The 144,179-nt window shown below is 34.6% G+C and overlaps 8 protein-coding genes across 12 annotated transcripts; 5 read left to right on the forward strand and 3 right to left on the reverse strand.

The window, feature by feature from the left end:
• Positions 1 to 5,240: 5,240 nt before the first annotated feature.
• LOC129939841 (telomerase-binding protein EST1A) lies at positions 5,241 to 38,467 on the reverse strand. Its single transcript, XM_056048007.1, has 17 exons — positions 38,168 to 38,467; positions 37,609 to 38,006; positions 32,579 to 33,097; positions 32,407 to 32,517; positions 32,154 to 32,339; positions 32,020 to 32,081; positions 31,805 to 31,953; positions 26,319 to 26,439; positions 26,200 to 26,251; positions 26,086 to 26,144; positions 25,925 to 26,013; positions 25,612 to 25,850; positions 25,368 to 25,538; positions 6,041 to 6,191; positions 5,813 to 5,966; positions 5,613 to 5,749; positions 5,241 to 5,533 (listed from the first exon to the last, which is right to left on the reverse strand). Exons 1-17 carry the CDS (start codon positions 38,319 to 38,321, stop codon positions 5,397 to 5,399), a joined length of 2,889 nt encoding a protein of 962 aa, XP_055903982.1. The 5' UTR covers positions 38,322 to 38,467; the 3' UTR covers positions 5,241 to 5,396.
• On the forward strand, positions 18,385 to 20,234 carry LOC129939842 (uncharacterized transmembrane protein DDB_G0289901-like). Its single transcript, XM_056048008.1, has 2 exons — positions 18,385 to 18,541; positions 18,609 to 20,234. Exons 1-2 carry the CDS (start codon positions 18,527 to 18,529, stop codon positions 20,106 to 20,108), a joined length of 1,515 nt encoding a protein of 504 aa, XP_055903983.1. The 5' UTR covers positions 18,385 to 18,526; the 3' UTR covers positions 20,109 to 20,234.
• Positions 38,468 to 39,788: 1,321 nt separating the features above from the next.
• LOC129939107 (WD repeat-containing protein 91) lies at positions 39,789 to 41,095 on the forward strand. Its single transcript, XM_056046983.1, has 3 exons — positions 39,789 to 40,139; positions 40,201 to 40,341; positions 40,404 to 41,095. Exons 1-3 carry the CDS (start codon positions 39,896 to 39,898, stop codon positions 40,970 to 40,972), a joined length of 954 nt encoding a protein of 317 aa, XP_055902958.1. The 5' UTR covers positions 39,789 to 39,895; the 3' UTR covers positions 40,973 to 41,095.
• Positions 40,990 to 56,763, reverse strand: LOC129939106 (nuclear hormone receptor HR96). Its single transcript, XM_056046982.1, has 4 exons — positions 54,972 to 56,763; positions 41,728 to 41,937; positions 41,446 to 41,658; positions 40,990 to 41,380 (listed from the first exon to the last, which is right to left on the reverse strand). The coding sequence occupies exons 1-4, from the start codon at positions 56,466 to 56,468 to the stop codon at positions 41,180 to 41,182; spliced, it is 2,121 nt and encodes a 706-aa protein (XP_055902957.1). The 5' UTR covers positions 56,469 to 56,763; the 3' UTR covers positions 40,990 to 41,179.
• A 3,318-nt stretch (positions 56,764 to 60,081) lies between these two features.
• LOC129942079 (ER membrane protein complex subunit 6) lies at positions 60,082 to 60,679 on the forward strand. The gene is made up of 2 exons (XM_056050880.1): positions 60,082 to 60,339; positions 60,406 to 60,679. Exons 1-2 carry the CDS (start codon positions 60,204 to 60,206, stop codon positions 60,612 to 60,614), a joined length of 345 nt encoding a protein of 114 aa, XP_055906855.1. The 5' UTR covers positions 60,082 to 60,203; the 3' UTR covers positions 60,615 to 60,679.
• Positions 60,661 to 61,902, reverse strand: LOC129942078 (beta-1,4-galactosyltransferase 7). Its single transcript, XM_056050879.1, has 3 exons — positions 61,657 to 61,902; positions 61,012 to 61,591; positions 60,661 to 60,953 (listed from the first exon to the last, which is right to left on the reverse strand). Exons 1-3 carry the CDS (start codon positions 61,751 to 61,753, stop codon positions 60,707 to 60,709), a joined length of 924 nt encoding a protein of 307 aa, XP_055906854.1. The 5' UTR covers positions 61,754 to 61,902; the 3' UTR covers positions 60,661 to 60,706.
• A 3,805-nt stretch (positions 61,903 to 65,707) lies between these two features.
• Positions 65,708 to 85,703, forward strand: LOC129940754 (nicotinamide/nicotinic acid mononucleotide adenylyltransferase 1). Of its 5 annotated transcripts, none has more exons than XM_056049199.1 (7): positions 65,708 to 65,968; positions 66,042 to 66,265; positions 66,325 to 66,495; positions 66,550 to 66,651; positions 66,711 to 66,862; positions 78,989 to 79,280; positions 85,444 to 85,703. In XM_056049199.1, exons 1-7 carry the CDS (start codon positions 65,866 to 65,868, stop codon positions 85,486 to 85,488), a joined length of 1,089 nt encoding a protein of 362 aa, XP_055905174.1. In that variant the 5' UTR covers positions 65,708 to 65,865; the 3' UTR covers positions 85,489 to 85,703. The 5 variants fall into 5 exon arrangements, with proteins under 5 accessions (XP_055905174.1, XP_055905175.1, XP_055905176.1 ...); XM_056049200.1 differs by having other exon boundaries at positions 79,139 to 79,280; XM_056049201.1 differs by having other exon boundaries at positions 79,166 to 79,280.
• Positions 85,704 to 93,722: 8,019 nt separating this feature from the next.
• On the forward strand, positions 93,723 to 106,426 carry LOC129940166 (proton-coupled amino acid transporter 3). The gene is made up of 6 exons (XM_056048422.1): positions 93,723 to 94,256; positions 99,159 to 99,404; positions 99,481 to 99,590; positions 105,299 to 105,439; positions 105,507 to 105,713; positions 105,776 to 106,426. The coding sequence occupies exons 1-6, from the start codon at positions 93,910 to 93,912 to the stop codon at positions 106,249 to 106,251; spliced, it is 1,527 nt and encodes a 508-aa protein (XP_055904397.1). The 5' UTR covers positions 93,723 to 93,909; the 3' UTR covers positions 106,252 to 106,426.
• Positions 106,427 to 144,179: the final 37,753 nt, after the last annotated feature.

Consider the following 144,179-nt stretch of genomic DNA (forward strand, 5'->3'; position numbering starts at 1 on the left):
TTGAAGAACGGGCCTAACATATACATAAATATTATGTACAGTATCGGACAAAACATTTGCAACCAGAAATGAAAGTAAGCATTTTCTTAAAAAAAATAAAATTTTATTCAGAATCAAAACAATCGTCATATATTATTAATACTGGGTATTCAAAATTATTAAAAATAAACAACACTCAAAACATAAAATAAACTTTTAGAAACTTAACGTTTAATTGTATTAAGTAACTTCAAATTCACCTGCGACAAAACAATTGCAACTAAAGTGTCATCACTGTTTAATTGAATTATTAACAGTTACATCGTTCTATTTTGTCCAATTATATAATTGCATTGTATTTAGCAATTGTCTGAAGGTCGTGAACTGAAAGCAAAGTTGCTGTTATTTATTAATGTACATAAAGCACATCTCCAGTTACATCGGTTTCAATTTCAATATAAAATTATTAAATAATGGCACCTAATAAATTTGGAGATCTGTTAAGACAGCGAATTGTAGACGATTTTAATTTGGGCATTTCACAAAAAAAAACATTTCAAAAAAATTTAATGTAATTAGATCGTCGGTCTCACGAATAATAAGCCGTTATCTCAAAACAAAAGAAGTGTATGTTGTGCATCGCGGTGGTCGACCACGTAAAACAAGTCTTCGAACGGATGCTATGCTCATAAGAAAAGTCAAAAAAGATCCCTTCATATCTGCCTCAAATTTGGTACAGGAGTTCCAATTAAATGTAAGCACTAGAACGGTATCTCGTCGGTTGGCGGTTGCTGATTTGAGCTGTTATCGGCCTTCTAAGAAACCTTTAATTTCGTTCCGAAACCAGAAAAAAAGAATGTAGTTTGCTAAGGAACATCTTTCTTGGGACAAGCAGAAATGGAGCCGAGTTCTTTTCAGTGACGAATAAAAATTTAATATAATGGGACGTGACGGAATATCTTACGTAAGACCACGTGACCAGAGTCACGTTATTGCATAAAAACTCTCAAGCACGGGGGTGGGAATGTAATGGTGTGGGATTGCTTTTTTGCTGATGGTTTAGGCCCATTGCATCGCATAAATGGAATAATGGACCAATATGTATATAAACAAATTTTAGTGGACGTTATGTTGCCATATGCATATGGAACATGCCATTGCGTTGGGTCTTCCAGCAAGACAACGACCCAAAGCACACGTCGAGACATGTTAAAACCTGGCTTAATGATCATGACATCACTGTTATGAATTGGCCACCACAGTCACCAGACTTAAACGCGATTGAACACCTTTGGGAAATCGTGAAACGGAAAATTAATCGGGAAAATGTTAGAAATGCAGACGATTTTTTCAAAAGAGTACAAACGGCTTGGAATGAAGTTCCACCAAACATCATTAAAAATTTAATTGAATCCATGCCAAGAAGATGCAAGGCAGTTGTCAAAAACAAAGGATTCGCTACAAAATATTGATTATTTTATAATGTTTATATCTTTCCATTTGAAGTTGCAATTGTTTTGTCGCGTGCTAATTTGAAGTTACTTGATAAAATTAAACGTTAAGTTACTGTTTTTTTTTGTGTTATATATTTTAACTTTGAATTCACAGTATTAATAATATATCACGATTGTGTTAATTCTTTAAGAAAATGCTTAGGTACCTTTATTTTTAGTTGCAAATGTTTTGTCCGATACTGTATATGGATATTCTTGATAAAATAATTAAAAACTATAGTATCTGGTACAACAATAATTGGTGAATTGGTAAGTAAGTATTCCTAGGAGTACGGGTTTTACAATTTAATTTTTTGAGTCGTGGAATGCAACTGTGAAGTGAAACCCAAGTGGGTGAGGATTCCGATCTCACTGAATTCTTTATTCAAGGGTATAATTTGGTGCGATTATTCTTTTCTCACCATGGTCTCGCCATATACATTAGGAATGATGTTGCTTATCAGTTTTTGCCACAATATGGTCTCTGCACCAATTCTTTTTTGGTTTAAATTTTCCGTGAACAAGCAAATAATTCATTATTGCTTCTTTTATCGAAGCTCAAATCTAGACAGAGTATCAACTTCTCGTGAATTTGATGCTTTGTCTGATTCCATCCAAGGAATTGTTTCATCCTATCCTCGCACTGAAATCGTTGTTACGTGCGATTTCAATGTACACAATTCTTCATGGCTTCAACATTCGGGCCCGTCAACACCGGAAGAAGTGTGTGCTGAGCTCTTCGCTGAGCCCACTCGAATATCGGACGTGGAAGGTCAAGCAGAAAACACTCTTGACTTGTTTCTTACCTCTGACCCTGGTAAGTACACTATTAGTGTTCTATCTCCTCTAGGCACATATGACCATTGTGTCATATCAGCAAATTTCTCGTGTAAAAACTCTCCAGTTAAAGAAAGAGCTCCTAAGAGAACCGTTTGGCAATACGAGAAAGCCAACTGGGACGGTGTCAATAATTACTTCAGGATCTTTAACTGGTCACTATGATTCCTCGATAGTGACGTTGACTCCAGCGCTGATATGATCACAAGTTTGATTCTCCTGGGAATGAGAACTTTTATCCCGAATAGGGTTAAAAGCATCAGACCTAAGGAAAACGAATGGTTCGATGCGAGCTATAAAGATGTTATTAGGGTTAAGATGGTAAGTTTCCGTTGTTTTAAAGCCAATCCAACTAAGGAAAACCGGCATTAGTTCAAGCAAGCCAGGACGGACCAAATTAATTACGGCAAAAAATACTGCAATGTCCCAAAGGCAGTCAAAATGTTTGGTAATTTGTAAAAAATATGAGGAATTCTTCCTCTTCCTCTGTTCCTACGCTCGTTGTGAATGACACTGCATTTGTTAGCTCTTTAGAAAAAGCAAATCTCTTTGCTAGGCAGTTCGCCGCCAATTCAACGCTGCCAGTGAGTGTTATGACATCGCCTGTACTTGATCGAGTTAATGATTCTATGGGGCAAATCTTTTTTCGCACTGGTACTGTAGCGAGAGTCCTAAAAGATCTTAACATACATAAATCTGCTGGTCCGGATGGTTGGCAAAACCACTGCGTAAGCTTTTTCATCTGTCCTACTCCTCAGGTCTCGTTCCGAGCGGATGGAAAACCGCATTTGTCCAGCCTATTCCCAAAAAAGGCGAATCTTCCTCACCGTCTAATTATCGACCGATTGCACTTACGTCCCTTCTTTCCAAGGTCATGGAAACGCTGATTAATTATCAGCTCAAGAAATATCTTGAAGAACGGAAGCTTCTTAATGACCGACAGTATGGCTTTCGTAGCAATAGGTCCACTGGTGATCTCATGGTTCATCTCACCGAACAGTGGAACAAATCTTTACATAGTTTTGAAGAAAGTAAGATTATTGCACTAGATATTTCAAAAGCGTTTGATAGGGTTTGGCATCAGGCTCTCTTATCGAAAATGCGTGCTTTCGGTGTGCATGAATCCCTACTTCATTGGATTAGTAATTACCTTTCGAATCGTTCAATACAAGTTGTATTAGATGGATTCAAGTCTGAAAACCACAAAATAAATGCTGGTGTGCCCCTGGGTTCTGTTCTATCTCCAACACTCTTTCTCATTTTTATTAATGATCTCCTGTCTGCAACATCTAATCCAATACATTGTTTCGCTGACGATAGTACTCTTAGCTTTTCATATTCGTTTTCAGATTCACACCCATCTTCTTCGAATGTGGAACTGCAACGACAAAATATGATAAGCTCATTAAATTCCGACCTAAACAGCATTGTACAAAAAGAATAAGAAACCGCGTGGAATTTAATGCTGTCTTGTATCATTAAAGCGAAATATACCCCCCTGCCATTATCCATAAATGGCACTTGCAAGAAACTGAACATCTCGATATTCTTGGTATGTGTAACACCAACCAACTTTTGTGGAACGATCACATACGCGATGTCGCCAAAAATGCCGCAAGATGTTTGGGTTTTCTAAGGCGATGCAAGAAGTTTTTCTTCCCCTCTGATCTGGCAGTTATTTGCAAGACTTATATACGTCCAAAGATTGAGTATAACTCCCATATCTGGGCTGGTGCTCCTGCAACTTACTTAATCCTCTTGGATAGTATTAAACGTAGAGCATTTAGATTGATTGGTGATATTACCATCATAAAATCATTTACGTCACTTGAACATCGTCGAAATGTTTCTTGTCTCACCCTCTTTTACCGTTATTTTAATGGTTTATGCTCTAGAGAAATAGCCAGCTGCATTCGTCCCCACAGTTCAACCGTAATACTCGCGCTTCTAGGAATGCTCATCAATATACCCTCGAGCCCATCTTCGGTCGTACTGCCAAGTTCAGAGATTCGTTCTTTAGCCATACTATGCGAATGTGGAATGCCAGCTATTGCAATATTCAGGAATTCAAAACCAATGTGCACCGACATCTCCCTTCAACCCCTCTCTCTGTGTCACATAATAAGGGTAATATATCCCTTTGAGTCTGCGCTTATTATAAAATAAAAATGTCTATTTCACTAGAACATTGTTTGTGAAAATATCGATTAAAAAATAATAATCGTGAAACCATGCAGCGCTGATCAAGGTAAGCAAATATCTCAGTAAGAGAACAATCTTCGATCATTTTTAGGACTTTCTTTTAATTTCTATCCAATAGACTCAAATACGTTAATGATAATACGCAAATATGAGAATTATAATTGTATTTGGACGAATAAAAGCTTTGGAAATTATTTTGCTGCTTCTATAATTAAGCTAATAGTTTACCTTTTCTCGTTATTTCTATATTAAAATAAAAGTATTATTTACAAATCTTACGAAGTAAAAACAGTCCATTTTTCCAAATTGAATATACTACTATTTCATTGCTCGCAGTTATGTCGTCATTCATTGTTTTATATTCTTTTAAACGGGTACAAAAAAAATACGAAGTAAAATAGGGCGAAGAGTTCCTAATATGTAAGTTAAGTTGAAGCTCATCTAGCATTATAAACTAATAACATAAACAAAAAAATATTTAATCGATAGATAGCGGGCCATAAAACTTACCCCAAGTTTTTATTTCATATTTTTTAGTTGTAAGTGTAAATAAATATACATTCTTTGTCTTATTTTTATAAACTTGATTTCAATATATTTACTTTCTTTGCACATAAAACGATGATTAAAAAAAAATATTTAGTCAAAATTTAAATTTTCAGATTTAAAAAAAATAAAAACTGAGCAAAAAAATGGGATTAGGTACTAAAAGTATCTAAATACAAAAAGTTCTATTTTTAATTTCAAATTAACAGACATATATTAGTACTTCATATAGAAAAAAAAAAAAAACAAAACATACCTAATAAAAAGTTAGGTAATTACAATTATATAATAAATTGAAGACATTTGAGAGTTTTTTAAACAAAAAAGCTAAAAATATTGTTAATCAATGCTATCATTAGCCCATTGAAGGAATTCCTTTAATTCGCTTACTGCTAGCTTTCTAGCAAGTGCTTTAACTCGTAAATTACGATCTGTTGTAATGAGGACTAACTCTGTCTGGATAAATGTTTTTCCATCTAAAAATAGAAACAAAATGATTGTTAAAGAAACACAAATACATAATTTAAATTTGTAAAACACAAAAACAAAACACACCTTTGTTGGCCTCTTTACTCATCGATTTTGTAAGAGCAAGTGCAGTGGCAAGGATTTTGTCATCGTTTGATGCTTGCTGCTCCTCGACAAGTGCAAATAGTGATGCATTTATAATAGAACCTTTGGTTGTAGCACATCTAGATGAGAAAAGTATAAATGATAGAATTATGCATGCAAGGTATGATAATGTGGAAACCTACTTGACGTTATTATTGGCAGACTTTATGAACTCTAGGGACTTTTTTGCTCGAGTTGAGACATCATCGAAATGATGGATACGATTCTTCTTAACTTGAGAATTTTCGTGAGTTTCGATTTTCACACCCTTCGAAAGGCCATCAAGTTCTTTAACAACTAAAATGAAATGAAACAAATTTAAATTATTAATATACGGGAAGGGAATATTTCTTTTCTCCCCAGAAATTTACCTGTTAATGGAACTACCAAAATGTACTTTTTGAAATTCTTGATTAAAGCTTCAAAGTCATCGAGGTAATCAATGAAACAATTTGTATCGGGAAGCAAGTATTTAGGTCGAACTTCAATATACAGCTTTGTATCGACGAATTTCAAAATTTCCTGCAAGAAATAAAAACAGAAACATAGTTAATTATGTGCACAAATGTTAATCAATCATTAAGTTTCCTTCATATACAAAATACAGACAAAGGCCACACAGATCAACCTAGACCTAATATATATTGAGGAAAACAATAGTTATCAAGATAAATTGATGATTCTTATTGTAATTAAATTTTGTTTACATTTACTGAAAATAAAACATTTATCTTTCACTCGTTATGAAATCAATATAGAAAAATAATGGATACACTGAATTGATGAAATCTCTTGTAACTTGAGTGAATTTGCAAACCTTTTGAAATCAATAAAAGTATGGAAGATTAAAATAAATTTATTGTGCGTTATTTGGTAATGAAATTTTATTAACAATTATTAATTCAGATTAACAATTTATATGTACATACACAAATTAATAGTCCAAAGAAAATAGAACATAGCAAGAAGGACGTCTATCGAAAATCATTTTACATATATTCATTGATTAATAGGTACGGTTAAGGTGGCTGTCCGTGATGGAATATGTCGCACGTAGGCCAGTTTAATGGCTTAATGTTGTACCACATGATTCTTGAGGCTTTTTTCTAAGTTCAATGGAACCACTTTGAGTCCCCTCCGAAATGTGAGAGGCTGATTATGCTGATATGATTTAGATCGTTAAAGAAGAATTCTTCTAGGTAATTCTTGCGTTTTTGAGCTAGAGGAAATGTACAGAGGAAGTGAAGAACTATTTTATCCTCTCCGTCATGCATACAGCTTTTGCAAGTCTTTTGAGATAACGCCTAGAGCGCGACGTGCTTTTTTATTAGACAGTGATCGGTTATGACACCGATTAACGAGTTTATATGCGATCTGCTTAGAGATAGCAAGCACCTTGAGCGATTAAAAGTTAGTGTAGGCCAGATGTTTTTTGTGACCTGACATGTGGTGATGTTATTTCACCTAATTACAACTATGAAGAAGGTAATCCATAGCGTCTTTCATCTTGGTTAGAATGGCTTGTACGGTACCATTTATGGCGAGTTCATTTGCCTTGCAATTTCCTGGAATGTCTCTATGGCCCGGCACCCTACAAAGGTGAATAAACTGTTATGCCATCTTCATTAGACATGATCGACGATTGTAGACTGTTATGGAGTTTGTAGAGACAGAGTCCAGGGATTTGACTTAACTCAGATAGAAAATACGGATATCAGAATTTGATATCCAGTTTTTTTAAGCCAGGGCAAGACTCTTTGTTTTTGATCCGTCTGTATAAAAGTGGATTGACTCGTCTTTCAGGATTGCAGTATAGCAGAAATATCTGGAAGGTTTCTGTCGATATGCAGTTGGGGGATGGTGTAGTTTATGTGCTTTGGAATTGATTCTAAATATCGGGTTTTTCAATTAGAGCGCTACAAAAGCTTTTTTTTAAATCAAACAAAAACTGTGTTCGATATCAAAGCAATTCCTAATTCCTGTGGAAGTACGTTCGATGCCATTATGTATGGAACTCGATTGCTTTTTGCATGACCACAACGGCACGCTTGCAGAAGTCTAGACGCTGAACCCAATCTTTGACGGTTTTCAAGCATAAATCGGCCGATAAATAAATAAATAAACATGGCGCAACAGTCCATGAAGAACCAGGGCCTAGTGACATGCAACTCTCAACCATTTCTGTGTGCGAGTAATGTTGTCAGAGATGGAAGGGACCTACAGTTTATATACCGAATCCGAACGGCTATTTTTGAGAAAGCACTTTTCATGACAAGAAAAAATTAGGTGGCACAGGCTGGGATTAAACCCAAGACACTTGCGTGACAGCCCAATGCACTAACCATCACGATATGGGTATACTATTATAAATATAAATCGGCCGATACTGCTGAAATTTCACGTTCGATATTCGTACGAACTTTATCAATCGTTTGCTGGCTTGTTGGCATAGACCATAGACTTGACGTAGCCCCACAGGAAACAGTCTAACGGCGTCAAATCGCACTACCGCCTCGGCCAAGCGGCTGGATCATTTCGTGACATATCACGTTCTACAAACTTGGTTTCAAATAAATTGATTGTGACATTCGCTGTTTGGCTTTTCATCATTTTGGAACTACATGTCCTCTTAGTCCATATCATCCAATTGGGGCCAAAAATATTTGGTTATCATTGAACGGTAGCGATTCCCATTCACAGTAACGTGCCGGTCTTGATCATCACGGAAGAAATACGGCCCAATGACGCCTCCGGCTCGTAAACCACACCAAACCGTATTTTTTTCGGGATGAAATGACGACTTATGGAGTACGTGTAGATTTTTGATCGACCAATACCCATATTTTGTTTATTGACGAAGCCATTCACCCAGAAATGAGCCTCATCCTAATCTTTTCAAGTTGTTGCTTAGCCCAATTCACGAACATACGACGCTTCTGGTGGTCAACCGGCTTCAGTTCTTGCGTCAATTTAATCTTTTTAGGATGTAAGTTAGGATCTTTCACAAAATTCACTTGAGAACGAAATGTTAGAGGCACATTTGGGTTTTCTGCAATTGAAGCCTCAGCGGCAGCAATATTCTCGACACTACGGGCACTTCTTTGTCTCACTGGCTCTTGAACATTTTGTACTGTGTCTGTGGGTTCAAATGTTTCCACTCAATTGTTGATCTTCTTGGACGATTACGACGACCATAAATTGGATGTAGTGCTCTTAACGTTGAGGCCACTGACTCCGAATTTTGGTAGTAATTTCGACTCGTTGTTGGCTCGTATATCTTTCCATCATGAAATGGCGAACCTTACTGAAGAGTAATGTCAAAATAGCGGCAAGATGGCCCCGTTTGCTGTTCCTGTCTCTCTTCTTTTGTAGCGTCCTTGTTGAAAAACCCTGCACTTGAGAATCACAGAGTGGCCAGTGTTGCTGCGATGAAGCTTTGAGGCGAATAAGCACAGCTTGCAGCTATTTGATTGTGCAGCAAATGATGTTACATAATATGTACAGCAACTTTAGCTACCAAACATCTTTTCTTGATATGGGGACACAAAACTAAGTTACATGTAATTAAAAACCAGAGCAAATATCTGATCGTCCGTTGATAGACATATACGAAATTCAGTGAATCATATACTGTTCAAAAAAAAAAAAAAACCACGACACACAGTGGGATGACCCAAGGCAATAAATAAAACTGAATATTTTTGTGCTACTTTTGAGTGGTTGTTAAGGGTCCGTCAAACAACTTTTTTTTTGAAAATGCTATAAAAACATCGAGTGTAGTTTCGACTGTTGTTCAACATCCTGTTGAAACCAAATGTTGCCAATATTCTCCTATTCGTTCAACATGGCCCGATAACGATCACCATTGACTGTAACGGCCACCCTTGCTCGTTTCGGGTTTATCGGCTTTTCAAACGAGCGGGTTTTTTGTGCCCCAATTGCTTGTTTACATACCTGTCAAGATCAAAATGAGATTTATTTGAAAAGATAATTTGTTTGGCAAAATCAGCATCTTATCTAAGCGTTGTTCCCAGCGTTGTTTAGTAGCATATACACAACCATATTCTTTTGTGGAAGGATAAAACTAATTAAATACTATGTTAATTTAGTGTTGAAGTAGAGTTTTCTAAAATACCCAAAAATGCACCTTCAAAAAGTTTTGAAGAATGTAGCGAACGCATCAAAAAACGACGTGTTCAATAACTAACATCGCAACACAGAACAGAGGAGCTAAACTATGCTGCCAAGATCTCGAGCCAATTCTCGTATTCATAGATCGGAAAAAACTTTAACCCTACAGCAAAGCCTAGCTTTGTACATTGACTTGGATTTGTGTACACTCTTCTGCGTTCAGTAATCAACGGCATCCACAAAGATTATTTACCAAGTTATAACAAAATAAATAAACATTCGCAAATGAACTTACCTTCTGCCAAAAATCGAACACCAAACCCTAAAAATTATAGATTTGGCCTCTCAGCCTTACATTCCTGGATCAGTTGATTCGAATGTTTACTGCACATATCCTATAGACTGCCTTTTAAAACATGGCAAATACACGGCAAAGACAATAAATCGTGCTTTTTCGCAAATCCCGAACTGAGTTCCGAGATAACAGAGATAGACAAGTAGATCATACCGATTTTCGGTATTATATTATATTATATGAGGACCATTGTAATTGGTCGTGAAATTAATTTGGAAAGATTCGTTAAGCTCTTGGGAGATACGAAAACCATGTACCTTTTAAAAAACAGCTGGTTTTATATGCCTAGAAGCGTCCATAAGCTTCTGTGTACTTTCGGAAGAAGCATTAGATGCTACACACATAGAAATCCGGAAGGCCAGGGTGGATAGTCGATAGTCGAAAGTTCTCTAGAACAAGTGCGATGACTGATTTAATAAATAATTTATTAATTTATTCAGACCCACTTATTTCAAATTTACTATAATGTGTGGGCATCAGAGAGCGATAGCGATAAATTCACTAATTATTTCTTTATTATTATTTATGTTTTATACATAGTAATCACATCATATTTGATTTTTTTTTCAATAACAAAATCGGTAGCTGAATTTAAAAATATAACTTGAAAAATAAGAACAATATTATGAAAATAAAGCTTGAATTTTGAAAACACATACATAATTCTAAAAACACATACAAAAACCAGTGATAAGTGCCCCGCAGAGATTAATTCAAAACTGTTTTTATCGAATTAATCTGTGCGCGGGACATATCACTGATTTTTTAGTCCATAACGTAGATATTCAATGCACTAGTTGATTACATGCATAATAACTAAATTCGAACCATTTTCAATAAAGATATTAATTTTGCCGTTTTGCTTATACATTCGTCCCACTGTGCGGCATGGCGCTTAGTGCCAAATATTTGCTGTCACAATGATTAATTCTCACAGTTGGAGACAAGTGACTCTTTTAATTGTATTTCAATGTCAAAAGGGCACAAATGATGGCCTCAAACTCAACATAACCTCTGGCATCACCAAAGTTTAGACTGATAAGAAAGCTAGAGCAATCGAATACTAATCAAGTTCAAATTAAAAATAAAAATTAACATTTACATAATTATGTGGTACGAAAAATCTCTATAGGCACAGGCATAAACTACACAACCAATGTAACGTTGCCAGCAAATGATTAGAATGTAAACCTATAAATTATGCATTATTTTAGTTAAGTTTATAGATGAGGCTTGTTACATAGAATATGATAACGTATCTTAATTAAATCAACTTTTACTTTCAAGATCACTTTTTTGCCGATTGTTTTTTTTTCTCTCTTCTTTCTTATAAATAAATTAACTTAACAATAAATAAACTTCAAACTTAAACGTTTTGTTTTGAATTCAAATTAGTCATTTGATTATGAGCTTGCTCAACACCTACGTTCACATAAATAAATACAAATCTATCTTAATAAATCTAGCAGTTGCATAATTAATGTTGTATTGAAACTTAATTTTAATTTAAGGAGAAATTTGATTTGTTTGAAAAACAATAAATCAAGAATATTAAGACAAAGGTTAATGCAAATAGTTTTAGCTTTCTTCTTCTTTTTTTGTTTTGTTTATTGATGGGGAAGGCGGCTACGCACGGCAAGGCAAGGAATCCGATGAAGGCAAATGAAATATTTCATTTAAAATTTGAACACACGACTTGAACTTGCTCTTGTGTGGTTCAAGGTAATAATGGGGCTACACATGTTAAACATAAAGACATAACCATTTATTAATATAAAATTGAATTGTTATGGGAGTTTAAAATAAATTCAAAACAACTAAAAATATTAATTTTGCATTTATGAATTTTTGTTTGAGAATAAAAAGACATTTATTTTTGAATGAGAAGTTTCAACAGAATTGGTGTCCCCTTTATGCCAGAAGCAATAATGCAAATGTTTCAATATCGTTTTTGATTTTTTTAAAGAAAACCAGAATGACGTCTTGACACAACCAAAGAGAATTATGTACTTTGACATTAATACTAAAACATTATTGATTCTGTTGCAACCACTTTTGTTTTTAAGGTAGGTACCAAGTTTAATGAAAGTTTTTCTTCGCAAGAAAATGGAAGCCGCCTGTTATACAGGGGCAGTAGAGAAGAACGAACGGAACATGAATAGTGTGTTATTTTAATGTTACATTAATGTTATAATGCAGTAAATTAGATCTTTCACATTTTAATAAAAATAAGGTTTTTGGTATGAGTTTTGAAAACCTGAACAAACTTCAAACTTTTATTGGGCCGAGTTCAGATGTGAAGTAAATTAAGATTCACTATTATTTTTTAACATAAATGTTTAAAATGGAGCCTTGTTATGCTGCGTACAAAAAAAAAAAAACAGAGTTATAAGCTTTCCTGCTTTTCGGAAAATGTACATATTCGACATTTATGCTAAGTCTGATCTTTTTCATACACTGACTAGGTCTCAATGGCGGATAAAGAGGGGGTTGTAGGGGTCATGAATCCCCCCTGGGAGATAATTTGTTTGTTTTTTTTTTAGGAATTTCCTTCGATTCTTCAATTCAAAACTAATCGTATTGATTCAATGGATATGACCCCTATTATATTTTGAATTATTTATTTTGTGTATATGAAAAGTACCACTTTTAACTGAGGGCTAGACCAAGAACATAATATGAACCTGACAAAAAATTAGCAAAAATTCATCAAATTTTGACCAATGGAGGATCCAGGGGGGGGGGTCATATGAGCCATAAAGCTTATGCAGTAAGTTGTGTAGGTAAAGATTTGTTAGCAATTTAACGACATTCACCGATAAGTGACATTAAAGTGATTTTTACTTGCGACACAAAGGAACTATGTTTGTATACGGCAAGTAATGCATCCGTAAAAAATTTCGAATTAAACATGACATTACGTTGTTAGAAAAGTTAAAAAAAAAGTGGTTCTCCCATTCCATCCGTCTGTCTGTCTGTCCTGGCCACTAAAGCATTAACCACTGTGCCGATTAGCTTAAAGCGTTTTTTTTTTCATATTTTAATACTAAAAATAATAAATTCGAAAATTCTATTTTTTTTCAGAAGTGAACCGATAGATTTTTTTTAAACTTTCTCTAATTTTTTTCATAATTCGTCGCTGTACAGCCGGTACAGCTCGTCGTTCCATCTTTTCCTCTACTCACCTTCTATGCATACGGGACCGTAAATCTCGCGAAGAACATTTATCTCGGAACAACCCAAAGTGCTTTTGTCATAGTCCATGCTTCTGCACCGTATAGCAGGACGGGGATGGTGAGGGTCTTATTTGGCGACACTTTGGCCGTTTGAGAAAGGGCTATAGGTACTGCTCAATTGCTTTCTTAGCCCAAAGAAACAGCGGTTACCAAAATAATTCTTCGTTTGATCTCAGTACTGGTGTTTTTATCTGTGTTTATAGCGCAGCAGTAGGCAAAGTCCCTAACTACCGCAAAGTTACGTCTGTCGATTTAACCGAGGCGTTTTAGGTCCTTTCTAAATGACAGCATGTACTTTGTTTTGTCTCATAAGGTCATAAGGCGCCAGTTATAACTATCATTGAAATCGATCCGAAAATTTTGTTGAATTGATATTTGACGGTGTTTCCCTTTGATTAGAAATGAACATTTTAAACTGATCGATCGAAAATTACACAAAGAATTTTTTCGAGAAAAAAAGGGTTACTACGCATTTATTTTTCTATAAAAAACTATCTCTCTGTTTAAAAACTCACAAAAGCCGCATTGACATCACACTAAGTTTTTACGAATAAGACAATTTCATCAGCATATATCAGTAATTGGATAGACTTTTGAAAGATAGTGGCTCTGGTGTTGACACACAAGGATAATGTTAAGGAAATCGCATGACAGCGCATCAATTTATTCTAAAGCTTTTTTTGACAAAAAAAGGTTCTATTAAGTTGTACAAACGGACGAGTTTGACAGGTGTGCCAAAACTAGACAAGGCTCTATTCAGTTCGACCTTTTAGATTCTTTTATATGCGGCCTTGAAATCGTTGAAGAAATGGTGGGTGTCGATTTGATTTTCCAGGGCCTAATGTAATGTGAATATTTGATGGACTGTGGACTTTCCTGGTCTAAAACCACACTTTTAAGGCCCTATCAGGTTTCCGACAATAGGCCTTAGACGTTTACATATTACGGTAGAGAAGATTATTTAAGCGATGTTAACTATAATTGGTTCAGTTTAGAAGATTTCCTTTCTCAGTTCCGGCTTCCATCGCAATGCTCAAAAACGCGCCAATAATATCACGTTTTTAATTATATCAATACTACAATACAATGCGACTTCGTCCGCATTAGATAGTTTTTTTGGATGAAAAAACCTTAGCTGTACTTTTTTGTACGTAAATATGTTTGGATTGTGCCGTGATGGGATAAGGCCATACTAAGTGTGATTTTCATAGGTTAGTTTAGGTTAGGTTAATACATTTTAGGTCACGTGATTACGCTACATATAATTGTCCATGGGAAAAACGTTTTTTTTTTCCAAATTTACAACTGCAACTTTCAGAGTTTGCCCCTGAGCTTTATTTATTGTTATTGCAAATGATGCTTTCAGAGGAAACTACACTCTTTAAAACTGAAACGGCAAATCGGTGAGTAATCTGTAGCTGTGTACCATTACTTAACTTTCGTGCGTCATTATTTCTCATTAACACCAACCTTCAATCTCATGAGAATTCACCCCTGATAATTCCAAAGAATTAACAAACTCTATGAGGTATTCAGTAAAGGAACAATTAAATTTTCACGACAAATAAAATAATTGCAGAATTTCTCTTTCTTTTCGGGTAGACCCCTCAGTGATGTTGTTTTCCAGTAATACCAATTTTATCTAAATATTATTCAAATCTTTGTTAATTTAGGAGTGAAAGCTATCAGTTTCCCCGGAAAGAAATCTTTCCTACGGAAATGCGTTGTTTTCCCCAGGTCAAAAGTGACTTATATCCTTTCTTAAGTCTCAAACTATCTCCTTACCAAATTTCATTTAAATCTGTTCAGCAGTTTAGGCGTAAAAGCGATCTGTCCATATGAATTTTTAAATGGGAATGCGTCATTTTACCGGGGTAAAAAGTAGCCTATGTCGGGTATCAAAATATCTCCATACCAAATTTCATGCAAATTGGTTCAGTAATTCAGGCGTGATTGAGTAACAAATCAATAACCGTGTAGAATTTAATGCTTCGAAACCTCAATGCTGTCTTCTGTCGTCAAAGCGTAACGCAACCCCGATGCCACTATCTATTAGTGGCACTTGCATCCAGGAAACCAATCAACTATCAGTACTCGGTATGTGTATTACAGATCACTTCTTATGGAATGATCACATATTCGATATCGCCAAAAATGCTGCCAGGTGCTTAGGATTTCTCCGACGATGCAAAAAAATGTTCACCCCTTCTGATCTGGCTATAATCTACAAAGCTTTTATCCGTCCAAAGCTTGAATATTATTCGCAGGCAGGTGCCCCCAAAAAAAATTTAAATCTCTTGGATAGAATTCAAAAAAGGGCTTTAAAAATGATAGGCGAGAGAAGTATAATCGAAACATTTACATTGCTAGAACACCGTCACAATTTTTCATGCCTTTCGTTGTTTTATAGACATTTTTACAAACAATGTTCTGTCGAATTAGCCAGTTGCATTCCACCTCTTAAACAATTCAAATACTCGCACTTCTAGGAATGCTCATCAGTTAACCCTTGACCTCAATTTCGGGCGTACTGTCAAGTATAGAGATTCTTTCTTAAATCGCACATCAAGAATGTGGAATACTTTGGCCAACTCTGTTTTTCCCTCCTATTTTGATGTTCAGAACTTTAAGACCAATGTGCACCGGTATCTTCTTTTAAATATTTCCCTATTTTCCTAGCGCTCGCACTGTGTTTAAATATAAACATATAAAGGGTACTAATAACCCCTTGAGTGCTTGTGAATTTAAAAAAAAAACAGACAGACAGAGTTACTTTCGCATTGATAATATTAGTATAGTTTATTAGCGTATTCGAGTAATTGGACGAATTTTAAAACTGTGTAAAAAACTCTTTGCTTTTGTTTTCATTGCCTTCAATAATTGCATTGCATCAACTGATTGACGCATTCGTTTGGAAAGATTAAAAAATGTTAAAAACAAAGATTTTAAAAAATTCAGAAAATCCAATTCTGAAATTTACAGAAAGCTTTTCTGCCAAATTTCAAAGGAAATATGATTTTATTAATAAATACTTGCACCAATAACAAAATGTAATGAATATGCAAACCAACATTTCTAATGATACAAAAGCTTTTTGGAATTTTTTAAATAATAAAAAACGATCTGTTGCTACCCAAGAAAATATGGAGTTTAATGGTCAAACATCAAACGATTTACAAAGTTCGTGTAAACTTTTTTTCTCAATTTTTTAAGTCGGTTTATGTTGACCATTCTTTATTTAATATTTATCAAACAGAAGGCTATTCTAGAAAGCTATTCTTTTTGAATCCGATATTCTATCGGATCTCAAAATTAAAACCCACTTTGGTCCTGATGGAATTCCATCTTTTGTTTTAAAGCAATGTCAATTTTCGTTAGCTTTACCGATTCTGATGATTTTTAATAAATCCCTTTCTATTGGACTATTTCTGAATCAATGGAAATTTTCATATGTAAGTCCTTCTTACAGATCAGGCGCAAAAAAATTTAATAGTAAATTATCGTGCAATTTCTAAAATCTCTGCAATCCATAAATTATTTAAACTGAAAGTAAAGGATAATTTTTCTTTCAATATAAAAGAACATATTTGTGTTGAGCAGCATGGATTTATGCCAGCTAAATCAACTTCAACAAATCTCATGCCGATTCTTTTGAATCTGCCTATCAGGTTGAAACTATCTATACTGATTTTGACTCAATTTGTCAGAAAATTCTTACAGCTAAGCTAAAAGTTTTCGGTATTCATGGGTTGCTTTTGAAATTGATATCAAGCTAAATTATTGACAGAACACAATGTGTGAAATTGGGAAATTTTGTGTCACGTATTAATAAAGTTTCATCTCGAGTTCCTCAAGGAAGTCACTTTGGACCACTCCTTTTTAATATTTTCGTTAATGAAATCCCATTTTTTTTTGAATATACTGATTTATATATGTATATGTGTATATTGTATATACATATATTAAGTTATATTACTCATTGAATTGTTAGTATTCTGTAAGATATAAGATCCGTAAATGAATAAATAAATTAAATCAAACTATACTATTCGTGTGTACGAGTAATATTGTAAGGGATAGATCCGAACAGGTAATTTGAGAAAGAACTTTTCATGACAAGCATTACTCTTGGAAGATTTTTCAATTACTCGCAAAAGGCAGTACCCGTGAAAGATGGCCCAGGCAGCGATTGAACCCGAGACTTCTGGCATGACAGCCCAACGCACTTACCATCACGCCCCGGGTACTACTAAATTTCATTACGGTTACCATAAATTTCGTTTTCACCTTTTCACAGATCTCTTTTCGTAAAAAGCCTCAAATTTAACTCAATTCAAATTTAATTCAACATAACAAACTACACAATGCAGACCAATTTCACCAATAAAATAAACATTAATAAACATTCTGATATGTCGCGAAACACAAAGAAAAGAAGAAACCGTTAAATTGTTTATTTATTTAATTTTGCAACTTAAACAAAAGCCTAGCAATCTATAACTAACGCCAGATTTCCCAAGACAACCTACTAATTAATTATCAAAATTGTTTAAATCAATCAAGCTTGCTGCTGCTGCTTAACTAATTAACAAAATTCAATTAAAAATGCGCTTCCACTCTGATCTATGTAAAAATGTTTATCCTCTTATTTATGGAGATTCCAAAGCCCCGGATAGTAAAACTAGTTTTTACACCGCTTTTAATATATGCGTGTAAAGTAGACCATGTGACTCTATAATGAAATACCTAAGCTCCACCGTGACACTGAATTCACTGATCACCCACAAATTGAATAAATTTATCATCGAACAATAAAACGAAGATAGTTTATTTGGAGAGATGGTCTTTCGATGCTTTCGATGGTTAAGATGGGCTGGTATCGTGCTTTTTGTGGTTTTTGTGTAAGATGGAAATGACCTCAGAGTTTGAGCATAATTTCTGCATACACCTATAACTTACAACTATCAAGTCTTGTTAATTGTTTCATAAGTTGTCTCTTAATGTAAACTAATGGGGGGTCTGTTGGTGGTGTTATGCATACGTTGGGTATGGTATTATAGGACGAGTATAAAAATGTAAGTTGATGAGTTCGAGAGTATCATTCTCTGTTTGAAGCTTCCACAATAAACATCAAAATGCGTGCTTTTTTGGTAAGTCACACAGCATCCTGCTTGATAAGCCAAGTTTAATAAAACTAATTTTGTTTTGCTATTTTAGACTCTTTGTCTTATCTCCATTGCGGCTTCGGAAAAACTGGGATATAGTTACAGTCCCAGTGGTGTACTTGGAGGAGGAGGTGCTATTGGAGGCGTATATAGCAGCGGCAGTGGATATGGAGGTTCAGTTAGCAGTGGAAGTCTGAACTCTGGTGCAGGTCCCATTTCTTACGGAAATGGTGGTGGAGTAGTTAGTGCAGGACTTAGCTCTGGTGGTGCAATTGGTTCCGCTTCATATGGCAATGGTGGTGCAGTGAGCAGTGGAGGCCATAGCATCGGGTCTGGCTCTTACAGCAACGGTGGTGCAATTATCAGTGGTGGACTTAGTTCTGCTGGAGGTATCGGTTCCGGCTCCGGCTCCTACAGCAATGGAGGACTCAGCTCTGCCGGTGGTATCAGTTCTGGTTCCTACAGCAATGGAGGACTCAGCTCTGCCGGTGGTATCAGTTCTGGTTCCTACAACAATGGAGGAATTAGCACAGCTGGTGGTATCGGTTCTGGCTCGTACAGCAATGGAGGACTAAGCTCTGCAGGTGGTATCGGTTCTGGTTCCTACAGCAATGGTGGACTCAGCTCTGCTGGTAGTGTCGGTTCTGGTTCTTACAGCAATGGTGGAGTCAGTTCTGCAGGTGGTATCGGTTCTGGTTCCTACAGCAATGGTGGACTCAGCTCTGCTGGTAGTGTCGGTTCTGGTTCTTACAGCAATGGTGGAGTCAGCTCTGCTGGTAGTGTCGGTTCTGGTTCTTACAGCAATGGAGGCAGTTATTATGCTCCATCTCAAGTTGTTACCGAACTTAACAAAGAATACTATTTCCACACTGCTCCCGAAGAACCCCTAGACATCGGCCAGAACAGCCAGAATGCACAGTCAATTTTGAAGAAGAATCTACGTGTTGTCTTTATTAAGGCCCCAGAAAACAATGGATTAGCCAATGCAGCTTTGCAGGTTGCCAAACAAGCCACAGAAGACCAAACCGCTATTTATGTTTTGACCAAACAAGCTGATGTGTCTGATATCACTCAACAATTGCAACACATCTCTGAAGTCCATTCGAAGAAACCTGAGGTCCACTTCGTCAAGTACAGGACACAAGAAGATGCTCTCAATGCTCAACGTACAATTCAAGCTCAATACGATGCTCTTGGCGGTAGTTCAAAGACCTCCAACGAAGGTGTGGCTCCAGTCTTGAATTATGCTTCAAGTGCTCCAGTTTCAAACTACCAAAGCTCTTCAAACCAACCTTCTGGAAGCTATTCAGCTCCTTCCCAAGCATCTGGTAGCTATTCATCCGGAGGAAGTGTGTCAGCTTCTGCGCCATCAAGCTCATTCTCAGCCCCATCAAGCTCATTCTCAGCAACATCAAGCGGAACCGGATCCTTTGCAGCTCCATCAAGCACTGCATCGTTTTCAGCACCATCAGGTACTGGATCTTATTCAGCAGCACCATCAAATTCATACCTAGCACCAAAGAGTTCTTACTTGCCTCCAGTGGCACTTTAAGAGAGTGTGATTGATTTATTTTTTCTTTTGTTATATTATTTAATTCGAAACAAATTTTTAGTTAATTAGTTTTAAGAATGAAGTATTTTTCTACAGTATAAAATATAATTATACCATTTTCATTAATTTTCTGCTGTTGATATTTGAAGTTTTCGCATTTCATAAGGTTTAATTTCTTTGGAAGCTAAACAATTATTCCCTTCAATCTTTCGGTGAAACGTTTTAAGGCCCCTGCTGATTCTATAAACGCTTGCAGCAATTCGCTCGATGAACTTGGCACTGCATGCATAGTTCTGCGGGAATTCCGTCTAACCTTTCCTCTTTGTTGTTTTATTGCTTTGGTTGCGGTACATATCTCTTCTTCACTGGGGAGTGTGGTGAGTATTCGGGAATTTCTTGCATCGGACAACGCAGAAGATGTAAGTTGCAAGTTTCTGTAAATACATGGTTTTAACACCAATGCAAATTGTTGCTTCCCTTAGGTCAAAACAGAATTCTGAGCATCCAGCTAGCTCTTTGGTTATCCTAAAGAGAATTCCGCAGTCGCACCTATTTGCGGCATCTTCTGCTAATCACGTCTTACGTTACGTTGAACCTCTGCGGTATGAGGATTCGTTTCTTTCTTCAACTCGAGCAGCTCTTAAATGAGCTTGAAATTGTCTCCTTTTTTAATCTTTACCCAAGTCCTCTTCAAAATCTAGGTGTTGTTTATTCTTTGCACACGATCGACTATTCTTTCAGCACCTGATATGAAAACATCGACTTATCACGAAATGATCAATTTGGTTGTAAGAAGCGTGACTATCTGTCGACACACAGCTTATTTTGTGGCACGTATTGTGTTCAAACATGGTGCCGCCAATAACAAGACGGTTAGCGTTACAAAGTTCACAAACCATTACCGTTATGACTCCGCGTTGTGTGTTGTTATAGAAAACACTTATCCGACTGTAAAAGCATTCTTTCTCTTCGTCTGGGGCGAGTTCTATTTTAGCGTAACATTGTGTGATGGTGACGTTACGAACTCCACTTCTGATCTGGCCTTTAAAACACGTTTGCCTAGTTTTTCCAATGAAATCAGACTTTTGATAGCTGTATTAGTTAGCAGCAGCCCAACACCAGCTTGCTGAGCGCTAACAAGTTTCTTTCCGTTTACTTAAACATCGAAAACTTTAAACTTTAATCTTTCGCCCACAAAATTTGCTTGGGAAAAATTATGACTATATTGTATCTACAGCAGATTTTGTAACAGCTAGGTTATTTTTAATATGAGTTTTAACACTTAAGTTATGGGAAATAAAAATGCCTAGAAACTTAGATTCACTAACAACATAGATATTAGCTTCATTTAACACCCAATGTACTGAGATCTATTATCATTATCTTAAAATGTCTTTTACGCAGATTGCAAAGCTGCATTTGATGCAATGAACATTGTTTATGATTTATGGAGTCGCAAAATCAAAACCCCATAAATCACAAAAAAATGTTTAGTTTATTTATATGGGTCGGTAACATAGCTGGGTTATCAGAATAAATAACTAAATCATCAGCATAAAGTAGACGGTAGGTCGAAAAAGACCCCTCCTGGTTAATTATGTTCAATCTCTGTGATGCAAAGGTCAAAATTTAACAAACTCATAATGTAACCTTGTGGAACAACAGTTCTGATCTAAATAAATTTGTTGTTTCTACTTCAAACTAAAGGTGAAATATTACATACAAGCTGTTCATAAAACCAAAATAATTTATTCGATAGACCAATAAGTGAAAGCTTAGAAAAAAGAGATCGCCTATTGATTTTATCAAATGCAACTTTGAAATCTACGTAAAAGACATTCAAAGGTTTTTCTGTTTTTGATAAGTGCGCATGCTCAAATAGATTTCCTATTCAACTCAGAAGAGAAATGTCTCTATAGTATTCGGGTGAACTTGTTTCACCTTTTTTGAAAATACGAGATATGTATGTTTGACGTACGAAAAGACTTGGCGAATGTCTCCTCAATAAATATTTTATTCAGTTAAAGCGTTCTTGCAAAATTCAATCGGAATACCATTTGAACTAGTAGCTTTATTATTTTTCATATTATTTACGTAATGCTGAAAGCTCGTTCAACGTTAAGACGGAGTCTAACTCAGAAATCGAAAAGTTTGCTAGAGCAAAGGTCAGGTAATTTCGATTAGGATGTGACAGAAATTGTCTACAAAGATTTATGCATGCATATTTTGTATTGTTGGAGATATAATATTTAATAGGCTTCCTAAGTATTTTAGGGTTTGTAAAAAATTCCTGCACCTTTAATCATACCACTTTGACTTTGGTAACGTCGACATTGAACCGGATATGACAACCGCTGCTCGCTTAATTATTTCGAGTGTTGAAACTTTTTACAGATTCAATACAGTTTTAGCATACTCTGTCGCTATTAATTGTCGAAACTATAATCGCCGAAAAGATTGTCATTAACAATATCGTCAATAACTTATTTCATATAACTTTATCAATATCATCTCGTCAATAGTTTTTATTTCAGATACTCTTTTACCATAACTGAAATGCCAAAATGAATTCAACGAAAGATAATTCTTGTTAGAAATTTGCAACAAACTGCCGCCGATGATGTAATTTTGTGAATGCGTAGGCCAGTAGCACAAAATCAGCAAGTGTGCATACAATTTATGGTCGAGCATCCTTCCTTGGCCGATGAGTAACAACCCAATTATGTCTAAGGGAAGGAATACAAGACTCCAATTAGATCAACAAAGGACATAACATGGCTTTCAAAATATTTGTTGATTCAGAAACTATTTTGGATAATGTGCTATGTGCAAGAACAAGTTCAAAATCGTTGCCTGTCAAACATTGGTACCCTCCTCCATTTAAAGTCTCAATAGTTACAACAAAGTGTGTTATTACACTCAGAAGTTTTTGGAAAGACGCAAATAAATGCGAAAGAGAAAGTAGGTGAAATAGAAGTACTTTACTACCGCGTTTACAAGGAGAATTGAATCCGAATTGAATCAGGATTTAGCGCCGTATAGACCTGGATCGGATCGAAATAGGATTACTCGATCCGATCCCACTGAAAGAGGTGAATCGAATCGAAAATTTGTTTGTAAACCTGAATCGGGGAATCGAGTTATTGGTGTGTGAGGTCTTGCTTGTGTGCGTGCGATAATTTTTTTCTATCTTGTTTGTTCTAAGCAAAAATGCTCCATTTAAATGGAGTATTTTTGGTTATAAGCTGAATTTTATTTGGCGCTCGTCTTTGTGTTGAGAGCATTGTTTAAAAATTTGAAAGTTATTCACGTAGCAGTACGCACACAAATACAACCCTAACGTCATTTCGATTCCATTTGAATTCGATTTCTCGATTCAGTGCCATCATATACCTGTATCGAAATCTCAATTCGATTCGATTCGATTCCTCGATCTCCTCTTGTAACCAGGGTATATAAAGTCTTGGCCCGCAGAGTTGTGGTTGTCGGTTCAGGATTGTCTTGGATGGTTTTTGACATTTCTTTTTCTTGTCATTCCTAGTTTTTTAGCTTTGCTTTATTATTGTTTCTATTGTATCTCAGTAAACAAGAAAAATGCCGCCGGACAATTTCAAGTGGAGCAAAGACCTTATAACCGAATTGATATGTATGTTAAGAACACGAGATTATATATGTATTAATATTCTCTTTTACTTCTCTTTTAATGATATGAATGTATTGGAAAGTTATACGATGTAGGCTTGAGTCAACTGATAGGTTAGAAATAAGTAAGTCTTAAGATGATGAATAAAGGGTACAGACTCAAAAGTGAAATGGTGTTCTTATTAAAATACATTACGAATTAAATGAAGGAATGATTGAAAGAGTCTAGCTTGGTATTTTAAGCTTTGGAATGTTTCACCCGTTGAAACAAAGTGATATCCAACTTTTCTGGCCCTCAAAATTGTATTTTTTTTATGTCGTTTTCAATGAAAAGCAGTTTAAAAGTTTCTTCATTCATCCTTTTATAATTTAAAAACGATGGTTTAAGATTTGATTTTAGTTCTTTTGTCAAGAATATTAAGGATTCTCTTCAGATTTCAATCTAATTTCCTTTTTATTTTGCTTGGGAATTTTCAAAGCATCCTCAACTAACACATCTAACAACATTTCGGAATTTTAATAATCATTGTTATAGTAATAAGTGTAGGTTTCTTTAATTATTTTCACCCTTTGACTTTTTGGATGAGAACAAACAATGAAAGAGAAGTGTCCAAAAAACACGCAACCGAAAAACATGTGAGTGTAATAATGCGAGATTGACGTGATGGGTGTTCAAAAGAAAATATGCCAAACATGCAGCATACAGAAAGTCTGAGTGTAATAACATACAAATCTAATAAAGTTTTGATTTTTTTCGTGACGCATAGAGCATCTGTTTTAACATATCCATCTCAGGAATAACTTGAATTATTGAAAACCCCTTTAAGAACAACCGTCTGGAAAATATTTGTTTCCAGTATAATTATATCATCTTTTGAAATTCGAAAACGTTGAAGAAACTATAAAGTAAAAAAGATTACTTTTGTACATAGTTGTGTTTTGCATATACAAAAATTCTTGACAGACGATACCTATTTAGCTATCGTGCAAACGCTAGTGATGATTATTGTCTTGCGTAAATAGACACTACCTTTGAAAAGCTATCGTCTAACGATTACCGTCTTACGGAATGAACCCCAGGCATTTTAACTACACCGTACTTTAAAATAATATGCGTTAAAAAATGATCCTTTCATTAAGAAAGTTTTTATACATCAAATTTTGATTCTCCTGTTCCTGTTTAAATAGAAACACTTTTAACTTTTTAGAAGTTTGCAACCACTTAGAAGTCTGTCTGCCATAAAAATGAAGAAGATTTTGATCTTAATAGCACTCATCGCAAGTGAGCCGCAAAGGACTTATCTTTGCCGGGAATGCTCGTCAACCTGTTCAATAAGGGACATTAATATTGAAAATTCTCCTCGACACATAATAACAATTTGTATCAAATTTAAAATGTATTGTTGAACCCAAACTTTCAAATGGAAAGTCTACTATGGAATGTAGTCATTAAAAAATAATGACTTAAAACTTGTATTGTTAATTTTGACCCATGAAAAAAAAAACGAATCTAAGACTTATTTATATAAATAATTCAAATGGAATCTCTGCAAATTCATATTCAATCTCAAAAAATGTACTCAAATTTATTTTTTCAAAACACATAACTAAACTTACCTCCAATTTTTCATTATATTTCTTTGTGATGTTAGTTTTAGCTTCAAGTTCTTTTTTCAATTTTGATAGTTGCAATATATCTTCCATGTCCTTATCACAAACATCCAGCTTCGAGAGTGAATCGATGGGGATAATATTTTCACTATTATCATTTTCATCACCTTCTTCATACTGAAAGTAAAAAATAAAAATATTTTGAGTAGACTTAAGTTATTATTAGTTTTTTTTTTGGTCAAGAACAAACCTCTTCAAAAGTATCCAGATCTATGTGTCCAGTTTTATGTTTAATGTCCGTCACCAAAGCAACGTTTTCCATATTGCTAATATATTGAAAGAAAATCTTTCCAAATGCATATATTTTATTGATTCTCACGAAAAACTGATCGGTTTCATTGGCACTTGTATAACTATCACAGATCTGATAATCGTTTAATGGAAGCGAAACAAAGCCATTGAGGAAAATGTCTTCTTCAAGATGAATTGCTGAAATGGATTAAATGTAAACAAAAAAGAAAAACAAATTTGCTATGAAGAATATAATTTTTTGATTGTCATACATTTAGTATCATTGGATTCTGGTCTGTGGATTTGCTGTAAAATATGGATATGCTGTTCTAACTCAAGCCAGGGATTTAGTTCTTGTTGCCTATACATTATTGAATTTTGAATTTATTGTTGAATGTAAGCTGTTATCTTTTTTTTTTGTTTTATAAATTACCTGGTATTGTGAAATGGTTTCCACAAATCTGTGTTTACAGAGAGCCAGTCACACCAAACCTTTTTAAAAATAAACAATATTAGTTTTTTTTTAATAAATTATCATTGTCATTACCTTTATGTATTGCAATAGAGTGTTAAGGTCTTTAACGTCTAAACCATCGGCACTAAAAATATAAATATTTGTTTCGATTGTTTTAATTTGAATTTAAAAATCATAAACATCTTACAAACCTGTTAGAATTGACGATCCTGTCTTTTGATTCAAGAAGTCTTTTATTGGCAAATTTTACAATTATGCCAAAAACTTGATTGGAAACATTAAACGCGTGATTGAATATTTCTTTTCTGGAATCTGAAAAACAAAATTAAATATTAAATTAAACATCAAGATGGACATCTCAAATGAAGATATTTAGGACACTTTGGTTGAGTTTAGTTATGTGGTTTGCCAAATAAGACGAGTTAGAAAGGTTTCCGAGATATTTTCTTAAGCGAATTTTCGGATTGCCCTCGAATACACCTAATTACATGCTGCATTTAGAAACATCAGTACCACCATTGTTTTTGGACGTTCTTAAATTGCATTTTGATTATGTTAGACAAAAGGGCGAAGTTGTCAGCTGTATTTGGAGAAATATGAGAATTCATGCTGATATTAACCGCATGAAGGAGCATGTCGCTCTATGTACACATAATGTTTTTTTGTTCATGCTCTACAGCCAGCTGAATTTAAATCTTCAAGAAAGTACGGATGATCTTAAACCGATATCAGTTTAACATGATAACCTTGAGAGGAGAAACAATTAAATTCAATTTTTTTCCACATCGGCCTGAACTGACTATATTGTGCGACCTTTGTAATCAAAAAGAGAGAGATGTTTACCATTTCATTGAAAAGTGCCCCATTTCTGAATAATTCCGATTAAGATACTTTGGCAAGACTTTCATGGATATAAACGAAGTTTTAGGCGGTTTGAATAGAAAATGCATAGATTCAGATAATAATAAGTTAAAACCAATTGCAATATTATTTTATGCAACTAAAACCTAAAAAAACTTTAAACAAAATAGCAAAGTAATTTCTATAGAAATACCTGTGATTAGCTCGTAAAGCAAGCGAGCTAACAAAAATAAGCTAAAAGCAGTGAAATGAAAGTTGGAACCCAGAATAATAAAATATCACTGCCTTTGCTAACGTTTTAATTTGGTTTTAAAAATAATGTCTTAAAAGAATTCGCCTGAACTTCTTCTTACTAGAAAAAAGATATGTTATGCCACAATTTTTTTTTTATAATTTGCAGGCACTCAGGGGGTTATTAGTACCCTTTATATGTTTATATTTAAACACAGAATCTCTATACTTGACAGTACGCCCGAAATTGAGCTCAAGGGTAAATTGCTGAGCATTCCTGTAAGTGCGAGTATTACGGCTGAATCGTTAAAGGGGTGGAATGCAACTGGCTAGTTCAACAGAACATTTTTCGTAAAAATATCGATAAAACAACGAAAGGCATGAAACATTGCGGCGGTGTTCTAGCGATGTAAATGTTTCGATTATAGTTCTATCGCCTATCATTTTTAAAGCCCTTTTTTGTATGCTATCCAAGAGATTCAAACTTGTTTTAGGGGCACCTGCTCAGATATGCGAATTATATTTAAGCTATGGACGGATGAAGGCTTTGTAAATTACAGCCAGATCAGACGGGTTGAACAATTTCTTGCACCGTCGGAGAAATCCTAAGCACCTGGCAGTATTTTTGGCAATATCAAATATATGATCGTTCCATAAAAGGTGATCTGTGATACACATACCAAGTACTGACAGTTGATTAGTTTCTTAGATGCAAGTGCCACTCATAGATAGTGGCAACGGGGGTATGTTACGCTTAAACGACAGGAGACAGCATTGAGTTTTCGAAGCATTAAATTCTACACGGTTTTTGATTCCCCATTGTACAAAGCTTTCAAAGTCAGAATTTAATGAGCTTATCATACGCTGCCGTTGAAGTTTCACGTCCGAAGGACAAGGATGTGAATCTATAAACGAGTATGAGAAGCTGAGGGTACTGTCTTCGGCGAAACAGGTTAATGGATTAGAAGTGGCAGACATAAGATCATTTATGAATATAAGAAAGAGTGTCGGAGACAAAACAGAGCCCTGGGGAACACCAGCATTTATTTTATGAATTTCAGACTTGTAACCATCCAATACAACTTGTATTGAACGGTTAGAAAGGTAATTTCTAATCCAACGAAGAAGAGATTCATCAATACCAAAAGCACGCATTTTCGATAAGAGAGCTTGGTGCCAAACTCTATCAAATGCTTTTGAAATATCAAGTGCAATAATCTTACTTTCTCCAAAACGATGTAAAGATTTGTTCCACTGTTCGGTGAGATGAACCATGAGATCACCAGTGGACCTATTGCTACTAAAACCATACTGTCGGTCATTAAGAAGCTTCCGTTCTTCGAGATATTTCTAGAGCTGATAATTAATCAGCGTTTCCATGACCTTGAAAAGAAGGGATGTGAGTGCTATTGGACGATAGTTAGAGGGAGAGGAGGATTCGCCTTTGTTAGGGACAGGCTGGACAAATGCTATTTTCCATCCGCTCGGAAAGAGACCTGTAGAGTAGGAAAGATGGAAAAGTTTACGCAGTGGTTTTGCCAGCGATGAAGAACACCTCTTCAGAACAATTGGGGAGATACTATCCGGGCCAGCGGATTTGTGTATGTCAAGGTCTTTCAGTACTCTTGCAACTGCACGAGTGCGAAAGAAAATTCGTCCCATTGAATCATTTACGCTCCCAAGAACAGGAGGACTCATGACACTTTCCGGTAGCGTCGAATTTACAGCAAACTGTGCTGCAAGCAAATTGGCTTTATCAATCGAGCTTACATAGGGAGTGTCATTGTGGACGAGCGTTGGAACCGAGGATGACGTGGTGTTTCGTACGTTTTTTACAAATGACCAGAAATGTTTACTACCTTTGGAAAATTGTATTATTTTTTGCCTATATTTCTGATCATGCAAAAATTTGGTTCGACGAATATGACCATTACATGTCTTTCTAGCTTGTTTGAACTTATTCCGGTTCTCCTGAGTCGGGTTGGCTTTGTAACAACGGAAACTTACATCTCTGATCCTAATAACCTCTTTACAGCTCGAATCAAACCATGAGTTCTCTTTGGGTTTATTAGATTGTACCCTGTTCATTCCACAAAGAATTAAATTTGTAACCATATCTGCGCTGGAATCTACGTCACTATCGAGGAAGCATAGTGACCAGTTAAAGTTCCTGAAGAATTCGTTGAGACCGTCCCAGTTGGCTTCCTCATATTGCCAAACGGTTCTCATAGTAGTTTTTTCTTTAACTGGGTTTTTTCGACATGAGAATTTTGCAGATACGATACAATGGTCTGATGTGTCTAAAGGCGCTAATACACTAATTGTGTATTTATTAGGGTCAAAGGTAAGAAACAAGTCTAGGGTGTTGGCGGACTGACCTGCAACGTCAGGGATTCGAGTTGACTATTTATTTCATCATTTATTCTGTTATCAATAATATACTTAATAAACAAAACACTTTGGACTTGTCTCCGTAATTTAAGCGTTTTTAAGGCAATAAAAGCGCACGTTGGTATAATCTGGTAAAGACCCAACCCAGTTAAGTTTTCTAAGTGCATAACGAAATATTATTTTCATGAAAAGGAGACCAGACGATACAACATTATTCATAAACAGGTAGAACTATTGACATAAATAAGGTCTTCAAAGTATAGGCATCCTTAAAATCTTTGGAGTTCCATTTCAAGAAACCTAAAAGTGAATTACCTTTAGATACCATGTAATTAACATAAGATCTAAAGTCAATCTTTGATTTCATCCCCAAATCATTAACTTCAATTACCCTCAGAAGACTAACATCATATAATTTATATTCAAAGTCAATAAGTGATGAAGACTTAGATACACTAAAAATTTTACACTTCGAGTAATTCAGTTGTAGTTGCACCAATTAAGAAAATTGTTTATATCCAACTGCATTGATAAGCAATCTTCAAGTGAAGATGTTGCAGTGAAAACTTTCACATCATCGGCGTACATCAAGCAGTTAGGTTAGGTTAGGTTAGAGTGGCTGTCTAGATATCATTGACACACGCAGACCTCAAGGGTCCATTGTGATACCACTAATGAGGTTACTCATGGGAGTAATGAATTTAATATAAACCTAACCTAACCTATCCAACTGCATTGATAAGCAATCTTCAAGTGAAGATGTTGCAGTGAAAACTTTCACATCATCGGCGTACATCAAGCAGTTACAAAATTTAAAAACAGAAGGTAGATCATTTATAAAGATTATAAAAAGGAGTGGACCCAAATGACTGCCTTGTGGAAGACCCGACACCACGTCTATAAGATTTGAAACACAATCATCAATTTTAACAGTTTTTTTTATCAGAGAGGTATGAATCTAACCACAAGACAAGAAATTCTTGACAGCAAAATTAAGTCTTTGGATGAACATTTTTTCAAAAAGTTTAGGAAGAACTGAAAGTTTTGATATTGGTCTATAGTTCTTCTGTAAGTGCTTATAAATGGGATCTATAAAAGATATTTTTTATTCATTAAGAAAAACATCAGTTTGTAAAGATTTATTAAAAATAAGTTTTAAAATACTACAAAGTGAATACGAACATTTTGACAAAAGAATAGGAAGAATCATATCAAACCATGTTTTTTTGACACTTCAATTTCTTTTAAGCTATCCAGAACATCTTGTTCTGAAAATGCACTAACAGTTTGCAAATTCAAATTTTCACAATTTGATTTATTGCATTAAATGAATAAGAATCATTGAGTGTTTAATGCGCACAATTAAGATAAGCAACGTTGAAAAGTTTAGGCCAAGAGCATCATTTTTCATTGACACATACATAATTCCAAACCATGGACAGTGTATTACAAAAACGATTCTACTTTGTAGTTGATTCAGCTTAGAGAATTGTTTTGTTTTGTTGTCCATCGATCAAGTTCATGACAGATACTTTCATCGTTTGAAAGGTTCGTAGTACCAGAAATGATAGATTCTGGTACTCAGCTCTGATAGCTCTGATACATTTAGCCCTTGTTTATTCGAATTTGGAAGATTTTTTTTCTTAGTTTTGTTTTCTCATTGTAATCAATTAATCAATATACAAAATACTCGTACTTAGTACCAATTAATTTGTATAGGTCTAGTTTTTGGGCTCTAGGTAGACCAGGGTCCATATGATTTTGCGCAATTTTCCTTACCCTCGTTATTCGAAAATAATATACTTTTATGGAAATTCCGTGGGCGGGGCAGGCTATTTGCATCAAACGAGTTCCATCCGTCGCCGTCGGTGCACTTTAACGTTGGTGCGAGATCACTTAAGAGATAGACATATGTCATCTTTCAGTTCTTAAAGGATTAATTTAAGAGAAACAAATATTCTATATTGTTTTTTTATATTTTCAAAAGATTAGGTAACTTTTTCGAGTTGGCCAAAGAGCCTAACTATCTTCAACAATTTTTACAAAATCTAAAAAAAAGTATACACCTAAACCTTGATCAGTTACTAATCTATCGATAATACAAAAGCATACAGTAGTTTTTAGGACTATCAAGAACAAACACAGGCGAAATAGGAGGGGGGGTTCTTTTTATAATATTAAGTAATTTACTTACCATTTGATTTATTATGTGTTATGACAAAAATATTTAATGCAGCAATTTTCAATAATCGGTGACGGGTGATAATAAGAGATGAAGGACAATTTAAGATCACTTTCAATTGCACCATAATTTTCTTAACGTTTTCTTGAAAGTTTTCGAAACTGAAAAATAAAATAAGAATTAGTTTCAGTGAGTAAGTTGCTTTGTACAAAAAAAACTAAATTTACCCAATTCCGGAAAAAAGTTTTCCAATAATATACAAATAAGTTGATGTAAATCTCTTCAAAACCTAATATTTAAAAAACAAAACTTAATCTTTGAAGGACGACACAATTTATTAAAAAACAAAATATGCACATACTTCTTCTCCTGGCAAATCAGTCAAACGTTTCTCTTCACTTTCAATGCTTTTATTAATTAAATCAGTCTTGTGCAGTCTTCGTACTCCATCTGGATATACCCAAACCTCCTTACGCAAAGACTTTGGTTCCTTGTCAAATTTACGTTCGGGAGTTCCAAAAAGTGGTGACTTGTTATTTTCTTCATACTTTAAAGTATACAAATCTTTGTTAATAAAAAAACTTGAATAAGTTAGAAAATGTGCTTTAATTTACCTTCTTGCGTATCTCATCAAAAAGCACCTTTAGGCTTTCTCTAGCCGATTGAATTGCATTGGAAGACATTAAACTCCTCATGTGATAATAGATTGCATCGAGTTTTTTTCTCTGTAAACACAAAAATTTATTAATTTTTCTCCTTCTTTAAAAAACAGCAACAACAACTTACTGAATAAATAGCCAATATTGCCAATTGATTATAAGGTATACCATTCGATGGAATAAGACTTTGTGCCCGTTGATAGAACTGACAAGCGTCAGTATAGTCATTCGAATTAAGAATCTTTGATTTGTATCTGTATAAATCACCCAAGCATATGAGAACCTTTTGTGACGAAACTTTAGCGATAAATTGATATTTGTGTGTTGATCCATCATTGCTGGTGTTGGTGTTGGTGCTAGTGCTGCTGCCATTGTTGGTGGTGCGTAAATATTTGCGACTAAGGTGTTCTAAAAGCATAGAATAATATTGAAGTCCGTCGTTGATAATATCAATTGATTTCAATTCATTTTCTGTTGTTTGATTTTCATCGGAATGTGTTTTCAAATATTCAATAATGTTGTAGTAGAGAAGCTTCCAAAAATACGACTCGACATTCTGTTCGCAACAGAATTTCATTTGATTTAAAAGCAACTGTAGAAATATGTCTTTGAGTTGCTTGCGAAAACCGTTAAGAGCATCCCAATTCTAAAATAAAATGAATATTTTGATTATCTTTTTAGTTCTTATTTTTTTTTTATAGAAAAACTAAATAAAAAATAATTAATAGAATATTTATCTTTCTGTTATTTAACTTGACCTCAAAAAATTTAGACCTGAAGGAAACGTATTCATATTAACAAAATTCAAAAATCAAAAGAGCACAGAATGTTTATGAAAAATTTGACATACTCCGTCACTACGGTGCGTGTTTTGGTGTTGAAGATTAGTTCGAACATTTTTAAAGTCCACTTTTGGTTGCTCAAAAGTTGTCCAAAAGTGAAAATTGTGATTAAAGTGTTAAAAGTTTCTTAGATTCCAAAGCAGAAGCGGTGGAAATCGCCGGAAAGATCTTAAACACCTAGCAGCATCTTTGACAGTTAACAACGTTTATTTTAGTAATTCGCTTACGTTTTTGTATGGAGCTTGTCTGTGAAACTGATTGGGACTGATTACTTTAGATTGTCCATGCGGGATAAATCCAAGATAAATAACTTTCGCGTCAGTGCATTTGTGTATTTATTGATTTCAGGTACAGATTAAAGAAAACCGAAATTCTATTTCAAGGGCTTAAAAACATAAATATATGTATAAGAGCTGCAGTTCTTAAAAGACGGAGCTACATGCCACATAGACAATGCATACGCTCCAAGTTGCGAAGTAGAAATTTTTAAACCGAGTTATCTCATAGCGAGCGAGTAGTTGATTCAATTGGTCTCTGTGATTTTTGTTATCACACGCCAAGTTCTTGGTTTTTTAAAAGGGATGGAGGTCAGTATTCGAAACACTGTTACGCCAAAATGTTCAGATAAAATAAAATAAATTAGGTGGCGCAACAGTCAGCTGAGAACTTTGGCCTAGTGACTTACAAACTCTCAACCATACCTGTGTGCGAGTAATGTTGTCAGGATGAAGCGAAAAAATGAGATATTATTTTTTTTTTTCATTTTTTGGGCAATGAGAAATTGTATTCCTAATAGAGAAGAACCAAATAAACCTAAGGGAAACTCATGATTTTATTCGAGCTGTAAAGAGGTTATTAGGGTCAGAGATGTAAGTTTTCGTTGTAGGTCCAATAGTGGAACAAATCTTTACATCGTTTTGTAGAAAGTAAGACTATTCTACTTGGGATTTTAAACCAAGCTTTCCTATCGAACAAGCGGGCTTTTGGTATTGATGAATCTCTTCTTTGTTGGATTAGAAGCCACTTTTCTAATCTTTAAATATATTATTGGATAGTTTCAAGTCTTAAATTCATAAAATAAATGTTGGTGTTTCCCAAGGCTTCTTTCTATCTCCGAAGCTTTTCATATTCCTTACTAGATTCACATCCATATCTTTCGGATGGGGAACTTTAATGGCAGCGTATGATTAACTCATTAAATTCCGATCTCGACAGCATTATCTAATTGGATTGGGAATATTATTAACCGTGTATTTAAAAAAAAATGCTTTCTCTTGTCCTTAAAGCGTAACGCACCTAACAAATCGGCTATCCATGAGCGACACTTGCATCGAGGAAACTAAGTGTGTATCACAGACCAGCTCTTATGGAATGATCGCATATTCGAAGTAAATATCTGAAAAGTGCTTAGGATGTTCCCGACGATACAGGAAAATTTCCACGCTTATAATCTGGCTGGAAAAGTCTTTCATTTACCTAAATTTGTTTAGACAATCTATCAACGAAACTCTCAGAGGAAATTACTTTGAACAGAATAAAATATATAAAGATTTGTGTAGACGGAAAAAACAATTATATTTAATCAAATCAGCTGCGAAACTTGTAGACTGTAAGGACTCAAAGTCATTATGGTACAATGTACGGATTTTGGGAGGTCGCAGCAAGTCATCGTCTTTAAGCATTAGTGTTGACGAGCTGGCCACATACTTTGAAGATTTACTACTGCCAGATCCTGACCAGAATTCCATCAGTTTTGCTCTGAAAAATTTTTCAATCTATAAGGTTGACTCTCCTTTTACCATGGTTGAGATGTTGGCATTTCTAAGGAGAATGACAAATAACAAAGCAGCTGGTTTGGTTTGGCATTTCTATCGAATCCTATAAGAATTCAACTCCTGAATTTCTCGAGCGTGTGTTAAGGCTATTAAACAAAATGTTTACAGAAGAGAAATTTCCGAGCTGCTTTCGTTTGGTTACAATGTTTCCTATATTTAAAAAGGGTAATCCGAGTTCACCAGAAAATTAAAGAGGCATTCCAGTTCTGAGCTCACTAAGAAAACTGTTTGCACAAATATTGTACGTTAGGCTTTTGAATTGGATTGAAAGAAATAATTTGATAAGTCGATATCAGGCTAGTTTCCAGGCAGGCCTTTCAACGATTGATCAAATATTTGCTCTTACGAGCGTTGCGAGGCGTTTTATCGACTAAAAGAAGCCTTATACACTTTGGTCGTCGATCAGCAGAAGATCACTTTTATATAAGCTAGCAGTTATTGGTCTTTCATACAAATTTATTCGGATTTATGAACAACTTTTATTAAAAACGTCTGCAATGCTTTGTAATGGTATATCTATGTCAAAATCCTTTAATACCGAAACAGGTGTCCCACAAGGCTGTACATTGAGTCCGCTGATGTTCGCTATTTTTATCAATGATATTGAAAATAAATTACCTGGAGGCGTCATCTATGGCGATTTATCTTTGAAGATTTTGCTTTACGCTGATGATATGGTGGTGCTCTCTGATAACCCAGTGACATTGCAGCTTCAGATAAATAAACTTAAACAATATTGCAATATTGTGGCATCTCAAAATCAACACTTCTAAATATAAACTTATGATTTTTTAACCCAAACCGTTCAGATAATAATGTAAGAAATTGAACATTAGATGGTTAAACTATTGAAGTTGTCAGCGGTACTAGTCAAATCAGCTATAAACTCGATGTGGTCACATTTGTTTTCAAGAAGCTTCGTGGACCCTACATCGAAATGTAAGGTTTTTGAGGCTACCGTATACAGTTGCTTTTCTTAAGGGAATCAAGTGCAGGAATACCAACTTTGCCAAAAGAATTTTCCGGCTGTAGCCGACTTAACTTGACTTTGGGTAAATATAATTATTTCTGTGAGGACCATTTTGCTTCTGATTTAAGTTTTATATTCAAAATACTGACTGAAACTCTTGAGCTCAACTACAGGCCACATAGAACTGACTTAGATGCAATTTGTTAACTCTGCAACACAAACCAAAACGAAGATGTTTAACATTTTTTAGCAACTTGTCCTATTTTACAAAAAATCCGTAGACTTCATTTTGATAAAAGCTTCTTTCGTCTGAAGAATATTTACGTGTTTTGAACGAGGAGCATGGTTGGAATTTTCTGGTACGCTATGTCTCCCATGCAAGTAATTACACAAATGATTATTTGAGTCTGTTTTGAAGTATCTACTTAAATAAAAAAAATGTTTGTTTTAGAGAACTAAAAGCCCCAATATTCCATAACTTGAACCTCTTAGAGTTCGCCTTTTTCCGTTTTATCTAAACTAAAAGTCCATATTCTCCAAAACCTTTCCACTTCTTCGCTATCTTTGGTTCTTTAGTTTAAAAAATTAAACTTAAATATTTTGAACAATGATTTAAAGTACCTAATTTATAACTGTTTTCTTTTTTCATTGTAACACATATTTATTGTTAACTATTCTTTTACTTCTTTAAATCAGTTTGCCACTTTAACAAAACAACATTATAAAGTTGATCACATTTTTGTAATATTAGTTATATATGTTCTTTATTTTATATTCTATAATTGTGTACTCTTTTTTCTCAATGTAATGCCGTGCTTGTAAGTTTTTTTCTATCTGCAATATGACTGTAAATTACAAAGCCAAAATTTTGAAATAATTCGCATATTTGGTCAAGTAACCCATAAATAAGTTTATAAGCTTTGGATAGAATCCAAAAAAGATAGAACTATAACTGAACAATTTCCATCGCTTGAACACCACTGCAATCCTTTATGCCTTTCGTTATTTTACCGCTATTTTAATAAACAATATTCTTTCAAATTAGCCAGTTGCAATACCCCCCCCCCTCCGTCAAATACTCGCACACTTCCAGAAATGGCCAACATTTCGGAACATCTCTGGAATCCGCACACGATTGCGTGTAGGATTGGTTGAGACCCTTGGGTGGGTTGAATCATGTTTTTTTTTCATACATACTGATAGTAGCTTCAAAATAAAAGTAAGATCAATTTTGTATCCACACCGTTATTCATGTTATCAATTTGTATCAATTGCAATTTGCTATTTCGATCAACAGAAAAGGAAAAAACAAAAGAGAACTGCATCCAATTTAAATTACGAGTAAAAGAACTGGTTTTGACCGTTTAAGTCAATACAAACATTCATGCATATTATAATTGAGATAATTCAGGGTAGGTACCAAATATCAACTCTTTCAAAACTAAATTAAGGTAACACAAGTTAAGTACTATAAGAAAAATTAGAAAAAATACGAGTTTTTTAATCTTACCTCAATTACAACTTTTCGCTTTAGCAAATCAGTTACAAAATCATGTAAAAGTGGAAGAGGTTTTGCGTAAGAAAGATCCTTGATAAAGACAAACTCGAACCAGCTTGGGTGTTGTTTGCTGTTGTTATTGCAATTCGCTGGAGTCTCTCTTTTTGTTGTTGTCAATGTCAATGGGTGATGTTGGTGTTGTTGTTGTTGTCGTTCTAGTAGTTTTTGTTGAGATTTATCCTTCTTTTGGATACGCAATATTCCAGGAATAGGAGCGTCGTCAATTGGTCTTGCAGTAACGCAGCTTTGCGTTGTCATTTTAAGGAACATGTCTATACTAGCCACATCGGAACGCTGATCTCCTCCAGCATTCTGGCACGATACAATTTCCTCTTTGACTGCAACATTATCTAAGTAAAACAAAATAAAGTATTTTTTAAAACAAAACACGTAAGCAAAGCATGCATCTTGGTCCACAAGTTAACATAACCAATTTATGTTAAAACCAAGAGCGATTAACGGTTGATGCATCATGCATCTTGAACGACTTAAATAACTATTTACTATTTACCTGGTTGCACATTTTTGGCTCTTGGTATTTCACCAATATTGTAGTCAGCAGCACCTGCACCAGTTTCTTGGGCAATTTTTCTCTGCAACCTTTTTGGTAAATTTCCAATTATTCTCGAAATATCATTTTGTTCTTTCGCTCCCTTTCGATTCATATTTAATGTTTTTCACGCGACTCTGCATTTATTTTGGTGTAAATTTATACAATTTTATTTTTATTTATTTATTATTTATTTTTTTTAACAAATTTTACGCTGACTCTTTGCTTTCGTTTCGACGAATACGAATGCGAAAGTTTTTGACTGACATGTGAGGAGAAAAAGTCGTAACACCAAAGGTTTGTTTGATTTTATTTACTTTTGTTCGATTTACAGATTGCAGAGATGATAAAAAAAAGATATTTTGGAAAGTAGTTTTTAATGATATGATTTTAATGGTTCTAATTTATAGGATAAATAGATTTACACAGTAACTAAAATAGCAACGAACACTTCGACTTCAGAATTTATACAACATCTACAGTGCTTCTGACGACATAAAAATGAAAACAAAATAGGTAAATAATTGATATTTCTTTACATAAATAAATACAAAAATAAATTGGGTGGCGCAACAGTTCTTTGTGAACCAGGGCCTAGTGACTTACAACTCGCAACCATTCCTGTGTGCGAGTACTGTTGTCAGAAATGGAAGGGACCTACAATTGTAGGCCGAATCCGAACAGCTAATTTGAGAAAGCACTTTTTTATGACAAGAATTACTCTTGAAGGAATTGTCAATTCCTCGCAAGAGGCAGTGAAATTATTTTTTTTTTTAATTAAGGTGTCTTTGAACCCAAGACCCCTTGCATGACAGTCCAACGCACTAACCATCATCCCACGGGTACTACGATCTTGCCGTAAAACAGCATTGAAAAACTGAGACGACATTTGTATCGTGTTACAATATTCTCTATGTGATCCCTTCAAGAAAAAGATAGAAAGAAGACTAGTGAAATATTATTCTTAACAACGAACTTGAAATGCTTTCGTATTTGTAATCCAATAAAGCTGCTGGAGCTGACGGCATCATCAGCAAAATATTATTGCAAGAAAGCATGCCTGATGAGTGGAATCTCAGCATAGTTTGCCCAATGCATAAGTCTCCTTAGCATTGGATATAAGATTATCTCTGCCGTATCATGTGAACATCTCAATCCGTTCGTCAATAACTTGATAGGTTTTTATCAGTGCAGCTTCAGACCAGGAAAGTCCACTACCGACCAAATATTCACACTATGGCAGACCATCTTTAAGACGCTCACTATCCCGGTTCTCATTTATGGCGCTGAGGCCTATCCCTGGAGAAATTAAAACGACGAATTGTTCGAGCTGCACAGTGAAACTGACCTAGTTAATAGAATAAAAGCCCAAAGAATTAGATAGCTGAGTCATGCAGAGCAAATAGATCAACACTCCAGTCATTGGATAATATAAATAATTGTTTTTCCTTTCACGAATTCCACAAAGCAAAACCTATTCGTAACAAGCAAGAGTGTGCTTACGCCCTTAGCTTATCCGAACTGAAAATTATGACATACAAATGTCAGATAATATTTGTTTTTCTGATAAGAACTGTCAAATGCATAATTCACATCACACAAATAATTTATTTTCACAAAGCAAAGTTTGTGCAAGAAAACAAATAAATAATAATAAAACAAATTGCATTCCGAATATCACAAATAAACATGGCCCAAGTTGAATATTTAGACAATTTACTAAAAGAATATCTCATGTTTCGGGGCTTCTCGAGCACATTGAGAGCTTTAGATTTCGAACAAAAGAATGATAAAGACAAAAGTTTTCGTGCCGAGAAAATCTTGGAGCAATTCAATATTTTTATCAACAATCATGATCTCCAATCGCTGCGTGATCTATGGAGTCATCTTGACACCAATTTGTTTAGTAAACTAGAGCATACTTATGCTGAGGGTAGGTTTTCGAAATCAATTGCAAATAAAGACTTCATTGAATTGGTTTCATCCATTTACAGCCGTTAAAAAGTTAGAAAATGGATTGTTGAAACTCTACTTGGTCACTGCCTACACAAACAATCGCACAGAAAAGATATCGGACTTCTTTGTTAAGCTAGCTCCAGAAATTCGCTCACAGTCTGAGTGGAAAGAGTGGTTTTGTAAGTGGATTGTCAAAAAGATGAGATTGCGAAAATTATCTCACTTATCTCTTTGTATTCAGATCTACCATTTTGTAAGAACGCAGAGGAACTCCCGACATTCGCCCATTACTTTTCCAAGCAATGGCAGGAAACCTTACAAATTTCATTGAGGAACTTTCTCACCACAATCTATCAATGCATTCCCCAGCCAACAATCGTCAAGGCTGAACATGAGGCTTCCCTCATTCGGCGATTACAGGAGGAGAATTCCAATTTAAAAGCTCGCGTCCAATCCTTGCATCAACAACAACAGCAACAACAACTCAGCTCCTCAGCAAGTGGCAGCACCCAGAATCTCACCCAACTGCCGGCTAATGAAAATTTCAAACGCGGCCGTTCCACAATCAAGCCACAGAGCTTGAACGACATCTCACCCTTCGATGTTAGTCCCCCTGGCCATATCGTCGACGACTTTTTCATTATCGCCTCGGAAACCATAAATATTGCCCAGTATCCCGATGCACAGGCTCGAGGATTGAAAATGCTCATTAAGAACATCGGATCGAACAATAGTCCCGTCATGGGACGCAAGGAATCCAATGAAAAACCAAAGAAACGTTCTGGCAGCGTTGGCAGGAGCTGGATATAAATAAAAACCCATAATAATTCAAAATAATGTAACATTTATTTCAACAAAAATAGATTTTTTTTAGTTTCATTAAAATATGAAAAGATTGCACGTTATTCAGAAGAGCTCTGATATTCTTGACAAGTTGTATTTTGTTTTTGTCTTCAAATTCCGAGAACTAGTGTTTTTGTTTAGGTTTCTTATGTTCAAAATATAATATATTCTCTTTTAATGATTTTTAAGATCAAATATTTCTCTTAGCAGTGGTTCTACTTGCGATGGATTAACATTCAGATAGACTCCGATTATAACTTGATTCAGACGCTCAACGTCTGATATCTTTTGTATAAGTTTGATAAATGTCGATTTCGCTTCGCAGCCTGGGTAAACACTTTCCAAATACCTTCGCAGAAGGTAATAATAGGAATTCTGAAACAAAAAGACAGTTAATTTAAAAACTCTTTATGGTACAGGCCATACAAATAAAAACATACCTGTTCTAATTTAATAACATCACAATGTATGACCCGGGCACGTGTCGGTGTGAATAAAACTATGGCACACAATATTAAAATAATATTTTCATCCATTCGCCATTTATGATCGAAGGTTCGAATAAAGCGTTCGTGTTCTTCATATACATTTCCTTTTGCCAATTTAAGCACATCTGCTTTTATACTTGACATATCACCTCTACTATGGGGAATCTTTAAAGAAAATCATATAAATACATAAGTTTAATTTGAGAGAAAGAAAGAAAAGTAAATATTACAAACCTTCCAGGTATCTCCATCACCATCATAAGACAACACTGAACGCATTATCATCATTTCAGTACAACCACCTTTGAGCAAGGCAACTTGATCCTCCTGACACATATTTCTGAATGCAGCAATTTTCTTTGACATTTTTATGAGACGTTTTATTGCAACTGCTGTTAAATTTATCACTTTAAGAAGTTGTGGATCCTGTTGGCCTTCTTCTGGCTGAAAGTACAAAAATATTTATATAGTTCAGTTGTAGATGAAAAGTTAAAACAAATGTTCATTTAAATTTGTAAACCGTGTTTTTTATCTGATTGAGGTATTCAAGACTTAAATTGACTCGAAAGTCAATTTTGTATTTTTTCTGTTATCAATGAATCCCAAGAGCAACTTTTGAGCATTCTACAAGGGACTTATCAAAGATGTCGATTTGTTAACTCGGTGCATTTGTTTTAACTACATTTTTGAGACAGACGACGGGGCCATTTCACTAAACTGAGGGTTTGCATTAAAGTGAATTTAAAATGTGTGGATAGGTTCTGATAGGTTTTTGTACACAACCTGACATGTTAAGACACAGTGTGAGCATTTGGAAAAAGGAGGTGTCAGTGCAGATTGGTTTTGGATTCCTGAATATTGCAATGACTAAAAGATAAATAAATACATACAAATAAATTAGGTGGCGCAACAGTCCTTTGAGAAATAGAGCCTAGTGACTTATAACTCAACCATTCCTGTGTGGGAGTAATGTTGTCAAAAATAGTGGGGACCTACAGTTTTAAGCCTGTTGGAGAATTTGTCTATTCCTCATAAGAGGCAGAACCCCTAAAAAAAGATTTAGATGGAAAAGGCAGGGATCGATCCCAAGATCTCTGGCATGACAGTCCAACGCACTAACCATCACGCCACATGTACTGACTGAAAGAAAGGGTTTTGTAAAGAAATACACAATTGCGTAGGAAGAGCGAGGAGCAGTAGCCCAGAGATGGAAATTAGTTCCACACATGGAAAGTGGCAACGGCTGTAAATTATGTTTCAACGACAGTAGACAAAATTTGAGTTTTCGACGCATTAATTTCTCCTCGATTTTTGGTTCTCTATTTAAAAATGTGGATCTAAAAACGAATAAAAAAAAAAAACAGTTTAATGGATTAGAAGCTTCAAACAGGAGATCATTAATATAAATCAGAAAGTGTCGGAGATAGGACAGAACTATGGGGCACACCAGCATTTATTTTGTGTTTATCAATTTTTAATCCAACGAAGGATGGATTTGTCGAAAACAAACTCACGCATTTTCGATAAAAGAGCCAAAAACTAAACTCTTGCAAATGTTTTTAAAATATCAATCGCAACAATCTTACTTTCTCCAAAACAATGTAAAAACTTGTTCATCTGATTACCGGCGAACTTATTTCCTTGACTTTGAAAAGAATGGACGTAATTGCAATCCGTCACCAATTAGAGGGTGAGGACGATTCGCTATTTTTGGTGAGGGGCTGGACATGCGCAGATTTCCATCTACTCGAAACGAGCCTCAAGAAAAATATATGTAGATGAAATTGCTTAAGGGTTTATTCCATAATAATCATTTACGCTTTCAAGAAGAGGAGAGTACTATCTCTTTGGCAGCGTTGAATTGACATCGAACTGCCTAGCAAAGCTTATAAATTCAGTGTCAGGAACCGAGTAAGAGGAAAAATGTCTCAAGTATTTTAAGAATGATAAAAAATTTGTATTTTTTCACTTAATTTGAGGTCATTCATAAATTTGATATGTCAATATCTGTCTTAATATGTATTTCTGACTTAAATATAAATGAATAAATTCGGTGGCGCAACAGACCGTTGAGAACTAGGGCCTAGTGAATAACAACTCTCAACCATTCCTGTGTCCGAGTACTGTTGTCAGGGATGGAAGGGGCCTAAAGTTTTAAGCCGAATCCGAACGGCTAATTTGGGTTAGCCAGTCAAAGGTCCTGAAATTATTGTTTAATTCTACATTACATTACATTTCTCACTACTTTGCACATAAATGTGCAGAGTGGAGAACACAGCACCTTGAGTAACTAGACTATGTAAGATGATAACAACACAAGACTATAATACAAGACAGAAGGACAGAAGAGAAAGAACAACAGAAAGAAAGAACACTTGACAACAGCAGTAGATTTCGAGACGGTCCCTCTTCGTTCTACTAACCACGCTCACTGATGCTTGATATCGGTGATCGATGGGAACCGAAGCTTTATCAGTGACTCGGCCGTTGCATGTTTAATTCTTTATTTATTTATTTCTCGTATTTCCAAATAGTTCTCTTCTCTCAAAAGCTATTTCTTTAACTATGAAGAGGGAGGCGGGGTAGTGTGGTTAGGCAAGATAAATTAGCAGATACAACACATTGGTCCGATGTGCCTAGAGAAGATAAAACACTGATACTATACTTATCAAGGTCAGCAGTACGGAACAAGACAAGAACGTTATCTGCTCGACCACTAACGTCCGATATTCGAGTGATATCTGAGTAAGATGGTTAAAAATAGCAAAGATCTCAGCACACACTCCTTCGACTAAATGCAAATCGAAGGTGATGATATTCCGGAATGGTTCTAGTTAACTAGCCAGCAATGAAAAATGGCATTATAACAGAGAACCAATCGAGATTGTAAAAGCCTACAAATATCTAGGATTTCCCATACGGAAACACACCTTGAAAGAAAAGTTGATTAAATCTAAAAGTGCAATATCCGCAACATGGAAAAAATGATTCTAAACCAGTCAATATCACATAGTAATTTGTTGCAATGAAGGAATCTATTATGCAGCACAGATAAGGGGAGGGGAGAAGTTTGAAACGGTCAAAAAACTTTAGAAATTCTTCATTGAAAGAAGCTTTTGTTTACTGGAAAACACCCCAAACTATATGATCTCAATTGAGACAGGACTTTCACCGCAATTCATCAAAACTTTTTAATGTCATGTTGATTATATCAAACTAGGTTTTAAAATGCCAGATGAAGACTCCCAAAAATTCTGGCATTGATAATAATTGAGAAGAAAAATCAGTCTTATAAAAAGCTAGAAGACCATGCTGCCTACTGTAAAGCAGACTTTCGAATAGTTAATGAAAATGGTAAATACTGCGAGGACGACCTCCGGAATCTTATTGCAAATTTTAGATGAATAACAGAGAGCCCACGGACGCTCTTAATGAAGCTACATCCTCGGTGCATAGATCTATCTACAACCATCTAAATCACAATTTATGAGAACGCAACTACTTTCGAAACAAGTACAAACAGAAGTTCATAACGGCAATTTTCAAAGTGAGAGGAGAAATGATAAGTCTTAATTATATACCACATCGGAATGATATGCCTATCTACTGCAGCCTTTGTAGCTTAAGAGTAAGGGAAGATGTGATCCATTTTATAGGAAAGTGTCCAATTTTATGTAAATCACGCTGAAATTTGCTCGGCAATGTGAAGTAACCAGAAGAAATAGTCGCCTTCCTCAACTGTGAACTGAAATTTTAATTAACTTAAAATTTAATTAATTCTTTTCGAACTGCAATGTCTTACCGCAATCAAATTATAAAAGAATCCTTTTAAAACAGTAATTTATTTAATTTATATTCCAAATGCTAATTCAAACAAAAAAACTTTAATTAGATAATCATTGTTCATTTTCAAACAGAAGTCAATCGACAGACGGCATAGCCAAGCCTTAACGATTTTACTAAATTATTTTTGCAAACAATGTACATATGTATATAAACGAATGTTAATAAATCGAATTATCCATCTATCTACGACCCGAATGTAAAAGCCAAGAAAAATTCTGTACTTTGAATTCTTCCGTTTTACCGACTTTAATGCGTCGATATGAAGAAACAATTTTTTTGATGAAATTAGACAAAGAAATTGTGCCAAAAAAGCAAAGTGATAAAATGACAACTGACCTCAACCTGATAGTGTTGTCATCCAGTTGAGTTAATGAGCTTTATATAATGCTAAAATTTTAACAACGTAGGTCGTCAACCACCCATAAGATGGACTACTTCCTATTGTAGTTTTTTTTTTATATTAGTATATACTATTAGAGATCAATTCTTTAATGTTCAAATCGCAAGAATTACGTCATCAAAGAAGACTCCATTAATAACTACAAAAAGAATATTAACTGTTTTAGACGCCAGTTATAGCTATCATTGGGTAGGTTCAGACAACATAAGGGACTTCCTTTGAAGTCAACTTCATTCTTTCAACGTACATTTTGACCAAGGCAACTAGTTAGTGTTTCAAGTTTCATGAATTTAAAATACTGAACTTTACTTCACAAACCTCCAATTTAAGTTCATAGTATAAAAACTACAAAAAACATTTTTGTCTACAAAACACTCCTTTGGGCATTAGGCCAATCAGCTATCAGAAACTTGTCTTACTTTCCAGTGCCTTATGTCGCCTGAACCTGCCTACTGGTTTTCATCATTGAAACCAATCATTGAAATTTGTTTGGCAGGTCGTTTAAGGCTCTCATTGAAAATAATTTCCTAATTGAAATCCACCGTCAAATTTTTACTGGCAGTAATCCGTCTTTCGAATTCTGTGAAAGTGGAACGATTCTTTTCACTTTTGAGCATAAAAGTATCAGCTTTGCAGGAAATGAATTTTAAAAAATGCGTAATTACTTTTATTTCTCAAAACAAATTCTTTGTGTGATTTCCGATCGATCAGCATATAATTTCCATTTCTAACCAAAGGAAAACACATTCAAATATCGATTCAAAAAAAATGTCTGGATCAATTTCAATAATAGCTATAACTGGACCCTAAGAGAAAAATGAGTGCGATTTCAATGATAACTATAACTGACCCCTAACTGGCCTCTAAGCTGGATTTTTATTCTTCTGCTGCGGCTGGAAAAAAGATAAGTGATCCCTAATTTTATGTGCAGGCTCCCGCACAGGCTTTTCGCGGAATCATAGTTGGATCAATTCGGTGCATTAAAGACAATTTTATTTTTGTTATTTTTATTTTGTTTTACTCCTGCACGAGCCTTATTAACATTATCTATCCATTATCAAATCAACTATAATTGAGAGCATCTTAATAAAAAAGAAGCTTTCCAACTCCCCAGACGATTTGTTTCTTATTAACACAATAAAATAACAAAACCTTAAATTATTGTAAATAGCCATTCAAAGTTTATTCTTACTGATTGTGAATGCAGGTGTGTGATAAGAAAATTTTAGCTATACCTAACTGATATCTCGACGATAGCTTGACAATCATATAAGTAGTTAGGTACGTACCTATAATCAGCTTGATTACTCACTTTCAAGTTATTATATTCAATGAACACAAATAATGATGTTTATTAAAAAAAAGCACACCTGTGATTCTTCCAATTAGAACTCAATAGCAATAAGTTTTTAAATTCTTTTATGGGACACAAATTTCAGATCCTCAGGTAATATTCCTAAATAAATCACAATCATAACTTCTACCCTCTCAAGTAGTATTCTTTTTATGTGTTTGTATCATGCAACCTCTCGAAAAATAAAATGTGTATTATTTTTTTTACACACTGCAATGGAGGAGGTCAGGCTGCGGCACAAAATTGCGCTCATACACTTAAAAAAAATATAAATAAATTAGTTATGAATTCAATTATTATTAGTTTCTAACAATATACACAATTCTAGTCTAGTACGTCAGAATTAGAAGAGAGCTCAAATGTGAGGAAATGTATTATTTATTCCAATTATGCGTTCATATAAAATAATAAATGCGACTAGCAAAGTGTGATTGAAAGTTATCAAACCCTCTCGCTCGCCAATACAAAAAATAAACTTGAACACCATTTGTTATGTAAATGATATTTCATTAAAAGATTTTTTTAATTTCTGTGAACTTTATTTAACATATTCAGTTGCTGGCAATAAATTATTATTAATTTTAAAAGCACACTTCTCTCAAAATAAGAAGCAAAGTTTTAAGAATATTTAATAATTTAAAATTGAAGAACATAACGAGAGGCAATCAAAAGGGTGGTTTATCGAACTATTCTGTTCTAATTAGAGCAAAAACGACTGAAAGTCTTAGAACCTAAAACAAACTGGCTTTAAAGGGATTGCAACACGTTTCCAATGAGGAGATGTCTCCCTATAAGGCTAAAGAGGTACTATGTAGAAATGGCGGTCAAAAACTTCTCATCTGAAGGCTTAAATGACACTGGAATGTAATATTTTGATACCATAACTTGTTGGATCTGTGATTGGAATTTATCAAAGAGGATCAGGAATTTGATGGTCTCTTCTAGTGGACCATCGCAAATGACTTGCCATCGAATATAGTATGAAAAACTAGATTCCTTCAAAAAACATTCATAAATATTTCATCTGATTAGAAGATCACATAGTAGTACCCGTGGAATGATGGTTAGTGCGTTCGACTGTCATGCCAGAGATCTTGAGTTCAATTCCTTCCTGTGCCATCTAAAGTTTTTTTCTCGAGCACTGCCTCTTGAGAGGAATTTATGAATTCTCCAAGAGTAATTCTCATCATGAAAAGAGCTTTCTAAAAACAGCAGTTCGGATTCGGCTTAAGACTGTAGGTCCCCTCTATACCTGACAACATTGTTCGCACACAGGAATAGTTGAGAGTTGTAAGTCACTACGTACCCTTCACCCCTTCTGATCTGGCTGTAATTTACAAAGCCTTCATTTGTCGAAAAACTTGAATATAACTCCAATATTTGGGCAAGTGCCCCTAAAACAAGTTTAAATTTTGGAAAGGATCCAAAAAAGAGTTTTGAAAATGATAGGCGGTAGAAACAATTACGTCATTTGAACACCGCCGCAATTTACTTCGCACTTCTAGGAATGCACATCAGTTTAACCTTGAGCTCAATGCGGATTCATTTTTTAACCGCACATCGAGAATGTGGAATGCTTTACCCAGCTTTGTTTTTCCCTATCATTTTGATATTAAAAACTTTAAGACCAATGTGCATCGGTATCTCCTCTTTAATCCTTCCCTATTTTCCCAAAGTTTGCATTGTGTTTAAACTTTAAATAAGTTAAGGGTATTAATAATCCCTTGAGTGCCCGTTTATTATAAAAAAAAAAACTAGAGATCAACGGACTGTTGCCCCATCTTATAAACAAAGAAAATCACATAATCAAATGTGAATCTTCATATGGCTTGCTCCTGCTTTCTCTCCATGACAAGAGGTCAAAAAAGTTAGTTGTCACCGATACACAAAACAAGAGGCAAGTTTTGTCCAAACAAAATTGTTTAATCGCTTCCGTTTAAAAGAATTACTCCTAACTTTAGTTATGGATCGTTAAATAAAGTTATGTCTACTTCAGAAGAATCTTCTAGCTATTACAATAGTAATTTTTTAACAACAAATGTTCAAATCATCATCGCAACTCAAAACCTAATATACTAAAGTGCAGTATAGAACGGAACATTCGGAAAAACACCAAAAACGTCTTAATAGACGTTGGACTTCTATCATTTCGTGAGGGGATTGAATTTGAAACAGACACCATCATTCTCAAAAAAAAAACACCTGCAATAAATCACCCATTCAACCGCTAATCAAACTAAATACCAAAACTATACATCATCACTACTAAATGCGATGAACTCTTCAGAAAAATGGAACCTTGAAGTCCAAACCAAAATCAAAAAATATACTCAATATTCCCATCATGGAAAATACCAAACGACTTAATCAATAATAAACTACAAAAACTCCCAAAAGCCACAACAAGAAGGGAGATACCCCGGAAGACGTTTATGGGAACAATAACCATTTTTAAAAGGACACAACGGAATTTCCTCCACACAGATAGTTCCATATAAGTGAACACTCTAACAAAAAATATCCTAGCTAAAGCCGGACTACCCAGCATCGACGAACGATAAGACAAACTCACATTAAGAATGCTAGCAAAACAGGTATTCTCCGAGAACTCAACCATCCACAACGACATCAAAAAATCAAAAATTAGGAAAAACGAATTTCATCCGCCATAACTACAATTCTTAAAGAATCAAGACTTAACAATCTGTCATCTAAAAGAGAACAGCTCCCCCCGCTACACACCAACCGAATACAAAAAGTTAATAACATGAAAGCGTACATAACGTCAATTATAATCAAGTATTGTCTCTGACCTCAGATCTAATGGATGGAGATTTATCTTCACCAACGGCTCTAAGACTCCGGATATCACATCTTATGCGGTGAACGATGAAAACGGATTAACTATAAGCATTAGTATTTTCCAACTGTTTGCCTTGATCTTTACAGCAGAAGCATTTGCTATGCTACCAGCCACTAAGGCTGCATCCAATCTTTCTGAAAAATGCATTATGTGCTCCCACAGCATCTCAACAATTAATAATCTAAACTAATATTATAAACAGGAAAGATTTGTATTTTTGTATGTAACGAATAAACTCAAAAAGTACTGGACCGATTTTAATAATTCTTTTTTCATTAGAAAGCTAACATGTCCTATATTCAGTACTAGATAACTACAGAAATCTTTAGAAGTTCATATTAAAACTAACCGGAGGTGTATAAAAATAAGCCATAAAATGTCTTTCATCACATACGCTGCGAAGAGTATTAATGACAGGACAAACTAATTTTTGACGATATTATAGAATACGAGTTGTCAGAATATGAGAGCATATTTATGCAATAACCGCTATGGTAATTTCTCAGAAAATATACTTAAACTACTAGACGGAAAATTTACTACTTCAATTGCAAACAGCTCCCAAGTACTGTTGAATTGGCTCACACTGTTCACAGTCTAGAAATTCTTATAGCCACAATCGATACCGACATCAACAATCTTAGAGTAAGAAATGTCCATTGGATCTGTTTGAGAGCGATATTGTAACCCAGAAAGGACTCAGTAAATGAGATAAACAAAATTATTATTGAAATACAGCGATATTGTAACCCAGAAAGGACTCAGTAAATGAGATAAACAAAATTATTATTGAAAAAGTACCAGGTGATTTTAAGTCTTTCAAATCTGTGCACTACCTACAGGAATTTTTAAATTCCCTCAATCCTTCTGGCTTGCCACCTTGTAAACTAAAATTAAAAATTGGTACGCCTGTTATGCTTTTAAGAAATTAAAGCCCTCCCACTATGTGAAATGGTAGAAGACTATTGATCAAAGATTTAAGAGATAATGTGATTGTACGGGTCGCGTGGCCGGTCAGCTCACACATATTCCCCGGATCCCGATGATACCAACTGATTTGGCCATATCTTTTAAAAGGTTACAATTTTCTTTAAAAATATCCTTTGCCCTAACAATCAATAAATCCCAGGTACAAACTTTTCCATAGTTGGTATCGATTTAAGTGAATATTTTTCTAATTTAGTGATTCATGGTCGTTTTAATTAGCATGCTAATAACTTTAATATCTGTACCTATTTATGTCTATCCGTGCGAAGCCGGGACGGGCCGCTAGTAAGATATCAACTCATAAAATCGAAAAACTTTAAACTAATATGGTCATGTTGGAATATGCGCACATGTATTCCCCTTCAATATCTTCACCAAAATCGATCTACTCAAGCTTACCGGAAAGATATCGTTTTGCAAGAAATTCTCCATGACTAGAGCCTATATAACTACCACTACTACTACGCCTATATGCCTTACAAACTGTTCGAAACAAAAAATCACTAACTTCGCTAGACTTCGACTTACCCCGCAACTATGTGGACTCTATGGATGACTCTATGTGGAGTCGAATCGTTCTTGCGCATTCAGTTTTTTTTTTTAAAGTTAATGACTGTTGTAAAGGCTACTTTTAATGTAATCTAGTCTGGTGCAGAATGCAGATTGTTTCAATTGTATTTTCCCTTTGTTGGTTAATTAAGATTAAATAAATAGCTATCACTTTTTAATAGAAGTGACGTATTTTGTGACAAGACAAGACCGGAATGTGACTGACTAAGTTCATTTTAGGCAAGCTTGAATTACCTGGAATATTAATAAGTTACTGTCGAAGCCAAAGTTATGATAATGGTTCGAATATGAAAGGAAAAGAAGCGGGTGTTCAGAATCGAATTCGAACCCTGGAACCAAGAGCATTTTTCGTTCCATGTTGCTTGCATTTCTTAAATTTAGTGGTTAATGATGCTGCTCGGTGCTCATTACATGCAGTTTAATTTTTCGATACAATTCAATGTTTGTATAACTTTTTTTTTCAAGTTCCACAACGAGGTGAGATATTTATGAGAAAAAAATTGAAGGTCTTACCTTCAAACCCCTTTCTGAGACTCGATGGGAGATCAGGTTAAATGCATTGAGGCATTTAAAAACAAATTTAGAAGAAATATATGAAGCCCTTATAGAAATAGGAAATCTAGATGCAAAAAACATTGCAGAATCGTTAGGAACAAAACTTTTTGATTTTTCATGTATTTGCTGCCTGCAAATTTGGTTTGATGTTTTAGAAAATATAAATAAAACTAGTAAATATTTGAAAAGTCCGTCCGTTAATCTGTCAACTGGCATAAAACTATTAGAAAATACAAAAAAAAAATAATTTTAATGCGTTTTGATGAAAAATTTAATGGGTATGTTCAATTACCCGAGCGTATTGCTACATAGTTCCCTAGAAATACTAAATATGTTTCCTGAAGCTTCATCATTGCGATTTCAACGGAGAAAAAGTCTTTATGCTTATGAATGTCCTGAAACTATATTAGACCCAAAACAAAGATTTAAAGTTGATTTTTTTTACAGAAAGGTTTGAACAGCTTGATACATATAACATCAATTTTTCATTTTTATGTAACATAAGCGAATGTTTAAAAAATAAAAATGTAAGTGTTATAACATTAGGTAGTTTTAAAGATTTAGATGGAGAAGAATTGTTTTAAGAGTTAACCGCAATATCCCCGCTTGTTACACCACAACGCTCAAGTTTAGATGTGTTAAATTTTATTTTTAGTTCAAACGTTGAAGATTTTGCTCCGAATTTTGTAATTGCTCTCCAAATCCCTAATGCAATCCCGGACACGGTAGCTTCACAAGAAAGTTTTTCTTAACTTAAAATTATTAAAAATTATCTTAGGACAACAATGACTCAAGAGATATTGGTAGGCTTATCTATAATGTCCATTAAAAGGAATTATTAAATTCCTTAGACTTTGATGATCTCATTACTGAATTTGCAAAATGAAAGGCCAGAAAAGTTAGTTTTCCAGTTTAAACGTCTTCCCTCTGTTCATTTCATCGCTGCGTTTTAGTTCATGGTTTAGGGTTACTTGGGATTTCTCTATAACAAAAAACGCACTGAAAGTCTACCTCCTGGATAATGTGGGAAAGGCTTATGCTTGTGAATCAGTTTATGTGTGAAAATATAAAAAAGGGGCGCTTTCTACTAATTTTGCACAGAGCGCGAAAATGCGTGGGGCTGGCCCTGAACACCAAGTTTGATCTAGAATATATTTTGAAACTTTGTCCATTGTCACAGTCCATAATTAAAACCAAAAAAAATCATACATTTGTAACTTAATTTCCCAGCAAAAAAGTCAATAGTTTGTTAAAATATGTATTAGCTTGTAATGTTTGCTTTTTAAAAAATATAAATATATTATTAAAAATGAAATAAGTGAACACGTTATTTCGTTTGCAGTAGTTGACGAATTTTGAAACATAAAAAGAAAACGCCTCTTATCAGACTTTATTTTTATTTTTACTGCGGAAGCTTTCGTAATTCTAAAAGTTACAATGTTCACAAACAACAATCAAGACAGCCTCTCAACAATTACCGCACTTAAAAATTTGAACAAGAAAACAGAAATAATCGATCGCCTTATCTTAAAATCATATGGGTGTCAGGACATGCCGAGGAACCACTTAATAAATTAAACATTCTTAGAAAGAATATCTACATTATTTTTATCGAATAAAACATCAATATATAATATTATATAATCAGATAATATAAGACTTCGGCTAGGCCACTGCAACATCACTAACAGCCACTGCATAGAAAAAGATCAACAATCATTTGTAACGAGGTATCGGTAGAGGAAAAGGTATTGAGAGACATTTGAATCGACGTTGTGCGAGGAATGCGTAGGATAGGTTCGGGCGAGCAAGGTGCATCTAGAATATGAACTAGGTTAGCGATTGGGAAGGAATGTCCATTATGGCAGCTGCGGCATTCTTGCGGTGCACGGAGTAGTTTGTCGGATGTTGGGAGGGTCTTGCTACCGTAACCGGACCTTACCACTTTACAAAAGAACATAAATCATTGCGGATAAATTCGATGACCTGAAAATACAAATGCACTACCACCACTCATCCACTTTTCTAGGAGGCCGCTGATGACGTCAAGGCCCGGACTTAATCCACCCTTCCTGGAATTCACTCGGCCTGGTCTCCGGATTTCCTTAAAGCGGAACCAACACAAGTTCGCTATCCTAGAATTACTTTTCCACCAAACCTAAAATTAACCACCCCATACAGCAGCCCCTGTAAAAATCTTCCCTATTCCATTATGGAATACAAATTACACATTTGCCACCTTTCTAACAAAAACTTTCCACTGACCACAAAGCACCTTACCATCGATTGCGAACATGTCCAAATTATGTCTATAAAAATGTATCAAACAACCCCCCTGATAAATCTTCTATATGTTCTCTCTAAACAAAACATTATTGATGTCTTTAAAACATTAACATTGATAAAACTTCAGAACCTTATTCGAGAGGAAGCCAATTCCATCTGCGGTTCTAAATAATTTATTTTACAAACTACAAAGTGGTCAAGAAAACGGACCATCTTTAACCTTGAACTCTTCTACGAGGTAAATGGTAATTAAAAAATGTACCATTCTACCGGAATTAAACAGGAGCTAAATGATGGTCGCCTTAAAAAACTAACAAGTTTACTCATATTCCTCGCATTTTATATTTATATTTAATCTAACTTGGCCAATTCACTCATTTAATTAACAACAATTTTTTCAAGGCCACTTCAAACAAACATAAATAAATAATTCTCTGTTATCAATTAACACCTGAAAAAAGGTTGCAGCTGATAAAAAACACACTTTTATGAGAGATAAACCATTCCTCGTCTCGTATTTTAAACCTGTTAGCCACTTTTTTGTTCTTCCCGAACAACAAATTGTTTTATTTTTAATTTGAATACAATTCAAAGTGCACAAAACAATAACAACTTACCTTTATTCGACTGTCATCCATAATCAACGAAGAGAGATCCTCATCGACGGGATAGTATAGCGCCTTATTTGCCAATTTCAACTCATTGAGTTTTTGCAATTCGGCCTCGTTCAGTTCCCGGCTGACAGGATTACACGCTTGAGGAATTGAGTTCGCCATCTCGTATTCGATCTGAATGACCTCATACAATACTGCCTCCAATGAGTTCTTGTTGTCGTTGTCTTTGGCCTGATCGCCGCTGCCATTGACACCGTCTGTGTTTGAAGGTGACTCAATTGAATCGATATCTGGCAGCGATGCATCTAAGGCCGCTGCTGAAATGACTTTGTCAGGTCCTCCCAGTTGATCCAAATCCGGACAATCACTTGTCATCACAAAGTAATCGTCGTTGCTGATGTTGGCAGTGCTACTGCTCCCGCTGTGGTTGCTGCCACAGCTGTTTGTGCTGAGCATTGAATTGATGATGGCGTCGTCCGTACTAACCATCGCCGTTGTCGTCGGAGACATGCCCATTTCGGGCTCCTGGCAATCAGAGCGAAATGAAGTTCCGGCTTCATCGAAATCCTCCTCCTTATTTGTGCTTTTTACCATTTTGTTGATCATCCGCAGGGCTTCGACGGGAGTGTTCATGAATTTTGTCATTATGTCCAGAGCATCCCCAGGACTGTCCATGAGCTGCTTCACAAACTGCAGAACGTCCTGCGGCGAGCTCACCACCTTCGATATGATTTCCAGGGCATCCGTGGGCGAGCTCATGAATTTGGTGAATACTGTTAAGGCATCAAAGGGCGAGTTCATCAGTTTACTTATGATCTTTAGGGCGTCACCAGGAAACGATATCAAGTGACTGATCAGACGCAGCGCATCGCTCTGGGAGTTAATGACTTTTTCTAGTGTGACGATAGCATCTTTTGGGGTCTTCATAAGGCGATTGATCGCCTGTGAAGCTTGGTCAGGGTCGTTGACTATGAAGTCGACAATCTGGGCACTGGTCATATTTTCATGGGTTATGTCTAGACTCACAGAGCTGTTCGATCGGGCTGTAGACTGGGGCAAATTATCGCTCTCGAAAGAATTGCAACTCTGTGAGTCATGTGATGTGTATTGGTCGGAGCCGAAGCCGCCTTCTGGTTGTTCCTCACGTTTGATTTTATCGAGAACCGACTCCTCATCCACCCTTCCCGACGACGACGATGGAGTTTTTCGTTTCGCTTGACGATTGTTTTCGATTTTCTTGCGCTTAATTAGTTTGTCCTCTTCGGACATTATGTTCTCGCTTTTCATGCCAATGTCGAAGCACTTTTTGAGGCGACATTTCTGGCAGAATCTGCGGGTGACCACGGTTATTTCGCAATTCTGGTTGAACGGACATGAGAAGGACTTCTTTGCTAGGGCATTGCGTCGGAAGAACGCCTTGCAACTTTCACAGGTGATTGCATTGAAATTGTACCCGAGGGCCTTGTCACCGCAGACCATGCAACACTTTGATGGAGGCATATTGGTATGCACCAAACACAACAGCGAAGGTTTTTTTTGTTTTTTGTTTTTTATTTTTATTTATTTATGTCGTGGATTTTGTTTCGTTTCGATTTGTTTTGGAATTCGATTTAACATTACAATAATAATTACATAAATAACAATAACATTCTGTGAATTTGTACATTTAGATGAACATTTTATTTTTTCTTCTTATTTTAAAGCTTTTTTGTTTAGTAAAATTTAATTTATTTAACACTAGTATAATTTTATTATCACAACATGACGTTAATTAATCAATGTTCAAACTCCAATGAAAAAGAGGAAAAACAAAATAGATAAAGTGTCAAAAATATTCGAATTCGAAGTTCCTTGAGAGTTTATTTAGGTTTTTTTTGTTGTTGTGGGCGAATGTCAGATAAAAAATTGTTTTATTTCGAAAACATAAGGCGAGAGTAACACTTTGAAAATTCAGACTAATTCTTATCAGGCGATTTTAAGAATTTTATTTTGGCGCAAGTTAAACGTTGCTTTTGTTCGATAGTAAATATTTACTCACTGATAATAATAAAAAATAAGAAGAAGAATCGTTTACTTTTTTAAATGAAATAACTTGTCTGTGATTTATAAGAGTCTTTAATGCTTTATTTTGGTTTCGCTATCGACGGATTATTAATTTTACGGTTAAATAAGTATATGTCATTCCACATCTTTCAAACAGAGGTGTTTAATCATTTTTTTTTCAGTTGGAAGTCTGTCATCTACCAAAATGGATCGCCTAACTATCACACAACTCAAAAAGTTGTTAAATCCTACTAAAAAAAATGGTGATTCTGCCGCAGACACATATGGTGCTTTAAATGGAGATTAAGGTTTACATTATCGTCAAACTACGCAAGTAATTGGTTATAGATATTGTAAGGCCTGGGCATCATCGTTTCGATTGTATCACTGAAAATATCTCAGCTGTAAGTAAAAGTGGATAAGCATTTCTTATTGATATTTAAAATAAATAAAATACAAAAATTATGAATTAAATAAAATTAAAGCTGTTTTGACAGCTTTAAGCGAAAGTGTTGCCGAAGACCCGAATGTGTCGATTCCTCGCCGTTCCCAGGAATTAGGATTGTCCTACGGCACATTGTGTTGTATTTTACATTTTGATCTACTCCTATAATAATATAAAGACCAGCTCACACAACCACTGAAGTCCGCTGACCATTTACTATATCGCTGTAGTAGATACGTTGAATGGGTGCTAGAACAACAGGCGATGGACGGTAATTTTTTAACAAAATGTTTTTTAGCCACAAATCACATTTCTCACTCGGTGGGTATATTAAAAGACAAAAATGTCGTATTTGGGGTTCTGAGAATCCTCAAATAATGGAAGAGAAGCCATTACTTCTACTAAAAGTCATTGTTTGGTACGCTCTTTGGTCCGAAGGTGATATTGGACCTTACTTCTTTGAATACGACAATGCATTGAAGAATACGACTTGGAGAATAAGTGGTTTCAATAAGACGGTGCCACATGCCAAGAACTCAAAAGAATATGGCTTTAGTGCAAGGACATTTCCTGGCCGCGTAATTTGCCGTCCTCGCGATATCAAGTAGCCACCAAAATCATGCCAAAGACCATGTTTATGGAGATAAACTTTTAACTCTTGAACACTTGAAAACCAACATTTGTCAAGTTATGGCTGAGATACCACCCAATATGTCTTAAAAAGTGGTCGAAAATTACCTCAAAAGAATCGACGCTTGCAAACAATTTGCGTGGTGGTCATTTAAATGATTCTTGTAGTCTTTTACACATAATTCCAACATTATAATTACAAATTTTATGTGTTTTATTAACGTTTACTTTTGAAATCGCAAAATGCATAGCCCTGCATGATATCTTCCAGTCATTACAGTCCCACTTTTAAAAATGAGATAAAGAGTCGAGTGGGAAGATATTAAAGATTTTATAATTAAAGTATTAATGCCATAAGGACCTTGTGGTTAACCCTAATTTAGTTCAGATATAGATTTTAACATGAGCTTAAATGTGAAGCGTACCATACACGATAGAGCCAATGATCCAAATGAACCCAAATAGATCGACAGTGTGCGTTGAAACTGAGGTGGCTCGTTTGGGTTTTCACAAGTCAACAAATCTGTGTTGCAATTAAACGAACCAAGTTGTTCTGTCCAATTGAAGTGGGTCCAAATGTCTCTGAGCCTTATGGCTTGGTCATGTATGTCCAGCATAAGATTCCTCTCTTGTAAGTCTGGTGGGAAAATACTTATTAATTTTAAAACACCATATCTTTTTTCTGGTTCTCAACATACTTAGTCTCGTTGATTTTTGACTTGCTGAAACTTAAAAAAGGATGGATAGAGTCACATCAAGCCCCTCAATTACGCCACACACAATCGATTTTGGATCGGCTTTAGTTTAATGGGTTGAATTTCAATACAAATTGAATAAATAAATAAATTCATCGTGTTCTGCAATTTCATCAATATTTTGTAAAGTGGCAGAAAACCTTTATGAAGGAATTACTACTACGGCGCGGGAATGGCGAAGAAAGGTTGGATTAGTTTGAAACAACAATGTGAGAAGAGCAAGGATGCCCTTAAGTCTGTATCTGTTTTCCTGTTTACGGACGATATCATTGACGATTTATGCGGTGGGTTAGAGTGTGCAGATTGGCCAATGAAACATGTTATTTCAACTGCGAACCAATCGAAGTGGTAAAAAACATATAAATACCTTGATGTAATGATAAAAAGTTACTTAGCAATGGAAATCCATTTTAAGGAGAAACGTCTTATATAGTCGTAATAAAAACCCGATTGTCTTCGCTCTTAATTAAGACGCTGAAGTTACGTATTGACTACCTTTTGATAGGTGTTAACGTGCCCAATGAAAGATTGCCAGAAGTTATAGCTCTGCATACTGCCCATGCAATGTAAGGTTGTAAGAGGCTTGAATGTATCCATCAAACGACTGCTTCTGTACATGAAGTCACTTAAAGCTTTTTTTAAACACAATTTTTGTAAAAGAAGTTATTTAAGGATTGATTCTAATCAAAAACTTATATCGGGTATATTTAAGATAAGGAAAAAGTTGATGATCATCCAATAATTTGCACGTTTTGCAACATGTCGGTGAGAGAATTCACTATGCATTTCATCGGAAAGTGCCCAATCTTGAAAGAAGCGAGAAGAACCTTACTTGGCAAAGATGTATTAAGCGATGCTTTTCTTAACTGCGCTGGCTATGTAACATAGTAAGCCATGTCCTATAAAATCCAAATAATTAATAAAAAAAATTGTATCTATCTCCTTAATCTTAAAATGCCATTAACGATAAGTAAATTATGTTAATCGGACAGATGGCAAAAGGCTATGGTGTATAAAATGCTTATAAGTTTGTTGTATCTATATAAATATTGATTGATATCTTGAAAATGAAATAAATTTAAAATAATCTAATCCAATCAATTATCACGAATAAATAAGCCTTTACGAAAGGACACGTATTCTAAGAAAAAATACGATAGTGTAGCAGCAACCCAACTTTTTTCTTATGCCATTAAAAAGAACGCACCCATGTTCTGACACTCATCTTTCAGCTAAACGAACAGATCTTGACATCCCTTTGACAGCTGCACAACTTATCAAAAAAAATTAGCCTCCACGAATTAACCAAATTACTTTTGATTAAATAAATATTTAACTTAAAATAAAGAAGAAACCCTCAAAATGACTACTCGTGTTAAAACTCGTGAACTGAAAACTGGAGAAATTGTTGCCTACAGTGAATCGGCAATTCGAAACAATGCAGCCGCCGTAGAATATTGTCGAACTTCTATGGCAGCTCTGTCAGGGTGCTCAGCAGGTAATTTAATTTTCAATAATTCTCATGTTTTCCGTGAAAAACTACAAATTACTTTCGTTCATTAAGGAATTTTGGGCCTCACTGGCATCCTAGGCTTCTTGTTGTACTTTGTGGCTGTTCTTGGATTGTGGTGTTTGCTTCTTTTGAAGTCCGGAACTCAATGGAAAAAGTATTTCATCAATCGCCAAAGTCTTTTAACCAATGGTTTCCTGGGAGGACTCTGTACCTATGTCTTGTTCTGGACATTTTTATATGGCATGGTTCATGTTTATTAGGTTTGAGGCTTAGTTTTAGTTAATTACGTGCAAATATATACAAATATCCATTTATAACTATCAAATTATTTATTTTCTTTTGTGATTTATCGTCATGAGGGGGCAATAGCTGCACTCGCAGTTCCTGAACAATCGCACCAAGGGGTTAATTTCATGTCACAATGTAGGGCAATGTTCACAATCGTCACGGGAATCCCATTGATGGTCAAACTGTTGACCCCGCTTATGTTGTATTGTAGCGTATCGAGTCCCGTCTGTCGGTCTCTTTTGCGAGTAACTTCCTTCTGGTTGAAGCACTTTTGAGTATCTCGTTTCCGGTGTAGTCTGTTGTGGATGTGTCTGGAAGTGCAGGAAAAGTTAGTATTCTCAATCGAATGTTCTTGCATCTCAAACCTACTGAAATGTGTCATTGACTCCGGTTCCTATGTTCTTGGGTCTCGTGACTTCTAATTCGGCGTCTTTAATCCGAACATAGAACTCGTCATCTTCGAGACCCCATCCCCAGTACCGATTGGACATGCCATTCATTAATTGGAAGTGTTCCCGCCTAACCAGCAGAACGCCACCAACAAATGTTTCATAGTGGTACTTGGGATGGAATTCGGGTGAGGCGATATGATGAGGTCCCTTGTCGGGGAACTTGTATTTAAGCTTGTCGTTTAGGGGAAGCAGATCGACATCGTGCATGGCAATATGGTCGAAATCCAATTTTGTGAACAGGAATCCCACATTGATGAGAGAAGCACGATTGAATCTGTATCTGTCGACTTGATTCAGAACAAAAACATGATGGTTGACCTTCTGTCGCCGCAGGAAATCAGTTATATGTGGCACAAATTTAAGCAGTTCGTCGAAACGGTCCCTGAACGGAACGAGAATGGCCAGTTTATGACTTGATGCGGGATTGATTGTGAGTGTGTCACTAGGAATATCTTCTTTTGATGCCAATGAGTTGTAGACATCTGGGCAATTGCAGTCTGCAAAGAATTGAATTGAATTGAGAATATGCGGGCACAGGTATTCCTGGAATTTTGTTGCCTACCGGAATTTAAAGGTAAAATACTAAGAAGCACCAAACCACTAATGCACATAGACAGCCCAAAAATGAGGAAAAGCTTTAAATTGCTTTGAGTAATCATTTTCCAGTCATTGTGTCGTATTACTCCTAGTGGATAAGCATTTCTTATTGATGTTTAAAATAAATAAAATACAAAAATTATGAATAAAATAAAATTAAAGATTCATGTTTTGATAAGGCAACACCAAAGTTGACGTTAATATATTTTCGATAAATTCTTTAGTCAATGGCTTTCGATAACTTGGGATATGTTCATGGGGTATGATTTAGGGTAGCTGCACATTTTGTGTGGAGTTATTTTTCGTATTAAAAATATATGTAGGGGTATATGCTTTTTTTATTTAAATATAATAGTATCATTTCAATTTATATTTCTAAATTATATTCTAAGGGCTTAAATTTATTGAAAAAGTATTTCCAAAAAGTAAAATAATAAAAAAAATAGCCAGGTATGGTAGTGACACCTAACTCTGAAAAAGTGTAAGAAGATTGTGATTAAACGAAAAATGAGTAAGGTGGCCCAACAGCCGAATGGATTATTTGAGAGAATTACTCTTCGAGGATTTGTCAATTAATCGCAAGAGCTAATAGCGGGGAAAAAAACTTTAAATGGCAAAGGGATTGAACCCAGGGCCTCTGGCATGAGAGTTTTACATCACGCCACGGGTATTGCGTGTTAAGTACTCCAAAATTGTATGTTACTCTGTGTCAAAAGAGTCACCAAAAATGTAGCAATTGTTTTAACTTTGTTTTATATATTCCTTGTATATAAAACAAATGCCACGATGATGGTAAAAGACATACGATTTGTTCACTTTTAAACATTTTGTTGGTATTTTCGAATTTCTGACAGTGCATAAAAGATTTTATAACATATCGTGCCAAAATTAAAGTTAATTGTTGAAGGAAATATGCGATTTTTTTGTAAAGAACCACAGAGTCATGATCTTATCATTTTTGTAATTTTATGTTTGTAGAAAATGGTTAAAATTAATCAATTTAATTTAATTTTGTCAAGGTGTTAAGTTTGAATTTTTAGAATGTGTGAAATTTATTTCAACTAACGTTTATTTAAGGCGGCGCTATAATCATTTGTAATCTTAGGCCTAACCAAAAACTTCTAGATCTAGCTCGTTGCCATTGCTACAAGTCTCTAGTCACGCACTTCGAGTTGGATGAGGTCATTTTCCACTTGTGCGTGCAACCTGATCAGTGGCCTTGCTCTACTGCGCTTTCGGGACCGAAGCATTGGTTTCCATGAACTCTACACGACCCATCAATCTCGGGCGTGTGTTTTTTTTATCATTCTAGTCTACGTCTTGATGACAGCACCCATAAACCCATTTTTCCGCCTCTGCCCCATGGACATCACGCTGAGTTCTTCCGATTATGACAATGTTTTCAGCATATGCTAGTAATTTGACAGATTTTTGAAAGATAATCCTTCTAGTGTTGACGTGGGAGCTCTGCACTATTCTTGCAAGGACGATTTAAAAGAAATCGCATGACAGCTTGTCTAAACCCTTTTTTGGCATCTTAAAGTTCTGTAAAGTTGTTACCAATCTTTTCTATGGAGCAGCCCGAATTCTCCATTGTCATCCAACACAAACAAACGAGTTTGGCAGGGATGCCAAAAGTAGACATAACTTAATATAGGTTGTCCTTGTATATATAAGATATAGGTGCTGTCATAAGAGTCCATTTGATGTTCTTGAAATTTTTCAAGCATCTGTCCAACCATGTTTTACGATATGTTCGTGCATGCTCCTAACCAAATTATCTTACCTTGCTTTTATGGGCTCGGCATTTAAGCCATTCGATTCAAACGCATTGTTAAACAGCTTACATACGGCAGTCTTTACGTTGTATAAGTTGGGAAGAGGGGTATGTAGGCTTTCGTCTATGTTGAATGGATCAGAGGAACTCTATTCACAGTCGTAATAATACACTTATGCAGAAGTGGTCCTACCATATCCTCAGCATTGACTGCGGTTCCACTATGATGTTTCCACATTCGTCTTTGCAGTCTTTGGTTTCATCCATAATGCTGGAAGCGTGTTTAGCTTCGATCTGTCAATCGCCCAGGGCAATTTTAATATCGTAGCTAGGACACTGCTCATATGTTTTGTCTAAGAACATATCCTTGGTGTTGTCATTCTTCTCTTCTGTGACAGCGTGTGTGCATATTAGGCTAATGTTGCCTAAGTCCAATGACAAACCCAGATCGAAATAAGCGTTGTTGGTTTTCTCGGTAGCAGCCACCATGCACAAGCATCAACCTATAGGGTCAGGTCCTTGATTTAACTTCGAGGGCAAGAGCTGGTATAGCCCTTGGTTTCGAATATGATGTAACCCTATAACTTCTGTTGATTCCATCTTGGGAATTCATCCGCTGCCATTTGGATGAAACACCTCTCAATATCCTCTCTCATTTGCTACCCCCCAAAACTTGACACTGGAGTTGGAACACAACCTTTAGTTGAGGTACTAGGCACCCGATGTTCAACGCGGGGAGGTGATAGTACGAGTTGATAGACCGGGTGGGTTTTGCGAAAAACCTGTGGACGCTTGCGTTTCTCTTGAATTTACATGTCTACCATTTGAACATCTTAACTAATGTTTGCAGGTTGAATTACTCTTGTGTGCTATAGAAGTCTTTTTTGTAAATGCATGTTTTCAATGCTTGTATAGTCCTAAGAACATTTGTGGTCAATCCATATCAATTGTAGTACGAATTATTTTCGGAACTAAACCTAGGGAGTCTGTTAATCGTACTTCTAATTCTAGTCTCCAACGTTGCTTTATAAAAAATCGATCTTTAACTACTTTGCGTGTCGATACGATCTTAATTATAAATAATTACTTTGAAAAATGTTATGTCAAAAAATATAGCAATGCTAAAATGTTCATGTAGTTGGATCATAATTTACGAACGAATCTCTTTCTTTCAGTTCTTCAGTTTTTATATCATTTAGATTAAATTTACAACATGAAAAAAAAGAAAACAAATGAAATATTAATCATAGCTGATATTTTCCTATCATATCCTTTTCTTTAAACTTGTTAATTTTATTAAGTACAAAGAAAGTTTTGGCTATCGTAGTTTCGGTATTTTTTGAAATTTTGTTTTAAGTTGTTCTGAGAAATATTCCATTGTATTAACTTTTAAATATAGCAACCTAATGCTTATGCTTACAAAATTTAGTAGTTAGTAATTTCCTGAATATTTATCAATTTAATAAGGGACTCCAAGAATTGAAATCTTTATTTCCATTTTTTAACAAGTAAATTGCTTGTTGGCTTTTATTAAAAAACGGACATTAAAACAATTGTAAACAGTGAAAGTACACAGAGCAAAATTGCTTAAACGAACCTATTAATTGGAATTTCCAACGGTTGACTGGACCTTTCCATTCGCTGCTCATATAAGAATAAGTGTACAAATGCCATATTGATGGAGCACAGTGTGTTATTACACTCAGACGTTTTTAGGAAGACGCGTCGGAGCTTCTTTATCTGAACTATTATTCGTATCCATGATGTCAATAATCATGGCTGTAGTATCTAATAAATCAATTCAAATGACAATTTGCTTCTTATGAGTGTTTCTGAACAAACAATAAAAGTGAAGTGTCAAAAACACGCAACCGAAAAACATCGGAGTGTAATATTGCGAGATTGACAGGATGAGTCTTCAAAAGAAAATATGGGAAACACGCAGCATACAGAAAGTTTGAATGTAATAACACACAAATAGTTAAAATTAAAAGTAGCCATTCCACCATTTTACCTAAGCAAATTGTTAAGAGACAGTAAAATGTTAAAATCTTTTAAGCTTAGTTAATTTCTAAAAATTGCTTTAACATTTTACTTAAATTTTAATTTGTGCCAAAATTTAGCTGTGGATTACAGATCCACCTTTAATTTCAACGGCCTACAACGCATCTACATAATCGATAATCATTTGTATGTCAAAAATATGTTATCGAATTTTCAATCAGCTGATTTGATTGCTTATTAAAAGAAATAACAAAACTACAAAGTCGAGAAAAATTCTTCTTCTTTGCATTTAAATTATTCAAATAAATTCTCAAATTACAATAAATTGGTAAAAAACATCGTTTAGCTCTTAAAACTTAAAAAATAAATTCCAAAATCAACTCGAACAAAGCAATGAGCAACCAAATCGAAAAATCAACAATGTTGCCATCACGAATTGTATTGATTGCTTGTGGTTCCTTCAGTCCTCCAACTCCTATGCACTTTCGAATGTTTGGTAATAAATCAATTAAAATTTTGAATCAATCATAAAATTCAAATATAATCATTTATGGGTTTGTTTTTAAAAGAAATTGCTCGTGATTACTTTGAAATGATGGGTACACACAGTGTCATTGGTGGTATCATCTCACCCACTCATGACTCATACGGGAAGAAAGGTTTAGCGCCGGCCAAACATCGCTTTGCTATGGTGAAATTAGCTCTGCAATCATCGGATTGGATAAGAGCTTCTGATTGGGAGATCGAGAAGAACGAATGGTCTCGCACGCAACAAGTTTTGCAATTTCATCAAGTATGTGTTGTTATGAGCTTGATGGTACGTTAATTTTGACCTTTTATGCATTTCCTCAGAATTACATGAACAACTACATAAACTCTCCTTTTACGGGGGATTCAAATATTGTTCCGGGTTGGTTGCCCCGAGGTTTGAGAGATCGCAGAGAAAAAGTCCAACTAAAACTTCTTTGTGGTGGGGATCTCCTAGAATCATTCGCTGTACCTGGACTTTGGGCTAATCAAGATGTAAGAACTACTGAAATATTTAATATTCTAAAAAACGAAAGTGTCCTGTTTCAGATTGAGGACATTGTTTGTAATCACGGTCTTGTGGTGATAACTCGAAGTGGAACTAATCCAGAAAAGTTCATCTTTGATTCGGATATCTTAACCAAATATCAGGTTTTTGTCTTTCTCCAATAGTTATAATAATAATCTAAGAGTTTTATGTTTTTTTTTAGAAAAATATAACATTGATAACAAATTGGGTTCCAAATGAAGTAAGTTCGACGATGATCCGAAGACTTTTAAACCGGGGTCAATCAGTTAAATATCTTATTGATGATCTTGTTCTGGAGTATATTAAATTAAATGGCCTTTTTAACTATAAAACGTAAGTCTATACAATAATTTAATAGATCCTACAATGGTACGTACACTGCAAACAATGTCTTTTGAAAAGAATCTTATTGCGTCTCCATAAAGTATATTTCTATTCCTTTAATATTTAACTAGCTGACCCGACAAACGTTTGTTGTCATATAAATAATTTCTAGAGAATATTTTGCTAGAAATAAATAACTTTCTTATTGTAGGTGTGTAAGGATGTGGTATATAAGTGGTAATGGTTTGAAGTATAAAGCACTGTTAACGGTGACAATATATTAAAATAACAAATCACCAAACAATTTTTTTTAATTTTTGTCAATTAATTCTTTAAAATTATATGTGTACATATCGCTATGACAGTACTACAAAAAAAAAAAACAATATCAATCCCTTAATGCAACAATATTTTTTGTAATCCCATCCTTCCCCAATACAAAGAAACTGGATAGTTTGCCCACTCGAGAGCACGCCACGTATGTATAATTATCGTTTGGCCTTGAGACTTATTGATAGTAATTCCCAATCCCAATCTTATTGCAAATTGAAGGCGTTCGAATCATATCTGTGGATATAATAGGAATTCGCGGTAATAATATATTTTCACTACGCAATTTACCATTTCGAATTATTATCGCTTCGATAACATTTTTCATTAATTTTTTAATTACTATTCACTTGCCGTTGCACAACCGTGGAGGGTTCAAATTACAAAACAAAATCACCTGAGATCCAACCCTAAGTTGTAAATTATGCGGTGGCATGCCTGGTAAATCCAATGAGTTCAAAAACTCAATTGGATAATTTACAGCTTCGTTAGCATCACAAACTGTATCAATAAACTTGTATGACACCAAGTCTACTGGTAACAAATGTTGTATATTGACATTTAATTCATTGACATCCACATTTTTTGCTGCTAAAATTGATCTTTCTGTCGACCACTCATGATTTGTAATTTGTCTGTATACATCTGGAAATATCTAGTCAATGAGAGCATCTTGTGAATCAATAATCGTGCAGAAATCTACCGGTAGTTTTATGCATCCAGTTTCATCTGTAGTTACTTTTCTGTCATATCTAACAGTTGTTTGGAGAATGCTTCAGCGGATGGATCTTGAAGCATTTGAACACGCATGTTTACTTTGAGTTGTACTTTTTCAACGTTACCCAACAGTGGCGATGATTTTAAGCATGTGTTGATCTCATCAGCGTACGTTGAACGCGGAATAACGGGAAGTGTTTGTCTCAAATCACTTGAAAAGTGTGCCACCAAATAGTCTGTCCTTGTTTTTTTATCTTTCCACACAAGTGCTGAAGTCGGTATTTGTTCAACCTATGCCTAGCTCCACACGTAATTTGCATGCCAGTGAAAATGATAATGCTTTCTAGTTTAATTGCGTTGAGTCTAGTGAATTAATTACTGCTATCAGGTCAATTCACTCTAATGCTGCAGGTTCGGATAACATCCCTCCAAAGTTTATTAAATTAGTTGTACTGTCATTATAGCACCACTACTACACACAATTAATTTATCAATTTATAATAGTGAGATCCCTGAGCATTGGAAATGTGCAATAGTTCTACCTATACCAAAAAAGAATAAAGCAATTGAACCATTCTACTTCAAAGTTTTGGCTGACCAAAGAATAACTTTCTTGGAACTTCATAACCCTTTCACTAAATGGCAATCAGGCTTTCGTGCTTAACATAGCTGTGAATCAGCTGTTTTGAAGGTCCCAACAGATTTTCGAGAATTTCTGGATCGGACAAACAAACTGGTATAATGGTTCTTCTTGACTTTTCAAAGGCGTTTGTTAGCATAGACCACTATATCCTTTTGTTCAAGTTAAGCAATAAATTAAATTTTTCAAGAATGGCCATTCAATACTTTCAGAGCTATTTATTAAATAGAAGTCAATCAATTAAAACTGACATCGGAACATTCATCATGAACAGCGACCTATGTTGTTCTCTGTGTTCATCAATGGCTTACCTAATGCTGTTCAACATTCTTCTGTACAAATGTATGCAGATGATGTTATTATCTACAACTTTTGTGACCAGAGCAACTTGGGTTGCTGTGTTAACTAAATAAATAGTGACTTAGCTAATATTCAGAAATGGACCGTTTCAAATAAATTGCTTCTTAATCCTTCAAAAAAAGTGAGCCTTGTTCTCGAAGACAAATTAATATTGAAAACTTACCTATGACAATTTTAAATGGACAAAGTCTTAAGTATGTGAATAAAGTACAGTACTTGGGTTATCAAATATATAATCGTTTAACATGTTATTAATGTAATCTCCGATGCCATTCGACTATAATCTCAGAAAGGATATCTTTGTTTTTCTCAGCTTCTTTAAATTAATTACATATATTCTTTTTAAATTTTAACTTTATGTATGTATTTAAATGAAATTTTCGTGTACAATTTATATTTTAAGTATTTGTCAAAGATGTAAACCTGGTAACTTTAAATTTCCATGCATCTAAAAGATTCATTATCTTGTTGCAATACATAAAAGTTGTCCAATCAAGCGTCTGTATAGGGAATTATCTTTAAATCTATAAAATGATTTTGTTTTACTATAAGTCGGATCCATTGGTGTTCTATCTGGTTTTGAATATTTTAATTCAAAATCTGAAGCTATTTCTTTTGTATGCTGAGTATCAAAGAGAAAAGTTTCTGTTTTTATCTCTTTAAACTTCCATTCCAAGATAATACTTTATTGGTCCTAAATTTTGAAATTTTGAAATGTTTTTGTAATGTGGTTTTAATTTCTCGCATTTGGTCCATCGAAGTCTACTCACAATCAAATTGTCAACATAAACAATTTAATTACAATACTGTCCATCGATTTTCTTTATGTGCACGCATGGGTCCTTATAGCTTTGTTGAAATGGAGAATCTTCAAAAACTTTATACAGAGTGTTGTTTAAAGATCTAGGTGTTTGTTTTAAACTTTAATTTTTAACAAGCAAACCTTTGAACCGTCTTCATATATTCGGTAGTTTTATATAAATTGTTAGCGCCACCTGGTGCTACATTCCGGGACGGACCTCAACAAGCATCTCCAGCCAGCTCGGCCCCAAGCTAACTGTCTCCAGTTTACATTCGCTCTTTATGACCCAGCCATCCATGCCGTTGGACTTTAATTCTTTTAACCAGGTCAGTGTAGCTGTACAGTTCGACGTTGTATCTTCTCCTCCACTCTCCGTGTATATACCAGAAACCAAATATTACTCTAAGAATTTTTCTTTTGAAGCATCCTAAGACGCTTTGATTTTTCTTTGACAGTCCTTAGCGTCATAAATAAGAAACGGGATAACGAGCGTCTTATAGATAGTGATTTTAAATACTCAAAGGAGGACTTTACTACTCAATTGCCTTCTAAGTCGAAAGAAGCACCGATTTGCAAGAGTTATTCTCCGTTTGATTTCGGCGCTGGTGTCGTTGTCTGATTTTATAGCGGAACTTAGGTAGACAAATTCCTTAAATACTTCAAAGTTATAGCTGTCCATGGTGAAGTTTTGTACAAAACAAGACGTCGTAATTCATCTTTTGATGAAAGCAAACTTGGTCTTGCCCTCATTGTTTACTAAACCCATCCAACTATCATGTCAAGTCAACGTATGTCAAAATGACAGTTGATCATGTTTTTTCATTTAACTGAAAGCTGAACTTTATTATTCTATAATATATTTATTTTCTGCTCAATTCCATTTCATGTTTTGTGTTAAAGGGTTCCTTGTTAAATGGGAATATGTAATATTTGTTTAAAATACAAAATACAAGTCAAGATGGACTTGTAGCTTGCCTGAGAAGTTTTTTGTAGACAGTTGTGTTCTAAGTAGTTTTCGCACGATCAATTGAAAGTAAAGGTTAATGAAGTAAAGTTCCGAGTTTGAAGTTTATGACACTTGACCAACTTACTAGTTGTCTTGGTCAAAATTTCCGTTCAAAGAATGCAGTTGACTGCAAATGAAGTCCCTTATTTTGTTTGAACCTGCCCATTGCTCTTTATATTTCTTACATACAGATGGTGTCTTACTCAGTTTTGTTCAAAGTTCTGAGGTAATGTGAATATTTGGTCAATAGTGAACTTTCCTGGTCTGAAACCACACTGATATAGATCTATCAGGTTGTTGAACGACTGCCAAAAGTATCTTATTCGCGATGTTCGGGAAGCTGATGCTTCTATAGTTGGAGCAATTCAGAGGGTATTATTTCTACTTCAATATTGGACAAACTATGCTGAGATTTCACTTATCGGGCATACTTTCTGTTTCTGTTAACTTACACTTTTATTGAAGCAGTTTTAGCATCCAAGTAATTATGAACGATCATCTTTCTTTTTGCTGCAAACGATAACAAAGTTCTAAACGTAGCGTAAATTTAAACTGCTGCAAAACCTTTATCGTAGTCTTCCCCGTACTTCTGATAAAATCCTTAAACAATGTTCCTTTCTTTATATCTCGTGTGTTTTACCATTACATTTTGAGTTTAAATACCCACTTTCTACCACTAGCTTTTTTGTGGAGTTAAATCCACAGGATCCCATAATATTCTGTTCTTCCTTTTGGCGTTTCTGCTGTTGTTGTATTCCCTCTGATTTTAATAAGATCGTAATATTTGACTTGTTCTTACCTTGGTGTCTTATAGAATTAAATAAATTCTTTTATTGTTTTTTTTTCCCTTTCGTCTTTATGTTTAAGTATAAACAACTGTAAAACTTGAATAGTCATCTATAAAGGTCACTATTATCATTATCCTGAAAAACCAGGAGCTTGAATAGAGCACATATGTACAGCTGTGTGAATCAAATCTAAACACTAGCATTTTCAGCCTTCAGTTGTCTTTGCTTCATGTCCATTACAATTTTCGTCTAAAAACTTCAATCGTCCTGTGCCTATTCCATGTATTTTTTTCCATTTCCAGTTTGTTAATTCTACTGAGCTTTTATAGGACTTGGCAGTAACTAAATAAAAATTAATTATAATTGCCAACTTCTTGTTATTATGCTTAATTAGCTATTCATTATATTTGCAAGATTTCTATGTGCTTGTTTCCGGTAGAAATAACAAATATCTGTTGAATTTGCACTTTAAACAAAATGTCGTTCGTATTGTGCAATGACTAGTTCTTGAACTAGAGCAAATGTTATTTTATGTTGTCTGAGAGACTCAGCTGAAGATATAAGTGCATTATAACTCCCTGGTAGGCCACTTACTAACATTAGATCACTCCATTTATCGGAAATAATATTCTTGCATTATATTTATATCTTTTTTCATGACAAGAATTACTCTTGGAGAATTTGTAAATTCCGTAGTATCCGTAAATAAAATTTAAGGTGGCTCAGGCAGGGATCGAACCCAAGACCTCTCGTATGAGAGGCACTAACAATCATGCCATGGGTACTAAACCATCCCTGCAACTATTCGCACACAGGAATGGTTTAGAGTTGTAAGTCACCAGGCAATGGTTCTCTACGGACTGTTGCGCCAATTAATTTTTTGTATTTTTATTATATTTATATCTACAATTGCACCACCCCCATCATCATATTTTAATGAGCAAATAGATCTTATCAAAAAATACCCTATTTTTAAATGTGCTTCTCTCATGGTCATTTCTTAATGTATCCCATGTTAATCTTGCTGTATATTTCGTACGGATATGAGCTAGTTGAGCATCCTCAATAAATAAACCAATAGTTTCTTTGGCTTCATCATAGTAATTTTCCGAATCATACATTTTTTTCTGATTTGTTACTACATTTGAATTTATCATTGGTAACGGTTAGGATAACTTTTGTCCATACATTTTTGCAATAATTCCATCTTGAACTTCCAAGTTCCAACTGGCGTAGTTGTTGTTCTGCCATTATTTGATCCATTATCCATCTTCCATTATAAAATCTCTTAATTTATTTTTGTTGTGAAAAGAGGCTGGGATGCAAACCGCACTGATAGCTTCCCATTCCGTCTGACGATTTGTCTTGCTTAGAAGTTTGTAGGTCTTCGTGTTTTGTTAAAAAAGTTGCCAGTTGAATTATTCTTTAAAATTTTAAAATTACCAACAATATTTTTCATATAAAGAAATAGTTTAGTTTGAAAATCTAGTTTTGTTAAATAGATTTTTAGTCGAAAACAAATTTTTACAAATTTTAGAATTTCTTAAATTTTTACAAATTGAAAGAATGAAATTAAATTGAGAGATATCAAGAACCGAACATCATTTTTTCTTAAATTTGCGTACTATTTTTGTATATTATTTTTGTATGAAAAAACGGACTGTTGGATTTTTATAAAAAAAAACTACTGAATATCGGAAACCATATTTTTCTGTGGAATAAAAAAAGTTTGAAGAAAAAGTTTTAATTTTTAAAAAGTTATTTGAGTCGAAAATCAATTTTTGTTTAGGTTTTTATGTTGAAAACAATATTTCTTATAAGTTAAAATTAGTTGGAAGCCATCTCAAGCTTTTGAAAAGATATTTGAGTCGAAATTCAATTTTTACCAACTTTGAGTAATGTTTTTTTTTAGGTTTTTATTTTTTATAAAAAAAACCGACCAGATTTAAAAACATTATTTGTCATTGCAGAAAACTGTTTTAGAGATGAAATCATTTGTTATTCGTAAAATTTTTGAGGTGAAATTTTTTGTATGATGAATTTTTTTTCCAAAAATATACTGCTGTGGTATCACGTTAGAATATATAATATACAATTTAATTCAAGTCTCTAGCGTCATTGGCTCGTGAGATATTTAGGGTTAACAAAATGTTCACCTTTTTTTTAAATTGCTATTGTAAAAAAAACACCAACGCAATTTTTCTGAGAGCCCTTTCTGAATCTTTCTGCATTATTATCTGCATAACAAAATTTATTTGAAGGCGATATCTCTTCTGGTTTATTTCGACTCTAGGGACGTTGAAACGTCGAGAAATGTCAACATTTTCAATTCGGCAAATTGGAACATTACAATAACTTCCTATGGGAAGTTAACGAGATATACTTTATCCCCGATCGATAGCCCTTTATGTGTAGATGCTCGCTAATCAATTTTGAAATAGATCTGGTGAATATTTCTTTTCCGAAAGGATTTTAGCGTATCACTAATTTTTGGGCTGTCATCTACTCTTGAATATAAGGCAAATTGGCGAAGATCCCATTGATTTTGAAATAAGAAAATTTCACCATACCTTTGTATGTTGGGTAATTATTGCGATTCTTTCCCAAAGCAAAGCTGAAACTAGTACTAGTAAGTATAAAAACCTACATACATACATGTGTACATAAGTCAATATCACGGGTTAGTTTAATAAATATCTAGAAATACAATTTTTTTAAAATAAAAAAGAACAAATTTTGACATATTTTTATTTTTAAAAAGTGAAATTTTTGAGACTGAGATTAAACATTTCGAATATCACTTAACGTCTTAGACTAAAAGTGTTCGATTTTAATTGTGTAATTATAATATAGACTATTAATTTTTTTCTGAAAGATCGATTTCGATTTGATATTTTTTTGGGTGAATATGCTGAAATATGAATTTTTGAGTAATGATCATGGATGTTTGTTATTGTTTTGTATTTGTATCTGTCAAAAAAGTCACATTTTTTAAACTGGGTCTATGATTTACTTCGCGGTAACTACTGTATGCAGTTTTACTTTCTGTTTTCAGAGTACTCTGCCAAGTATTTAAAATGTACATATATTAGGCTTATTCAAAAAGCACAAAATATCTTCAATGTTCAATGTAATTTGATGATGGTTTTCTATTTTTCATACACTTTTTTTTGAGATACAAGGAGTTCACTGATTAGAAAACATTTCGTCCCCTTTCTGCCTTAACCACGTATCTACAAAACAACAATTTTTCAGAAATTAAAAAATATGGTTAGTTTCCTTTAATGGAACATAACATCGAAACATTATATTTATTTCATTTATATTCCCCAATTGTTAATGATTGCAAGTATTCAATCTCGTTTGAATGTAATAATATATGTTTTCCAGCCTTTTTTGCTACATACAAGTTTCCATCACTTATGATTTTGATGTACAATATGCAGATACGTAGTTATTGCTTTTATTTGAAATACCTTTGAATGATTGCCACTGCATATTCAATGCACACAAATAGTTGAAATAAAAAAGAGATTTAACAAAAATATGTTTATTTAATTCATGTATTAAGCTTATTTTTAAATATAACAAAAGTGTGTACACTTTTATAAAGAGAGTGATGATGAAAAAACTCAAATTCATTTAACTTAAAAACTAAAAATAATTCTATTCTTTTTCAGAATTAAATTTTAGATTATCATAAAAGCTGTGGTAGTCTTTTGGAATTATTTTCTTCAAACTCTGTAAGTCCTTATATTTTTTTATCGGCAAAGGTATTGAGGTTTCATATAAAGATTTTAAAATATTTTTTGAAATATTTATTTTTGGTTTCCTTTGCGGTGATAATGTCCAATCAGTGTCAAAGTCAAGTTTAAAATACATGCCCGTGGAATCATATTTAATACATTTAAGATCTGTGACTTGTGGATCACCTGATTTGATTCCTGGTCTGATGTATTTATAATAATTTATTTTCGAAAAGTTTTTAAAGAAAGAATGATCTAAGTACGTCACTTTGTAAGGTTCTGGAAACGTTCTAGCTTCTGCAATGATTCGAACAAAATCTGCAGGAACGTACATTTCCTTGGCCTTTTTTTTTTCTTTCGATTGTTGAGTGGACAGAATCACATTCTATCTGGGTATGTCCAACAGTCAAATACTTTTGATAAATAGTCGTATTATACTTTATCGCAACAAATTGTAGAAGGTTAGATAAATTGACATTTCGATTTTGTGCGCTACAACCATCGCTAAACAGAACTGTTGGGATAGTGAGATCACAGTAATTTTCTAAAACATGAGAAACACAGGAAGCAAAAACATTAGAGTCCATACCACCTTCTCCTTCGTGCCATACGTAGCAATAAACTTCCGATGTTTTCAAATTGAAAAATGTAAATTGATGTACAGCAAGCTTTTGCTTGAAGTATGTTGCTGATGCAGCTATGAAAGGCACTGATTGAACAGCCTGGACGTCCAAAGTATACGCATTTATTTCATTTTTTAAAGCTTTATCTTTGTCAGTTTCTTTTTCCAACCGTGCTTTATTTTTATTATTAACGTGTTGATTGTATGTGGCTTTGTCAATGTTACCGTTCTTATAACTAAAGCACAAATCACACTGATCCTTTTTAGGTTTATATAAACCAATATTTAATGAATGTGTTATCTTCAAAAAGGACAAGTACGATGATTCTTCATTTCGTGGTATGTTTTTATCCTTCACAAACTGTTCATAAATCCTATAAACATCTTTAAAAGTTGTGTAGTTAAAATCTAAATACTGTTTGTCTGTTTTTTGTCTGCAATAATGTGATTCCAGTTTAGGTAGTCCGGTTAAAAAATCTTTGACATGGTCTTTTTTTTTTAATATTAATCATGGATACTTTTTTTCTTGACTTTTTTGTCTGAAGAGGAATTCCAGAATCATCGCTTTCTAAAATCCAATTTCTCACTGTCCATTCGCCCAAACTAAATGTATTCAAAAACAATTTCTTGCAGACTGGTATAACTACATTTTCAATTTTTAACTGATATTTCAATGTTAAATTACGTCTTGAATTACAATCACTTGTACGTCGAGCTACTGGCCGCTTTTCTACAAGAACTCCAATCATAACTTTACGTTCTTTCCAAGACATATTTTTCCAAAAGGAATTAAATATTTCTTTCCTTTGGGATTCGGTAACTTCGTTACATTTAAAATACTTGCTCATTTTACACTTATTTGAATCACAACCAGGTTTAAGCACACGTTTTTCTCTTTTTTGTTTCCCAACTTTTTTGCCTTTTTCTGTTTTAGCACTATAGTATTGTTTTCCTTCTTGTCTTGCTTTTTTGACTATGTTTTTCAGCCATTTATATGGTTTCCCTTGGCCTTTCTTCCTTCTTTTTTTAGAAATCAGACCGAAATTTTCATCCAGTTCAATGTTTCGGCGATTAGAATCGTTAGAATCAACAGAGAAAGATGTTGTTGAAGGTTGCCAACAGCTTGATAAATCAGTAGGAACGAAATTTTGATCATCGTTTTTTGGTATAAATAATCCTGTTTGTTCATCAAGGATAAAGCCCGAGTAGTCTGATGTAGAAACATTATCTTCGGTTTCACATTCAATATACTTGAATTCCCCTGTCGTTTCATCAAACACCAAAATATGTTGTTTCAAAATGGTGGATTTAGAAGTACTTGGCAAAATAATGTTTTCATTGTTTTTAAGTCCTCGTCCAATTGATTTTCTTTGAAACTGGTATGCCTTTAAAGTTTAAAATTGCCAAATTTTTAGAGGTAAGCATTTAAAATTGAAAAATTATTACCTACCGATCCATATTAAATTTGATAAATGATAAATAATTAATAGGTATTTATAAATGTATTACATTAAGGTAACTAAGACTTCTCAAATGAACTCTTAAAAAGACGCTACAGTACTAAAGGTACCTAGTTAATATTTTTGATAACAGAATAACTTATGTATGCAGAGAAATGTAACTTACTTAAATTGGGCTTACGGTACTTACGAGCAATAATTCATTAACTGTGCGAAAGGTTAGGTAGATACGAGGTTTTCATAGAAACTCAACGACATGAATGGTAGTTGCGAGGAAAAAGAATTAACTGTAAAATATGTTAGTTGTATTATTTCAACATTCATACTCTTCTCTCTTTATTCTTAGAGTCTTTACCAGTATTGTTATATAAAAAAATAAATTTCTCAAAAAACGTACTTACGAGGTTAAGGCAGAAAGGGGACGATTTGTAATGTATGTATATAATTAATAACAAAGTTAACAAAGTTATTAATTGTTTAATTGAATTGTATAGATAATTCGATCGATTTTTAAAACATCTGTTCCTATAATTTAGAAAAGCATTAATTTAAATAGGATTATTATTTTGACAGATTTTAACCAACAAATTATTTATATATCGAGGATTTTTAAAATCAGTCTAATTGTATAAAGAACTGTTAAGTTTTAAGAAAAGTACAAGTACCGACTACTGGTACTTTAAAAAAAATCAAGTACATAGTATTTGGAAATCACCTTTGTTATGTTATTACATTTTTGATTAACTATATATGATTCTAAAAGACTTGAAGCAATTTGAAGAGTACTTGAAAAATATTAAAATTGTAGTTGTAAAAATACTTGAAAAAGGAATTCAAAGTATTGTAGTAAACCACTTGAAGGAAGTATTTAAAAAAGTACTGGTACTTGCACTGGTATTGGTACTGGTACTTAAAACTTAATCAGCCCTATCATGAATTCCATCGTAATCGGATATTTCTACGAATCCCGAAAAACTGTATCATGAAATCCGTTCGTAATGCAAAATTGTATGAGATTTTCCACTACGAACGGATTTCATGATACAATTTTTCGGGATTCGTAAAATTTTCTGATTACGATGGAATTCATGATAGGGCTGATGAATACCTGTGCATACAATATATACTGCAGCTTAAATTTACTTAAGTACTTTACAACTCTGATTGTATAGAAGTATAAACAAATATTTAAACGATTTAAAACCTTATAAAATATAAAATAATATTATTTAAAAAATGTGTATATTTTAAGGTTCAGAAGATGTAAACGTATCTCGAAACGATCTTTTGAAAAGTTTTACCCAAATTTTCGATTACTAAACTGGCGATTTGCAATGGAGTGTGAGTTATTCTCCAAATTGATGTTAACTCTTTTAATGTTAAAATAAATCTTCCTTAAAGAAACAACAAAATGTGCATGAACTCTGTGTTAAGATAATAATTTATATTTATTTCTTACAACTATTCAATTCATCTTAAAGAAGTTATCAGTAGTGTACGTACCATTTTTTGAACTCATTTTCATCATTGTTTATTTTTTTGTTGTTTTAGAATTTATTGTTGCTTTTAAAGTTTTAACTTTTTTCTATTCTTGTAAATACGAAAAAAAAATTAATTAATTTTAAATTTATTCTCCTTTATTTTGCTTACGAATTGAAATGCAGTAAGTATATAACAAATATTAATCTAAATGATCGTGTTTTTAATGAATCGTATATAAATCAAGTTAACATGAGCTCCTTTGATAGTACTCCATCCCCATCAAATATGGACGAAGCCGATAATAATTCATTTAAATCCAAATTTTTAACTAGTATTCATTTAGATAATGATCATCCTAGGATATTTTGTTGTGGTAACTCGGATTCGATTGGCTCGAAATTACTAAGTCGCCTGCCAGGGCAAGCTGTACAGATCATTACTGATTCACCTAATGGCAGTCATGATCAAGACGAGGTAAGTTAAGTTTTTGATATTGTTGTATGTTTATAAATACAGGTAAGTTATTTTATTTAGTAGGAGTTTAAAAAGTAAATTTTGCTAAGAGAAAATACAACTCTTTCCGTAGTTTAGCAAATGCATTTTTCATTTTAAAGTTAAATGCTAATCGAAAATTAATAAAAGATGATTACAGGTAAGATATGTATGTGTTGCGTAGATAAAGGTTTGAATGATATTCATATACGAAAAGGATATTGAACATGGAGCTGAATTACCGCATCAGCCATCGAATCATACATGACTGAATTATTTGAATTTGGAAATACCACTAATGTTATGGAGCCGTGTTGAAAATTTTCACTCGCAAGTCAAACAGCTGAATGATAGTGAACAGTTTTGAAAAACATAATAACTTTTGTATTTAAAATTTATTTTTAATGAATTTATTCTTTCAAGATAAAATGTATAAAAAATAAAGCTAACTGCAAAGGAGTAGGAACTGCCCTTGACATAAGTATGTCCCTTCAATCTAGTCAACCTCGGAATAGGAAATTTTAAGGTGGTCATTTGTATACATGTACCTTTCGTTTGATGTTCCAAACATTGTGTAAAAAGTCTTAAAAATTAGGTGTCCGCGTAGTATATTCTCCCTTTAGGGTTTAGGAGGTTTCAGAGTGATGGCCTATGCGGATGACGTTGCTATAGTAGTTTCAGGAAAGCATCTTAACACCTTAAAAGAACTCTTACAAAATGCCTTAGACAGACTAATTTTTTGGGCTGATCGGTGTGGACTAGGTTTTAACCCACACAAAACTGATTTAGTCTTATTTTCGAGGAGATACAGAATTCCATTTGTCAACCATGCTATATTAAAATGATCCAATTAAAATTTTTAGACGAGGCTAAATACCTGGGTCTTGTTTTAGATAAAGAAACTAAATTGGAAACGCAATGTACAGAAAAGAGTCAAAAAGGCTACTTTAGCTCCCTTTTCTTGCAAAAAAGCTATTGGTAATAATTGAGGCTTAGAACCCAGAATCACGTATTGGCTATACCCATAGGTAATCAGACCCATTTGAATGTACGGTGTGGCAGTATGGTGGACTGCTTTAGAGAAAGCTATAAACCGAAAAAAATTAAATAAAGTCCAAGGTTCAGCTTGCCTATGTATAAGCGGATCGCCTCGCACGAACCCATTGCGGCACTGGACACCTTACTCTACCTGATACCTCTTGACGTATTCTTGACAAATAGCTGCAAGCTCTGCTATTCGCCTCAAAGCTTCGTCGCAGTGGACTAACAACAACACTGGCCACTTCGTAATTCTTAGGTATTTACAATCAATTCCAAAGCACACAGACTACACCATCCCTCAACTGCAATTCGACAGAAACTTCAGGATTTCTAGATCTTTCTGGGAGGATAGGGCATTCCTGGAAGACGAGTCAATCCATTTTTATACAGATGCTTCAAAAACAAAAGATGGGGTTGGTGGAGGTGTGTACTCTGAACGACTGAAATTAAGTCTCTCATTCCGCCTTCCCAATCATTGTAGCGTGTTCCAGGTGGAACTATTGGCGATAAAAGAAGTCTTGTCCTGGCTCAAAGAAAACGTGATATAAACATCTGATATCCGTATTTTCTCAGTTAGTCAGGCCGCTAAAAAATCTCTGGACTCTGTCTCTACAAACTCTATAACAGTCCATAACTGTTGACCATCTCTAATGGAGATGGCTCAGCAGTTTTATATTCACCTTTTGTTGGCTGCCGGGCCATAGAGACATTGCAAGTACTGTAAGGCAGATGATCTCGCCAGGAACGGTACAGTGCAGCCCATCCTACCACTTTTGGCACATACTGGCATACCAATCGCTACTTGTAAATTGTTGCTAATGCAAGACGCTATGAAGAAGGCAAACACCAGGTGGAACAACATCACAACGTCTCAGACCACGAGAAACATGTGGCCAACACTAGATTTAAAGCGATCAAGGTGTTTGCTATCTCCAAGTTGATCGCATATAAGCTCGATAACAGGTGTTATAACAGGAACTGTCTGATAGGAAAGCACGTCACGCGGCTAGGAGTATTGTAAAATGACTTTTGCAGAAGCTGTATGGACGAGGAAGAGAAGGAAACAGTTCTTCACCTTCTCTGGCAAAAATTACCTAGGAGAATTCTTCTTTAACGCGTGTTGTAAGGGACTCAAACTGGTTCCATTGAGCTTAGGAGGAAGCCTCAAGATTCATGTGGTAACACAATGGGCCATTAAACTTACCTAAGTGTGTCCGTTTTCCATCATGAACAACCACTTCAACCTAACCTAACCTCCCTTTATAAATGTAGGTCATACAAACTGCTCAGCATACAATTTGCTAAAAGGTTGGTTCCAATCATTTTTTCATACGCTCAACAATTTCGGAGATACTGAAATAAAATAAATAGTGAACAAAATAAAGGTAGTACAAAAAAGTACCTTTCCTAAGAGGAATAAGCTTACATCTTATCTTTCCATTATCTATTACAATAATGGTATGGTCATGATACATAAACATGGATTACCTTAGCCAGTTTTAAAAATGGTATCACCCTCGGCTAAAATGTGCTCGAATCGGTAAAAGTGTTAATATAGATAATCACGAAACACGGTAAATAGCTTACGATGAGGACGAAACCAATAAAGTTTCGATGAAAATCAGTAGAGACTCGAAGTAGGAGATAAGTTGCACTAGATCATTACTTACTTACTTACTAATCCCGAAGTAGCCACTCGTTCATTCGACCACTATTGGGATTCACTCACCAGATTATTTTTGTTTAATCTAAAAATTAGTTAGTATTTTTATGATATTCACCAAAAAGTGGTTTACTGACAAAAACAACTAAGGTCTTTGTGTTCACCCAATTTATAATTTTGAAAAACTTTACTAATGCTTTAAATTATTTTCATAAGATCTTTTCTGAGAGAAAGAGTAAATATTCAGGTTCTTAAGAAGAAAGCTGGAATAAGAGATCATCAATTTGATATTGAGTTACATTTAGGTTCCTGAAACTCATTTTCTTGTCTCGCTCTACATGACCTAGCCATGTAAGTCGTTGGACTTTAATCCTGTTAGCTAGGTCCGTGTCGCTGTACAGCGCGTACAGTTCGTCGTTATATCTTCTCCATTCTCCACCTACTCATACGGGACCAAAAATCACCCGGAGAATTTTTCTCTCGAAGAATCCTAAGACGCTCTCACTTTTCTTTGACAGGGTCCAGGCCTCAGCGCCATAAATGAGAACCGAGATGATTTGTGTTTTAGAGATGAAGATTTTAGATGTTCGAGAAAGGACCAAAACTAGACGTTGCTCTGTAAAGCTCTTTCCTATGGATGCTGTCATACGCGGCTTTAAAATCGATAAAGAGATGGTGGGTATCGATTTGAAGGTCCTGTTTTTTCCAAGAACTGCCGTAGTGGACTTTAGTGGTCTAAAGCCACACTGATAAGGATCTATCAGGTTGTTGACAAACGGCTTCAGGCGTTCACATAATACGGTAGAGAGGATCTTATATGCAATGTTAAGGTTTAGCGGGTCTCCTTTCTTATGTATCGGGCACACTATGCTGAGATTCCAATCATCGGGCATGGCTTCTTCCGACCATATTTTGCAGATGAGTTGGTGGATGCTCCCTACCAAGTCATCGCCTGCTGCTTTAAATAGTTCGGCAGCGATGCCGTCAGCTCCTGCAGCTTTGTTTGACTTAAGTTTAGATATAGCTATCTTCTTTTCGTCAAGGTCGGGTAGGCGGAATTGTTGATCTGCGTCGTAGAGGTTGAATGGTTCTATCTCCCTTACAGCGGAATTCGGTTCGTCATCGCCATTATATAATTTGGAAAAGTGGTCTTTCCATATTCTCAACATAGACTGCGGTTCTACTACGATGTTCCCTTGATCTTCGGTTCGTGGCTGGTACCCTTGGGAGATTTTTTTTACGTTTTGGTAAAATTTACGAACATCACTTCTGTTGTGACATCCCTCTATCTCCTCGATCGCGTGCTTCACATGCTTTCTTTTTTCCATTTAAGAAGCCGGTGTTCCTCTCTTCTCTTCTGATTGTGGAGTTTGCGAGCAGCTCTGGTCCTTCTGTGCACCGCCATTTTGTATGCCTCTTGTTTCGCTGAGTGCACGTGCCGGCATTCGTCGTCAAACCAGAGGTTTCGCTGTTGTGGCCGTTTGACAACTATGTATCGCGGCATCTCTAATGGCTGCAAGGCAATGTTTTCTCTGGTTTTCAATGCTTAATGCAGGCAGCATAGGACTCCTTAAGAGTTTACTAGAGACTCGATTGGAAAAGAACATGGCATTCTCTTGCGATTGTAGCCGTCTAACGTCAAAACTTCGCACAGTACTTCTTTGTTTTGGCTTGGAATGGGATATCCGTGTTGGCCCCTCGGAAAGTTCGGACATCCTGTATACTGGAGAAGTGTCGTTCGTCGATCGCAATTTGGTCAATCTGGTTGACAGTTGATTGATCAGAAGATTTCTATGTCCCGAAATCGATCAGCCTGAATCCGTTGTCGGAGGTGGTGTCGGCTGTATCTCCCAATTGTGCAACCAAAGATTTCTTCTCTTTCTAGCTTGGCGTTAAAATCTCCTAAGACAATGTTAATGTCATAGCCAGGGCATTGCTCATAAGTCTTGTTCAAGAGCTCGAAGAATATGTTTTTGGTGTCTTCATCTTTCTCCTCTGTTTGGCCTTGCGCGCATATTAGGTTTATGTTGGCGAATTTGATGCAATCGCTCGCATTGTTGAAACTCAAGACTTTTTGCCTGAGTCTAGTTCACACAACAAATACACCCATATAGACGCTGTCTTAGTATACATCACAGTCTTTTAGTTTGCGTTTGCCCGGTCCATCCCATCGCACTTCTTGCTTCAGTTTAATGCTTCCTCTAATTGTTCTACTGCACGTGGTTTGTTAAGGGACGAAACATTCCACGTACAGATCCGAAGTTCGTTGTCCTTATTTCGTTGGCTTGGTTTGTCAACAGCAAACCCGTCCGTATCCGAGGCTTGTTGGTGCTTCACAACTATGATATTTTTACGTGGTCAGGAAGTCACCTCGACGGCACAGCCCCCAACCTGGAGGGCCAGATCCTTAGTATAACTCCAAGAACGGGGAGCTGGATAAAACCCATTTTTATAGGCCTGGGCTCCGAATAATTCGTAGAAGCCCTATAAGGTGTTCACTAAGTAGTTCAACCTTACTGGAACTGTATACGCCACCGTTGATTTCATCTCGAGAATTCCTCTGGTGCGGTCTGGATAAGAAAAGGTGCCTTAGTGCAATTACCTCTCCCTCTTTCTCTCGTTTGCTGCCCCCAAAAACTTTCCACTAGGGTTAGAACCCAATCTCCAGTTTAGGTTCTAAGCACCCGATGTTCACCGAGGGGATGTGAGAGTAGAAGTTGATAGACCGAGGTGGGTTTTGAGAAAAACCTGTGGATGCTTGTGTCCTCTTGAATGCACATGTCTCCCATTTGAATATCCTTTAGAGAACATTAAACATTTTTAAGTGCTCAAAAACTCATATTTAGGTTTTTAGAAATGTTAAGTGTGTGGCCCCCTGATTTAAAGACTGGATCCGCTCTTTTCAATTACTGATGCGGTAATTCAGTCCCTGCAGTTTGTGTTTAAACCAGGTTTAAATCCTGTAACAGAGAAAGTCTTGTATTCCTTTCTTAGATACATTTTGATAACTTCTTGAACAAAGATTGATATGTTTATTGGCAGAAAATCAACTTGTTCTAAAAATTTACTTTGAGAGAAACGTTGAGTTACAAAGTTATTCCTTTTTGCTTTTTTTGTTTTCTTTTTGAAATTTGAAAAGAAAAATTTATTCGAAAATCGTTTGTTATTAATATTTTCATTTACAGCTTTATGTGATGATACTTTAAAAACAAAAAAAAAACAACACTTGAACAAAAAACTGCTTCAAATTTTAGACAACATTAAAAAAAGATTGCTACGTCAAAAAAGCATTCTTTGGCTGTGAGTTTAAAAAATCCGACCATCTAATGTTGTTAATCACGCTATTTATGTACACTCAGTTTAATTAAAATTAAAAATATACATAATTTTTTAAAATACACACTTAAGGTAATCAAATATTAAAATTTTATTTTATTTCAGATAAAAGCAAAAAAGGTTAGAAAATCAAGCCCTGAAATGGTTTAAGGGAGGCTGTGTAATGTGTGCTTTCTATCAGACTTATCAGAGAGAAAAAACACTTCCTGTGGAACTTGCGATACTTTATTTTAATGTTATGTAGATTATTGTCATTTATATATGTTAAACAAATTAAAATTAAATTCAACATTGAAAAAACATATTTTATTAGCTGGATTCTATGTACCTACTATAATAATTAAACGATTTTACTATAAATTTAATTTATTACATAGCCAATGAAATTAATCAGTCTAAAAATATTTACCCTTTCTTTTTTTTTTTATAAATTTTTAAGTTGGGTATTTAATTTTATAATAAATAATAAACAGGTGTATGCACGTATGTTAATGTATATAAAAAAAAAGTAATCAAATAAAATATATTTATAAAAGTAAATTAATGTCTATACAAAACATATGATTTAAGAACATACATTTTTGTCTTGAATTTATTTAAAAAGCAACTATTTTAATAATAGATTCAAATTTCGAAGGAAACAAGTCACCTATAAAATTAAGGCAACTTTTTTGCAAAATTGACTGGAAAGTTAGCTAAGAAAAATCTACTTAACTATCAGGTCAAGTCTACTTATGTCAAAATGAGAGCTGATCCTGCTTTTTCATTCAATTGAAGGTCGAACTTTATTACACTGTGATTTATTTACTTTCTGCACAATTCCATTCAATGTTTTTTGGTAGTTTTTGCGCAATTAACTGAAGGTAAAGGTGAGTGGAGTAAAGTTTGGCGTTTCAAGTTTTTTGAAACTTGTAAAACTAACTAGTTGCTTTGTTCAAAATGTACGTTAAAAAGACTGCAAATGAGGTGCCTTATGTTGTCTGAATCTGGCCTAGGGACTGCACTTGTTTAAATTGATTTTCTTAGATACCAGGACCTAACCGGACATACAATAGCTGAGAAAATGGACCGAAGTTTTAATGGCTTTTATTCTTAATTAAAAAATAAAGATTCCTACAGAAACACTGAATTATTTTGATTCTGTGTCGAAGCTAATTATGACCTGTCATCAGATCATACTCCAGTGATTCTATTACTAAGTGAATCGGAAGTACTAGAAAAAAGTAATCCAAAGTTTGTAAATAAGAAAACAAACTGGAATGATTTTAGAGAAAGGCTTATAAGTTTTATAAATTCAAGATCTCCCATGGATACAATCGAGCATGAAGTGGAACAATTTATTGCTGTGTGCAACAGGCCGCTGAAGAAAGTACTCCAACATTTTCTAATAGAAGACAAAATGAAATAAAATATCCTGTAGAGATAAGAGAGTTGATAATAGACAAAAGAAGAGCTCGAAGAAAATGGCAAAATCATAGATTTTCAGATGGTAAAACAACGTTTAACCGTATAAGCAACAATCTTAAAAAACAAATTTACAAATTCAAAAATGATTCACTCAGTACATTCCTAAGGAATTTAACGACTGATGCTTCAACCGATTTTTCACTATGGAAAGCAGCCAAGCGCCTGAAAAGTCCTCAGTTACAAAACTCGCCCTTGAAATCTCAAGATGGGAAATGGATCCGTAACCCGAAAGAAAAGGCTAACCTTTTCGCTGAACATCTTGCGAATGTTTTTAAGCCATACTTATCAAACGTGGCTGAAAATAACTTACAGTTTGTTGATAAGATAGATGAAAGTGAAATACCAATTGTAAGATTTAAAGAAATAAAAAGTATGTGTTTACATCAACTACCAAATAAAAAATCACCAGGATACGATCTAATTACTGCTCAGGTTATGAAAGAAATGCCATTGAAAGCCTTCATAAAACTCCAATATATAATAAATGCATGCCTTAAGCAACGGTATGTCCCGCACCATTGCAAAATTGCTGAAGTAATTGTCATACCAAAGCAAGGTAAACCACCTACAGAAGTGACGGCTTACAGACCAATATGGCTTATACCCATTATGGCAGTTTTTGAAAAACTGCTTCTGAAGTGACTTGGCAAAATCATAGAAGAAAGGTTAATCCAAAATCATCAGTTTGGCTTTAGAAATAAACATTCCACGATAAACCAAGTTTATAGAATACCGGATGTAATAGAAAAAGCATTAGAAGAAAAACAATTATGTTCAGCTATTTTCTTAGATGTTGCTCAAGCTTTTGACAAGGTTTGGCATGAGGGTCTTGAGTACAAACTGCAAAGGGATCTTCCCAGGCAGTACTTTGAAATATTAAAATCGTACATCTCAGACCGATTGTTTAGAGTAAGGTACGATCAAGAATACTCGAAATTGAAGAAAATAGAAGCCGGTGTACCACAAGGAAGTGTCCTAGGTCCTATCCTGTATTTACTGTACACAAGGGATATTCCAGTTAGTAATCACACCATAATGGCTACTTTTGCAGATGATACCGCAATTTTGGTACCCGACAAATGTGTCTCTAAGGCAGCAGTAAAACTACAAAATGCCGTCGACACAGTGAGAGCTTGGACCGAAAAATGGCGTATCAAACTCAATGAAACAAAATCTTCACATATAAACTTTACAAATAAAAAGTTAAATAATATTCCAATAATCATTAATAATCAAGCTGTACTTAAACTTCTCCCAAAGTGATTGTACAAAATTAAGAAAGAAAAATCCTTCAAGATTGGTCCTGATGAAGAGGTGGTTTTAGTGGTTAAGAGTCCCACACTACTTGGTGTCGAATACTGTCAAGTGTCTTTTGAAGATTTCCTGTCAAAAAAAAAATGATTCTGTGGGAAAAACAAAACAAAGGGTCGGCGCAAACGCAAGTCGCTCAACAGTTTTAACAGTTATTAAACATTCGAGTCATCTTAAACGAATTAAATGTACATACGCTATACTTGACTAAAAAGGTAAGAAAGCGATTAGAGTTTTCTTAAACTCCAAAAAACTGCTAAAAGAAAAATAGTTTTAATTCGATGGCCCTGATGGATCCAACTTTTTTTTAACACGATTTGAGAAAAAAGGTTTTTAAAGCTTCGTTAAGACGTGATATGATATGAAGAGCTGTCAGCTATTATGGAGCAGTAGCTATTACGCTTGTTAGATAAAAAATGACTGCAAAAAAGGGAATCTTGGAAAGAAATTTTCTATTGTTGGCAATATTGAAAACACTTTTTTTTTTCAACTAAATGTATATTGAAATCAATTAAGCAGCTTTGATAAAATTTATATGTGGAACAGTTTGGCGATAAGGCTTATTAAACAAAAAAAGTATATTATTTTATATTTTCGAACTCCAATAATTCATTCATTTGTCCTGAACTTCTCTAACAATAAAGCAAAATTGTTCATTTTACTAGAAAAAGAACAAATGCGAGGTAAAGAATTCCTAATGAACTCATGGGAAAACAACATTCAAGAAATTCGTCTTTGCACCATTAGTTAACAAAATTTGCGAGAGCAAAAATCAGTTATTTGTGACTGGACTACAAGCTGAAGAAATTCAAATTAACGCTGAGTTTGTGTAGGAGTAAAGCAGGGCATGTACAGAGAAGGTGAAGAACTTCCTCTTCGTTTTTCATACAGCTTCAACAGAAGTTATTTCAAAATACGCCTAGCCCCATGCCTTGTTTTCCTATAAGGCAGTGTCATTCTATAATATGGATTATCGAGATTATGCAATTTGATCGAGATATCAAGCACCTTGGTCGCCTTGAATCTAGATTAGTCCAGGTATTTTTTGTGGCCTGAGACAGGTGGTGATTTTATTCCGCCTGATGTTGGTTTTACTTATAGCGTCCTGACTTGGCAAAAGCTTACACGTAGCGATTGGTATGCCAGCGTGAGACAAACCTAGTGGAAAGGGTATTACCTGTACCATTTTTGGCGAGATAGCATGCTTCACAATTTCCTATAATGACTCTTGGGCCTGGCACCCAGCAAATGTGAATGTTATAAACTGCTGTGCCATTTTCATTAGAGTTGATCTACAATTCTGGTCTGTTATAGATTTTGAACAGGGAGGGTCAAAAGATTTTATGACAGAGAAATACGGGATATCAGATCATATTTTCTTTAGGACAGAAGAAGACTTCTTTTACATTTCTAAGAGAATAGATAACTAACTCGGTATTGTGTGGGTTAACATCTTATCCACGCCGAACAGTCCATTGTATAAGCTTGTTTAGATCGGTTTTTAAGGGTTCTTTGAGGATGTTAAGATGCTTCCCTGAAACTGATATCGCAACGTCATTCGCATAACCAACCACTCTAAAAGCCTCCCCACATCCAGGATGTGAGACAGCTCTTCGGGCCCAAGATTCTTTTAGTTTTAAAATAATTATTCTTCTGCTCATCATTTTATGAATTTACTATCTAAGCGAATTTTCGACTTTTAGAGTTGTTTTTGAAGATGTGTCTAAGTCGTTAAATACACCTTCAATATCAAGGAAAGCAATCATAGTGTATTCTTAACTATGAAAGGAGTATTACAAGGTGCGTACTAGAATGTGTAACACCGTTTATACCGTTTTACCCTTAAAGTAGGCATGATTTTACTAAGAGAAAAATATTGTATATATTTTTGGTCTGAGGTGGATATTAATCAATCTTTCTTAGGTCGTTAAAAGGTATGATGATAAAGGGTAGGTTCCAACGACATAAGGGACTTGAAAGTGAGGCTAGTTTATAGTATCTGATTGTCCAGCTACCAAAAATTGCCTTCCAATTAAGCCAACTTTATTGTAAAATTGACTGGAAAGTTAGTCGAGAAAAATCTAACCAACTATTAAGCAAAGTCTATAAAGTTATAAATGAGGCGTAACAGTCCCTTGAGAACTAGGGCCTAGTGACTTACAACTCTCAATCATTCCCGACTCCGAGTACTGTTGTCAGGGATGAAGGGAACCTACAGTTTAAAGCCGAATCCGAACAGCTTATATGAGAGCGCACTTTTCATGACAAAAATTACCCTTGAAGGATTTGACAATTCCTCGCAAGAAGAAACTTGATGGCAAGAGTGTCAAAATGACAGTTTTTTTCATTTAATTAAAAGCTGAACTTAATTACTTTAAGATTTATTTATTTTCTGCATAAATCCATTTCATATTTTGTGTTAAAGGGTTCCTTGTAAGATTGGAAAAGTAATATTTCTTTAGAATACAAAATACAAGTCCAGATGAATTCGTAACTAACCTGAAAAGCGTTTTGTAGACAATTTTGTTTTTGGTAGAGGTTAATGAAGTAAAGTTTCGGGTATGAAGTTTATGACTCTTGAAAAACTAACTGTCAAAATGCACTTTTAAAGAACGCAGCTGACTTCAAAGAAAGTCCCTTGTGTTGTCTGAACCTGCCCTTAGACGTTTTGATTTTAGGGTTAATTTAAGAGCATTTATTCGTATTAGGTATAAAGAAAACTTCAACTTCTCTCCACATTAAAGGAATATGGAGCAGATTTAAGTTGCTGTTAAAAATGTTCTCGAGAGTACAAGTCTATTACAATTACAACATTTTACATAATTTTATCCGTTGTAAATTCCACTTGTTCAGTAGTCATCAATATTACAATTATTGCAATCTTATAGAAAATCGCATTGTTTATAAATAGTACTTATCTACTTTTTCCCTAACAAAAAGAAATGTGAACAAACTATGTGCTTTCTTTTAACTGTATTACAATCATATATAAATATCAATATTCCTTTATATACAATTGAAATACACCTTGAATATATAATACATAAATTAGAAATTTTTTCATTGAACTCATCTCGATAGGTCATGTAACAGATATAGGGAATTCAAAATGATAGACTTTCATACGTACATAGGTAGACTTGAAAGAAGGCCAGGTGGAAACATAAAATAAAATAGAACATTGCCTTCAGAATAATATTGTATCTGCTAGTTAAGGGCTTCAGTGAAGGCGTATCATGTTCCACCCTGGAACAGCGAGTACTAACCACATAATGTACTTGCTAGCACAGCTAGCTCTCATATACATAAGTTGTTGTAAAAGTTAAAGAGGCAAAATAGAGAAACTTCTTATGATTTGTTTTTTATTAAGTCACATTTTAATTTTCATTATTAAAAATGTGCATTTCTATGACTTAGATACTGAGTTAGTTTTATTGAATTGATAGTTATGGCCGTATGGGGGTTTCCATGGGTGGTAAAATAAATCAATTTATTGTTGACCTATTTCTGTCAAAAAAAAATCTCTCCTGTTTTTGTATTCATGGGGTAAAATAAATTGTTTGACCAATTCTTTGAACTTATTTTATTGATTGTGTTGAAAATAGGATCTTTTGGTCTTTTTGGTTTGGGAATGCAAACAAAAAACTATTTCATTCTTTCTCCCAACGTTTTGTCAAAATTCCTTTTAATTTTTATTTAAGATCAAATCTGCAGATCTGCACCAGGAAAAAATATCAATTTTTGAAGGAAATCTGAATTTACCCATGGAAAACACTATTAGATTGAATCAGGGCCGGATTCAGAGGTCCGTAGCCTCGAAGAAATAAAGGAACTGAGGCCCACTTGCCCCAAATTATTTTCAAAATAAAGTAAACCATTTTTTTCACTCGAGCTTTTCAATATATAATCTATTGTGAAACCAAGTAGATTCCTTTAGTATTGAACAAACACAAACATATAAATATAAACGGAATAAAGAATTATCTGAAATTAAATTTTAGGCTCAACGAACGGAACCTCTCGGGCTTTTTTTTGCCGAAAAATCGTTGATGATTTAGTTTAAATCCAGTTCCCGGAGTAAATCCCTTTCAATGCTCAGGAGAGAAAGCTTCGATAGACGATTTTGTCCCATCGTCGTTCGTAGGCTAAGCAATTTGTTACCATTAAAACCAAATACATTCTCAATGCAATTTCGAGATTTGGGAATGTAGCTCTGAAATTTTGATTTTCGAGAATTTAGTAGTAATATAGTTCCAGTGATTGATCTGTTCCATAGTTCTTTTCCTATTTGTATGAGTCAATCAAAGACACAAATTGAATCAACTCATTATCAAGACTAGGCTCTAAATCATCTGGATACACTTTTGGCTCTGCTGCAGCGTGAAAATTTTCAGCATCCATCTTCTCGAGGTGATTAAGGAATCCAAATCTTGAACGTACAGCTTCATAGCCATGCAATCTTTCAGTAAGAGAAACGGATAGCTGGTCAATCACTGGAAGGAAGGCGGATACTTTGTATTTTTCCTTGGATGACAGATTTGCGTCTTGTGCTTTCCCATAATCGAGCGGATTCAACCTCACATTTCTTGTTCTGGTGCGGGTGCGTGATTGTACATATTCACTAGTATAGGATATTTTTTTGGCTGCTTTCTCGTATTTATCAAAATCATTTCGTTTGGATTCCACGAATGATTTCAATGATTCTAGTGCACGTATTGTCAATTCAAGAATTATTTTTGGGTCTTGCAACATCTTGTTTGTAGCGTTGAATCGCTCCAAGATATCATTCATCTTCTGTATAAGCATTCCTCAAGATGTCTTTTTGCTCTTTATTGGTTAGAGCTTCTTCGATATCCGAATAACCGTTGACTAAGGCTTTCGTAGCTTTCAGCTCGACAAGACCAACGAGTTTCGCTGAGCTTTTTCAATGCTAAAAACTGGCCGCTTTTCTTCTCCGATAATTTCTCAATCAGAATTCGGTGCCGCTTTGTACTGGCTGTGAAAAACATGTACAAATTCTGCACGAAATCAAATAATTGAACAGCCGATGGACAAGAGTTAGGAGCTGCCATTACCACTAAATTGTCGAGACACGGAATCGAATACAGGCAAGTACCCCGTTTGTGGAGGCTCCCCTCAATCCGGTCGTGGATTGAATAAGTAATTTAGTCGAAATTAAATTGTTTTCTGCGTCATTGAAATATAAAACACATGAACTCGGACCATAAATAACGTATAAAAAAGTTTGGGCGCTAATGACATTATAAGTTATGTACATAGCTTCTAAAAGTTAATTTTTTACACTTAAATGAAGGGGACCATACCCAAAAACGCTAATACCAGAGTAAGGGTTATTCATAATGTTGTTGCAATTGATATTTTGCTGATAAAACAATTGTTCTCCAGAAAAGTATAACATATGCAGCACATTTTCTAGGAGCAGCAGAAGACTACCTTTTTGTTACACTTTATGTGAGGAAAGAGAATTGATGTGCATCAAACAGAACCTAACCTAGGTGTCTATGTCTATCTATTTCAGCTAAGAATGACAAGAATACCTTTTCATTGTGGAGCTTACGGAGTTGACAAGCACTAACTAGAGTTCATCTTACTTCCGTCGCATCGGTCGGCTTCGTCAATTCAGTTTCAGTTGTTGTTCTATCGTGCCGTCTCGTGGTGAAAAAATGTCGATCCATTATTATTTCTTAAAATGATTAAAATTTTAAAATAATATAATATTTAAAATAAATATAAATAAACAAATTTATTACTATAAAATAAATTTTGAAAATTATGTTTAAGAAACGAATGATTCGACCGTCGTCGTCGACTTCTTCAGCGCGACGACACAATGACCAGCTCCCATTTTTGGCACAGAAACGTTTTAGTGCATTGCCTCGATTCAGAGCTATTCATAAGGAAGAGCCTGGCCTAAGTTTATTAGTTGCTGTGTCATATGTCATTGATTTGTTTGGTGTATTCCCATTGGTGACATTACCTGGTCTATTGATTCCATTGGGACTATTTGCTATACCTTTGGTGGTGGTTATTGTTGGATTACAAATTTATACGTCAAATTTGCTGGGAAAATGTTGGATTATGGCTGAAATGTTGGACTCAACTATAGCACAAAAGAGCAGGTAAATATATAAACAAAAATATGAATAGATACGAATAAAGAGAATAATATGTGGTTAGGCTTTTACACAATGCACACACTTATCTGATACCTATAAATATATAAATTATATTATATATTATTGTTAACCTTGTATAGTTATGGTTTCAGGAAATTTAATTTAAAATTGATAAAATATATATATTTATTGTTAAAAAATACTTTACTTCATAATTAATTGAAAACTAAATAAGGCTATTTATAATTATCCCCCCCAAAATTTTTAAAATTTATAAGACAGGCTAAACTAATTAAAAGGCACTAGACAAATTTTATTATAAGCTACTTAATTGCTGATTTTGTTTTAAGTACTTTAAAAACATAAGGATTTTCCTTTTTTTAATTTATGTTGAAAAATATAAAAATAACCTCCTTTTGAACCATTGATTCCTGTCTAGCAGTCCTGAATGTGTTAGATGGAGAGATAAAGTTCCAATCTGCGGGTTGGTTAAGTGGGTTTTAATCTTGTGTTTAAAAAGTTTTCATCCATATATTCATATGAGATAATTATTTTAAGCTAACAATTTAAAATCGTTATTCATACTTTAGTTTAATACCAATTTGAAGCAATATGTAACTTTAAAGTTAGGCGAATTATAATCTTTTTTTTTGGTCCAATCTTTGCGTAAGGGTGTATCGAGACTTCTAATCATTTTCACACACTTAACTAACATAAAGCTTAAAAATGTTCTTTAATGTTCTGTAAAGAAGGATGACAAAATTTAAATAACATAATGTGTACCCTAACCTCACATTAACGTATTTCAAAGGCTAAAGCTAGAATTTTAGTGAAAAGATTTTGTGTTGAAACGTAGCGTGTTTCCAAAAATAAATTATTCTGTTATTGTCGATATTTCCATAAATGCCACACAAATAAACATGCAAAAACCCGCATAATGAATAAGAAAAATGCTAGAAAAATTTAATCTTTTTCAAAGGAAAATAAAACAGAATCTGATAAGAAAGGTTTTCTGTATTTTTTTGTGCGTATTTTTATTCGGGGTCATTTTTCGGAAGTCTATTATAGATTGGAGCTGATGCTAGAAGATAAATTCTAAAAAAATAACTGTTTTGCGTGAACCTTTTTAAATATTTTGATCTAAAACATTCAACAAAACTTAAACATTGTAGAGAGAAAAATGTTTAGTTCTTGAATTTGAGGAAATAGGTGCATTTAAGTAAATAATTACCCCAAAAATTAAACAAAAACAAATTATGATAAACAAATAAGTTAGAAAGAAACTTTTATGTGGCACTTAGAAATTACACGTTGCAGAATCTCTTTTCACTTCAATATTCAAAAGATTAAATGCTTTTATATTAAAATTTGCTATGAAACTTTTATTATGTTTTTCAATTAGAATTTAGTTTGGGGAAAGTGGCACTTTTGTTGTTTTTGGGACATTTATATTTTTGAAATTCGAGTGAAAATAACAGGGGTGGAATCGGCTATGGTGATTGTTGATAGATGACAATCAAAGTGATCGAACTTGATCTTCGTAAGTTGGCAGTCAAATTGATACATAAAAAGCTGTCACAACAAAAAAATGAGAGTCATTTTTCTACAAATACGTCGTTTCTGAATAGAGCTAAACGTAGCTTACAAAAATGTTTGGAACATATTTTCAGTTACCTTTTTAAGGTACAAAAATACATTCTTGTGACGGGCAAAACTTCCGACTTTTTTGAAAAGCTATTTGAGTCGAAAGTAAATTTTTACCAAGTTTTAGTATTGTTTTTTTTAGAGTTTTATTTTTTGTAAAAAAAATTTTAAATGAAATTTTATATGAAGCTATAATCTCAAATTTTTAAAAAGATATTTGAATCGAAAATCATTTTTTACCAACTTTTGTTAATTTTTTTCCGGTTTTTAATTTTTTGTAAGAAAACTGTCAATTCGATTTTTTTTCAAAATGTTACTGAATGTTGACAACAATATTGTTTGAAAGATAAAAGTAAATTAAAGCCAATATCTCAAAGTTTTGAAAAGATATTTGAGTCGAAAATCAATTTTTACCAACTTTTATTAATTTTTTTTAGGTTTTTATTTTTTGTAAAAAAACTGTCAATTCGATTTTTTTTCAAAATGTTAACTAATGTTTTTAAACTTAAAGGAATTATATTCAAGTTTTTAAAAACTTCAGATCGATTTACATTAGTCATCTAATAGCTTATTAGAAATTACGAAAACTAAGAGAATTTATCAAAAACGTACAAATTTGTACTTTGCAAAATCATAGCACAATTCAGTGTTAAGGAATATTTTGTGTTTTAAACCCGTTTTTGGCTGTCTTTAGCATTTTTCAAAAGGCACATTTAAAAAATGCCTCATTTTATAGTAAAACTTAAAGGTTATGACACAGTGAGAACATTTCTTAATGGACCTAAAATGGTGATGATTAGTACGTAGGACTCTCACGCCAGGGATCTTGCATTTAATCCCTGCCTACGGAAAATTCCTTCAACTTATTCAGCGATGCCAAGCTACTTAAAAAATATAGACGGCTCCTGGACAAATTCAAGTAATGAATCGCTGAACTTACTATTGGACACTCACTTTTCTGGTAGTACTCTTACCGAAACTAGCAACAATTATATACGTTCAAGTTCAAATATCACAAGGGACAAGCTACCATTTAAATCTGCAGAACCAAATGGAATAATACCAGCCGAGCTACAACAAACTTCTGACATAATTGCATCAATCCTTGAGGCAATTTTTATCAGCTGTCCTTACCTGGTCCATATTCCCTCGGCGAGGAGAGAAGCTAAAGTTGTTGTTATACCCAAAGCAGGTAAATGCTCGCAAGTCAATCCTAAAGATCTACGACCTATAAGTCTATCATCATTCCTTCTTAAGACCTTGACAAGATTGATTGATATCCATTTAAGGGCAAGTATTGATACAAGACTTCTGTCTTCGTCTCAACATGCCTACTGTTAAGATACATCGGTGGAAACAGAATTACACACCTCAGTACGCACCATCGAATATTCCCTCCATCATAAAAAGTTCACTTTTGTTGCTTTTCTGGATATCGAAGGTGCCTTTACCAACGTGGACACATCTGCAGTTACATCTGCACTAACATCTCTAAACATTGAGAGTTCCCTTGGGGAGTCAATTCATTTAATGCTGACTAGAGGAATAATTAACTCAAAACTTGGCAATTCTTCTGGCAGACGATTCGTTAGTAGAGGGACACCGAAAGGTGGTGTTTTATCTTCTCTTCTCTGGAACCTAGTGGTGAATGAAATCCTAACTAGTCTGGATGCGGAGGGTTTCAGAGTGATCGCCTAAGCGGATGACGTTGCTATAGTACAAAACTCAATGTACAAGAAAGAGTCAAAAAAGCTACTGTAGCTCTCTTTTCTTGCAAAAAAGCTATTGGTAATAAATGGGGCTTATAAACCAGAATCAAGCATTGGCTATACACATCGGTGATTAGATTTTAATGTACGGTGTGGCAGTATGGTGGACTGCTTTAGAGATAAAAGAAGTCTGGTCCTGGCTTAAAGAAAACGTAATATCAATATCTGATATCCGTATTTTCTGAGATAGTCAGGCCGCTATCAAATCTCTGAACTCTGTCTCTACAAACTCTATATCTGTCGATCATATCTAATGGAGATGGCATAGCAGTTTAATGTTCACCTTTGCTGGGTGCAGGGCTGTAGAGACATTCCAGGTAACTGTAAGGCAGATGAACTCGCCAGGAACGGTACAGTGCAGCCCATTCTACCACGTTTGGCACACACTGGCATACCAATCGCTGCTTGTAAACTGTTGCTAATGCATGACGCTACAAAGAGGGCAAACACCAGGTAGAATAACATCACCACGTGTCATGACACACAAAAAAATCTGACCACTAGATTTAAAGCGATCAAGGTATTTGCTATCTCTAAGCAGATCGCATATAAGATCATTATTAGGTGTCATAGCCGGCCACACGGCTACTCGTATTCTCAAATGACTTTAGCAGAAGCTGTATAGACGAGAAATATGTCCGATTCCATCATGAGCAGCTTCTTTTACTTAACCTACCCTTACCCATCCCTGCCTGTAACATCTTAAGTTCTGTTCCTGTGAGGAAATGACAAATCGGCCAAAAGTTATTCTCGTCCCGAAAAGTGCTATCTCAAATCAAAAGTTCGAATTTGGTATAAAAATTGTAGATCCCCACAATCCCTGATATTAATCGCACATAGGAATGATTGAAAGTCTTAAGCTACAAGGCCCCTGTTCTCTACGACCAGTGGCGCCTTCTAATTAACTATGAATTATTTAATTTGCTAAGTAAATTAGTGAAATAGTTAAGTCTCATGACCTTGATCTTTATTCAGCATTCTCTGTGTGACCAAAGTTATGTCATGACTAAGCAAAAGTTTCAGTCTATGGCGTATGAGCGCTTTTTTTATTTTATTTGATTTTTTTTCTTCAGTGTTTTATTGGTTAAACATAAAAATGTTGGGCAATCTTCAAGAAACAAACTCTTGACGGGTTTAATTTCTCCTCTCTCAGCATGATGCAAATAGTTATAGCTCGTAAATGAATCCTTTATCTTTTAAGATACACTTAAACATAAAAACTTTTATTTACAAAATGAAAACATATAAATACTGTTCCCTATGATGTAGTAAAAACATAAATCGTCCAACTGCACAAACTCACATAAATTTATTATTCAAATAAATCAAGTGCAACAACTGTTGGCTCAAATATCAACAAAACATTTTTTAAAGTACATATTTGTTTGGGCACTTCCGTATTTAACGCTTCCAAATAGTTTACATGTGTGTCGTTCCTGTTTTTTAAATTATTTTTTATTTCAATCATTTGTTCTTTTATTTTTCATGTCAGATATCCTTATGCTGCAATCAGTGATTTGGCATATGGCAAGCACGTCAGTTTAATGGTGACAATTTTATTGGACTTGAGTATTTTTGCGACTGGAATACCAAATTTGGTAGTGGCTTCGCAAAATCTTCAACTTATAGGACATCGTATATCTGATGGTCATTTTAATATATCCTTTTGCTTTTGGCTGATTATATTGGGAATATTAATTTGTCCGCTTATGTGGTTGGAAAGTCCGAAGAATATGAGGTAAGAGTATGTAAATATTTAAAGATATTTCAAAAGAACTAAAAAATTTTAGTATTTTGTAAAACTTAAACTATAGGGGACTAGTTATGTTCTCAATTTGTGTGGTGGCAAGCGTAGTAGTGCTGTTATGGTATTGCCTTATCAAAGCAGAAGGAGGACGAACACCATTTCAAGGAATGTCATTCGGTAAATAAAATAATAATAAAAAATGTCTAATTTTTCAAAACTTACGCTATAATTATTTTTTATATTGAAGAAAGTTGTGAAAATTTTCAAGGTCTAAAGAATATTTTTAACTCAAAAAAAAGAAAACAAAAATTACTGATCTACCATAAGAAAGAACCGACAAAAATCTAAATTATATGAAATATTAAATATATAATTAAAAAAAAACTCTTAGAAATGCACAAGAATGCTTTTCGAATTTTTGATTGCATTAAGTTCAACATTCAATACTTTAAGCTGCCCTGTAACTAAATTACTAATTACACTGGTTATCGAAATTAAATTAATTTAATTAAATTAAATTAAATTAAATTAAATTAAATTAAATTAAATTAAATTAAATTAAATTAAATTAAATTAAATTAAATTAAATTAAATTAAATTAAATTAAATTAAATTAAATTAAATTAAATTAAATTAAATTAAATTAAATTAAATTAAATTAAATTAAATTAAATTAAATTAAATTAAATTAAATTAAATTAAATTAAATTAAGGCTCAACATATGCAGAATTAAAATCTTATAGTTAAATCCTTGATATTTCAAAGGCATTGGATAGAGTTTGGCATCAAGCTCTCTTATCAAAAATGCGTGCATTTGGTATTGATGAATACGTTCTTCGTTGGGTTAAAAATTAACTTTCGGACTGTTCAATTCAAGTAGCCTTGGACGAGATCAAATCTGATATTCATGAAATAAACGCTGGGGTGCCCCAGGGCTCCGTTTTTTCTCCGACGCTCTTCCTTATTTTTATAAATGATCATTTCTCTGAAACTTCTTACCCACTAAATTGTTTTGCGGATGACAGTACCCGCAATACTGTCTCCTGTCGTTAAAGCTTAACGCACCCTCGATGCCGCTATCCATGAGCGGCACTTGCATCCAGGAAACTAATAAACTTTCAGTACATGGTATGTATATCACAGATCACCTCTTATGGAATTATCACATATTTGACATTGCCAAAAATGCTTCTAGGTGCTTCTGATCTGGCTGTAAATTAAAAAGCCTTCATTCGTCCAAAACTTGAATATAACACTCATATTTGGGCTGGTTAAAACAAGCTTAAGTATTTTGGACAGGATAAAAAAAAGAGCTTTGGAAATGATAGGCGATAGAACAATAACCGAAACGATTACGCCACTTGAACACCGCCGAAATGTTTCATGCCTTTCGTCGTTTACCTATATTTTTATAAACAGTGTTCTGTCGAATTAGCCAGTTGCATAACCCCCCTCAAACAATTCAGCAGTAATACTCGTACGTCTAGGAACGGACATAAGTTTAAGCTTGAGCTCAATTTCGAACGTACTGTCAAGTATAGAGATTCTTTTTTTAACCGCCCATCGAGAATGTGAAACGCTTAACCTAGCTCTGTTTTTCCCTATCATTTTGATATTCAAAACTTTAAGAACAATGTGCATCGGTATCTCCTCTTTAATCCTTCCCTATTTTCCTAAAGCTCGCACTGTGTTTAAACTTTAAACATGTTAAGGGTATTAATAACCCCTCGAGTTCCCGTTTATTATAAAAAAATAGTATCTTAGTTTTATTTAATTTTATTTATTTAAAATTCGTTAAATACTAACGTTAAACATTCCAATATACATACGAGTATACTTAAAATCTAAAAACTTAAACTAGACTGTTGAAAAATTTTAATTTGCAATTTATACTTTTAATATAAACTTTTGGTGAATTAATACAAGAGTTAAATTTATTATAAATTTCAATTAATTGATTTAAGAGGCTATGTATACGATAGTTTGATCTGCTAAAATTAGTATTCAATGGTTTCTGGAGTCAATGGTTTTCTGAATGGCTTCGAGTCTTGTGAAGTGTACGGCGTAGTAAGGTGACCATACTGTACAAGCATATTCCAGGACTGGTCTCACAAATGAAAAAAAAAAGTAATTTTAAAACATAAGGATCACGGAAATCACGGCCAAATCTCTTAATAAAAGCCAGAACTCTATTTGCTTTTTTAACTATGAAGTTAATATGTTAATTAAATGTTAGTTTAGAATCTAAGACAACACCCAAGTCAAAATACATATACTCTACGTACAACATGTAACTAAAATCGATTGGAACTTTTTTGCGTGTTAAACTCATGGTTTTACATTTGTCAACAATTGAAACAAGACGATTATTATTGCACCATTCCCTGAATAATATTAAGTCTTCTTGCAAGAGAAGACAGTCAGATGTAGAGTTAATTTTTTTTTTAGTTTTGTGTAATCAGCATTTATTATTACAGACGAACTTTGTATGATCGAAACTAAGTCATTTATAAATAAAACAAATAGAATAGGACCAAGGTGACTACCCTGGGGGACAATAGAAATTACAACAAATAAACTTGAATACTCATTACTAAATTTAACACTATAATGTCTATCTTGCAAATATGAGGATATCCAGTTTATGAAACAGTCGTTAAAACCTTGCTGTGATAGTTTTAAATGTATTGTTTTATGACACAATTTATCAAAGGTCTTGCAGAAGCCAGTAAAGATACAATCAAGTTGTTCACGTTTTTCAAAAACATCTAAACAAAGGGACGTAATTTTAACAGATTGTTAACAGTTGAACGCTTTTTAACAAAACCAGGCTGGTTATCAGAGATAATTGAACTACAGTGAAAAGAAAGGACGCTACATACGATTGACTCAAATAGTTTAGGTATCACAGATAGCTTAGCAATAGGTCGGTAGTTCACTATTTCGTTTTTAGGACCTTTTTTGTGTACTGGTATTATGAAGGAACTCTTCCAGATAAAAGGAAACAGCGAGTTACATAACAGGTGTGCTAAATACACAGCACATTTTTTTAAAATGGATGATGGTACACCGTCGGGACCAGGAATAAAACATTCGTCAAGTTGTAGGATACCATTAAGGACAGTATATTTACTTATAACGAAATTGATATAATTTAAGTGGGGAAAATTTATAACAGTGGTATAGATGTGTTAGAAAAACTAATAGTAATCTACAAAAGCTTCTTTGAAGTAGTTTGCAAAAATGTTCGCAATTATTCTCGGTTCATTACTATTTGATGTCGAATCAGTCATTTAGTTAGGGTACCCATATGATTTCTTCTTACGATTTATGAATTATTTTTAAGGTTTAATTCAATTTTCCGAATGTAATCGTCATATAGGATGTTAGAGTGATCAGTGAAAAGATGTTTTATTATAACGAACGCCCTATTATCATCATCAGTTCTTGTTTGATTATACTTTTTCCTTTTGTTTTTTAAGTTTGTAACGTGAAAATCAAACCATTGTGGAACACTCAAGTTATTTCGTGTCTTTTTAAATGGAACCATTTTGTAGAAACAGTCAAAAGGAGTTAATAAAAATAAAAAATGTTCTATTGGGGATCAATGCAGAGATATTTTTTTATATTAAAAGCAGCCATATTAAGATCAACAATTTAAGCGAAAATAAAAAATAAATATATATCAGTTTGTTTATGAGAAAATTCGAAGATGGAACAACTTAATTTCGGTTTTTACCAATAAATTTGTATAGGGACTGATTGCGTGATTTTTTTAAGTTGTTCCTGGTTTCTTCCGAATTGTTCTACTAGCCCCAAAAATGGAGGTTGTCGACTCGAAACACTAGTTAGATTTAGCCTCCATTTTCGAAAACGAATTTTTGATTTCTAAAGATATGGGCAAAATTCGAAAAAATCCTAATTTTAAATTCTAACTTTTTATATTTTATTACATTCTAAAGTGTTCTTAGTCAAACCATATTTCCCCCAGTTCGTGTCCAAATTTCGTCCAAAACCATAAACGAGTTCTTTGTTTTTGAACATTTTTAATTTTAATTTAATGTCACCCATATCTTTAAAATTTTTGTTTATAAGGCCCTACAATTTGGAACAATGTTCAGAACAACTTAAGCAACCTGGGACAATTTTCAAAAATAGGTCAAAATTAATTTTTGGGGTCTTAAACATCCATTTTTGGGTATTTTTCATAATGCGGAACAACTTGGGAACAACCTGAAACAACCTTAAAAAATAAGAACATCGAAAAAGGTGGTCTTATGTCAAGCACTCATCGGGACCGCTGTTATTTTAGTCTCAGAAAAACTCGAACCGGCTAAAAAGGCTCCCTGAAATTACGCCATAGGAAATTACGCCAAAAACTGTTTTGGAAAAAAAGCCCAAACAATTTTGGCGTATAAAAAATAGGAAAAAATACTAAAATGGAAAAAACGCCAAAAAAAATAAGAACTTTTTGGTGTAATTTCCAAATTAGTATTGGAAATTAAGCCTTTAAAGAATGAACAGAGCTTTTTCTGGCTTAATTTCCAAAATTAATTTGGAATTAAAGTCCAAAAAGTCTATAAAAGAATCTGAACGTACGACGTAACATGGAGCGACGCGGTGCAACCCGCGTGGCGCGAACGCGACGCGTACGCGCTGCCTCCCTCGCCGTTGATTATATCATAGGTACTTGTGCATTTGTTTTGTAGAACACATTTTCTTATAACTTTGTTTATTTCAATTTGTAAATTTTTGTATAGGTATTAAATGTAAACCTGAAGGACATCTGCCACATTTTTCCGACAACACGGACATTGGTCAATGAAGTTCTTTGCTTTTACACACAATCCATCACTTTTTACTTTCATTTTAGCACCACAATTGTTAATAAATATAACAAATGTAAAGAACATCTTTTTTATACACACATTTTTTTTTGTGTATTTGTTTTTGTTCTGTTACGTACAAAAGTTTGCTATTTTTTTGTTTACCACTTATAATTTCATAATCAAAACTTTCCATTTTGTCCATCGCTTTATCAAAATGCTCTTCTACTAACGGTATGGAAACAACAAACTATCAATCACTACTGATCACGTTAAAAAATTTAACAAAATATGCTCTTCAAAATTCGTGAAAAACATGTAAAATACTCTTATTTGCCGTTATATAATTTTGTATACCATATGAATACATTCGACAAACATGTACTTTTTTGTTTTTGATTTGGAAGAATAAACGGTTAATTTTCTGGCTTTTTATCCTTATTTGATTAGGAAAAAAGCCAAAAAGTTTGTTTTGTGGCGTTTTTTGCTTTAAGATTTGGAAAAAAACTAAAAAGTTTATTTTTGGTCGTTTTATCCTTTTTTGTTTGGAAAAAAAGTCCAAAAGCAAATTTTTGGCGTTTTTTAAAAACAAAAATTGTTTGGCCTTTTTTCATTATTCTAAAAGGAAAAAACGCCAAGAAATTTTCGGAAAAAATAGCTAAAAAATCCGGAATTAACACCAAACTCTTTGGGTTATTTTTAATAGGAAAAAAAGCCAAAAAATTGTATGGAGAATTTTTGGCGTTTTTTCCATTTTATTTTTTTGGCGTAATTTCCTATGGCGTAATTTCAGGGAGCCGCTAAAAACTTTCCAAATTTAAACTCATTCCACAAAATAGTTTTTGATGTTTGACAGATAGACCGATAGACGTAATCTAGTGACCCACTTTTTATTTCTCTATATTTCAACCATTTTAAAGAACTGTTTGATTGAAATTTCGAGTACGAATATTGTTTGGGAATGCAATACTTGCCATATACAAACAACTGATTCCCTAAAAATTTATAATTAAACTTACTTCAGTACAACTTACATACATGATCTTATTACTTTCCAGAGATTCCGAGCTTTGCTAGTTTCTTTAATGGCTTCAATGTGCTGGCATTCCAATTTGATATCCACACAATGATCCTGACAATACAAATGGATATGAAGGATAAGAGCCAAATTAAGTGGGCTTCGCTAATTGGAATTTTGTGTAAGTTTATATAATTCTTCTTTCTTCATTGAGACTCTTCACACATAATCTAACATTTATGTTTTAGGCTCGTGCGGCTTAGGTCTGATTGGAACTATTATAGGTGCCTACAAATTTGGTTCAATGATAATGCCAAATATTCTAGAAATGATTCCCAGAAGTCTCCCACTTTATGCTGCCATTCTATTGATATCACTGCAGCTGTGTTTAACGTGCGTTGTTGGAAGTTCAGCATTATTTCTGCATGTCGAAAACTTTTTTCGCATTCCTGAAAGTACACTTATACAGCTTTAAAAAAAACCATTAATGATATTCTTTATTTTATTTTTTTTCAAGGTTTTTCAATGAAACGAGTTCTAATACGTTCATCCTTAATTGGATTTGAAGTTCTCTTGGGAGAATTTGTTCCTAAATTTGATGTAATTGTTGGAATTATTGGAGGAACTATTATCGCTCCGCTGATGTTCATTCTTCCGCCACTGCTTTATAGTAAAATTCAAGAAATGGAAAGAATGCGACACCGTTTCATAACACAAGCCGCTTACGGAAGTCTTCCAATCGACCTAAACTACGAGAGCATTGATATGACATGTTCAAATGAAAGAAACACTCTCTGGACTTCTATGTGTCAAACCTGCAAACAAATTTGTAAATATTCACCTTGCGAATTGTCAATTCCATCAGCTGTTGTGGCTTTTGGTGTCTTGGCTTTTGGATGTTCGACATTCTTAAACTTTCTAAGAATTTCTGAACTATTTCAAAATAACTCACCATGTTTTGGTAATATTACTAAGTCGTTGTCAAATCTTTAATAATAATTTATTAAGTTTATTATATATTATATTATATAGTATAAATATTTTTCTTTTTGTTAAAACTAGTACATTTACTTGACATCTAATAATTAAGACTGACGTCCTTTTTTTATCTATTAATCTGTAATAAATGACCTAAGAACCAGTCTTTTGAACCATTTTTCTAACCAAATTGAAATCTTGTTTTTTGTTTTGTTTTGTGTATTTCCTCGCAAAGTGTAATGAACTTCTTGCACCATTTAGCAAAAAAGGTTTATAAGACTACTTCAATAGAAGTTGAATTAACTTTTCCCTTGAGTACATTGGCTTTGAGAATAGGTAAGTTATTTAATTGGTGGTAGTATAATAGCCATCATAAGAGATGTTATTTTTATTTATGTAAGTGAAAATACTGTAGCACCTAAAGTCAAAGACTCATGTTTATGCCAACTTGATGCTAGATTTTAGATCTCAAATGAAAAACGGTTCGCAGAAAAAAATCGTAAAATTTTAAGGTGTGATATAATTAAGTTGCGTGACGGATATGTTAGTGTTTTGTGTGTGGTTGTATAAAACAATAATTGCTTTCCAAGAATAGTTTTCTTATTAAGTTAAGTTAAGTTTTATTTTTGTTTATTAGCAACTCTTGAGTTTAAGCATAAATTCAATTATATTAATAGGTTTGAAGTTTTGTTAGTTTTTTAATTACAAGTTTATTTACATTGTTAAGGCGCAGCATTTGAAGCGAACCTAGGTTGATTCGGGATAAAAGATCATAGACATAGAACTAGGATCTAGTGACGAATCTCAACCACTCCTATGTGCGAGTAATGTTGTCAGGGATGGAGGGGACCTACAGTTTTAAGAGGGATTGAACCCAAGACCAAGAAGATTGAACTAAAAAAAACGTTAATAATTATTTTAGTTATTACCATCCGTCTTTAAACGTTGAGATCAGTTTTGATTTTATAAAAGTTATATGACAAGCTTTTTTATATGCCTGGTTAAAAAAATATTTGATTCTTAATTCAAATCGGAAGTTCCATGAAAATTGCTTAAGTGGTTCAGATGTTATATGAGGTAAAAGCACGCAAGAAGACATAGTTAAAGCACCTTACTTACTTACCTAACGTGGCGCTACAGTCCGGGATGGACTTGGGCCTCAGCCAACATTTGTTGCAAACCAAGTTGGTTGAGGTCTTCTCCAATCTTAAAGTGTACCACTTCAGTCGAGCTTTACTGCACCTGAGCAAGAAACCCAAGAACTTCAAATCGATACCTGCCATTTATTCAAGGTCATCAGCTATAACTGTCAGATAGTTGAGGACTTTGTTTTCTTAAGTTTAAGTGGGCAATGAGGGCAAGACAAAGTGTATACTATCATCAAGAGAGGGCTTCAAACGAAGATGCCTTGGACAAAACGTCATCAAGGTCATCAGCTATAACTGTCAGATAGTTGAGGACTTTGTTTTCTAAGGTACACCTATAAATCAAACTGAGAATAACTCTTGAAGATCATTGTTTGCTTGGACTAACAAGGCAATTGAGTAATAAAGGCCTCTCTCGATCAGCTAAAGAAAGCCACTATAAGGCATTCATCGATTCTCATTTATCTTACAGAGGCTTAAACCTTGAGAAGGCAAGATAAGAAGGTCTTATAATGTTTCGAAAGAAAAGTTTTTGGGGAATTTTTGGCCCCGTCAATATAAATTGAGGCCGACTAACTCTCCGAATAAAAGAAATAAAAGAATAAAAGTCCAATGCCTTATATGGCTGGTTCATGTAGAGTGAATGGAAATTAACGCTTCTGCCGGAAAGGTCTTCGAATCCAATCCCGAGCGAGGTTTAACAGGGATACCAAAACTAGACATTGCTCTGTAAGGTCCTTCTCTGTAGATACTGCCATGCGTGGCCTTGAAATCGATGAATAAATGGCAGGTATCGATTTGAAGTTCCTGAGTTGCTTGCAAGATTTGTCATATTGTGAATTAAATATTTGGTCAATGGTGGACTTTCCTGGTCTGTGACCACACGGATAAGGACCTATCGATTTGTTGAGGAAATGCTTCATAATGTTTACATAGTTAATACGGCAAAAATTATTATTTATGCAATGATCAAGAGACTGGCGCAGTTAAATTTATAGCTGAAACACAAACACGCTTCAGCTTCGGCTTCGTCTACGTTACGTTGGGCCTGCTTCGAAGTTGCTTTGAATGACTCTTCCAATATGACATTTCTAAAATGACACTTCTGTCATTGGCAGCTATTATTTTTTCTCAAAATAAAAAATATGAGCTTTGGAATCGAAAAAATTAAATTTATCGAGGAAGTAGCTTACACAGCCTATAATAACCAATGGAAATCCCTCCAAAACAAATGTATTTAGTTTGTTGACTTTTAAACAGCTGTGAAGCTGTCAGACAAAGCAAATGATCAGCAAATTTGAACTTGAGCTTCCGTTTGGAGTCACATTACGTAACATTACGTTATTTCCTTAAGATTGTCAAATGAAACGTGAGGTCGAAGTTTCATTGTGATAGCATGCATTGAATTCCTATAGTTGAAATCAGAAACGTCGGGCGAAGCCGAAGCTGAAGCGTGGTTGTGTTTCAGCCATAAAGCTACAATACGAGAACTAAAGAAAGTTGTTAACATAATATCAAAAAACTCACCTGCCCTGCAAAGAGGTTAGAATTGTTTACAGAGCTAACAAATAAAGTGCCATTCACAACTTGTTTAGGAACTGAGAAAAATTCCTCATGTTTTTTTTACGAATGCCCAACGATGTTCAGTATTTTTCGTCTTCTCATTAATGGTCATTTTTATAATTGGTATGTGAAATATGGGCGTTGAAGGCTTTTTTGACTTGCTTGAGCTTTTTTTTGTTCAACTCAGTTGGGTTGGCCTTATAACAACGGAAACCTACCTCTTTAACCTTGATAACCTCTTTGCAGATCAAATCAAACAATGGTTTGCCTTTAGCACTATTTGGCACGAAATTAATCATTCACAAAAGAATCCAACATGTCAACGTCACTATCAAGGAAACATAGTGATCAGTTAAAAGTCCTGAAACAATTGTTGGGGTTGTCCCAGATGGCTATTCTTTATGTCAAATTGTTTTCTTAGGAGTTCTTTCATAAATTGGAAGGTTTTGGTACAAGAAGTAAGCAGATATAACACAGTGGCAGATGTACCTAAAAGACATAGAAGTGAGAGTAAGAAGCAAGGAACAAGTGAAGAGTGTTTTCTGCTAGACAGTCTGATATTCGACTGCAACTCAGCAAAGATCTCACCACATATTTCTTTAGGCACTGTCTGACCTAAATATAGAAGATAAGAAGAATTCAATCGTCAGTAGTAACGATTTCAGTGCGAGGATATGAAAAAACAATTTCTTCCATGGAATCACACAGAGCATCAAATTAACGAGAAGTTGAACCTCCATATAGATTTGGGCTTATATATAAAAGAGAGAAAAAAGAAGCTGGGATGCGACCCACGATGATAACTTCCCATCCCGTGCGTCGATTTGGCTTGTTTAAATATTTGAACTGTTGAGTTATAAAAGTTGTCAGTTGAATTATTCTTAAAAATTTTAAAATTACCAACAATATTTTTCACAAAAAGAAATAGTTTACTTTGAAAATCTTTTTAATCGAAAACAATTTTTTATAAATTTTAGTAGCATTTCTTAAATTTTTACAAATTGGACGAATTTTTACCAAATTTGCGGACTATTTCTTGTAGATTTAATTTTTATAAAAAAGACAATATTTTTAATTTTTGAAAAGCTATTTGAGTGGAAAGTAAATTTTCACCAAGTTTAAGTATTGTTTTTTGTAAGGTTTTAATTTTTTGTAAAAAAACTGACAATTTGATTTTTCTCAAAATTTTATTAAATGTTGACAACAATATTTTTTAAAAGATAAAAGCAGTTGAAAACCAATATCCCAAGGTTTTGAAGAGATATTTTAGTCGAAAATCAATTTTTACCAACTTTAATACATTTTTTGTTTAGGTTTTTATTTTTTGTAAGAAAACTGTCAATTCGATTTTTCTAAAAAATGGTTAAAATGTTAAAAATAACATTTCTTATAAAATCAAATTAATAAGAAGCCTTACTCTCAAATTTTCAAAAAGATATTTGAGTCGAAAATCAATTTTTACCAACTTTTCTTAAATTTTCTTTTAAGTTTTTATTTTTTGTAAAAAAACTGTCCATTTGACTTTTCTCAAAATTTTACTGAATGTTGACAACAATATTTTTTTAAAGATAAAAGCAGTTTAAGGCCAATACCTCAAATTTTTGAAAAAATATTTGAGTCGAAATTCAGTTTTTACCAACTTTGAGTAATGCTTTATAAGGTTTTTATTTTTTATTAAAAAAAACTGTCAAAATTTTAATTTTAATTTTAAAAAACGTTATTTTTTGTTGCAAAAATTGTATTGGAGATTAGATCATTTTGTATTCGTAAGGCATGTTTTTTTTCAGTTTTTTCGATTTATAAAAAACCCGGTAATTGTATTTTTTTTTCAAAAAAATATATTTGTTTGGATATGCTTCATTAAATTTAATTCAAGTCTCTAGCGTTTTTAGTTAATAAGATATTTAAGGTTAACCAAAATTTCCATATTTTTTTAAACTGCTATGGTAAAAAAACCATCCACGCAATTTTGAAAGCCCTTTCTGCCTTATTATCTGTATAACAAAATTTAGTTGGAGTCGATATCTCTTCTGGTTCTTGAGCTATGGACGACGAAAATAACGTCACGAACGTACGGATGCAATAACGTATGTATGTACACACGAACGCACAGACTTCTTTCTAAAAACCTTTTATTTCGACTCTAGGGACCTTGAAACTTCGAGAAGTGTCAAAATTTTCAATTCGACACACGAACGCACAGACTTCTTTCTAAAAACCTTTTATTTCGACTCTAGGGACCTTGAAACTTCGAGAAGTGTCAAAATTTTCAATTCGACAAATCGGACCCATTACAATAAATTCCTATGGAAAGTAATTAAGTACTCAAATTAAATCAACAACACACCAAGAATACCTCTCCGAGCTGGTTTAAAAAATAAGTCACTAGGTTATTCGACAATTTTAGAAGCTAATTCATTCTTTTTGGAAAATTATTTCATTTTCAGTTACAAAGACTTACTGAAACTTTAAGAATACGAACATTTTAAGGTAAGATACAAATTGACTCAAATATCTTTTTAAAATTTGATATTGGCTTCAAACTAATTTCATCTTATAGAAAATACAGTTTTGGACATTCAGTAAAATTTTTAGAAAAATACAACAAAAATACAGACAATTTTTTCATACAAATTAAAATCTTCAAAATATTTTATGCAAAATTGGTAGAAATTGATATTTTATTCTCTTGTTCTTGAAATTGTTTAAGAAATTGTTCTTGGAAAAATCTAATCAATATTTGTTTATATAAGAAAAAAATGCTGCTAAAATTAGTAAAAATATAGTATCGACTAAAAATAAACTATTTTATCTTATGCAAAATATTGTTGTTAGTTTTTAAGTATTTTTTTTAGAAAAATCCAATTTAAAGAAAAGTCTAAAGAAAAGAGAGATAGGGTTTGAAAGGACAAGTCGTTACTCAATAGTTCCAGAATATTGCAATGACTAGGAAAGACACAGTGTGGCAGAGGATGTGGAATATTCTCGTAGTTCGTCTAAAGAACGAATCTCTGTACTTGACAGTACGACTAAAGTTGGGATCGAGAAAGAATGTCGAAGACAAAATTGGGACTTGAGGAGTCACACTGGCATTTAAGTTGTGTTTATAAGAATTAAACGGTCTGAAAGGTACTTTCTATTCCAACGAGTTTTTAGTGAAAACCGAAGACAAGAATTTTCGATAAGCAAATCCTTTGCCAAACTCTATAAAATGCTTTTGAAATATCAAAAGCAATAATCATAATTTCTCCAAAACGATGTAATAATTTAAGAAATAAAATGATTGTATCGATGTTTTGTTATTCATTTTCATTGTCGTTTTTATTCAAGTTCAAGACATAAGGCTAGCAAAAATTTAACTGTCATACAGTCACATCGATACATATACCCATACATACATATGAATGATGACAACCGTTATATAAAGGAGATTTTCATAATTTCATAGCTATGATTCTTTTTATTGTAAAAAGATGCCCATGAACGTAGGCATACTGTCCTCATCGCCATCAGGAGACTCCTTCCAAAAATAAGTTCTTACACGATATTTTGTACTAATTATAACGTACTTATCTTGCCAAGACGCCGCGCCGCCGCCGCCGCGCACCGGCCGATATGCTAAAGCGGACCACGCTAACGATGGCCAACAACGATGATAACGACGAATACAAGACGCGAATACCTTTTGATCGAAATACTTTTGAGCTAGCATGTGCGGTGTGGATGTATAATTCTTAAAATAGACAAGTCAGTCCAGGAAAAAGCTATACAACAAGGCAGTTGCCCAACGCATTGTACCTAATTTATTTCAATTTGATTAGTTTCCGTTGACCGAATGGTCAGATTGACTTGGACATGATGCTGGCATTGGCATTCTGATGGGCACTCTTGGTGATATGATGGTGAGGACGGCCTGGGCAATGGTAATTTCTGTTTTAGCTTGTTTAACTTGGCCATTTTAATGAACCTGCATATCTTCAGGATCTGCAAAAGCAATATGCTGAGAACTCAAATGCGTTTTTACAACTTTAATAGAGATGCATAGACCAGGTCTGTCATTTAAAATAAATTAACGCAAAGAAAAAGGGCATCGTTTTTGTCTTGCACTTCCATTCCAGATTCGTTCTTGTGGAACATGCACGCAAGCGAGCTACATAGAAACAGCGGCAGCGCCAGCGCCAGCGCCAGAAACGTCTTAGTTTTATTGTCTTGCGCATTCGTTTTCAAGGGTTCTTATATACTTGTAGACTTGGAAAGCATGAAATAACCATCTCGTTTGATGACGATTTGCAATTCCTGATATGCATACTTTCATTTATGTGCACTTTTATAAGATGAGAGCGGCTGCAGAAATGCATAGGATTGTTTGCGAAGGAAGTGGCGCCAAAATTACAACAATCTTACAATGCCAAGGTATCATTATTGAAGTTGTAAAAATACACTTAAATCTTTGTCTATGGGTAATTTAATCGCCTGAGAAGTCGAAGGAAATTGAAATTGCAGGACATAAATAGGTAAACAGCAGGTCGTAAAAGGCAGCTATTAAGAAGAAGGGATCTTGGGTATTTCTTATACGAGTTCGGATGCCCGATGCTTTTGTGGTTTTGTATCTCAAGGTTTTTCCAATGATTTTTATATCATCACTTGTTTTAAATTAAAAGATCCAATATTTAAAAGACTATGATGCACTTAGTTCCTTGAATCATAGGAACCCATGTGGTTAAGTTTGTTTTATGATATTTGCATTTAAATAAAAACTTTGCAAGAAAATGGATGGGACGCGGGAGTGTTTTAACAAAGACTAAGACTAAAACTAAGAGTAAGACTAAGACTAATAATAAGACTAAGACTAAGACTAAGACTAAGACTAAGACTAAGACTAAGACTAAGACTAAGACTAAGACTAAGACTAAGACTAAGACTAAGACTAAGACTAAGACTAAGACTAAGACTAAGACTAAGACTAAGACTAAGACTAAGACTAAGACTAAGACTAAGACTAAGACTAAGACTAAGACTAAGACTAAGACTAAGACTAAGACTAAGACTAAGACTAAGACTAAGACTAAGACTAAGACTAAGACTAAGACTAAGACTAAGACTAAGACTAAGACTAAGACTAAGACTAAGACTAAGACTAAGACTAAGACTAAGACTAAGACTAAGACTAAGACTAAGACTAAGACTAAGACTAAGACTAAGACTAAGACTAAGACTAAGACTAAGACTAAGACTAAGACTAAGACTAAGACTAAGACTAAGACTAAGACTAAGACTAAGACTAAGACTAAGACTAAGACTAAGACTAAGACTAAGACTAAGACTAAGACTAAGACTAAGACTAAGACTAAGACTAAGACTAAGACTAAGACTAAGACTAAGACTAAGACTAAGACTAAGACTAAGACTAAGACTAAGACTAAGACTAAGACTAAGACTAAGACTAAGACTAAGACTAAGACTAAGACTAAGACTAAGACTAAGACTAAGACTAAGACTAAGACTAAGACTAAGACTAAGACTAAGACTAAGACTAAGACTAAGACTAAGACTAAGACTAAGACTAAGACTAAGACTAAGACTAAGACTAAGACTAAGACTAAGACTAAGACTAAGACTAAGACTAAGACTAAGACTAAGACTAAGACTAAGACTAAGACTAAGACTAAGACTAAGACTAAGACTAAGACTAAGACTAAGACTAAGACTAAGACTAAGACTAAGACTAAGACTAAGACTAAGACTAAGACTAAGACTAAGACTAAGACTAAGACTAAGACTAAGACTAAGACTAAGACTAAGACTAAGACTAAGACTAAGACTAAGACTAAGACTAAGACTAAGACTAAGACTAAGACTAAGACTAAGACTAAGACTAAGACTAAGACTAAGACTAAGACTAAGACTAAGACTAAGACTAAGACTAAGACTAAGACTAAGACTAAGACTAAGACTAAGACTAAGACTAAGACTAAGACTAAGACTAAGACTAAGACTAAGACTAAGACTAAGACTAAGACTAAGACTAAGACTAAGACTAAGACTAAGACTAAGACTAAGACTAAGACTAAGACTAAGACTAAGACTAAGACTAAGACTAAGACTAAGACTAAGACTAAGACTAAGACTAAGACTAAGACTAAGACTAAGACTAAGACTAAGACTAAGACTAAGACTAAGACTAAGACTAAGACTAAGACTAAGACTAAGACTAAGACTAAGACTAAGACTAAGACTAAGACTAAGACTAAGACTAAGACTAAGACTAAGACTAAGACTAAGACTAAGACTAAGACTAAGACTAAGACTAAGACTAAGACTAAGACTAAGACTAAGACTAAGACTAAGACTAAGACTAAGACTAAGACTAAGACTAAGACTAAGACTAAGACTAAGACTAAGACTAAGACTAAGACTAAGACTAAGACTAAGACTAAGACTAAGACTAAGACTAAGACTAAGACTAAGACTAAGACTAAGACTAAGACTAAGACTAAGACTAAGACTAAGACTAAGACTAAGACTAAGACTAAGACTAAGACTAAGACTAAGACTAAGACTAAGACTAAGACTAAGACTAAGACTAAGACTAAGACTAAGACTAAGACTAAGACTAAGACTAAGACTAAGACTAAGACTAAGACTAAGACTAAGACTAAGACTAAGACTAAGACTAAGACTAAGACTAAGACTAAGACTAAGACTAAGACTAAGACTAAGACTAAGACTAAGACTAAGACTAAGACTAAGACTAAGACTAAGACTAAGACTAAGACTAAGACTAAGACTAAGACTAAGACTAAGACTAAGACTAAGACTAAGACTAAGACTAAGACTAAGACTAAGACTAAGACTAAGACTAAGACTAAGACTAAGACTAAGACTAAGACTAAGACTAAGACTAAGACTAAGACTAAGACTAAGACTAAGACTAAGACTAAGACTAAGACTAAGACTAAGACTAAGACTAAGACTAAGACTAAGACTAAGACTAAGACTAAGACTAAGACTAAGACTAAGACTAAGACTAAGACTAAGACTAAGACTAAGACTAAGACTAAGACTAAGACTAAGACTAAGACTAAGACTAAGACTAAGACTAAGACTAAGACTAAGACTAAGACTAAGACTAAGACTAAGACTAAGACTAAGACTAAGACTAAAACTAAGACTAAGACTAAGACTAAGACTAAGACTAAGACTAAGACTAAGACTAAGACTAAGGCTAAGACTAAGACTAAGACTAAGACTAAGACTGAGACTGAGACTGAGACTAAGACTAAGACTAAGACTTAGACTAAGACTAAGACTAAGACTAAGACTAAGACTAAGACTAAGACTAAGACTAAGACTAAGACTAAGACTAAGACTAAGACTAAGACTAAGACTAAGACTAAGACTAAGACTAAGACTAAGACTAAGACTAAGACTGAGACTGAGACTAAGAATAAGACTAAGACTGAGACTAAGATCGACTAAGATGCCAATATTTTACACATCTTAAATACATATTTTATTTTAATGATTTTGTCTATAAATTAAAATATGATGAATCAGATACCATATAATCACATTTGACCAACTACATTATTTTTATCAGAATTCTTTCAAAAATAGTATAAAAAGCCATGTTTAACATATTATTAAGAGTTTAACATAATTTAAATATAAATATTATGTTAAATGAATAACAATGAGATGAGTTCAAAGATATCAACTATAGAAGATAATAGCTACGCATCAATTTGATCACGTGAGAAATTTACTATTTTGCAGATCAAAATAACTACAAAACATTCTACCTACTGTATAAATACCTATAACATGTTAATTAAAACTAAAATAGGTAAAAACGATTATACGGTATTAAAAGTTATTGACTTTACAAAATATTTTAATAATTTGTTCCCAAATATGTAGATAGGGAGTAATAAAGACGTTTAACAGCAACAGAATAAATTATTTAGTTTGACAAGGAATACTTTTAATAATCTTAAAATAAACATTGTTTTTCTTAAGTTCCAGTTTTAAAACTATTTGAGATCTAAAAGCTAAATTCAAGAAAGAGATGAAATTAGGATAAAATTGGTTAGGGAAATATTATTACTAATGAGTTATATTAAGTAGCATTTCAAGACTTTATTCGATATGTTAATAGGCGATACAGAAGTAGTATACCTTTTGAATAATGCCAACTGTCGTACCCAGACAGGACGTAATTGGACTACACTTTATAAAGATCTTACTTATTTAGTTAAAGTTGTGCTAGAGTCCTGTTTGAACTAGGGCTTCACCCAACAAACTTCTCCATCCAGTTGGGCATTCCAAGTTGAGTGAAGTCACTTTCCAGTTGTCCTCACCACCTGATCTATTGGCTTTTTCTACTGCGTTCTACTGTGCATTGATTCTAAGATTTTCCGGACCGGAGCATTGTTGGACTTTTATCCTTCTGGCTTAGTCCATAGTTCTGCATCGTATAACAGGATGGGAATGATGAGGGTCTTATATAGTTGTACTTCGGTCGCTTGGAGAGAAGGCTTTAGATAGAGTAAATCTTTTTTTGATCTCAGTGCTGGTGTTGTTGAGCTAGGCATTCAAGTCATCTGCACCAGGAGCTTTGTAAGATTTTAGCTTAATTATGGCAATCTTTACTAAGTCTTAGTGGGGAAGACAGTATAGTTGGCTTTTGTCGTCTATATTGAATGGGTCATCCTGCCTGTTAGTGGAATTTGTGACGTCGTTGCCGTTACACAGTCTACAGTCCCCATATCCTCAGCATTGACTGCATTTTTCAATTTTATTTTTTAACTTTATTAATAACTTTCATGTCAAAAATTGTTTGCAAATATACAGCAACTCTCTTAAACAAAGAATAAATCCGTAATCATGTCGTTGTTTGATTTAAAAACTCCAAAACTATTCACAAAACAACATATATAAAATGTACCAATAATTCAGCGAGACTTATGAAAATTTTAACCAAAGAACCTATGGAGATTGATGAACATCTACCCAATGGTAGATGAACAGCTATAAGCTCCTTTACGACATTAAAATCACCTGGCCCTGACAGCGTCTGCCCTATGATGCTAAAAATATGGTGCCGATCTCGTAACCTCACACCTTACCAATCTATTCCATAACAGCCTTGGATATGTCTGTAAGTTTTGGAACGAGGTGCTGAGAAATGTTCACATCCTAAGCTGGTGACCCCAGCCACACCAATGCTTAAGACTGCAGATAGACATCCTCAAGTCCCTCCTTAAGCCTTCCAGAGACTTCTAGGCATTCACATCCCCAACAATCTCAGGCTAAAAGTTTCAACAGATCAATAGCGGTCCTATATAAAGGGTGATTTTTTAGCTTTTATCTTTATGGTAACACTGGTTTAAACAGCTGACTCACGTTTCAAAAAGTCACAGCTTGGTGCGATTTATGGGCTGGTGGCATCATTGGACCGTACTTCTTCAAAGTTGAATCGTAACTTAACTGTGAATGGTGACAGCACGCTCAACATTAAACTTATTTAGAGCGAGTTCGATGATAATTTTATCAATTTTTCTGTGGGCTATGTAAAGCTTATGTCTTAACAGACAAGCCTGCTTCAAACGTCACATTGAAAGACAACATTGAAGCATTTATTCGTGAGATAAGAAAGAGTGAAAGAGTGTGCCAAAATTGGACTAAGTGGATGTACCATTTAAGGCGCAGTCAAGATCAACGTTTGCATGAAATAATCTTCAAACTTTCAATTATATGGGCCGTAGTATCGATTGAAATAAAGATTTCATGCATTTTTTTGAATTGCATGTTTTTTTTTTAACTTTTCTATAGCTTTTAAAAAATCACCCTATAGATAGATTTTAGTATCATCATCCAGAGGAAAGCCCTTAGGAGGTGTTCTTTAAACACTCAACTATAGCCATTCCAATATGTGAATTAAAACGCTAATTCTAAAACCAATGAATGATGGTAATGCCTTGAACATTTGTTCAAATTCTTAGGCAGATACTTCTTTGATAAATAAGAAGAACTCGAAGATATTCCAGAAAGCACCCTATTAAGCTTCATCAAAGCCTCTTAATAGCTGGAACAAGCCAATATCGATAAACATTATAGGTGTAATCATTCAATTTTAGGGAAGTTCAATACTTCAGGGTATCACAATTGATCTTCACTGATCTAAGTGAAGCATTAACGAACGTCATTAATCGCCAGTCCATCAACCTAACCTAACTTTAACACTTCTTCAGTTATATTGAGTTCAAAAAACTATGTGTTATACTTATTTACATATAAATTCAAATGACGGAAACAGAATCCAAATGAACACATAATAAAATAATTAACAAAAAAAAGAAATACAAATACATAAAGGCCACCTTTAAAGTTGGTTGCCCCTTGCAATTAGTGCGTTAATACGTTAAATCTTAACACCCATCTTAAAGTTCAAAGATATCATGAAAACCAACCAAATAAGTCCCGCTATCATAACGATACGAAACAAGTCAGTTAACACTATAAGCTAACCAGGAGATGGTCTGTTGTTGTTGATCTTAGAGAGGCTTTGAAATATTTATCCATCTTCGCCACACCAGTGTTTCCGTTCTACATAATTTTTTTGTAGTAGTAAAAATTTAATAATATTGTAGTTGATTTATTATTATGTATTGCATATTAATTAACCAAATTGAATTAAAACTTTCAACGTTAGATTAATGGGCAATTGTAGATTTATAAATTGCCCATTTCCAAAAAACAATAAAAGTTTAAGTATTCATTCATACTAAAAATACATCTTTGTTTATAATGAGCGCACACTCAAGTCAAGAGATTTGTGTTCAAATAATTATGCTAAAGACACGATGCAAGTAATAGTTGTTAATAAAAAAATAATACCATTATAGCCTAACACACGCACAAAATAAAAACATAATTAACATTTAACTATTACAGAACAAAAAATAAAATGAGGACGTTTACGATAGTGAAGCACTAAACAATGATTTAAGTCCCACCACATTTACATTTTAATCTGTCGATGAACATTTCAAGTTATATAAAATGCTCATTCGACTTAAAGCTTCATTCTTCCATAGTTAGTTCTATGGAAGTCAATATGTATAAAATCAATGCAGGTGAAGAGTTCCGCCTCGGTAATTCAAATGTAAATGTAAATAAGGTGCATCAATTTTACCTTTAATGAGTCGATGAAAAAATACTAAGTCATTATTAACACGCCTTTGATGGAGAGATTGCATTTGAAGAAGCAGAATATGATGTTCATAGGGAGGAAGATCCCAAGGAAGGCCCTTTAAGGCAAAGCGATTGGATTGTTTAAATACATTTTTTATGAATTTCGTAAAAGGCGAAGAATATTCAAGATGAGGGCGAACATGACAATTGTACAAAGAAAGAATAACATAGGGATCATTAAACTCCTTTGCCCAGCGCTTTATAAAACCAAGCATAGAACTTGCTTTATTAACTTCCCATAGGAAGTGATTGTAATGGTTGCGATTTGTCAAACTGAATATTTTGACATTTCTCGAAGTTTCAAGGTCCCTAGAGTCGAAATAAAAGATTTTTAGAAATATGTCTCTTTGTGCGTGTGTACGTGCGTTCATACGTCCGTACGTATTAGAAGAGATATTGACTTCAAATAAATTTTGTTATATAGATAATAACGCAGAAAGATGCAGAAAAGGCTAGCAGTTTAAAAAAAGGTGACAATTTTGGTTAACCCTAAATATCTAACGAACTAAAAACGTTAGACTTGAATTAAATTTACTATAATATATTGTAACGTGATACCAATAAAGTAATTTTTTTTAAAAAAACGCCCAATTGACGGGTTTTTTATAAATAAAAAAAAACCAAACAAAATATTTCACCTCGAAAATTTTACGAATACAAAATGATTTTATCACCAAAAAATTTTGTGCAAAGAAAAATAACGTTTTTAACATCTGGCAAAATTTTAAGAAAAATCGAATTGGCAGTTTTTTTATAAAAAATAAAAACCTAAAAAAACATTATTAAAAGTTGGTAAAAATTGATTTCCGACTAAAATATCATTTCAACACTTTGAGGTATTGGCCTTAATTTACTTCTGTCCTTTAAAAAATATTGTTCTCAGTATTCAGTAAAATTTTGAGAAAATCGAATTGACAGTTTTCCTACAGAGAATATAAACATAAACAAAATAATTAATAAAAGTTGTTAAAAACGGATTTCCGACTCAAATATTTTTTAAAAACTTTGAGATATTGGTTTTAAACTGCTTTTATCTTTTCAAAAATACTGTTTTCAACATTCACCAGAATTTTGAGAAAAATCGACAGTTATTTTTACAAAAAATAAAAAATTAAAAGAAAATTTAACAAAAGTTGTTAAATATTGATTTTCGACTCAAATATCCTTTCAAAACTTAGAAATATTGGCTTAAAACTTCTTTTATCTTTTTAAAAATTTTGTTTTGAACATTCAGAAAAATAAAAACCTAAACAAAAAATTAATAAAAGTTGTTTAAAATTTACTTTCGACTCAAATATCTTTTTATACATTAAAAATATTTTCTTCAAACTTTTTATTTCGGAGAAAATATTGTTTCCGATATTTAGTAGTTTTTTTTTTTTTTTTTTTAAATCCAGCAGTCCGTTTTTTCATAAAAACTAAATCTACAAGAAATAGTACGCAAATTTGGTAAAAATTGATGTTCGGTTCTTGATATCTCTCAAATTAATTTCATCCATATAATTTGTAAAAATTTAAGAAATGCTACTAAAATTTTAAAAAATTTGTTTTCGGCTAAAAATCTATTTAACAAAACTAGATTTTCAAACTAAACTATTTCTTTAAAAAATATTGTTGGTAATTTAAAATTTTTAAAAATAATTCAAGTAACAACTCTTTTAACCCAACACGAAAAATTCAAACTTTTTTAGGCAAGACAGATCGACAGACCGAATGGAAAGTAATCAGCCTCCTTTTTACATTATAATTAATGTGATGTGGAAATTCTAAGTTGGAAAAAAATGAACACCTACATCTTCAAATGTGGAGACGCGACAGATTATACAATAATAAAATACACTACCGATTAGTATTTTTAGTAAAAGTTATCGTCTATCATTTTAAATGGTTGAGTGAAAGGCTATTTTTCCCACGCCAAAATGTGAAACTATCAATGTCGGCTTGTAAAAGAATACGATCATGGGTGAACTTTATTATTTTGAAAATCTTCATATCGTCAACAAAAATGAGAATTTCATTTGAGCGTAGACATGGCGATACATCGTTAAAAGACAGGATCCACAGAAAAGGGCGATAATGGCTTCCCTGGGGAACACCAGATTGAGCAACAAAAGGTTCAGAATGACAACTTCTAAATTAAACTAAGAAAAATGGTGGAAAACCAAGAGCTTTAAGTTTAAATAAAATAATTCCTTGGATAAGTTGGTCTAAAGCTTTAGAAAAGTTAGTGTATACACAGCCAACTTCATAACCTTGTTCTAAAGCTTTTGCCCTTGTCAGAAGGCTATTGTGGAAAGGAGTCAGCGAGACAAACCGGCACGATGCTGGAAATGCAATAAGACTGGGCATCTACAGCGACAGTGCAGATTACCGCGAAGAGGAACCGCATGCCAACACTGTGGAAACAGAGGTTATTCAAATGGTCAAGAACCAACTTTAAGGGTCAGAAGCTGGTTTCTGGTATCGATGGCCCCAAGAACGACATCCAGGTTTCTAAAACGAAAAGTGACAACAAGAGCAGACCATGTAAGCAAGACTGTAAGCATTGTAGACGACAAAAAAAAAAGAAGAGCAACGACGAGTTGAAGAAAGCTCAACAAGAAGACTCAGATGTCGAACCCATCCTCGCTTGGAAGCAACACCAGAATGGGTTGATAACTCCGACAGAAGTCCGACTCTGAAGGCCTATTGGTCACAATGGGACTCGTTTCATGTTCAGCAGATGGAAAGTCTTATGTAATGCAGCTAGTCTAACCGAGATCGAATATTATGGACGTTCTGTGGGAGATGCATGATGGAGTTTCGGGAGGCCATCTAGGAATAAACTAGATGCAAGGGAAGATGTCGAGAAGTGGTGCCGAAAATGCGATTCCTGTGCTGCCACCAAATGCCCGAACAAAAAGAATCACAGCCAAATGCAGCAGTATAATGACGGAGACCCTTCGAAAGGATTGCAGAAGACGTGGTGGGTCCATTTCCGTAAACAAATAATGGAAATCGTTATATTCTGGTCGTCATGGATTACTCCAGCAAGTAGCCTGAAGCATATACCATTCCAAATCAAGAAGCCAAAACAAGCGCAGACCAAATTGTCTTCAACTGTGAGCAGATTCGGCATTCCATTAGAACTGCATTCCGACCAGAGAATTTATTTTGAACCAAACATATTCCATGAAGTTTGTGGGCTTCTTCACATCAAGAAGACAAGAACAACACCACTCCAACCACAATCTGTTAGCATGGTCGAACGATTCAACCGAACCCTGAAAGAACATCTTTGCAGAGTTGTGAGATTGGGATCTACACATTCCACTGTTTTTGATGGCGTATCAACTGGCCATACACCGTCTGAGATTTTAATGGGAAGGAACATCAGACTGCCAAGCGAACTAAAATTTTGATTTCCCACGACGGAGCCGAAAACCGAGGATGAATACATTGATGACCTCAGAGAAACTCTCCTTCAGATTTTCGACAATACCAAGTTTAAAATAAAGATTTTCAGTGACCGATTGAAGAAACTCTGCGATATACGAGCGACAACAACAGAGTTCCAAGCAGGAGATCGGGTGTGGCTTTAAAATCCCCATCGACAAAAAGGGTTGTCACCGAAACTTCAACTGAACTGGGAAGGTCCATATACAGTCATTACAAAAATCAACGATGTAGTGTAGGTACCGGATACAAAAGGGAGCCAGATTAAAACCTAAAGTTGTATGTCGCGATCGGCTACATCGCTACAATGGTGATGAGAGCGATGGATTTTTTCGGGACGATCAATCCTAAGGAGGGGCAATGTAATGTGTATACTCCCTTTATCTCTTTTACTCTAATATCGTGTTATAGTAGAATAAGTACGTAGCAACCGTTTTATTTGTAGTAGTAAACACTTGTGTAGAACATTTAGAATAAAGGCCACCATCTAGTGATTAAGAGGAGAACTCGCTTCGTTAAGCATCGAGAACATTCAGCGCCTACAAAAACCTAGATGTTGCTCCATCTAGTGATTAAGACGGGAACTCGCTTCGTTTAGGATCGAGAACATTCAGCGCCTATAAGAACCTAGTAGTTGCTCGAACCGATTTGAGGTATATACATAGGCACTCGGAAGCGAAGCGGTTCATTATTATTAGTTGTGAACTGCAATAAAGTAAAGACTGTAATTGAAAATGTTGAATAAACAAGGTTGGAGCGATTTAAATAAAATAAATTTGTGTTTTATTTACAAGTGTGAATAAGTTTTAATTGTCGGACCAAGCCGAATGTTACAATATGTTTGAGAATGCTAGGAGATTTGTGACGGTTGAACTTTTTTTGCACAAAACCATGTTGCTGTTCGCAAATGAGATTCTTACTTAAAAAATGGTACACTTTCACAAATAACTTGTTCAAGCACTTTAGGAATTCAAGAAAGCTTTGCAATGGGCCTGTAATTGCTTATATCCGCCTTGTTACCTTTCTTGAAAATGGGGGTTAGACTTCTTCCATATACTGGGAAATTTGCCTGTTTTTAGAGAAAGTTTGAATAAGAACTTAAGAGGTTCAACTAAAGCATTAGTACACTTTTTTAATACTATCGGGGGAATACCATCAGGACCGGCTGAACAGTTATCATTCAACGCGGATAAAAGATCAAGGACCGTACTCTGTAGCACAGGTATGTGACTACAGCTAGTTTGCGAAAAGGAGTGGAGATTATGAAAATATACTTCATCAACTTCTTCAGGGCTGTTAACAAATGACTCACGGAAATTTGTTGCAAAAGCGTTACAGATATCAAAAGTTTTATCTAATGAAAGGTTCTCGTTATCAAATGTAACTGGAAAGTTATCTGATTTTTTTTAAGTTTACACATTTCCAAAATTTTGAAGGATTCTCTTTCAAAGAGGTGCCCAAATCTTCAGATTCAGACAACAACTGGATTTTAGCTCTTCTGAAATCAAAATTATATAAATTAATAAAGGTATTACTGTGTTCAGTAACGTGATTACTTAAGTAAAAAAAATGTCCAAAGTGGGGTGATATTTATCAATATTAGTAATTCCTGATTTGGATTCTAAAAGATGAGTACTAATAGCGTCAGAAGAAAAGACTCAATCGAGAATTCGATTGTTTGAGTTTTTAATACAGCTTGTTTGCTGTAAGTCAGTAAGAAAGACTTTACCGAGAAGACATAGTCTCAATTGTGATGAAGAAGAAGGAGAGGCTTTAAGGCAGGATTCGTCTTTGGATGGAATCCAGTCAATATGTGGTAAATTAAAATCATCGAAAGGATATGTCAGGTGGTGCCCAATGGATAGCCGAAAGGTGAATTAACGACGAACGATCCATCGGATCCAGAGCTGTGTCACCTGGGTTACTTTCTCAGGAAGTAAGAGCAAAAGACCAGATATCGCTCTGAAGAACCAGCTCTAACGATCTAGTCATGTGCTGTCCTAACAAGCCGGCCATGAAAGGAAATTTTAAAGTGTGATGAAAACACAAGCAATAGCCTCGAATGAACGGACTGATAATGTTGACAACCCCCTCTCCAAACGAAAAACGGACAACGATTGTTGTGTATGTGCATGGAATGTGCGTACACCCAACCGACCACGCAAGCAGTGCAGCATGCCGATGCCCTTGCCGAAATCAAAGCTGATGTGACAGCCCTCCAGGAGATGCGATGGAATGAGCCAGGCTGTAGGAAGATTGAAGGCTGTGATTTCTACTATGGGAAGTGTCTACTCGATGGGAGGAATCGCTTATTTGGATGTGGTTTTGCATACAGAGGGAAACTAAGACAAAGAGTTTTAAGCTTTCGGGATGTAAGCGAAAGAGTGATCTTCCCGCCAGCTCTACTTCGACAAGAGAAGGGATGAGAACCGCTTGCTCAGAAGAAAGAAAAAAGACCATGAGCAGCGTGAAGTTAAGGAGATCCAGGGATGTTTTAACAGGAAACAGGTGCAAATATAGAAGAGTCAAAAAGAAAACAACGGGATTCACTAGCCGCCCTGGAGCCTGCAAAAATAAGGAGGGAAATACCGTAGTCGATACGCAGTCAATGCTAAATATCTGGAGCGATAAATTCAACCAGATGCTTAATGTTAATGAAGGCAACGATTCCGCAAGCGAGCAGCCACGTAAAATCCATTTGGTTGGACCAGAGTGAGATCAAACTAGCAATCACTAGGCTGAAGTCCAACAAACCGGGCCGGTGATGTCGGTCTGCAGGCAGACTTTTTTAAGTATGCTGGAGCAGAGCTGCTAAGGAGCATGAACCAGCAAGTTACTAAAATTTGGTCGAAAGAAGACATGCCCGACGAGTGGAACTCAAGCTCCATCTGCCCGATCCATAAATAAGGTGACCGCCTTCTCTGCGCCAACTAAAGAGGGCGTAATTAACTGACGAACTAATTGGCCCTTACCAGTGTGGCTTCAGGCCTGGAAATTCTACCATAGACCAAAAGTTCACTCTTCGCCAAATCGTCCATACATCATCTTTTCATTGATTTTAAAGCAGCTTTTGACAGTGTAGACAGGAACGAACTATATCGTGCCATATTGAGTTTTGGCATCCCTACCAAACTGATACGACTTATCAGGTTGACGCCGGAAAATTCTTGTTGCTGCGTCAAAATTCGAAGAGACTCGACCGAAACCTCCGAAACAACAAGAGGACTTCGACAAGGCGAAGCGCTTTCATGTAGCTGCTTCAATATTGTTCTTGATAGAGTGATGGTCATAACGGTTGTTTTCTCTAATGTTGAGTCTGAGGTGAAGAAAATGGGTCTTAACATTAACGAGGACAAAACGAAGTATTTACTGTCGTCAAATAGGGTCGATTCACACCGTAGACTTGGTCTAAATGTGACAATTGACAGTTACAACTTCGAGGTGGTAAACGAATTTGTTTATATGGGCACTGCTGTTAATTCTGCAAATAAAATCAGCGCGGAGATTAAGCGCAGAATTACCCTTGCTAATCGCTGTTTCGTTGGCCTAAGTAAGCAGTGGAGGAATAAGGCCCTATCGTGAAGTACCAAAGAGACACTGCACAAAACTTTAATCATCCCAGTCTTGCTGTATGGTACAGAAGCATGGATCCTCTCCCAGGAGGATAAAGGATCTCTTGGTATCTTCGAGAGGAAGGTTCTGCGTACGATCTTTGGTTCGGTTTGTATCGACAAGCAAAGTAACATGTGATGGAGAAGATTTAATCAGGAGTTATACGAGCTGAACAGCGACTTACCACTTGTCAAAAAACTGCGTGTACAACGCTTAAGATGGCTAGGGCATGTGAAGCGAATGAATATCGAAGCTCCAGGCCTCATCTCCGGTGGAGTGATCAAGTTGAAGCCGACACGCATCAACTTGGTATTCGAAACTGGAGAGCTAGAGATCGAGTAAGCTGGTGAGAGTTATTACTTGAGGAAGGAGCACAATGCGCTGTGACGCCAACTACAGTAAAGTAAAGAAAGGATATGTCGGTGTACATTGAACTCCTGAATATTTCATTGAATGAAAAATCCAGAGTGATTTAAGTTATTCAAAATTCGTGTTGTACGGTGAAAGAACTTATCTTCGTACTTGACAGTAAAACCAAAATTAATCTTGAGGGTATACTGAAGAGCATTACGCCAGATGCAAGTATTACAGTTGAATTGTTTAAGGTTAGCATTCTTACCCTTGGCTATTCCGCTGGAACATAATTCGTTACAATAACAGTTAGATATAGTTAAACAGGAGACTGCGACAGAGCTAAAGTTACGAACATTCTTATTCTAAAATTTATTTATTTTACACTTTCTTGACCATACACGGTAACACTTTACTTCCACTGCAAACATCCCAAGTCTTCTTAATCATATCTTAAATCGTAGGTACCTATGTTCTGTATACGTAAAGTATATGAATAAACCTAACCATCAAAGCTAGAAGATATAGCATTATTGCCTTCATTAGCTTAATCATTGCGGTGATGGAAATAATTATTTCTGAAGACGACATGTTCGTTACAATGTTAAAAATTTTCTTTCCACATCAATAACGAACACGAAATGTATTAAGCCTACCTTAAACCTATCTTCATCCTCATCATCAGAACCCGTCTAGCAAAAATTGCTAGTTTTGGTATGAATCACCGCGTAAAATTTTTTATTTATCAAAATGTTATTTCCTCCTTGTGTTTGATGGACTTTAAAGGTATACAAGTTGAATAGGTACTTAGTTACGACTTTACGATAGTTGAATGAAAGGCGTGAGGTTTGATAGAGCAGATGTTCGTTTCGGTATAGGAAGTTTATCTACGTACATATCTAAACCTACTCGTAAACAATATTGAAAATAATATCTTTTTATATAAATATAGGAGAATAATGTGAACTCTCTCAAATGCTGCCACATGCTGTGGAAAAAGTCAAGGACGTTGAAGGCCGCTGCTTTAAGAATAGGCAATATATTACATACCATATAATAAACTACGTGTAAAATGCGAATGACGTAATTATGATATATACTCGTAGCTAGTTAGAATTTAATAAGCACCTGGTGTGATTAAAAGATGATATTTTGTTGTTGTGTATACCTGATGATTTGTTGGCATAATTTATCTATTTGAAATGCTTTAACAATTACTAAATTATGATTTAAGTGACAAGTGGTAGACAAGTCAATAACCAGAAGTGCACCGAAGCAAATGATGTTAATTTAAACAAGCATATTAAAGTGCATTGAATTATTTATGTACATACAATGAGTAGTTTTTTTGATATTGTAATCGATTGAAATTTACATTAGATAATCTAATAATAAATATTTTATAAGTATGAACTATTAATATGTGTACACTCCGATTCAGCTGAATACGCACACAAATTTTTGAAAATAGTTTTTACATTTCTTTCTAAAAACATTGATGGGTGTTGTGAGATCAGTACTTTTTCTTTCGTCTACTTGAAAAGCATTCTACTAAGAAAAGTTAAATATATATTTTTTGAGTCAACTAAATAGGAACAAAAATTAAAATAGTTATTGGATTGGAATAAAATAAGTTTCTGTTAAGGGGGTATTCTGGTCTAGAGACATGAATTTTATGTAATTTTTGAAGTGCTGTATTAAAAAGCAAGCTACAATTTTACCATCAATTTTTTTATACATTATTTATTCACATTAGAAGCATACAAAAAAAAAATAAAAAAGTAAAAAAAAATAAAAATTCCGTTAGTTATCAGCTGATAGAGTAGTGCGTCTCAAAAATTTGGTGCGTGACCATACCCACGATTTTAACTCTCCTAGAAATCTGAAATCAAAAACTAAAAAAGATTATTAATCTACAATAATGTCGCAATGTCTGGAACTACGGAAAAGTTACAAAATTTTTTTTTACAAAATGGCGGCTGTCTAAAGAAAAATACAAAAAATTTACCATTTTTTTGAACATTCTTCGATTTGTTAAAAATAGTAAAAATAAAAATTTGGGGATGGCCGTAGTTCCGGACGTAGACAAGTCCCTAAAGAAGACTTTCTTAAAATTTCAAGTAAATCGGTTCGGCAGAACCTGAGAAATCGTGGGTATCAGATTCAAAAAGACAGTTCTGAGAAAAACGCGTTTAAAGTACCCCATTATGTCTTTTGTTCTATTAGTTGCAGCCCAACCGATTTGGATGGCTGCTCAGCAAAATACTTATTTCTCCGAAAATAATTTGAATTTGGGAAAATCCTCTAGTAGACATATTCTTAAATAGTTAAACTATGAAAATATGAAAAGAAAAAAAATCGATTTTTTTTAATTTCTAGACCAGAATACCCCCTTAAGTCATGAAATCAAGGAATTCTCTTTAATTCAAAACTTATCTTATTGCGTTAATGGATATGACCCCCCTTATATTTGTAACAAGCTGACCCGGCAAACTTCGTACCGCCTAACAGTCAATGAATGTCGTGTTAATATATTTATATAGATAGAAACAAAAAAGTATTTTATTATGATGAAGGATGATGAAAACATACATACAGAATGAGAATAAAAATTTAAAAAAATAAAAAATAATAATTAAGTACTTCAAACTCATGTCAGAAAAAAATGATTGAAAACTATGTTGTGCAGATTGGGAAAAAAATAAAACTGGGATTAATTCATTAATAGGATTTTCATTCAAGCACTTTGTGGTAAACAACATTCTTTGTTTTTTGGTCAGGCGCAAGAACAAATAAAGCGGATGGTTTGCCGACACGTGAGCATGCCACATACAATTGACCATGAGAAAAACATGCATTTTCTAGAGTGATGCCACAAATAGTCAAGGATTGGCCCTGTGATTTGTGGATCGTCATGGCGAAGGCAAGACAAATCGGGAATTGAATTCGTTTAAACTCAAATCCACCCGTGAATCACATTGTTCATCAGTTTTCTTATCACCAAACGCGTTCCATTACACAGTTTTGGTTGATTTAAATTTCTAAGCAGATGACTACCGAGCCAACTTTAAGTTTTTAATTGTGCGGTGGTAAACCAGGCACATCCAAGGAGTTTAAAAATTCAGTTGGATAATTAGTGGCTTCTTCTTCGTTTGTTACACAGTCGATAGATTTGAATGAATACAGAGTACCTACGATTTGATTTTGAATTATAGAATTTATTTTTAGCTGCCAAAATTGCTCGCTCACTTAACCATTTAGTATTTTTGTCTTTATCAATGATATCCGGGAATACTTTGTTGATAAGCTCGTCTTTTGATGATACGAAATTGCAAAAATTTGGAGGAAATGAAATCAAACAGCTCGATTTGTCAACAGGAACACAGCCATTACCGATACTCAGCAATTGCTTCGAGAAATCATCAGCAGATAGATCGTTCAACAATGCATCTCTCATATTTACAGATAGTTGACGTTTCTTTACATATCGCCACAGATTTGATGCTTTGAGGCAAGCGTTTATTTCGTTGGCAGCAGTAGATCTTGGAATGACTGGTAGTGTTTGTCGGAAATCGCCAGATAATAAAATCATTGCACCACCAAAACAGCTCGAGTCATTGCGCAGATCTTTTATTGTTCGGTCTAGTGCTTCCAATGCGCGTTTGTGCGCCATTGTGCATTCGTCCCATATGATGATTTTTGATGCTACTAAAACTTTGACCATTGCGGAGTGTTTCGAAATGTTACATGTCGGTTGTTCAATAGTTTGAAGGTTTAATGGCAATTTTAACGCTGAGTGAGCCGTACGGCATCCGTCTTACAATGTGGCCGCTATTCCAGAAGAAGCAATGGCTACCGCAATTTCGGATATCGCACATATAGTGGCCAAAATCAATGACCTGAGGAATGTCTTCCCAGTTCCACCTCGGGCATCCAAAAAAATAAGCCGCCATTTCCATCATCAATTGCATTAATCAGTGTATCATAGACTTCCCTCAGCTTAGGATTCAACAGAGGTACATTCGTTTAAACTGATTGGATTAGTTCATGTGGATCATATTCAAGTTCACGTTTCAATTATCTATTAAATGCGTCATTCATTCCGCGATCTGTCGTTGGCATTTCTAACCTAACTAACAAACTGCCGCACATGAGGTAACACATGTCTTCGATCAAGAGCAAAGTCTGGTTATGGATCTCCTCATTAACCTCAAGATCGGAATTTCTTGAGCTGACGCGAATTCGATGTAAAATATCTTCTGACATGTTATCTTTGTATTTGTTCCACAGGTCACGTGGGTTCGATGGGAAGCATGTTGAAATGATGATAGCAAATAATGTGCGTATCTGATTTAGAGATGCAGAAATAATTGCTTCAGCGATTGTCGCGTCCCAATGAGTATCGTTTTCAAGCAAATTTAGCTCTTGACATGCTGCATGAAATGTGGGGCACACGATACTCTTAACAGTTCGTAGTGATTCAAATGATGTTGGCCCTCGAACATGTACCAGCAACAACCGCAAAAAGAAACATTCATCATTCTTCGGATGAACTGTGTAAATACGCCTAAGAGCATCAGTAGAACGCATGTCTGGATGACCAGGAACTGCATCGCCTTGCCGGCGTTGAAATTTCTTCGAAGTAGCGTTCCAATTGTAATAACGTGGCATTACTGAGTAAAGCAAAGTTCGTGCGAACGGATCGCTTTGACAAATCGCAAAGAAACTGGTCAGTGTTGTCGCTGGAGGTGTTTCGGCACGTTGAGCAGCATTCGACGCTGTGAAATATACGCTCTGACCGTTCTCTAGATGCACTCCCTAATGTAAAACAGTGGAATGACGTTCGGGAATAGGGAATACAAATATACGCCAAATTGCTTCATTGCAGTTCACATATCTACCAACTTGATAGCGCGTGATTTCATCGTTGGTATTGGATTTTTGGATACCAAAAACCGGCATAAAGCAGTATTGAACAGCCTGACCAATGCATGATGTTCATGAAGCATTTGCTGCAGATCTTGATTCAATGCGATGAATCTTTAAAGTCAAAACCATAGATAAAGTTAGATTTACAACCACTTTTTTTTCAAATAATAACTTGCCATTTTTATTTCAGAGACAAATATAGAAATCTAACAAACTACATACCAGATTTTTTTACAATGATAGAAAATAAAGTTTTTAACGAAAATTACCTTAAATGTCGGGTTATATCCGTGTTCTTCTATAATTTTCGCCCCAAATGAAACAGACATTGTATTTTTGAGTGTTCGCTAGAAAATGTCGTGAGTGTTCCACCATAAAGCAGGGAGCACAATGGCACAATGGTGGCGGGACCAATAATGACAATTTCACTTTACCACTAAGGCAGCACTGTTCCTCTGTTCATCTGTACGATAAGCTTGACGATTTCTCGTTTCTAACCTAGCCGTTTCACGGGCTGCCTCTCTTTGCTCTTGTGTTGGAGAAGCACGAATTAAGGCCCTTCTTTGCTCCATTCTAACGCGGCGCGCGCTGTTCTCTTGCAATTTCTCGTTCTCCATCAGGTAATTGACTCGCTATATTCCGTTGCCTAATTGCATTACGGCTTCTCTGGGAAAGATTAGATCTTCTAGGACGCGGCATGCGGCATTAAAATGTGCACTCGCATAAAACCACCAAATATAATAACAGTGTCTGAACTTTCGAGACATAGACAACAGCTAAAATAGTATATAATCACTACGTATGAATAGCTTATCAAGAAAAATCATAGACAACCTATAAAAAGACAATTTTCTCGAATTAAAAATTAAATAATTAATAAATAATTTTCGAAAATTAATGTCTAAAACAAACAAATATATGTATGTAACTGTATCTGAACTTTGTAGACATTTTACAAAAAACGCACACATGATGTCTTCAGAAAAAAATAAAGTTGTAACTTAAAGGTCTCAGCAACCAGGCCATAAGCTCCAACAAAAAAAATAGTTGTTACACTATTTGACAGGATTGGACAACAAATGTTTGACATGTAATAAACAAATTAGCATCTATTGAAAAGATTATGTATTCAGTACACATATCGAGTTTTTATTGTTTTTTAAGATGTATTCTGCTATTCGGGACGGAAACAAATCCAACAAATCAAAAACCATGGCAATCGGTCCAGCCGTTCTCGAGTTATAAGTGTTGTAACACACACGACTTTCTTTTATATATATAGATTATTTGTTTTTTCCACTTGTAGCTAAAAAGTACTTTAAACTAAGAACTGGACCAAGAACATAATATGAATCGGAATTCCAAGCGTATTCCAATCGCACAGTCCAAATTCATCAATCTTTGGGCTGTGACCAATAGAAGATCCATAGAGGGGTCATATAAGCCATAAAACTTATACAGTTAAGTTGTATATCTAAGTGAAGATTTCACCTTAAGATCTGTTGGTAATTGAACGATATTCACCAAAAAGCAGTTTTCTGTCAAAAACAGCTTAAATATTTTTTTTTTTGACAATGTTAAAAATTTGAAAAATGCTTTTTAAAAAACCATAAATAAGAGGTGACCAATTTGATATTAAGTTACCTTTAAATTCTTGAAATTAGTATTCAATTCCATCTTATTTTTTGTATGCACATAAATAGTGTAAAGTTTTCTTAAAAGTTTTTTTTCAAAATTCATTTTCCACTAAATAGAAATCTTTTAAAATGTTAAAACATTCAAGAAATCTACTTTTGTAGAGAATTTGTTTTGAATGCTCTAGAACTGATATTTAAACACGAATTTTAAGAATATAAATGTCCCAAAAGTGTCACTTTTATTAAACTTGTCTCTAATTAAAATCTAATGAACATTTCATTTATAGTAATTTACTATAATAAGATTCCTGAGAACTGAAATAAAAACAGAATCTTATTTAAAAATTAATAAATTAGGTGGCGCAACAGTCCGTAGAGAACCAAGGCCTTGTGACTTACAACTCCCAACCATTCCTGTGTGCGAGTAATTGCATGGACCTATAGTTTATTTGCCGAATAGGAACGGCTAATTTGAGAAAGCACTTTTGCATGACAAGAATTACTCTTGGAGAATTTGTCAATTGCTAGCAAGAGGCAGTACCCGTGAATAAAACTTTAGGTGGGACAGTCAGGTATCGAACCCAAGACCTCCCGCATGACAGTCCAACGCAATAACCATCATGCCACGGGTACTATAGAATCTTATATGTTTGTATTTAATTTTTAGATAAATTAAATGCACCTATTTCCTTAAATTCAGGAATCAAACAATTTTCTCTCTACAATTGAAAGTTTTGTTGACACCCTTAAGATCAAAATGTTTTCAAAAGGTTATTCCAAAAGCAGTATTTTTTTGAATTTACCTTCAAGCATCAGCTCCAATTAACGTGTTAGCTGACTGATAACAAAACTGATAATAGACACCCAGAAATTGAGTCCGAAAAATACGCAAAAAAAAGCCAAAATATCCTTCACAGCGGATTCGGTTTTATTTTAGTACGAAAAAATTTCACATTTTTCTGGCGAACTTTGTCATCTTTTGGTTTTCTGCATCTGTATTTTTGTAGCATTCTCGCATTTATAAAGGCTGATTTTTTTAGCTATTATCTTTTTGGCAAAACTGATTTAAACAGCTGACGCATGTTTTGTGTTTTGTTTTACTGTCAAACATCTTCTGTTTGGCCCATAATTTGACCATGAGTCGTCTCACAAACGAACGACGCTTGCAAATTATTGAATTTTTTTATCAATATGCGTGCTCTGTTAAGAAAGTTCATCGCGCTCTTCCTCCAGCGAAGAAGCTTCGAAGCTCAATTTTGGCAATGGGTACGTAAATAAGCCGAATTGTCGATTTTGGAGTGAATATCGGCCAGAAGCATTGCAAGAGCTACCAATGCATCCAGAAAAAGTCACAGTTTGGTGCGGTTTATGGTCTGATGGCATCATTGGAACGCACTTCTTCAAAGATGATGCAAATCGTATCGTAACTGTGAATGGTTAGCGCTACCGTGAGATGATATCCAGAGATGATATCATTTTTTGCCCAAAATGCAAGAGCTTGGCTTGCATGATATGTGGCGAGTTCGGTGAACATTTTATTTGACGTTCGGGACCGGTCAATTTGCCGACTAGATTGCGCGATTTAACAGCTTAAGACTATTTTTTGTGGAGCTATGTTAAAGCTTATATCTTACAGATAAGCCCACTTCAATTGACGCAACGCATTGGAAGATAATATTGAAGCATTTATTCATAAGATACCAGCCGAAATGATGGAAAGAGTATGCCAAAATTTTACTAAGCTGATGGACCATTTGAGGCGCAGTCAAGGTCAACATTTGCAAGAAATAATCTCCAAACATAAAATTATATGGACCGTACTTTGGATTCAAATAAAGATTTCATGCTTGAAAAAAGTAAAAGTTTCAAGACAATTTCTAAATGAAATGCTCCCAGAACCCTTTGAACTATTGAATTTGAACTCTTTAATATCTCACATTTAGAATCCTATTGGAATCTTGGAATACTTTTATATGTAGGGAGTCGTCGAGATTAAATAGTTACACCATATCTAGCTGGACGAGAATGTCCTAAAATAATATAATAACTTAAGTCGTCACTTTAGCCCTTCAAAAATCAAGATTAAGAAACACATTAATAATAAATAAATTAGATGGCGCAACAGTCTAGGAAGTACCAGGGCCTAGTGACTTACAACTCTCAACCATTTCTGTGTGCGAGTAATGTTGTCAGAGATGGACCTACAGTTTATATGCCGAATCCAAGCGGCTAGTTTGAGAAAGCACTTTTTCATGACAATAATTACTCTTGGAGGATTTGTTAGGTAACACTGGCAGGGTTTGAACCCAAGACTCCTTGCATAACAGTCCAAGGCACTAACCATCACGCTCCGGGTACTACACAGATACAGATTATGATAATTAAATTTTGTCAGCCACCTTTAAAGAACATAGAAGAACATTTTTAAGCCCTTCATGTTAAGTGTGTGACATCTGCCTGATTAATAGTCAGGGTCCACTCTTGTTAAAATCTTTTTATTTTCTCAAATTGTGAAATCAAAAGGTTAAACCATCAGATCTATTGAAGTTAAATAGTACGTAATACCATTCGTTTTTCAGATTACTTGAGTTTTTAAAACAACAACAACAGTTCAACAGTTAACTTTCCGTTCTTCGTCAAGTAGTGGTTATTTATGAAGTTTAATTCTTTTAATATGGCTTGAATTTTAGTAGCTCGTGAAATTGTTGAGAGACTTGTGATTTCGCAAATTTTTTGTTTTTATTTGCCCAAGAATCGCAAGAATCAGATTCGCCCCTTAAAATTGCTCGTCTTCAAGCTGTGTTTCTGCAGTTATTTTTACCAACCTTTATGTTTTATTTGTTCGAATCTTTTTTTTTTAAGTATGAATAAAAGCCATTTAGAATTTATCCAATTTTATCAGCTCCTGCACGTCCGGTTATATCTTGGTGTCTAATCAAGTCGATTTTAACTTTTGAAACATTGCTAAGGAATTTTAAACTATTTTTTGGTCTTAAAATGTATGATTAGAAATTGAATTGGCCTTAAAATACTAAGATTGTTAAATTAAACTATCAAGTACTTGAAACACTCCTCATTCTTCTTCTTCTACTTCACAAGTGGGCGAAAGCAAGACTCACAATTTTATTTGGATATTTTTTTGAAATTTTTGTTTGTCACAAAAACCATCAATATTGGTTAAAAATGTAAAAATCATTATCGAAAATGTTTGTGCCTATTCAGTTGAAACTGAGTGTATATACATATTTGTGTATGCTTGATGATTCACATTTGTTTTTAACATTTTTGTGATGGTTTTAAAGAAGTAATTTTATTTTAATAAGAATTTCATCATAAGTATTAATGTTTTTGCTTAATGAGATGTAAATATTAATAGATAGGTACAATAATAAATTCCTTTATTTTAAGTTTGAAATTTTAACTGGTATTGTTTCGGTTCGATAAATGTAAGTTTTTGTTTTGATTTTTTAAAGAGGTGTTATGAACTCAAGGCATGATTTGAATTTGCCGCTTATTTGTAAACAAAAATGTCTTTTATTTGTTGAACAATATATTTAAAAAAACAATGAAAGTTTTGCAATAGGTCGAAAATAAAAATTAAATTATTATTATATTATAGTGTCAATCTGCATTTTAATGGGAGTGCACTGCTGTTTTTTGCAAGGAAACATGGTCAAAAATGCTATTAAGTGCTAAGGATTTCTCCGACGATGTAAAAACCTCGTCATCTCTTCTAACTTAAACATCAAAACAGATTTTTTGGACAGAAGCTCAGATCTTTTGGACAGAATATAAAAAATAAGCTTGAATATGATAGTCAATAAGCAAACAATAAGCCAAAACTTTGACATCAGTTGTACACAGGCGTTACAATATCCAGTTGCTTTGCAGCCTTCACATAATTGTGCTGCAATACTCAAACTTCTATTGGAATGCTAATCAGTTCATCCTTGTGCTCGATTTCAGTGGTCGTATAGCCGAATATCCAGATTCGTTTTTCAGCCGGACATCAAAACTTTAAGATCAATCTTTAAAGATACATGTCTATTTGGGTAATATCTATTCTTTGATATTGAAATAAAAAAAAAACATTTCTTGATGTTTTTTGTTCTTGAAAAACACTTAAGAGTGTAGACTGCAATGATATAGGTTTTAAATAAATCCCCGTTTGTATTACCTACAATTTTTTTTCAAACAGGCATTATTTCTGCGAGATATTGAAAAAAGTTAAGAAATGCTTACTTACTTACTTACTTAAGGTGGCGCTACAGTCCGGGGCGGACCTGGGCCTCAACCAACAAGCGTCTCCAGCCAGCTCGGTCCCTAGCTAGCTGTCTCCAGTTTCGCACGCCAAGTTGGTTGAGGTCCTCTCCCACCTGGGTGCGCCACCTGAGTCGCGGTCTTCCTCTACTGCGCCGTCCCTCGGGATTGGATTCGAAGACCTTCCGGGCTGGAGCGTTGATGTCCATCCGCTCTACATGACCTAGCCATCTAAGCCGTTGGACTTTGATTCTGCTAACTAGGTCAGTGTCGCTGTACAGCCCGTACAGCTCGTCGTTATATCTTCTCCTCCATTCTCCATCTATGCGTACGGGACCAAAAATCGCCCGAAGAATTTTTCTCTCGAAGCATCCTAAGACGCTCTCATCTTTCTTTGACAGGGTCCAGGCCTCAGCGCCATAAATGAGAACCGGGATGATGAGTGTCTTATAGATGGTGATTTTACATGCTCGAGAGAGGACTTTACTTCTCAATTGCCTTCTAAATCCAAAGAAGCAGCGATTTGCAAGAGTTATTCTTCGTTTGATTTCAGCGCTGGTGTCGTTGTCTGCATTAATAGCGGTGCCTAGGTAGACAAAGTCATTAACTACCTCAAAGTTATAGCTGTCCATGGTGACGTTTTGTCCAAGACGTCGTCGTTCAGTGTCCTTTTTTGATGACAGCATATACTTGGTCTTGCCCTCATTGACCACTAAACCCATCTTCTTCGCTTCCTTCGCAATGCTCAAAAACGCTCCACTGACATCACGCTTTGATCTTCCAATTATGTCAATATCATCTGCGTATCCGAGTAATTGGATGGATCTTTGGAAGATTGTGCCTCTAGTGTTTACGGTTGAGTTTTGCACAATTCTTTCCAGAACGATGTTGAAGAAGTCGCATGACAGTGCATCGCCTTGTCTAAAACCTTTTTTGACATCAAATGCATCGGTAAGATCTTTTCCGACCTTGATAGAGCAGCGTGCATTCTCCATCGTCATTCTGCACAAACGGATAAGTTTGACAGGGATGCCAAAACTAGACATTGCTCGGTAGAGCTCTTCCCTATAGATGCTGTCATACGCGGCTTTAAAATCGATAAAGAGATGGTGGGTATCGATTTGAAGCTCCTGGGTTTTTTCCAAGATCTGCCGTTGTGTGAATATTTGGTCGATAGTGGACTTTCCTGGTCTGAAGCCACACTGATAAGGACCAATCAGGTTGTTGACGAATGGCTTCAGACGTTCACATAATACGGCAGAGAGGATCTTATACGCAATGTTAAGGAGACTGATGCCTCTGTAGTTGGCGCAGTTTAGAGGGTCTCCTTTCTTATGTATCGGGCACACTATGCTGAGATTCCACTCATCGGGCATGCTTTCTTCCGACCAAATTTTGCAGATGAGTTGGTGCATGCTCCCTACCAAGTCATCGCCTGCTGCTTTGAATAGTTCGGCGGTGATGCCGTCAGCTCCAGCAGCTTTGTTTGACTTAAGTTTAGATATAGCTATCTTCACTTCGTCAAGGTCGGGTAGGCGGAATTGTTGATCTGCGTCGCCGAGGTTGAGTGGTTCTATCTCCCTTACAGCGGAGTTCGGTTCGTCATCGCCGTTATATAATTTGGAGAAGTGATCTTTCCATATTCTCAGCATCGACTGTGGTTCTACTACGATGTTCCCTTGATCGTCTTTACAGGCTTCGGTTCGTGGCTGGTACCCTTGGGAGGTTTTTTTTACCTTTTGGTAAAACTTACGAACCTCATTCCTGTTGTGACATCCCTCTATCTCCTCGATCGCGCGCTTCTCATGCTCTCTTTTTTTTCGTCTAAGAAGCCGGTGTTCCTCTCTCCTCTTCTGCTCGTAGAGCTCGCGAGCAGCTCTAGTCCTTTTGTGCAGCGCCGTTTTGTATGCCTCTTGTTTCGCTGCGTGCGCTTGCCGGCATTCGTCGTCAAACCAGGGGTTTCGCTGTGGTGGCCGTGTGAAACCTAGCACTTCAGAGGCGGCATCTCTGATGGCTGCAAGGCAATGTTGCCACTGGTTTTCAATGCTTAATGCAGGAAGCATAGGACTCCTTAGGAGGTTACTAGAGACTCGATCGGAAAAGGACATGGCAGTCTCTTGCGATTGTAGCCGTCTAACGTCGAATCTTCTCACAGTACCTCCTTGTTTTGGCTTGGATCGGGATATCCGTAGCCGTACCTTGGCTACAACGAGGTAGTGGTCCGAGTCAATGTTGGCCTCTCGGAATGTTCGGATATCCTGGATACTGGAGAAGTGTCGTGCGTCGATCGCAATGTGGTCAATCTGGTTGACGGTTGATTGATCAGGAGATTTCCATGTCCCCTTGTGGATATTAAGATGCGTGAACTGCGTACTAGCTACCAGAACGTCTCGCCCCGCAGCGAAATCGACCAGCCTGAATCCGTTGTCGGAGGTGGTGTCGTGCAGGCTGTATCTCCCGATTATGCCACCAAAGATGTCTTCTCTTCCTAGCTTAGCATTAAAATCTCCTAAGACAATTTTAATGTCATAGCCAGGGCACTGCTCATATGTCTTGTCCAAGAGCTCGAAGAACATATCTTTGGTGTCTTCATCTTTCTCCTCTGTTGGGGCATGCGCGCATATTAGGCTTATGTTGGCGAATTTAGCCTTGATGCGGATTGTCGTGATGCGCTCGCTCACACTGTTGAAACTCAAGACTTTTTGCCTGAGCCTAGTTCCAACAACAAATCCACACCCAAATAGACGCTGTCTTTGTTCTCGGTAGCAGTCGCCGTAGTAGATATCGCAAGAAATGCATACTGCAAAATAAGCTTGGACAGCCTAGTGTCCTCCATTTTTAAAACTTTTAGCAAATAATCTGCATTTAATTTCAGTGTTGAAATGAAAAGCGTTGAGAGGTAGTACGAATTTATGCACTCCCCAAACCTGGGCTCCGTAAAATAAGACCGATTTTGCCTTTGCATTAAAAACTTGGTACTTAGTGTCGACAGATATAAGTTTATTACTGAAGATTCTTCTCCAATTATTATTAAGAATGGCATAAATGTGATTTTTGCTTCTAAGCTTCACAATAAAATTTGTTTACCGTGGGTTCCAGCACTTGACTTCTTTAATTTCTACGTTGTTGGTGTCCGAGTCATTTGAAATGTTTTTCTTTTTGCAGTAACTTTCTGAAATCATCTTTGACTACAAAATTGAGAATCAAGTTCTGAAAAGAGTAAGGGAGAAGAAAGATCTTGGTGTAGTTTTTGACCCTAAACTTAACTTTGTTAGGCACATTGAATTTAATGTATCCAATGTATTTATCAAACGCAATAGCATAGACTTTTAAGATCCTTTTGCTCTCAAATCGCTTTTAACATCATAATGTAAGACCAATCTTGGAATATTGTTGTGTAATCTGAAACCCTTATAATAACATTCAATCTAAGAGAATTGATATGGTAAAACAAAATTTACAAGATTCACGATTCAAAAATTGGGTGGAACATCCAAACTGCATCAACAAAATTAGATGCCAACTTTTAGCTATTCAAATCAAATGGGGTGGCGCAACAGTCCGTTGTGAACCAGGGCCTAGTGACTTACAACTCTCAACTATTCCTGTGTGCGAGTACTGTTGTCAGGAATGGAATGGAAGGGACCTACAATTTAAGGCCGAATCCGAACGGCTAGTTTGAGAAAGCACTTTTTCATGACAAGAATTACTCTTGAAGGATTTGTCAATTCCTTGCAAGAGGCAGTACCCGCGAAAATTAATTTTTTAAATTAAGGTGGCACAGGCAGGGATTGAACCCAAGACCCCTTGCATGACAGTCCAACGCACTAACCATCAAGCCACGGGTACTACATTTTAGCTATTCAATCACTTGAAATTAGAATCAAATTGTTATCTGTGATGTTTATAAGTGGTATTCTATCATATCATGTCAAATGTTCTTTTTTGTTGTCTTTAATAAATTAGTATTTTTTTTTAATTCACAACCACTCAAGGGGTTATAATTACCCTTTTTATATGTTTATATTAAAACACAGTGCGAGCGTAAGTAAAATAGGAAAGGATTTAAGAGAATTGGCCAAAGCATTCCACATTCTCTATACTTGACAGTATGCCCGAAATTGAGCTCAAGGGTAAACTGATGAGAATTTCTAGAAGTGCGAGTTTTACGGCTGAATAGTTTAAGGGGTGGAATGCAACTGGCTAATTCGACAGGACATTCTTTGGAAAAATATCTATAAAACAACGAAAGGCATGAAACATTGCGACGGTGTTCTAGCGATGTAAATGTTTCGATTATTGTTCTATCGCCTATCATTTTTGTACCCCTGTTTTGTATTCTATCCAAGAGATTAAAACTTGTTATAGGGGCACCTGCCCAGATATGCGAATTATATTTAAGCTTTGGACGGATGAAAGCTTTGTAGATTATAGCCAGATCAGAAGGGGTGAAACATTTTTTGCATCGTCGGAGAAATCCTAAGCATCTGGCAGCATTTTGGGCGATATCGTATAATACACATACCGAGTACTGATAGTTGATTGCTTTCCTGGATGCAAGTGTCACTCATAGATAGTTGCATCGGGGGTGCGTTACGCTTTAACGACAGAAGACAGCATTGAGTTTTGGAAGCATTAAATTCTACACAGTTTTTGATTCCCATTGGACAATGCTGTCAAGATCAGAATTTAATGAGCTTATCATACGCTGCCGTTGAAGTTCAACATCCGAACGACAAGGATGTGAATCTAGAAACGAATATGAAAAGCTGAGGGTACTGTCGTCGGCGAAATAGTTTCATGGATCAGAAGTGACAGACATAAGATCATTTATGAATATAAGGAAGAGAGTCGGAGCTCTGGGGGACACCAACATTTATACAACTTGTATTAAACGGTTGGAAAGGTAATTTGTAATCTAACGAAGAACAGATTCATCAATACAAAAAACACGCATTTTCGATAAGAGAGCTTGGTGCCAAACTCTATCAAATGCTTTTAAAATATCAAGTGCAATAATCTTACTTTCTCCTAAACGATTTAAAGACTTGCTCCATCGCGCGGTGTGATGAACCATGAGATCACCAGTGGCCCTATTTCTACGAAGGCCATACTGTCGGTCATTAAGAAGCTTCCGTTCTTCAAGATATTTTTTAAGCTGAAAATTAATCAGCGTTTCCATGACCTTAGAAAGAAGGGACTTAAATGCAAATGGACGATAGTTTGAGGGGGACAAATGCAATTTTCCACCCACTCGGGAAGTGACCTGTAGAATAGGACAGATGGAAAAGCTAACGCAGTGGTTTTGCCAGCGTTGAAGAACACCTCTTCAGAACAATATGGGGAATACTATCCAAGCCAGCGGATTTGTGTATGTCAAGGTCTTTCAGTACTTTTGCGACTGCACGAGTGCGAAAGAAGATTCGTCCCATAGAATCGTTTACGCTCTTAAGAACAGGAGGACTAATGAAACTCTCCGGCAGCCTCGAATTAACGTTGCTGCAAGCAAATTGGCTTTATCAATTGAGCTTACATAGGGAGTGTCATTGTGAACGAGCGTTAGAAAAGAGGATGACGTGGTGGTTCGTACGTTTTTAACAAATGGCCAGAAATGTTTACTACCTTTGGAACATTGTTGTATTTTTTGCCTTAATTTCTGATTATGCAAAAATTTGGTTCGTCGAATATGACTATTACAGGTCTTTCTATCTTGTTTGAACTTATACCGGTTTCTCTCAGTCGGGTTGGTTTTATA

This window comes from Eupeodes corollae, chromosome 1 (genome assembly GCF_945859685.1).
Source record: "Eupeodes corollae chromosome 1, idEupCoro1.1, whole genome shotgun sequence".
NCBI classification, from domain to species: domain Eukaryota; kingdom Metazoa; phylum Arthropoda; class Insecta; order Diptera; family Syrphidae; genus Eupeodes; species Eupeodes corollae.

Bases quoted from the DNA above. Each gene is read 5' to 3' on its own strand.
- LOC129939841 (XM_056048007.1), bottom strand. From the start codon at position 38,321: ATGAATCGAAAGGGAGCGAAAGAACAAAATGATATTTCGAGAATAATT. The intron at 26,252-26,318 runs GTTTGTAAGATG...TTATATTTTTAG, and splicing joins AGGATCGTCAATTCTAACAG to TGCCGATGGTTTAGACGTTA. The intron at 5,967-6,040 runs GTAAATTTCTGG...ATTTCATTTTAG, and splicing joins TTTGGTAGTTCCATTAACAG to TTGTTAAAGAACTTGATGGC.
- LOC129939107 (XM_056046983.1), top strand. From the start codon at position 39,896: ATGGCCCAAGTTGAATATTTAGACAATTTACTAAAAGAATATCTCATG. The intron at 40,140-40,200 runs GTAGGTTTTCGA...ATCCATTTACAG, and splicing joins AGAGCATACTTATGCTGAGG to CCGTTAAAAAGTTAGAAAAT. The intron at 40,342-40,403 runs GTAAGTGGATTG...CTTTGTATTCAG, and splicing joins TGAGTGGAAAGAGTGGTTTT to ATCTACCATTTTGTAAGAAC.
- LOC129939106 (XM_056046982.1), bottom strand. From the start codon at position 56,468: ATGCCTCCATCAAAGTGTTGCATGGTCTGCGGTGACAAGGCCCTCGGG. The intron at 41,938-54,971 runs GTAAGTTGTTAT...TTGTACTTTCAG, and splicing joins TGGATGACAGTCGAATAAAG to CCAGAAGAAGGCCAACAGGA. The intron at 41,659-41,727 runs GTTTGTAATATT...TTTTCTTTAAAG, and splicing joins GTGATGGAGATACCTGGAAG to ATTCCCCATAGTAGAGGTGA.
- LOC129942079 (XM_056050880.1), top strand. From the start codon at position 60,204: ATGACTACTCGTGTTAAAACTCGTGAACTGAAAACTGGAGAAATTGTT. The intron at 60,340-60,405 runs GTAATTTAATTT...TCGTTCATTAAG, and splicing joins TCTGTCAGGGTGCTCAGCAG to GAATTTTGGGCCTCACTGGC.
- LOC129942078 (XM_056050879.1), bottom strand. From the start codon at position 61,753: ATGATTACTCAAAGCAATTTAAAGCTTTTCCTCATTTTTGGGCTGTCT. The intron at 61,592-61,656 runs GTAGGCAACAAA...AATTCTTTGCAG, and splicing joins TATTTTACCTTTAAATTCCG to ACTGCAATTGCCCAGATGTC. The intron at 60,954-61,011 runs GTAGGTTTGAGA...CTGCACTTCCAG, and splicing joins GGAGTCAATGACACATTTCA to ACACATCCACAACAGACTAC.
- LOC129940754 (XM_056049199.1), top strand. From the start codon at position 65,866: ATGAGCAACCAAATCGAAAAATCAACAATGTTGCCATCACGAATTGTA. The intron at 66,266-66,324 runs GTATGTGTTGTT...GCATTTCCTCAG, and splicing joins AAGTTTTGCAATTTCATCAA to AATTACATGAACAACTACAT. The intron at 79,281-85,443 runs GTAAGTTAAGTT...ATTTTATTTCAG, and splicing joins GCAGTCATGATCAAGACGAG to ATAAAAGCAAAAAAGGTTAG.
- LOC129940166 (XM_056048422.1), top strand. From the start codon at position 93,910: ATGTTTAAGAAACGAATGATTCGACCGTCGTCGTCGACTTCTTCAGCG. The intron at 99,405-99,480 runs GTAAGAGTATGT...CTTAAACTATAG, and splicing joins GAAAGTCCGAAGAATATGAG to GGGACTAGTTATGTTCTCAA. The intron at 99,591-105,298 runs GTAAATAAAATA...ATTACTTTCCAG, and splicing joins ATTTCAAGGAATGTCATTCG to AGATTCCGAGCTTTGCTAGT.